The 135,371-nt window shown below is 43.9% G+C and overlaps 4 protein-coding genes across 8 annotated transcripts; 2 read left to right on the top strand and 2 right to left on the bottom strand.

The window, feature by feature from the left end:
- Positions 1-1,794: 1,794 nt before the first annotated feature.
- Positions 1,795-3,903, bottom strand: psmg4 (proteasome (prosome, macropain) assembly chaperone 4). Its single transcript, XM_038998779.1, has 3 exons — positions 3,613-3,903; positions 3,342-3,417; positions 1,795-1,986 (listed from the first exon to the last, which is right to left on the bottom strand). The coding sequence occupies exons 1-3, from the start codon at positions 3,859-3,861 to the stop codon at positions 1,865-1,867; spliced, it is 447 nt and encodes a 148-aa protein (XP_038854707.1). The 5' UTR covers positions 3,862-3,903; the 3' UTR covers positions 1,795-1,864.
- A 12,630-nt stretch (positions 3,904-16,533) lies between these two features.
- LOC120052106 (dual specificity protein phosphatase 22-B-like) lies at positions 16,534-28,019 on the top strand. Its single transcript, XM_038998956.1, has 7 exons — positions 16,534-16,554; positions 16,775-16,808; positions 21,811-21,893; positions 27,052-27,101; positions 27,281-27,355; positions 27,442-27,613; positions 27,867-28,019. Exons 1-7 carry the CDS (start codon positions 16,534-16,536, stop codon positions 28,017-28,019), a joined length of 588 nt encoding a protein of 195 aa, XP_038854884.1.
- Positions 28,020-32,449: 4,430 nt separating this feature from the next.
- Positions 32,450-37,914, top strand: irf4l (interferon regulatory factor 4 like). The gene is made up of 9 exons (XM_038998778.1): positions 32,450-32,485; positions 32,800-33,002; positions 33,885-34,071; positions 34,563-34,660; positions 34,984-35,128; positions 35,399-35,500; positions 35,675-36,055; positions 36,656-36,765; positions 37,034-37,914. Exons 2-9 carry the CDS (start codon positions 32,802-32,804, stop codon positions 37,214-37,216), a joined length of 1,407 nt encoding a protein of 468 aa, XP_038854706.1. The 5' UTR covers positions 32,450-32,485; positions 32,800-32,801; the 3' UTR covers positions 37,217-37,914.
- A 1,699-nt stretch (positions 37,915-39,613) lies between these two features.
- Positions 39,614-128,428, bottom strand: LOC120052634 (exocyst complex component 2-like). Of its 5 annotated transcripts, none has more exons than XM_038999668.1 (30): positions 128,382-128,428; positions 105,161-105,336; positions 98,819-98,995; positions 98,381-98,507; positions 91,275-91,388; positions 88,893-89,017; positions 79,378-79,458; positions 78,118-78,263; positions 77,368-77,449; positions 77,170-77,272; positions 75,417-75,535; positions 69,438-69,557; positions 69,079-69,203; positions 68,921-68,989; positions 68,589-68,746; positions 64,922-65,043; positions 64,249-64,310; positions 60,751-60,831; positions 60,119-60,172; positions 59,707-59,745; positions 59,542-59,583; positions 59,283-59,344; positions 59,130-59,196; positions 51,197-51,313; positions 50,542-50,683; positions 45,941-45,996; positions 45,244-45,366; positions 40,894-40,955; positions 40,452-40,511; positions 39,614-40,259 (listed from the first exon to the last, which is right to left on the bottom strand). In XM_038999668.1, the coding sequence occupies exons 2-30, from the start codon at positions 105,276-105,278 to the stop codon at positions 40,166-40,168; spliced, it is 2,847 nt and encodes a 948-aa protein (XP_038855596.1). In that variant the 5' UTR covers positions 105,279-105,336; positions 128,382-128,428; the 3' UTR covers positions 39,614-40,165. The 5 variants fall into 5 exon arrangements, with proteins under 5 accessions (XP_038855596.1, XP_038855594.1, XP_038855595.1 ...); XM_038999666.1 differs by having other exon boundaries at positions 128,349-128,425; XM_038999667.1 differs by lacking the exon at positions 128,382-128,428 and adding an exon at positions 121,309-121,376.
- Positions 128,429-135,371: the final 6,943 nt, after the last annotated feature.

Below are 135,371 nucleotides of genomic sequence, written 5' to 3'. Positions count from 1 at the left end.
ACAGGATATTCTTGAAACAAACGATGGAGTTATTCACACACCTGTGTACGTCTTTGCAATTAACAGAAACTCATTACAATGACTTACATGTATTAGTGCCCATAGGGTAGTTGTTGCCACGGGTTGGCAGTGTGTCTAATGGGTACCATGGTCCCAGCATGGTTCCATGCTGGGGATGTCATGGTGTCTGTTGTAAGTTATAAGCAGAGTGGTGTACTCTAAACACATAGAGAGACACTTATAGAGCAGCAGAGCAGACATGGTATTCAATATTTCATTTGAAATGTCTTTCAACAGTGATGTGTGCTCTATGCATTTCAAATTCTATTAGTGTAACTTTTTTTGCACTAAAATTCAAAGTTCAATCAAATGTAATCAAATTTTTGTCAGCCAGCTCGTTTGAGGCACAGGTTTTGGGTGAAACTGCTGCACTCTAAATGTAATAAAAGGAGAGGTCAGGCCTATATACTGAAGCCTACTTGATGGGTTCATTTCTGCCTCCCACCCCCCTGTCAAAAGTCAAACTTGGCACGTTATCCTTAGTAGTAGTATAATCAATGTAAATACATAAGAAAACTGAGTACTGCAGCCCCCATTAAATGTTGGTGAATGACAGCCGGAAACTTAAAGAAACTGTGATGGCTTTGGAAATGAGTTTGGACTTTGAATCTTTTTATTGTGTTTTTATTTCCATATTCTATGGAAAAATCAAAGGCACCGAGTGTTGAGTGGACAATACTAATGTCCAGTTAGTTACTAGTATGTATGCATCCCAAATAGCAGTCTATTCCTTACATAGGGAATAGAGTGCCTTTTGGGATGCAGACTGTCTACTACTACTACTATGAAACATCTCAGTTTCTGAATGGCTTTATCACAATGGTTGTTCAGTTTTAAAAATCCTCTGATTTCAACTGGACAGGTGACTGAAAATAAACTATCAGTAATTCAGTATTTATTTTTTGTCATGTTGCCAAGGGGATTCTTGTTGCTTGACATACCTCTAGTTTAGCTCATTTTCACCTGGTAAATAATGTTAGTTGTATATTGCTGTTTTTAGTACTTGTTTAAACCTCTCTCTAGCACAGTTAAATAATGTCTGGCCATGCCATGAATCACAATGTCTAGGGGCTTTGAAATGGTTAGTGTCTAGAATAGATGAAGTTATAATGCAATAGAGTGATCTAGTTAGAATAGCTGTGGCTGACAAGAGTGTTGGTATACAAACGTTATACTCTTACAAATGATTGAATACCAAATGTAAGGTGTGTATTAATGTGCCATCCATTGACAATGCATGGACTATCATACATTTTATGCACTATGCATATCAAATAGTTTTCATAGAACATTTTGTCACACGATACGTATAGATGACCTTAGAAAGGCCAAGTATACTCTATACATTTCTACCATGAACTATATTTGAAGCAAATGGCACATATTCTGACACCTTGTATTGTTTATTTATACATGTTTTCAGCAATGAAATGTTGTGGTAAAATAAATGAATTTCCATGAGTGATCGATTGTCAACCACTAATATTTTCTAAGTGTTTATTTTTTATATATGATGCATTTGCAATATTAAAGCCATAAATGTTGTTTTGATAATAAACGTGTTGATTATGTCAATAAATGAACTACTGAGGTGATACATGTCTGTAGGCTGAGTTTGTGGGCAGTGGGCACAGAAAATATAGTGTGTCTGCAGCCTCTACACAGAGACGTCTCTGGTTAGATCTCACTCATGAGTGCTAAAACAGCAATCGACAGAACATTCCAGACAGGTAATGTTGTTTTTCTTTCCATTGTTTTATTTTGGTACAAAACAATTAAACTAGTAAAAAAAAAGGGGAAAAGGTTAAAACTTGTCAGGGTGAACTTCCATCTCTTTCTTTATCCTGTTCTCTACCAGCAGAGACAGGTTGGAGTCAGTCATGGGCAGGGAGTAGCTCACATACACCTGTTTCTTAGTCCTTTTAGCTGAAACAAAGGAGACGGAGGACAGCTGGGTTAGTGATGTTTCAGATGGTGAAAACTGACACCAACAATAGAACATAATACTGGTTAGTAGATTAAGCATCTAGCTTCGGTTATTGTTCTGAATAACATATAGCTATCAACGGAATCACTATATAATTGATGGTTAGACAGATTTGACTGGAAAAACAACGTTGTGGCAGCCTAAAATTGCCATCAGATCATTTTGATATTAGTAGCCTCGTGTTGGGTAACAATAGAGGCATCAGGGATCAAATATCTAGCTTCCCATTCTTTACTTGGATGAGTTTGAACAAACTAACTCAGCAAATACCAAAATCTAGAAATTCATGACATACACAGACTGTGCTTGTGTGTATTTATGTGTGAGTGTATATGAATTGGTGGGTTGTTGTCCCCCACAATGAAATTGAGGGGAACTATCGATCTGTCTGTCTCCGTTCGTACATCCGTTAGTATGTACACGTTAGTACATATGTAAGTCACACACAATCTCAGACACCACTGGCCTGATACTGATAAAACGTGGGTGAATGATGCGTCTTGCCATAGAGATCCGGCATTTACAAAATGACACCGAAGGGGGGTTATAGTAATCAACTGAAAACTTTGAACAAGCATATCTTGTCGCGTTTGACCTACAGACATGAAATCTTGTACATACTGATGCAGCAAAATATATTGATAGCCTTGCATTTTTCTTTAAAAATTCCCTACTTCGAAAATAAATGTTTTCTCATTTTCAACATTGATAAACCAATTGGAATTTTGTAAATTTAAAGGGATACTTCGAGATTTGGAGTGGTTGATGTGGAGTGGTTGAAAAATGAGTTTTAATGACTCCAACCTAAGTGTATGTAAACCTCCGACCTCAACTGTACATACTTCAACTGTACATACATATATGTATGTACAGTTGAATATATATATATATAATATATACACACACATATATGTGTATATACATATATGTGTGTATATATACACACACACACACACGCATATATACACACACAAATCGGTATCTGTTTTTTTTGGTCCTCCACTAATCGGTATCTGCATTGAAAAATCATAATCTGTTGACCTCAAGTTAAATTGCCAAAATGCCACGTGCGTCCACTTAAATCAGTACATTCATATCAACCTAACCATTACGAACATTTTATTTGATAAAATAAGCCTCACCTAGCAAAGTAGCTATAAGATTTTTTGTTGACCAAATTCGACACACATTGACCTCCATACATAAATTCATGGCAGAGTAAAACCTCTTGCGCTCTGATACAGCCAATACTCACGAGAGAGATATGATATTGACAGGATGAAAGGGTGCTTACTCAATCTCTGCGCCAGTGAATTTGGAGTGGTGTCCGATGGGTCCCCCAGGATTAACGTAGAGAGCGGCATCGAATCCTGAATATATATATATAAATAAATAAACAGATACGTAGGTTAGCTAAATTACAAATAGGACATAGCACCATCAGCCGTTAGGATAACGTTATAGTAGCGTAGCTAGCTAACAACATTGCACGGTGAAGCTAGCTAACAATCCATCTCGGTTAGCTAGTCTGCTTTAAAACAATATATTTACAGTAGACTACTCACAAATTTACTTTCCATTGAAACAGCCAAATTGGACAAGACGGGGTTCGAGCCCACCCAAAGGAAAAATCCTCCATTGAGTTTTATGACGTGAAAGTGAACCGTTTGCTCCAGAATCTTCTCGGAGAAATCGTGGACTGTAATGGCATCGCCTACTGCTCCACTTTCTGCTATGTTCATATTGAATATATGTTTGTATGAAGACAAGTACAACGAAACCAGACCATTATTCAAACATTTCAACCAAATCATGTGCGTCCGTAAACAACAAGTCACTTCCTTGTTTTCTTCGTCGTTGGTATTATTCTTAGGTTGGGTTTATCGGTGGTTGGCATCCAAGGTTATGGAGCAATACCGCCACATACTGTCGTGGAGTGTGGGCCAGAGACAGGGAGAAACTAAATAACAATATATTTGAGACTATATCTAATGATGTTCTACTCAATATACTCTTTAAACTAATTTCCTGTATCCCCTTCTCCCTCATACTAGATCTCAGCCTATCTCTTTCCCTCTGATACTGCCCACACTGTAGCAATACATGCTCCACGGTCTGTTTCCTAGCAATAATCACATTTTCCTGTTGGAAGCTTTTCTATCACATTTAAGGACTTATTCAACAGGTTGTGTTCCACCCTTAATCTTGTAAAAATAGCTTCCTCTCTTCTGTCTCTTCCTGCCGTCCTCCCCTCCCCGACTTTCCTCTGTACTTGAAATAAATGCCTGCTCTTAGTATCTCTATTCCACTGCTCCTGCCATCTCTGCACCATCACTGTCCATATCAGGCTTTTTGCCCCTGCCTTGCTCATTAAAACTAAAACATTAACATCCACCCTTCTAAGTGCTTGTTTAGCCAGTACATCAACTGCCTCGTTCCCCTCCACCTCCACATGGGCTGGGACCCAAGTAAATCTTATCTGTATACCCATCTGTCTAATCCTGCCATAGGTTTGTAGCACCTCATAAAGCAGGTCTTGTTTGCTACGTAACCTAAAGGACCAGAGACTCATTAACACTGCGCATGAATCAGAGCAAATAACTACTGTGTCTGGCTTGACTTCCTCCACCCACTGCAAGGCCAACAGCAATCTGCAATGGCATATCCCCCATCTCCACCTGTGGTGCAGCCACTGGGGACGCCCGAAATGCCCCACTACATATTCTGAGTCCTTGCCCCTGTATGACATCTAGCCTTTCCAATGATGTCCGGGCTGCCGAACCATACGGTATACTGCCATAGTCTATTACAGATCGGATCAATGCAACGTACATGGTCCTCAATGAGGAACGGCCAGCCCCCCCACTCCTTCCCCGTCAGACAGTGCATCACATTTAGCACCTTACACTTTCCCACAACTCTCTCAATGTGTTCTGCCCAGGTCAGTCTAGTGTCAAAGTATACCCCAAGGAACCTGAAGGCCCCCACCCTCTCCAAGTTTCTCACATATAACCTCAAGCATACCTCATCATCCACCTTCCTCCAGGTAAAGAACACTGTCTGAGTTCTCTACAGAGAACCTGAATCCCCACATTAATGCCCACCGCTCTACCTCATCAATTGCTTCCTGTACCTTCCTGACTATGTATGGCACATTTCTTCCCCTCTTCCATAAGGCCCCATCATCTGCAAATAACAACCTCTCAATATCTGGCTGTACCTGAGAGTTAGCGTTCACACATTTTGTTTGTGCATGCCACAACCCTACTGCGCGTTAGTGTGTGATCGATCACATTACATTTGTGATACAAAAATAAAAAGGAAGAAAATAATATATCTAATAATTGCACCACCAACCAACCCTACACAGATATACCACTATTTCATAGACATCTGAAAACCATCTTCTGCAGTAAAATCTCATACACCCAAGTACTTCTCTGCAGCTGGCACCCACACTCATTAAAATCCCACTACCCCATTCCACTACTACTTTCACCCTATCTGCTCCTGCACCATACCAATGGCCTGCCTGGGACACTACCACTCAACACACCCTGTAACTTTAACTCAATTCTCGTATACCCAAATACGTCTCTGCAGCTGCCACCACAACATCTATTTAATGTGATTTACGATACATTTCTGCGGTACAGTTGTTAACCATTGCTATCAGTGGTGCCTGCTGAGGGGAGGATGGCTCATAATAATGTCTGGAATGGAGTAAAATGGATGGACCGGAGTGAATGGAATGGTATTAAACACATGAAAACCATTGTTATGAGCCGTTCTCCCCTCAGCAGCCTCCACTGATTGCTATGAACGCTAAGAAGCCAACCTTACTGAAGCATATGTAACAGGTAAGAAATAGGATTTTGTAGGGTTTTTCTCAGATCAGCCTTGGGAGGTTGAGCAACAAACAGAAACGTGTCTCTGTTGGCCAACACATTTAACCTCACCACAGTACTTAGTAGTAGTGGCACCTTTCCTAATAGTATATGGTGAAAAGTTACAAATAACTCACTATATGCAGCCCCTCACTATAGCTTGAATACAACCAATGAAACCATAGCAAAGAATGTAGCAGTCTTACAGCATTTATATCATCCCAAAAACAAACAAACAAATAAAAATAAAGAATGACACCCATTACTGTGTTCATCGAGTCTGTATGAGGGCTGGAAGGGACTAAAATAATAGAAGTAGTCTGCGGTAATATTATTGTCCTCTGAATGGCTAATTAGGCCTAAATGTTCATTATTAACAGCGTCTATTCTTATGTCAAACTTCCACGGGAATCTTTTATAACTAAATCACTTCAACTCACGGCTCTCTTCTGGTTTCGGTAACAATTCTTTGATGTCAAGTCGCTAGCGGACTAATACAATATGACACTGGTTACACAAGATGGAGATTTAAAGAGAGAGAGAAAGAGAAATAACACTTGGATACATTTGTAACTAAGCTTAGTTTATCCCTAATAACTTGACCTGAATTGCCGCTATTATGGGTAAGAAGTAATGCATGTATTTACGTGTTGAAGGCCTTCATCGGATATCTCTGTTGGGCCCTTCGTGGGCCGGGTTACGCTTGGTGATAAGGGTTCGACGGAGGCCTTGTTCTTTAGATGGCCCTCTCCTTCGTTCTCGGGTGTAAGTCTCTGATTATCCTCAAGATGTCACACTGTCCTTCTTAGTTGTCTGTTTACTTGCACTCGTTCTGGAAGAGTGGTCTCCTGAGGACGGCTAATCAGCCGTGTCGATGATCCCAGAGTGGTGATGAAAGTCGTGTAGACAAACGATGATTTGAAGAGAATAACCAGATGGCCCTGCTTAAATTCACCATCTTAGATACAGTACAGCTACTCAACCATAGCATTGATTGTTAAGAGGTTCCTTTGTCTTTGTCAACCTTGTGTTGCATTTCGGGGTCGTGACTAATCATATTCTAGTTAATGTGGTCTGTTGTATTTGTTATCCACTGACATCTTTACACATTAACCATCTATTGTAATACTTGCATAATTGCATGTGAAGATAATGATCCTGATAGGGTTTTTGTGTTTAGACAGTCGTTGCTTATTTATGGAGTTATGGTTGCTTAATGTAAAGGTGAAGAGTAAGTTTAGAAACATTATTTCACATTGAACAAAATGTATTTCTCATTGTGCAAGGAATGTACAATACCGATCAAAAGTTTTAGAACACTCACTCATTCAAGAGTTTTTCTTTATTTTTACTATTTTCTACATTGTAGAATAATAGTGAAGACATCAAAACTATGAAATAAGATATATGGAATCATGTAGTAACCAAAAAAGTGTTAAACAAATCTAAATATATTTTATATTTGCGATTCTTCAAATAGACACCCTTTGCCTTGATGACATCTTTGCATACTCTTGGCATTCTCTCAACCAGCTTCATGATGTAGTCACCTGGAATGCATTTCAATTAACAGGTGTGCCTTCTTAAAAGTTAATTTGTGGAATTTCTTTCCTTCTTAATGTGTTTGAGCCAATCAGTTGTGTTGTGACAAGGTAGGGGGGTATAGAGAAGATAGCCTTATTTGGTAAAAGATCAAGTCCATATTATGGCAAGAACAGCTCAAATAAGCAAAGAGAAACAACAGTCCATCATTACGCTAAGACATGAGGGTCAGTCAATACAGACATTTCAAAAACGTTGAATGTTTCTTTAAGTGCAGTCACAAAAACCATAGAGCGCTATGATGAAACTGTCTCTCATGAGGACCGCCATAGGAACGGAAGACCCAGAGTTACCTCTGCTGCAGATGATACGTTCATTAGAGTTACCAGCCTCAGAAATTGCAGCCCAAATAAATGCTTCACAGAGTTAAAGTAACAGACACATCTCAACGTCAACTGTTCAGAGGAGACTGTGTGAATTAGGCCTTCATGGTCGAATTGGTGCAAAGAATCCACTACTAAAGGACACCAATAATAAGAAGAGACTTTCTTGGGCCAAGAAACATGAGCAATGGTCATTAGACTGGTGGAAATCTGTCCTTTGGTCTGGAGTCCAAATTTGAGATTTTTGGTTCCAACCGCTGTGTCTTTGTGAGACACGGTGTGGGTGAACAGATGATCTCCACATGTGTATTTCCCACCATAAAGCATGGAGCAGGAGGTGTGATGGTGTGGGGGGGCTTTGCTAGTGACACTGTCTGTGATTTATTTAGAATTCAATGCACACTTAGTCAGCATGGCTACCACTGTCACGATCGTCGTAACTTTGAGGAAGAGTGGACCAAGGCGCAGCGTGAGAGAAATACATCTTCTTTAATGAAGACAAACAAACACTTACAAACGAACAAAAACAACACACTGACGATCGTGAAGCTATACAAACAAATAGTGCTGACACTAAACACTACACATAGACAATTACCCACAATAGCCTAATGCCTATGGCTGCCTTAAATATGGCTCCCAATCAGAGACAATGAATGACAGCTGTCTCTGATTGAGAACCATTCAGGCAACCATAGACATACCTAGACACCTACACTCAAACACAAACCCATATACTCTACCAAAACCCCCTATACCATACAACCACCCAAGACGAGACAAATACAGACAAACATCCCCCCTGTCACACCCTGACCTAACCAAAATATTACAGAAAACAAAGATAACTAAGGCCAGGGCGTGACAGTACCCCCCCCCCCCCCCAAAGGTGCGGACTCCGGCCGCAAAACCTGACACAGAAGGGGAGGGTCCGGGTGGGCCTTCCTACGGCGGCGGCTCGGGTGCGGGACGTGGCCCCCACTCCACCATAGTTAATACCCGCTTTGGTGGCTCTGGCAGATCCTGGCTGACTGGCGGCTCTGGCAGGTCATGGCTGGCTGGCGGCTCTGGCAGGTCATGGCTGGCTGGCGGCTCTGGCAGGTCATGGCTGACTGGCGGCTCTGGCAGGTCATGGCTGGCTGGCGGCTCTGGCTGGTCATGGCTGGCTGACGGCTCTGGCTGGTCATGGCTGGCTGACGGCTCTGGCTGGTCATGGCTGGCTGACGGCTCTGGCTGATCCTGTCTGGCGGACGGCTCTGGCTGCTCCTGTCTGGCGGACGGCTCTGGCTGCTCCTGTCTGGCGGACGGCTCTGGCTGCTCCTGTCTGGCGGACGGCTCTGGCTGCTCCTGTCTGGCGGACGGCTCTGGCTGCTCCTGACTGGCGGACGGCTCTAGCGGCTCGGGACAGACGGGCAGCTCTGACGGCTCGGGACAGACGGGCAGCTCTGACGGCTCGGGACAGACGGGCAGCTCTGACGGCTCGGGACAGACGGGCAGCTCTGACGGCTCGGGACAGACGGGCAGCTCTGACGGCTCTGGGCAGACGGATAGCGCAGGCGGCTCTGGACAGACGGGCAGTGCAGGCGGCACTGGGCAGACGGCAGACTCTGGCCGGCTGATGCGCACAGTAGGCCTGGTGCGTGGTACCGGAACTGGAGGTACCGGGCTAAGGACACGCACCTCAAGGCGAGTGCGTGGAGGAGGAACAGGGCTCTGGAGACACACTGGAAGCCTGGTGCATGGAGTTGGCACTGGTGGTACTGGGCTGAGGCGGGGAGGTGGCGCCGGATATACCGGACCATGCAGGCGTACTGGCTCCCTTGAGCACTGAGCCTGCCCAACCTTACCTGGTTGTATGCTCCCCGTAGCCCGACCAGTGCGGGGAGGTGGAATAACCCGCACTGGGCTGTGTAGGCGAACCGGGGACACCATGCGTAAGGCTGGTGCCATGTATGCCGGCCCGAGGAGACGCACTGGAGACCAGACGCGTTGAGCCGGCTTCATGGCACCTGGCTCAATACTCAATCTAGCCCTGCCAGTGCGGTACGTGTGCATAACCCGCACCGGGCTATGCACACGTACAGGAGACACCGTGCGCTCTACCGCATAACACGGTGTCTGCCCGTACTCTCGCTCTCCATGGTAAGATCGGGAAGTTGGCGCAGGTCTCCTACCTGACTTCGCCACACTACCCTTTAGCCCCCCCCCCCCCAATATTTTTTTGGGCTTGACTTACAGGCTTCCTACGGCGTCGTCGTGCTGCCTCCATTCGCCGGTATCCCTCCGCACATTGCTCCATCGAATCCCAGGCGGGCTCCGGCACTCTCCTTGGGTCGATCGCCCACCTGTCGATCTCCTCCCAGGTAGTATAGCCCAGATCCTTCTCCTGCTTCCGTGCTAGCTCCTCAAAACGCCGCCTCTCTGCTTTCGCTGCCTCCAGCTCAGCTTTGGGGCGGCGATATTCTCCTGGTTCTTCGCTGTCCAGAATTTCCTCCCAATTCCTGTAATCCTGCGTTTGCTGCTGCTGCCTTGAATCACGCTGCTTGGTCCTGTTCAGGTGGGTAATTCTGTCACGGTTGTTCTCCTCCTCGTCTGAGGAGGAGCAAGGATCGGACCAAAATGCAGCGGGTGATGAATACATGTTGATTTATTAAACAAGACGAACACGAAGCAAACTTGAATAACTACAAAACAACAAAACGACGTAGACAGACCTGAACATGAGAACTTACATAAAACGAAGAACGCACGAACAGGAACAGACTAGACAAAACGAAACAGTCCCGTGTGGTACATAAACTGACACGGAAGATAACCACCCACAAACAAACGGTGTGAACAGCCTACCTTAATATGGTTCTCAATCAGAGGAAACGTAAAACACCTGCCCCTGATTGAGAACCATATCAGGCTAATTACCAATGATCCTAAACATAGAAACACATAACATAGAATGCCCACCCAGCTCACGTCCTGACCACTTAAACACATACTAAACAAAGGAAATAAAGTCAGGAACGTGACAACCACATTCTGCAGCGATACGCCATCCCATCTGTTTTGGGCTTAGTGGGACTATCATTTGTTTTTCAACAAGACAATGACCCAACACACCTCCAGGCTGTGTAATGGCTATTTTACCAAGGAGGAGAGTGATGGAGTGCTGCATCAGATGACCTGGCCTCCACAATCTCCCGACCTCAACCAAATTGAGATGGTTTGGGATGAGTCTGACAGCAGAATGAAGGAAAAGCAATCAACAAGTGCTCAGCATATGTGGGAACTCCTTCAAGACTGTTGGAAAAGCATTCCAGGTGAAGCTGGTTGAGAGAATGCCAAGAGTGTGCAAAGCTGTCATCAAGGCAAAGGGTGGCTACTTTGAAGAATCTCAAATATAAAATATATTTAGATTTGTTTAACACTTTTTTAGTTACTGCATGATTCCAAATGTGTTATTTCATAGTGTTGATGTCTTCACTATTATTCTACAATGTAGAAAATTGTAAAAATAAAGAAAAACCCTTGAATGAGTGGGTGTTCTAAAACTTTCGACCGTCAGTGTTTATAATTGCTTCTTACTGAATTGAGGAAATTTAGATAGGTCATTCCATAGTAAAAAGTTAACTTAAAACAAGATTAGTTGTAATTAAATGAAAAAGGTGTTTGTATTTGTAATTCATTATATTTAACCAAAGAGGATAAGTAAGTTGAGTGTTGAAAGAAATAGGTTGCAAATTGAAATATAGGTTTCTAAATAATCAAATAACAGTTGGCATTGAATCATATATTGGTTTCAACAAATGTAGTTTTTGTTCAATTGAGAGAACCTAACTAATTTACTTGTAACCAGTTGAAGTTATTTTTTTTAGGTTGATTCGAACAGTTACCTCCATGACCTCATTATTGTGTCCAACCCCCTCTCCACCCCCCCTTACTTTCACCTCTGCACTGTGCATGAGTTATTCACCCCCAAGTACCATTGTACCATACACCCACACATCCGCCATATCTCTATGAATGTTTCTCTTCATGAAACTTCTCTTTTATTGTAAATGCCTCTCCTCTCAGCTGCGTGCCATCTCATGCTGTACACACAAACCACACACATGAACACACTAGACACAAAGCTCTGCTAAAAAGGCATCACAGAACAGTGGAGGTGAAACAATATTAACGTCAAAGGTTATTGTAATGAATAAAAGCATTTCATAGAATAACCTACCACAATGACAACAGCAGCAGAAGAATATAGAATAGAACAGAATATAATGAATTAAAACTTTATAGTCCATTTTTGTGAGAAACAGAATTGTGCCCAAACCATGGGGCCTACTGGACGTCCAAAAATGTTTTACTTTCTTTAATTTATAGACCTAGTGCGGTTGTACACCTACTGCAAATGCATGTATCTGCACAGCAAATTGGCCTGTGTTTGTGTCAGTGTTGATTCAGGATTTAAATTAACTATCTAACAGTGGAATTAACAATCAGTTGTGTAAAATAACCCCAGTGTTGATGTTAATAATCAGTGTTGAGTGTGAGGGTGTGATTGGGTCAGTTTTACTCTGTGGACCATGAAAACCACATTGTTTCACCATCATTATCATAATTCCCAGCATGCTCTACTGCAGCTAGATTTTTTTAGGATTGTTTTTAATATTTGTGTTTTTGCCTGTACATTGATTGATTGATTGATTAATCTTATGTTACACAAAGATAAATAACATACATTTTTCTAAACTAATTAAATCAGTTAGTTAGATTTATTGCACCTGTTACTGAAATGGGTGTTCTAGTTTAAATGGTTTAGGTAGTCTTCTTCATCACTGTTCCTAATGATAGACATTCAGAATGCAGGTTGTGGGTGTATAAAAATTAGAACTGTTGGATGTCCTAACTTTGGCTGGATTGCAATAGGAATTACACATCATGTTGTAAACCAGCATAATCAGACTTGCTGGCCTTATGTGGCACGTAACCCAGGAGGTTCCTAACACCACTGTGTTAGGGTAAATCTTGGCCATCAAAGTAAAGCCTCATGATATATGTAATGTATTGTCATAATCAGTTTACGTGTAATGATAACATTCAACAACAGTAAGAACTAATTTGGTGAAGTCCATAGGACAGAGAATTAACAAATTCAACAAAGTGCATAGTCATTTTACCCCTATCTATGTACACTGCTCAAAAAAATAAAGGGAACACTTAAACAACACAATGTAACTCCAAGTCAATCACACTTCTGTGAAATCAAACTGTCCACTTAGGAAGCAACACTGATTGACAATAAATTTCACATGCTGTTGTGCAAATGGAATAGACAACAGGTAGAAATTATAGGCAATTAGCAAGACACCCCCAGTAAAGGAGTGGTTCTGCAGGTGGTGACCACAGACCACTTCTCAGTTCCTATGCTTCCTGGCTGATGTTTTGGTCACTTTTGAATGCTGGCGGTGCATTCACTCTAGTGGTAGCATGAGACGGAGTCTACAACCCACACAAGTGGCTCAGGTAGTGCAGCTCATCCAGGATGGCACATCAATGCGAGCTGTGGCAAGAAGGTTTGCTGTGTCTGTCAGCGTAGTGTCCAGAGCATGGAGGCGCTACCAGGAGACAGGCCAGTACATCAGGAGACGTGGAGGAGGCCGTAGGAGGGCAACAACCCAGCAGCAGGACCGCTACCTCCGCCTTTGTGCAAGGGGGAGCAGGAGGAGCACTGCCAGAGCCCTGCAAAATGACCTCCAGCAGGCCACAAATGTGCATGTGTCTGCTCAAACGGTCAGAAACAGACTCCATGAGGGTGGTATGAGGGCCCGACGTCCACAGGTGGGGGTTGTGCTTACAGCCCAACACCGTGCAGGACGTTTGGCATTTGCCAGAGAACACCAAGATTGGCAAATTCGCCACTGGCGCCCTGTGCTCTTCACAGATGAAAGCAGGTTCACACTGAGCACATGTGACAGACGTGACAGTCTGGAGACGCCGTGGAGAACGTTCTGCTGCCTGCAACATCCTCCAGCATGACCGGTTTGGCGGTGGGTCAGTCATGGTGTGGGGTGGCATTTCTTTGGGGGGCCGCACAGCCCTCCATGTGCTCGCCAGAGGTAGCCTGACTGCCATTAGGTACCGAGATGAGATCCTCAGACCCCTTTTGAGACCATATGCTGGTGCGGTTGGCCCTGGGTTCCTCCTAATGCAAGACAATGCTAGACCTCATGTGGCTGGAGTGTGTCAGCAGTTCCTGCAAGAGGAAGGCATTGATGCTATGGACTGGCCCGCCCGTTCCCCAGACCTGAATCCAATTGAGCACATCTGGGACATCATGTCTCGCTCCATCCACCAACGCCACGTTGCACCACAGACTGTCCAGGAGTTGGTGGATGCTTTAGTCCATGTCTGGGAGGAGATCCCTCAGGAGACCATCCGCCACCTCATCACGAGCATGCCCAGGCGTTGTAGGGAGGTCATACAGGCACGTGGAGGCCACACACACTACTGAGCCTCATTTTGACTTGTTTTAAGGACATTACATCAAAGTTGGATCAGCCTGTAGTGTGGTTTTCCACTTTAATTTTGAGTGTGACTCCAAATCCAGACCTCCATGGGTTGATAAATTTGATTTCCATTGATAATTTTTGTGTGATTTTGTTGTCAGCACATTCAACTATGTAAAGAAAAAAGTATTTAATAAGAATATTTCATTCATTCAGGTCTAGGATGTGTTATTTTAGTGTTCCCTTTATTTTTTTGAGCAGTGTATTACCTCAATTACCTTGACTAACCTGTATCCCTGCACATTGACTCGGTACTGGTACCCCCTCTATATATCCTCATTATTGTTATTTTATTGTTACTCAATAATTGTTTTACTTTAGTTAATTTAGTAAATATTTTCTCAACTGTTATTTTTCTTTAAACTGCATTGTTGGTTAAGGGCTTATAAGTATGAATTTCAAATTAACGTCTACTACACCTGTTATATTCAGCGCATGTTACAAATAAAATTTGATTTGAATCGATTTGTATCGGTCACTAACAAATGCAGTCATGGGTGGTAACGTTACAAATTACTCAAAAAGGCAAGTCACACTGGGAAATGATATTGGAGGCATGGCTTAGTCGGGGCGTGGCTTTGAATTAGTTATTTTTGGCCACCTGTGAGTGAAAGTGTTGTACCAGTTTAATTGGTCTAGGTTTTTAATTGGTCTATCAATGTTTGAACATATTGGCTACCACTTCAGATGTCTTTGTAAATGTGACATAGAAGCATGTGTCAATAAAGAAAATACTATTATGTGAGGATGTTGAGCATGCAGATGAGCTTCTGTGAAACGGTTTCTGACAGTTTGTGCAGAAATTCTTTGGTTGTGCAAACCCACCGTTTCATTAGCTGTCCGGGTGGCTTATCTCAGACCATCTCACAGGTGAAGAAGCCGGATGTGGAGGTCCTGGGCTGACGTGGTTACACGTGGTCTTAAAATGACATTGGAGGTGGATTATGGTAGAGAAATTAACATTACATTCTCTGGCAACAGTTTTGGTGGACATTCTTGCAATCAGCATGCCAATTTCTTGCTCCCAGCATGCCAACTGCACATTTTAGAGTGGCCTTTTATTGTCCCCAGTACAAGATGCACCTGTGTAATGATCATGATGTTTAATCAGCTTCTTGACATGTCACACCTGTCAGATGGATGGATTATCTTGCCAAAGGAGAAATACTCACTGTAGTATCGGTGATCTACACTACATGGCCTCCCTTGAATGAGTAGGGGTTCTAAAACTTTTGACCGGTAGTGTATATCTGTTTATATTAGTTACTATGCTGTTACTAAGCGGTAATGTATTACGGCAGTGTTATGTTACGACACCTAATCGGTAATGCACTTGCGCACAATTGGGGTGGGCTGTAGAGCACGAGAGGTTTTCTCTAAACCAAACTGTACTCCTGTATCCAGCCTGGTAATTTTCTCCACAACACAAATATTAACACTCAAAAGTGTGGACCTGTATAGACACTGGCCAAGTGTCAAATTGAAAATTGTCAGTGTTGATTTAGCACTGGAGAATTTGCTTTGTGGTGAGTAGACGGTTAAAAGTTCAGAGCAACTGAGAGATGGATTATTGGGGCTCTGTTGGAGCTCTGTGGGTTATGTAGGCTATTGTAGGTATGGGCTATGGGCTTGCCTCCTCTGCCCCCTGGATCTCTCTGTCTATCTCAACTTCACTCCACTGAGACATATATTTAGCCCCAGAGAGCATTGGCCACGGGATGGCCACATACCAAAACAGTCACATAGCAGGGTTAAGGTCATATTGCGTCATTATTAATGACCAACAGTTAGATTAATGGACTGTCTGCAGCCATAACCACAACGGGCAAACCCGGTGCCACGCACACTCTATCAGAACTTCCAAGGTCTCATTAAATAGATAATGAGTTAGGAACAGGAGAAGATCGAATGACCTGAAAACTACACGAAAGGAAAGACTACTATCTGCCTGTTGAGAGGGCTTGTCACCAGCTACCTGCTTTTGGGAGATAAATTATCCCAGAAAATATTGGCTACATTTCAAACAGGCTGTTCAGACTACTATGCTATCTATTTTGAATAAGACATTTAAGCATTAGATTGAAGCGTCTGGCAGAGGGATATTTTCTTCCCAGGACATGGGGAATGGAATAAACAAGGTAGCGGTAATAATTATGTCAATTGGAGCACGTGTGTGTCCGAGGCTTTCTCGGAATGACATCATCTGCTTTTGATTGTGAGAAAGGTTAAGCTATCGAAATTCAGTTAAATACAATGGCTCAAAGATAGACTGCAGTAAATAGGCCACAATTAGCGGGCTCTTTATTATTATAAGCTATACAGAATAATTTGAGAATAAACATGTATTTCACCATGTAGGTGCTGCCTGATCTCTATCTGGGAAACTTCAAAGGTAAAGTAATTCCCTTACAGTGTGTGTGTGTGTGTGTGTGTGTGTGTGTGTGTGTGTGTGTGTGTGTGTGTGTGTGTGTGTGTGTGTGTGTGTGTGTGTGTGTGTGTGTGTAAGGCATGTGTGTAGCAGTGGGTGTCCCACACCTGCTGTTCAGTTCTCCAGATCTTTACACAGATCCACTAAAGCACAGTTATGAGGGTGTCTTTATTTAATAAGAGTGTGTGCTTGTGTAATAAGCATATACAGTGGGGTCCGGAATTGTTGATACCTTTGATAAAGATGAAAAAGGCATTTGCAGTTCATTTTGTTTGTGTTTTAGATTATTTTTAATAAATGGTAAATAAATGGTAAATCATGTATTGTGAAATGTTCAGTTGTCACGGTCGTCTTGAGGTGAATGAATGGACCAAGGCGCAGCGTGATATGAATACATCTTCTTTTATTTTACGACGAAGATGAACACGAAACGAAACACTTATACAAACTATACAAAACAACAAACAACCGTGAAGCTACAAACGAAAGTGCACACACAAGCTACTTACGTTCAACATAGACAATCTCCCACAATCACCTAAAGCCTATGGCTGCCTTAAATATGGCTCCCAATCAGAGACAATTAATGACATCTGTCTCTGATTGAGAACCAAACCAGGCAACCATAGACTTTCCTAGAACTCTCTCCTGAACACAACCCCATACACTATACAACACCCCCTAAACAATACACACACCCTAAACTAGACAAAACACACAAACTTCCCATGTCACACCCTGACCTAACTAAAATAATAAAGAAAACAAAGAATACTAAGGCCAGGGCGTGACATAACCCCCCCCTCAAGGTGCGAACTCCGGACGCACCAGCATAAAGTCTAGGGGAGGGTCTGGGTGGGCGTCTGTCCACGGTGGCGGCTCTGGCGCTGGTCGTGGTCCCCACCCCACCATAGTCACTACCCGCTTTCGTATCCTCCACCAAATGGCCACCCTCCAAATTAACCCCACTGGATTAAGGGGCAGCACCGGACTAAGTGGCAGCACCGGACTAAGGGGCAGCACCGGACTAAGGGGCAGCACCGGACTAAGGGGCAGCACCGGACTAAGGGGCAGCACCAGGATAAGGGGCAGCACCAGGATAAGGGGCAGCACCAGGATAAGGGGCAGCACCATAAGGGGCAGCACCAGGATAAGGGGCAGCACCAGGATAAGGGGCAGCACCAGGATAAGGGGCAGCTCCGGACTGAGGGACGGCAGCTCCGGACTGAGGGACAACACCGGACTGGCTGGCTGTCCCTGGCTGGCTGGCGGATCCTGGCTGGCTGGCTCTGGCGGATCCTGGCTGGCTGGCTCTGGCGGATCCTGGCTGGCTGGCTCTGGCGGATCCTGGCTGGCTGGCTCTGGCTGGTCATGGCTCGCTGACGGCTCTGGCTGGTCATGGCTCGCTGACGGCTCTGGCTGGTCATGGCTCGCTGACGGCTCTGGCTGATCCGGTCTGGCGGAAGGCTCTGGCTGATCCGGTCTGGCGGAAGGCTCTGGCTGATCCGGTCTGGCGGAAGGCTCTAGCGGCTCCTGTCTGGCGGAAGGCTCTAGCGGCTCCTGTCTGGCGGACGGCTCTGTAGGCTCATGGCAGACGGGCGGCTTTGCAGGCTCATGGCAGACGGGCGGCTCATGCGGCACTTGGCAGACGGACAGTTCAGACGGCGTAGGGCAGACGGGCAGTTCAGGCGCCATTGGGCAGACGTGCAGTTCAGGCGCCGTTGGGCAGACGGGCAGTTCAGGCGCCGCTGGGCAGACGGGCAGTTCAGGCGCCGCTGGGCAGACGGGCAGTTCAGGCGCCGCTGGGCAGACGGGCAGTTCAGGCGCCGCTGGGCAGACGGCAGACTCTAGCCGGCTGAGACGCACTGTAGGCCTGGTGCGTGGTGCCGGAACTGGAGGTACCGGGCTAAGGACACGCACCTTCAGGCTAGTGCGGGGAACAACAACAGGGCACACTGGACTCTCAAGGCGTACTATAGGCCTGGTGCGTGGTACCGGCACTGGTGGTACCGGGCTGAGGGCACGCACATCAGGGCGAGTACGGGGAGAAGGAACAGTGCGTACAGGGCTCTGGAGACGCACAGGAGGCTTAGTGCGTGGTGCCGGAAGTGGTGGTACCGGACTGGAGACACGCACCATAGGGAGAGTGCGTGGAGGAGGAACAGGGCTCTGGAGACGCACTGGAAGCCTGGTGCGTGGTGTAGGCACTGGTGGTACTGGCCTGGAGCGGGGAAGGTGGCGCCGGAAATACCGGACCGTGCAGGCGTACTGGCTCCCTTGAGCATTGAGCCTGCCCAACCTTACCTGGTTGAATGCTCCCCGTCGCCCGACCAGTGCGGGGAGGTGGAATAACCCGCACCGGGCTATGTAGGCGAACCGGGGACACCATGCGTAAGGCTGGTGCCATGTAAACCGGCCCGAGGAGACGCACTGGTGGCCAGATATGTAGGGCTGGCTTCATGACATCCGGCTCAATACTCAATCTAGCCCTGCCAGTGCGGGGAGGTGGAATAACCCGCACCGTGCTATGCACACGTACAGGAGACACCGTGCGCTCTACTGCGTAACACGGTGTCTGCCCGTACTCCCGCTCTCCACGGTTAGCCTGGGAAGTGGGCGCAGGTCTCCTACCTGCCCTCGGCCCACTACCTCTTAGCCCCCCCCCAAGAAATTTTTGGGGTTTACTCACAGGCTTCCTTGCTAGTCGCGTACCCTCATAACTTCGGTTCCTCTCTCCGGTTGCCTCTGCTCTCCTAATCGCCTCCAGCTGTTCCCATGGAAGGCGATCTCTTCCAGCTCGGATCTCCTCCCATGTGTAGCAACCCTTGCCGTCCAATACATCCTCCCATGTCCATGAGTCCTGGTTACTTTGCCGCTGTTGTTGGTTCCGCTCACGCTGCTTGATCCATGTGTGGTGGGAGATTCTGTCTGGTTGGCGGCTCTGGCAGATCCTGTCTGGTTGGCGGCTCTGATGGCTCGGGACAGACGGATGGCTCAGATGGCGCTGAGGAGACGGATGGCTGAGATGGCGCTGCGGAGACGGATGCATCTTCTTTTATTTTACGACGAAGATGAACACGAAACGAAACACTTATACAAACTATACAAAACAACAAACAACCGTGAAGCTACAAACGAAAGTGCACACACAAGCTACTTACGTTCAACATAGACAATCTCCCACAATCACCTAAAGCCTATGGCTGCCTTAAATATGGCTCCCAATCAGAGACAATTAATGACATCTGTCTCTGATTGAGAACCAAACCAGGCAACCATAGACTTTCCTAGAACTCTCTCCTGAACACAACCCCATACACTATACAACACCCCCTAAACAATACACACACCCTAAACTAGACAAAACACACAAACTTCCCATGTCACACCCTGACCTAACTAAAATAATAAAGAAAACAAAGAATACTAAGGCCAGGGCGTGACATCAGTCACCTTTATTGTAAATAAGAATAGAATAGGTTCCTAAACACTTCTACATTAATGTGGATGCTACCATGATTACAGGTAATCCTGAATGAATCGTTAATAATGTTAATAATGACATTAATGTGGATGTTACCACGGTTACGGATAATCCTCAATAAATCGTGAATAATACGGAGTGAGAAAGTTACAGAGGGTTAAGGATCATAGCCCCAAGACATGCTAACCTCCCCTGTTATTGGTAATGGTGAGAGGGAGAGGTCATAGCATGTCTTGGGGCTATGATCTTTAACCCTCTGTAACTTTCTCACTCCGTATTATTCACGATTCATTGAGGATTATCCGTAACCGTGGTAACATCCACATTAATGTAGACACAAATGATATTCTTATTTAGAATATAAGTGACTCCAAAATGACACAATACATTATTTACCATTAATTTCTATTGGGAACAAAATGATCTGAAACACAACCTAAATGAACCACAAATGCATCCAACAAGTTTGGAGATTCACAAGCTTGATGTAGTCATTGTGTGCAAGGAATATGGGACCAAATACTTAACTTCTGACTACTTACTTATAAGAATCTTTAGGGGTGTCAATACTTTTTACCCCTACCTTTTTGAAAAAAAGTATTACTTGTTAAACAAAATCTCTTTCTCTAAGCAATTAGTATTAGTATAAAATAACATAATTTCCCTTTTTTTTTAGGATACAGTACAGCTCAGTATTTGAATTATTTATTTTATAAATTCATTATTGCTCATTTTTATCAAGGGTGTCAATAATTTTGGACCCCACTGTATGTATGTGTGTGTATGTGTGTGTGTGTGTGTGTGTGTGTGTGTGTGTGTGTGTGTGTGCTTTTTTGCTCTAAATAATTGATTTGATGATTGTTATTATATAATAGATAACACCAGCCATCATCATTTTACTGACTCCTACACTGTGCACGGTTTGGGTTGGACGTCATTTCATAATCAGGCTTGGGCCTAATTTCCTCAGAGTCCTTTCTAGTCCATATGTATATCACCTCACCATTCAGTAAACCAACCCAGCGTGAGAAAAAATGCCCTTGGCACATCTGACCTAAGTAGAGAACCTTTAGCTTCCTTTTAAAGACAGAATTTGATTCGAAGATTTACTGTTTCTTGCTTTTGTGCTCTTTTAGAAACACTGGTTTTCCGGTTTTTCTTTCAGTTCAAATGAAGAACAAACCTGTTTGTGAGAGTTTATTTGCTTGGAGATCCTTGGGGAGTTGGTTGTTGTTGAGCAGAAAACTCTTTATTTAGGACAGGGGTGCCAAGGGTCTTTGTAATTTGAGGACAGGGCCTACGTGATTTTTATCAGCTGGTAAGTGTGTGGCGCTAGCAACTCCAGGGTCGTGGGTTCGATTCCTGCAGAGATCATGTACATTACAGTAAACTTAAAATGTTAGCACTCACTGTACTGTAAATCGGTTTGGATAAAAGCATATCCTAAATTACATATTATATTATTATGTTTTTTATTCTCAGATGCGCGGGACAAGGAGCTGTTGGCGAAGCACAATATCACCCACATCCTTTCCATCCATGACACCGCTGCCCCCATTCTAGAGGTGAGACTATGCCTTGCCCACCCCTGACACAGATTAAGCCTAGTCCTGGATTGGAGATGGAGATTCTCTATTGAAATTGTATATTAGTCCAGGACTATGCTTTATCTGTGTCCAGGCAACCAGCCCTTAGAGTTGCGACCTGTGTGATATTGGGCTCAGCAGTATAACCTGACCAATCAGTCTACTGCCTGCCTTGTTATATTAGTATGGAATGATATCTGGTTGCAGTAGTTGAATGGAACGATAAGTATAGATAATTTTTGATCCTACTCTACTTATATCATAACCTTGGGAGGCTATGCTTGATCTTGAATAACTAACACCCACTTAATCCCACTTGATCACAGTCATATCGCCAATAGCAATATAAGGGCTGAACTTGATATAATCCTTACATTGTGACAGTTGGAAAGTGTTCTGTTCTTTCTATATTAGGCTGTGTGTTTTGTAAACAGTGTTGTCTAGTCAAAGGTTCTACGCCTAAATGCCTGTATAATAATGGTTCTCAGATAGTTGTGGATGAAAAGAAAATACCCATAAGTAATTTTTGCTGTGTACTGAGTCAAATACTCATACGATGTTCATTATGTCACCAATTCACACTTCTCTGTTACGACTCCTGAAATAGAAAACTGAAGTTGTATTGAAAGTCAAACTTTCCTATCCCCATTTTCAATTGGTATATGGAAAGTATTAGACTTCTGGTATCACCCACAAGACAATGGGGTTCTTTGGCTGTCCCCATAGGAGAAGCCTTTTTTGTTCCAGGTAGAACCCTTTTGGGCTCCAGGTAGAACCCTTTTGGGTTCCATGTAGAACCCAATGAAAAGTGTTCTACCTGGAACCAAAAGGGGTTCTTCAAAGGGTTATCCTATGGGGACAGCCAAAGAACCCTTTTAGGTTCTAGATATATATTTTTTTTAAAGAATGTACCTCATGTTATGCAACTCAAGGTGGAGTTGCAGTAATGTTTATTTGATACTGGATGTTGGTGAGTTTAAATTATTCTACACTTTTTTATCAAAATGTAGGCATGCAGACATCATTTAGCAGCTGAATGTGTTAACTAGATTTCTGCCTTTTCTGATGACATTATTGAAACCTTATATTCCTACAAGCTTTAAAAGTCTCACGTCAGAATGAGACGTTCATCCTTGTTTCGGAAATGTCAGATTTCGAAGTTGTTCCAAATGTCAAATTTCGAAGTGTTTAAGGTTAAGTTTAGGCAGAAACTCATAATTCTTAAGGTTAGTCATTAACTCCGAATGGTTCGTGTAAGGGTTAAGGTTTGGGATAGGCTTAAAACAAAAATATCAAAACAACTTTCTCTCGCTGTACTTGAACATGCAACCTTGAAATCAGAGGAAGACGCTTACAGGTAGTGATGGGAAACCAAGGCTTTCTATAGGCTTCGGCGCTTTCACCAAATTCTGCCTAAAAACGGTAAATTATTCAAAGCTTCATTATCTGGTCGTAATGCACATTAGTGACATCTGCTGTTCAGCAATAAATAGTGTCATGTGATTATCAGATAGAGATATTTTTTCTCTGTTGTGGTCATTATAACACATTGGCGCAGCAGTAAATTGTTGGATTTAGTAGACTATAATCAGTTGGAATAGCAGGTTTGTATCTTACACCATGCTTCCTTTTTGTTATAGTGTGGACACTATATAAATAATTCCTACTGAATAGGTGGTGGACTTAACTGCAGTATAGTATTAGTACTATTCATGGGAGCATGGTTATTATGGACATTGGTGTTGGCGTGACCTTTCCCCTCCTGTGATGTCATCACCCAGAGTTGGCACAGTATTAACGGGACACTACCTCATGTTGAGTTGGGTGTATCGCTCTCCTGTTTTCAACCTTTGTTACATGGCTGTACCCCTCTATTTTGTCGTTTGCAAGTAAAGGCAATGAACATTGAAACGCATGTAGATAATCCTTGTAAAGTTACCACACTTTTTTTGCTTTCAAGTTCACTATTTTAAAAAACTGAACCTAAGGCATTATTTATGATGCTTAAGACAGAAGCTTATACTACACTAAATAAATTGGAACTACAGCAAATTCTGTGGGAGCTCGCATTTTGCAACACATGATTTGAAAAAGCACGTGATCAAACGAAGCTTCGGACGTCATCAATTGATGTCATCATTGATGACGTACTTCTGATAAAGTGATACACGCATTGGCACACTGCTAGCAATTTCGACGCATGCCTCAGAGCTCCGGTATCAAACGTAACATCACTACTTACGCCCATCCACAATGCCCTAGCAAAACCAAAACTTACTTGAAGGTGACAGTGCTCACTGTTGCCCCTAGTGGACAGTTTTCACATCATCTCCCGACATCCTCGAACATGGATGGACGTTGAATACTGACTTGTATCACGGGTGACCTGCCTGCAATTTCATAATTACATGAAAGTGCAACTCTATCAAATCAAAGCAAACTTTATTTGTCACGCTCGCCGAATACAACAGGTGTAGACCTTACAGTGAAATGCTTACTTACATTGATGCTGTTGACCCGGATCACTGGTTGCTGCGGAAAAGGAGGAGGTTGAAAGGGGGGTGAGTGTAACGGATGTGAAATGGCTAGCTAGTTAGCGGGTAAGCGCTAATAGCGTTTCAATCAGTTACGTCACTTGGTCTGAAACCTAGAAGTAGTGGTTCCCCTTGCTCTGCAAGAGCTGCGGCTTTTGTGGAGCGATGGGTAACGACGCTTCGTGGGTGACTGTTGTTGATGTGTGCAGAGGGTCCCTGGTTCGCGCCCGTGTCGGGGCGAGGGGACGGTTTAAAGTTATACTGTTACAATGCCTAACCAACAGTGCAATTTTTAAGTAAAAAAAAAGGTATTAGGTGAACAATAGGTAAGTAAAGAAATAAAAACAACAGTAATAAAGACAGTGAAAAATAACAGTAGGGAGGCTATATACAGGCACCGGTTAGTCGGGCTGATTGAGATAGTATGTACATGTAGGTATGGTTAAATGCAGATAGTCCGGGTAGCCAATGTGCGGGGGCACCGGTTAGTCGGTGAGTATATGATAAACAGAGAGTAGGAGCAGCGTAAAAGAGGGGTTTGGGGGGGGGGGGGGGGGGGGGCACACAATGCATATAGTGTAGCTGTTTGATTACCTGTTTAGGAGTGTTATGGCTTGGGGGTAAAAACTGTTGAGAAGCCTTTGGTCCTAGACTTGGCACTCCGGTATCGCTCGCCATGTGGTAGTAGAGAGAACAGTCGATGACTGGGTTGGCTGGGGTCTTTGACCATTTTTAGGGCCTTCCTCTGATTCCGCCTGGTGTAGAGGTCCTGGATGGCAGGCAGCTTAGCCCCAGTGATGTACTGGGCCGTACATACTACCCTCTGTAGTGCCTTGCGGTCAGAGGCCGAGCAGTTGCCGTACCAGGCAGTGATGCAACCAGTCAGGATGTTCACAACGTTGCAGCTCTTTTGAGGATCTGAGGACCCGTGACAAATCTTTTTAGTTTCCTGAGGGGAATAGGCTTTGTCGTGCCCTCTTCACGACTGTATTAAATGTTTATCTGAGTTTTCAGATAGGGCTTCATTCGGATGTTCAAATATGTTTCTATATGAGAGAGTGGGAAAGGTGTGTTTGTGTGAGATAAGTACAGATGGGGAGAGGACAAACCTCAAACTGAGAATGCTAAAATGAGCTGTGCGGTTATCAACTAGTTTTCCTTCAGTGCTGTTGACTGCAGCTGTTTCAGTTGCACTGAAAAGCAATAAAATACTAAATACACCATATTTGTGTACAAACACACACACACAAGTATTGTCTCTGAACTTTAATATTTTCTCATTTAAAGCCAGCCTGAAAACCATGTATCAATCTCTTTACACTTTATCAGTCTGTGACAGCATCTCAGTTAGTTGTTGTGTGTACAGTAGTGTGCTTTCACTATTATTATGCTGAAGAGAGAATGGCAACTTCTATCACAGTATTAAGATACACAATAGTAGATTTTGGTAGACAGAAGGTGCTCTTTGATAAAAGGGGTAAATTGGTTATCAAAAAGAAAAGACGACCAAGGCACTCTTCATATAATTAATTAAAATGCCTTTATTTGTATGGCATGTTCAATGGAAACAAAGTTTCAGGGAGGCCAGGGAGTACTCTCTGTCGAAGGCCATGCAGCTGAAACGCGTCGGCAAGTCGTCACACTACTAGAGAATGTGTTATCATTCTACCGGTAAATCAACTGATCAACTGTTTAGCAAGCCTCTATGACTCAGCTCTTTGCAGACTAATGGCAAGCCAGATGGAGGGTCAATTTGCATACCCAACAGTCAACTTGTATGGTTATACTGATTGATTTCTGCAAAGATGGCTCTGGTTTTGGAGAGGGAAGAGGTTAGTTAACAACCTGGTGAAGTTGACATGGGCAATTTTAGCAGAAATTGGTAATGCTTCTCAGGATTAATATTCTATGTATTAATTGCGCTGTATTTTTCTAAATCTAATTCGTTGCACACAGTTTTGGTTAGAGTTGTGTGGTAAATTGTGGTCATGACAAATTGCTATGATGACGATTGATCTTGACAGTGTTGTATTGTGGGTAGCTATGCTGATTGTGATGACTCATTATTTGGATGACCAGTTGAGATGAGTTTATTAGAACATTAGATTTCGGACTACTCCTACCCGTGTTCTACTGTCTATCGGGGGTGCGTGCGGCTGTCTGTCTGACCTGTCCAGTTGGAGGACTACCGTGGCTCTCTATATCGCAGAGTTTCTTTTTTGCGGAGGCGCAGTCATAACGGGACGGTTCGTTTCTGCCCGCTGAGGCCATGGTTCACCATCAGCTGTCAGGTGCACATCCACCACCACACACACACACACACGCATGCATGCACATAGAGAGAGTAAATCTGTATTGTCATGATGCGCTACTGCATGGGGTTTGTCCCTTGTTAGGACCTGAAAGAGGAAGAGAGCAGAAGACCCCCAACACCACAGAGTTCAAACTGAAGTGATAAAGAGCCTCATCACTAGATATAGTATGTTGGCATACTGCATTATGACACAATGTTTATGGACCCAAATGCATAATGTCAAATTGGGTATGTCAATGTTTTATATGTTGTTGACTTGTTGTTCAGCTCCAGTTGTCCTCTTCCACAGGAGATGAAATACCTCTGCATCCCTGCTGCTGATGCCTCCAAACAAAACCTGTAAGTGTCTGTGTTTGTGTGTACGCGCGAGGTGTGTGTACGCGCCAGGTGCGCTGGTGTGTGTGCACGTGTGCGTGGTTAATTAACAAACGATGAACGTTACGTGACTTTATATCCCATAAATGTTCGTTTATTAGCTCAAACTGCAGTCCTAGTCCAAGCTTTATATCTGTCTTCAGGACCCCGTTTTTTAAGGACAGCATCATTTTCATCCACGAGTCCAGACTCAAAGGGAAAGGCTGCCTGGTCCACTGGTGAGAATTTTTAAATGTATTGATATTTGATTGAATGTATTGATGACATTCTAATTGATGTAATTGATTGACTGATGTGTTCCCAGTGTGGCAGGTGTGTCTCGTAGTGTTACGTTGGTGGTGGTGTACATCATGACAGTTACTGGGCGGGGCTGGGTGGAGTCCTTAGCTGCGGTGAGGGTGGTACGGCCGTGTGCTGGACCTAACGTGGGGTTCTTAAGGCAGCTAGAGGACTTTGAGAATCTAGAGGTGGCACAGGTCAGTGACAGTCTTCTTTCTCTCTCTCTTTTCTTAACCCACTGAGTATTGCCTTTCTCTCTCTCCTCCTCCTCTTATCTATTTATCTTTCTCTCACAATCGCTATCACACAAGTTCTCTACTCTCTCCTGGGTCTTCTCTCTATCAATCTCTTTTTCTGCTCCCTCTCATCTTTCCCTCTCTTATGACTCTCTCCTCCTCTCAACTCTCCCACTCTTCTGACACTCTCTCCGGTCTCCTTCTCTGTCCTCAGTATAGGGAATGGTTTAAGGACAGGTATAAGGAGAACCATTTTAATGATGAAGAGGAGATCAGAGCCCTTCTGTGGCAGAAGTCTCAGGCCATCAGTGAGTCCATAGCAACGGCCACGGCAACGGCAGCTCAGCTAGCCACCAGCAACACATGACCCCATGTCTCCTGCCTGCTCAGCCCACGCCAGACAGCTGTCACTCACTCAATGGCCAGCCAATCACTGTTTCTGACTTCAATATATATTGGTGGGACTGAGTTTCTTATTCAGTTCAACCAACTGTAGGTTAGACCAACTGGAAAATGTTGATTACAAAAAATGTACAGGTTGTCATGAGGGGATTTCTCAGTGGTCCCTGTGTGCGACTGGGTTCTTGCTCTCCCCTAACAGTCACAGCAACATGCAAGAGCAGTCAATCTGAATGCCCAGGAAAGATACATTACAAGCCTACATTACACACACACAGAGAGAGAGAGAGTAAACCTCGAACTTCTATCATCTCCCCCACTCCTGTCCATACACACTCCCTCCCCCTCTGGGAGTGTGACGTGTGTGGGTTTGTGTGTGTGCTTTGTGTTTAGCCTAATACGAGGAATACATCTCTGTATATTCATAGGCTGTAACGGGCTTCCTCCTTCTCCTCATCCGAAGAGGAGTAGCAAGGATTAGACCAAAATGCAGCGTTGTGAATAGACATGATTTTTAATAAACAAAACAGAAAACACGACGAACACTTGAATAAATTACAAAACAACAAACGACGTAGACAGACCTGGACGACGAACTTACATGAAACACGAAGAACGCAAGAACAGGAAAACTGACTACATAAAACGAACGAACAAACAAAACCGAAACAGTCCCGCGTGGCGTAACATACACTGACACAGGAGACAACCACCCACAACAATCAATGTGAAAACACCTACCTTAATATGGCTCTCAATCAGAGGAAATGAAAACCACCTGCCTCTAATTGAGAGCCATATCAGGTCACCCTTTAACCAACATAGAAACACATAACATAGACTACCCACCCAAACTCACGCCCTGACCGTCAAACACATACAAAAACAACAGAAAACAGGTCAGGAACGTGACAGAACCCCCCCCTCAAGGTGCGAACTCCGGGCGCACCCCTAAAACTCAAGGGGAGGGTCTGGGTGGGCATCTGTCCGCGGTGGCGGCTCCGGCGGTGGACGAGGACACCACTCCACCACTGTCTTTGTCCCCCTCCTTAGCGTCCTTTGAGTGGCGACCCTCGCCCCCGACCATGGTCCAGGAACCTTCACTAAGGCCCCTCCTACATAGAGGAGACAACTCAGGAACGAGAGGTAGCTCAGGCCAGAGAGGTAGCTCAGGACAGAGAGGTAGCTAAGGACAGAGAGGTAGCTCAGGACAGAGAGGTAGCTCAGGACAGAGAGGTAGCTCCGGACAGAGGGACAACTCTGTACTAATGGCAGCTCCGGACTGGGTGGCAGCTCCGGACTGGGTGGCAGCTCCGGACTGGGTGGCAGCTCCGGACTGGGTGGCAGCTCCGGACTGGGTGGCAGCTCCGGACTGGAGGGCAGCTCCTGACTGGAGGGCAGCTCCTGACTGGAGGGCAGCTCATGACTGGAGGGCAGCTCATGACTGGAGGGCAGCTCATGACTGGAGGGCAGCTCATGACTGTAGGGCAGCTCATGACTGTAGGGCAGCTCATGACTGTAGGGCAGCTCTGGCAGCTCCTGACTGGCTGGCGGCTCTGGCAGCTCCTGACTGGCTGGCGGCTCTGGCAGCTCCTGACTGGCTGGCGGCTCTGGCAGCTCCTGACTGGCTGGCGGCTCTGGCAGCTCCTGACTGGCTGGCGGCTCTGGCAGCTCCTGACTGACGGACGGCTCTAGCGGCTCCTGACTGACGGACGGCTCTAATGGCTCGGGACAGACGGGCGGCTCTAATGGCTCGTGGCAGACGGATGGCTCAGAAGGCGCTGGGCAGACGGATGGCTCAGAAGGCGCTGGGCAGACGGATGGCTCAGAAGGCGCTGGGCAGACGGATGGCTCAGAAGGCGCTGGGCAGACGGATGGCTCAGAAGGCGCTGGGCAGACGGATGGCTCAGAAGGCGCTGGGCAGACGGATGGCTCAGAAGGCGCTGGGCAGACGGATGGCTCAGACGGCGTTGGGCAGACGGATGGCTCAGACGGCGCTGGACAGACGGATGGCTCAGACGGCGCTGGGCAGACAGATGGCTCAGACGGCGCTGGGCAGACAGATGGCTCAGACGGCGCTGGGCAGACAGATGGCTCAGACGGCGCTGGGCAGACAGATGGCTCAGACGGCGCTGGGGAGACGGATGGCTCAGATGGCACTGGGCAGACGGATGGTTCTGGCCGGATGAGGCGCACTGTAGGCCTGGTGCGTGGTGCCGGAACTGGAGGCACCGGACTGGAGACACGCACTTCAAGGCTAGTGCGGGGAGCAGGGACAGGGCACACTGACCTCTCGAAGCGCACTATAGGCCTGGTGCGTGGTACCGGAACTGGAGGTACCGGGCTGAGGGCACGCACCTCAGGGCGAGTGCGGGGAGAAGGAACAGTGCGTACAGGGCTCTGGAGACGCACAGGTGGCTTCGTGCGTGGTGCCAGAACTGGAGGCACTGGGCTGGAGACACGCACCATAGGGAGAGTGCGTGGAGGAGGAACAGGGCTCTGGAAACGCACTGGAAGCCTGGTGCGTGGTGTAGGCACTGGTAGTACTAGGCTGGGGCGGGAAGGTGGCGCCGGAAATACCGGACCGTGCAGGCGTACTGGCTCCCTTGAGCATTGAGCCTGCCCAACCTTACCTGGTTGAATACTCCCCGTCGCCCGACCAGTGCGGGGAGGTGGAATAACCCGCACCGGGCTATGTAGGCGAACCAGGGACAGCATGCGTAAGGCTGGTGCCATGTAAGCCGGCCCGAGGAGGCGTACTGGTGGCCAGATATGTAGGGCCGGCTTCATGACATCCGGCTCAACGCTCAATCTAGCCCTACCAGTGCGGGGAGGTGGAATAACCCGCACCGGGCTATGCACACGTACAGGAGACACCGTGCGCTCTACTGCGTAACACGGTGTCTGCCCGTACTCCCGCTCTCCACAGTTAGCCTGAGAAGTGGGCGCAGGTCTCCTACCTGCCCTTGGCCCACTACCTCTTAGCCCCCCCCCAAGAAATTTTTGGGGTTTCTTCTCGGGCTTCCTTGCTAGCCGCGTACCTTCATATCTGCGGTTTTGGGCTGTGGCTGCCTCCTTCTCCTCCTCAAAGCGGCGATTCACTCCCACCTTAGCCCAGGGTCCTTTTCCCTCTATGATTTCCTCCCAACTCCAGAAATCCTGCAATCCTTTTTTCGTGGACCACTGTTCGTGGTCCCGCTGCTTGATCCGGGTTTGGTGGGTGGTTCTGTAACGGGCTTCCTCCTTCTCCTCATCCGAAGAGGAGTAGCAAGGATTAGACCAAAATGCAGCGTTGTGAATAGACATGATTTTTAATAAACAAAACAGAAAACACGACGAACACTTGAATAAATTACAAAACAACAAACGACGTAGACAGACCTGGACGACGAACTTACATGAAACACGAAGAACGCAAGAACAGGAAAACTGACTACATAAAACGAACGAACAAACAAAACCGAAACAGTCCCGCGTGGCGTAACATACACTGACACAGGAGACAACCACCCACAACAATCAATGTGAAAACACCTACCTTAATATGGCTCTCAATCAGAGGAAATGAAAACCACCTGCCTCTAATTGAGAGCCATATCAGGTCACCCTTTAACCAACATAGAAACACATAACATAGACTACCCACCCAAACTCACGCCCTGACCGTCAAACACATACAAAAACAACAGAAAACAGGTCAGGAATGTGACATAGGCCTAAAAGTTATGTGAAACGCAGCACTGTATCTTTGTAGACCAACAGAGATTTTGATGGATTATTCTTGACCATGACTTATAAAAAAGTACTTAAAATGTGTCTACTGTTTCCATGCATACAGAGGTGGTTGAAGTTAGCCTATATCACCAAGCACAGCCACATTTTCATTTTATCCCCACTAGGCAATCTTCTTTATCACAATGATAATTAGCCTATGACTTTAGGAATTAGAATGATTACATAGGCTACTAATTAAAAAATTGGTCTCTGATTAAGTTTGTTGGGTCTTTATTTGAAAGTTGGATTTCGATTGATAGACTTCTATTCATTTATAACCTACATGTATAGCCTACTGGAGACAGATGTTATAATATAATATAGGCTTAGGCTTTCCGTGACAGGATGTAGAATTATCCTATATCATTGGTTTATGTAATTTCAAAGAATTGCTTTGCTCTCGACTGGTGAACAGATTGTCTCACTTTCCAGCGTTGCGGGTGTCTTTTTCTGCGACTGACGTTCGCGAGGGTTTCCCCTGCTGCTTACGGGAGTCATGCGCAGCATGAAGTTTCACAGACGCGAACAGCCCAGCATCCACGCTCGACTTCATTTCGCCCCGCCCCCATCTACAACTGATTTAAATTGAGTTGTCACGCTGCATTATGATCTTTCGAGACTGATTGATTTCAAAACTCAAAGGGGTTTCGAGTTTCAGCGGTAAGTCAAGGACATTTGCTCTGCTCCCGCTCAAATATATAGGCTACCTGCAGCAAAAAAACACGTTCACATGCAAGTAAGTGTTCAAAAGTGAATGTAGCCTATTCTTAAATTATTTGAATTCAATTTACATAATTGGTATGCAAGTTTAGTATACGAAAGCAATTTGACACAAACTCAAGCAATAACATTTTTGCAGATATTTTTAGGCAAATTAATGTGTTATGGATAATTTGTAGTCAAAATATCTTAGTACCTATAATATTTACCAATATAGCCTATACTGTCCTGACCATGTCCATGATCTTGGCTAGAGATGAACCCTGAGTCGGACTACGGGATGTCTACGGTGAGCTGTGGGAACGGAAAGCTCCGCTCGTGGCTAATCGAGCAGGTGGATACCGGGAAGTACCCGGGCCTGGTCTGGGAGAACGAAGACAAGAGCATCTTCAGGATACCATGGAAGCACGCGGGCAAGCAGGACTACAACCGGGACGAGGATGCCGCTCTCTTCAAGGTAGGCTACTGTATGGTACGGGGCCTCAAATGAATGTCTCCAACTTTCTGCATTTACGCACTGCATGTGCGAGAGATGTGTAGGCTATTACATTTTAATATTTTAGCAGACACTCTTCTTCAGAGCTACTTACAGTAGTGAGTGCATACATTTGAGCCACACAAGGAGCCACACACAGTACAATTAGACTAGTGATGAGTTAAGTAGGTGCCTTTTATTTATTTGAAATTGTGCAGGATAAAATAACTTGAATCAAATCAAATATTATTTGTAACATGCTTCGTAAACAACAGGTGTAGATTAACAGTGAAATGCTTACTTATGGGTCATTTCCCAACAACACAGAGTTAAAAATAAAGATATAACAAATAGAAATAGTGACACGAGGAATAAATGCACAATAACGAGTAAAAATAACATGCCTATATACAGGAAGTACCAGTACCGAGTCGATGTGCAGAGGTACGAGATAATTGAGGTAGCTATGTACATATAAGTAGGGGTAAAGTGACGAGGCAACAGGTTAGATAACAGACTTAGCTGTAGCGGTAGCATCTCGTTTTCAAGTGTCCAAATATAAATATATTTTAAAAATACTTAGTAACAAGAATAATATAGCAACTACTGTCTTGTAATAATAACAATGAAATAATAATAATAATACAACAAAAAAACTAACAGCATAATAAAGTTGTTTTACAACTACTAGGCCTACAACGAATAAAAGCTACTGCTACAACTACTAACTACAACTAAGCTTTGGGCAGGTTGAGGTGCCAAATCCATTACGCATAGGATTTAGGATGTACCAACTCATGCACAACTGCACCGGTGATTCGTTACCCGTGTCTGACGACTTCGTTTTCTGTGACTTTTCTGCAGGCTTGGGCGCTGTTTAAAGGCAAGTTTCGGGAGGGCATCGACAAACTGGACCCGCCAACGTGGAAGACGCGCCTGCGGTGCGCGCTCAACAAAAGTAACGACTTCGAGGAGCTCGTGCAGCGAAGTCAGCTGGACATCTCAGACCCTTACAAAGTCTACCGGATCATCCCGGAGTGCGCCAAGAAGCGTCAGTTTAATTTATTTTGCATTTACTTTAAATATAGTGGCCTAGGATTCATGCTGTAATTTTACGTTGCAGTTTATAATTAATTCAAATGATGAAATTTGTGGAAAAACCTATAGAGTTATTGAATCAGCTTTCATATATACATGTTTTTGTTATATGCACCACTATCAGAAGGAAACACAGATGGCACCCACACACTGAATGCCCCAGCAGGTTTTGATAGGGGCCAGTGACTTATGTGCAAATAATAGAAACAATAGAAACATTTCAGTATACTGGAAAATCAGGCTGCCAAACCACAAGACTGTAGTTTCATCCATCCATTTGCTCTCTCTGTCTACTTCATATTCGTTATGAACTTTTATGATAGTAGTTTAATTACACATGAATAATCAAGACTATCTACCCTCTCGTAATTTAAGAGTGCGTTGAAATGTCTGTGTGTGATTACTCATGTGGTGTGTGTTTAAATTATTACTCCTGTGTAACAGATTTCTTGCTATCAGGATCCAAACAGGAGGATGGTGGCAGCCCCCTGAGTCCTCTGAGTTACCCCATGCTACCCTCATACCCCGCCCTGCAGCCACAGGTAATTATGGTCATCTGTAAACTCTCACCTCTTAGCGGTTTTGTTTGTGGCGTGTGTGTCTGTATGTGTGTTAGTGAGTGAGAGAGTGAAGAGAACAGCTGCATGGACTGGCGAGTGTGTCATCAACATCACGAGGGACTCAGAACCCACCCTTTCAGGCATGAACGCACACAGACACACTAGTACGCACATTGAGTGATTAGCGCACAATATCACATGAGCCCAGTCTTAGTGATACTTCCTCTTCCATTCATATTATGAATCTTAGTTGGTCCCGTGTGTAGAGGTGATTGTTTGACTGACAGATATCTCTTTCTCTATAGATGTCTGGGTACATGCCCAGTACAGAGCGAGGCTGGATGAAGGACTATCTTCCAGAGCAGGCCTCTCTTCCTGAGCTGCCCTATGCCCAGTGCCCCTACCCCTCACGCAGCCTATCTTGGGCCCAGGGGCCCAGCATGGACAACGGTAGGCCTAATAACACAGCATATATCTTTTACTTGTGTGATAGAATCTAATGTAGGCTGTGCAGCTGTTATGTATCTGTAGTTATGCAGAGCTCTCATGAGCCTAAACCCTAACTTGACATCTGCTCAAATAACTCACTTTTTTTGCATAAGTCTTCCATTGACCTCAATGTGTGATCGTCGATTCAGGCTCATGATGTTTGCGTGTATGCTTTTCTGGTGTGTTGGAATTACGTGCCTTTATTGAGGTCCTGTCTCTCTGCGTTTGCAGGGTACCAGATCACAGGGTCCTTCTACACCTACAGCGCTACTGACGCCCAGCCCTCCCCCTTCACACTGGACACCAGCGTGAGATCAGCAGAGGCACTCTCAGGTACAGTATACACACGCTCATTTACTTCAAATTGGACTTACAAATAATATTTTGATTTTAGTCCACGTAATTGCGCTTTATATTTAAGGCAAATTGATACTGTATTTCAAGAGTTTGCTAAATACTCTGATTTTTATGCTGTTTCTCTTACCTGTGCTCCTCCCTCCACCCCAGATATGCGGTTACATGTGTCAGTGTTTTACCGGGACTCTCTGTGGAGGGAGGTGACCACCTCCAGTCCAGAGGGCTGTCGCATCGCTCCCTGTTCCCCAGACGAAAAGCTTTATTCCCCCACTGTGGGTCCAGACCTGGTACCCCTACCCCTGGACAGCCTCCCAGCCCTGGGGAGGGGGGAGGAGTGTCCTCCCAGCCCCCCTGGTTGTACCCTGGAGAGGGGCGTGCTACTGTGGATGGCCCCAGATGGCCTCTACGCCCGGCGGCTGTGCCAGGAGAGAGTGTTCTGGGAGGGAGGGTTATCATCCTACGTAGACAAACCCAACAAGCTGGAGAGAGAACACACCTGTAAACTACTGCACACACAGGACTACCTCACAGGTAAGTTAACGTAAACTGCAGGCAGGCAGGCAGGCGCACACGTGCACGCATCTCATTCACTGGCAAACTAAACCACACACTGTTGTCATGCTGTTTCCTGGTCGTGGCCAGGAAGCAGACACGTCCTCCTTTCCTGTAAATATTATGTTGAGATTGCCTCCATACTCCCCACCACACACTTTTAAGAATAGGACATTACACACAGTTATGTGACCTCATCCCCGCCCACCTTGCCCTACCACAGATGTGTTCAGTCTGATTGGTCTAATTTGCATATAGACACAGGACTTTCCACCCAGTCACATGACTTCTAAAGTCACCACACCAGTTCATAGGAATTCCCTTTGGCCAAAATTAAATTAACCCTTTATCGACCCAATGTCCCCTCCTTGCAAACTTCTCTACCCAACCCTATCCTCTAGATTTAATCCCTCTCTACTTCCGTCTCTCAGAGCTACAATCAATTTTCTCTACCACCCCTCTCTCTTCTGCTATCTCAGAGCTGCAGGGTTATTCCCTCCACAGTCGCCCCTCTCCATGCCGCTCCTCTGTACCTAACCCTCTAGACCCTATTAACCTCGATTTCTCTCTGTCTACCAGAGTTGCAGGGCTATGCCCTCCACTGTCGGCCACCTCCACGTCTCCAGGTGCTGCTGAGCTTCGGAGACGAGTGTCTGGATCCCCAGAGACAGAGGACCCTCACTGTACAGGTATATAACCATCCCCTAACATCAACATGACCTCTACCGGTCTACAATGCCCCTCTCTACTTTACTCACACCCCATCACCTAATCCTGGCCCTCTATATACCCCGTAACCTCCATCGATCTCTCACAAAATATCAGTTTGATTCCTTGTAACACCCACACTCATACATAGAAGGGGGACTGTACTATAAGTGCTATTTCACCCCCTTATCACCACCACCTCTCAGTGACACCAGTAGTAATCCCTGCTGTTCCCCTCCACTCCTGCAGGTGGAACCCATGTTTGCCAGGCAGCTCCTGTACTACACCCAGCACCAGCAGACCAGCGGACACTACTACCGCAGCTACGACCTCCCTCTCCCTGGAGTCACGGAACACAGCATGACCCCTTCCGTAACCGAGGACTACCAGAGGGTCATCACACATCACCATAGCAACACCCTGCAGGACTGACTAATCTGACCATCTCTGATCACAGTCAGACTGCGGTGCAGGACATGGGGAGAGGAGAAGAGAGGGAGAGAGGAAAGCCGAGGAGAGAGTCGTCACACTGTACTCTGGATCACACATTTCCATCAAAGCTGAAGCAGAACTATGTCAATCCAAGCCAAACTGAACTTAACCAGGCCATGGAGGAACATACACTGGGACCACTGAAGAGACTAACAGATAGTTGTATGCTGTATAGATGTGTGTTGTAAGGGAGTCAACACCCCAAATTCTTATGGATCAAACTGTATTTCAACTACTCTCAGGGAGCCATCCTTTGGCCTTAAAGACTCAAACTTGACCGCCGTTTTGCAAGGTCCACTTTGTGACAACAGAACTGACAGCTGTAGTGATTGTATCGACATGCTCTAGAGTCGTGTGTGTGTGTTTTTGTATCTGCATTTTATTGTATGAGCGTGTGTAGTATGGCCATACTGATGTTGACATGCTTTCTTCTGTAAATACATTTGACCTGTTACTTCTAGTGTATCACATCACATTTTCTCAATCACAAATACTGCAGTTCAGAGATGACCAAAGACTACCACTGAGATTCGACCACACTGAAACACGTACTAGCATGCCGAACCTTTGGATTGGCTCACTGTGTCATACATTGGGAATGTTTTGTAAAGGAATAATTAAAATGTTTCAAGCAAAAACGTTGCATGTTTTGAGACATACATCAAATGAATAGAAAGAGGGCTCATGTTAGATAAGGGATTTGTGAGAAGTGACATGCTTTGTGTGTGTGTGTGTACAGGAAGCCTGGTTCAGATGCAGGATGATGCTGGTTAATCAAACACACTCGCAGGAGAACGCGGTCATAAACAATGGGTGATGACATCACCAGGGGAGGAGGAAGAGGTCGGTCACTCTTTCCGTCCCAGAGAGGCATAGAACTGAAGAGGGTTTAGAACTGTTTCCTGGGGTGCCTTTGACATGCCAAACAACATTTTAACTTCCATGGAAGAATAGTGAAAACCCCAGAATGAGTGACACATCTGTGTGGTTACTTATCCACGGTCTGATAAGGTAAACAAGGCTGATGACGCCACTTGATACCACATTGTAATTCCTTATGGAGGAGAAATGGCTGCCAATGTAATCACACAGAAATATGTGCACACATGCAGCCAACTTAAATAAATGAGAAAACATACAATGGCAAATTAACAGATTTTTGATAACCAACACAGATAACCAACTGGTTTGCCTGACACTTTCCACTCCATCTACCTACAAAAATCCCGCTACCTACTGCCAGTGTCAATAACACCTATTTCAGAGAATGAGATCAATGTAAACATGTTTTGATTAATAGGCCTGGACCTGTGGCGTCCCGAATGGAACAGAAGTGCGGTGTAAAACTCCCCTCCTCACCTCTCTGTTGCTGTAAACAGTCTACCGGTGGAAGAAGGATGAGACCTGAGGGCTTTGAACCTACTGCTGTTGTGAATGAATCCGTGGGTGGACACTACAGAGACAGAGCTAAGTTTAGAACAGACAATCAAAACACCCCGTCTAAATGACTTTCCCCCTGCCTGGCCTTAGAAAAAATGGGCTGCTGCTGCTGATAATGTAGCCCACATTAAGACATTTGAGGTTTGACTTATCTGAAACAGTCGATAGTGGCAATAAGAACATTGGCACGTTTTTGGGTTTGTTTTGTCGATAAGAACATTTACTTATTCAAAATTTAGCAGGACGAAATCCCCTTTTCAAGTGTCCCCGACCACCCCCCCAAAAAACAATATTTAGTACCAAGAATAATATGGCAAATTATTGTCTAATAATAATAAAAAACTAAAACTTACATGTTGTTGTAAAACATTTCAATCTCATGATCTTTTATTAGCATTTTTGGTTGGAGCTAGTTGATTTCTGGTCCCCATCATGTTTTGTGTTGAGTTGTCTCGTAATGAGTGATGTTTTCATAATCAGTCATGAACGTGTGTAAAATGTTACAATATTTTGTGATAAAATCCCACAGTGCCGGTTCTAGGGACGCGCCCTGTGATAATCCCACCACTCAGCTCACGAGTCATGGGTGTGGCAGCCTTCGTCTACTACTACTACGTCTGACATACGACCACACACTTCAAAACCGCAACCATCCATCGCAGTTGAGTTATGGCTAACTCCTCACACCTACAACCGAATCTCTGTGCAACATTTTTATAGCCAGCAACTAAGGAGTTAACATAGACCACTCCCCACCCCACCCCGCCCTACCAATACCCTAACCGGCCCTACCCCAGACTCTAGTGTGCCAGACATGAGCTGTCAGTACAACAACCACCTGAGGTGACTGTTTTGGCTACTAACGTACTGTTGAACGGCTGAGGCCTTACCGTCTATGGGACAGAGATGACTATATGCTCTCTCTTTCACTGTCACAAATGTGGCTGTTACAAGAACAGAAATAATGTAAATGTGTCTTTATTTGGCAATTGAGACGGTAATAAGAGGACAGAGCATTATAATAGCCATGTGCAGTTTCTTTATGAACATACAGAAATCAGGGACCACATATGTTGACTCGTTTCTCAGTAGAAGAGAGACAATCGTGTCTCGAACACCAGGCTAGCATGACCTAGCTTGCCTACAAGGGACTGGATGCTGATTTCTAGATGAGTGGCCATCTAACAATAGCATAATTAGCATGATTCCACAGTAGAGGGGCTGCCCAGATTAACTGTGAGATTAACTCAGAAAATGAGTGTACATATCTAAGACTAAAAATGAGATTAGCGTGAAAAAGACTAGTGTGCACGTTTCCATTCTAGATCTTATAACAATTTAACAAAAAAAGGTACGAGAGTTTATCAGTGCAAGTAAATAGGCATTGCACATATTTGATAGAGATACTATAGTGCCATTATAGTAATGTCGAAGAGACGTTGTACAGACTCATCTCTTGACAGGCTGGACATTAGAGGGCTGGAAACAGGTGAGCTGGAGCTGCATACTGCTCTTAAACGTATTCAGCAGCTCCTCCAGTAACCTAGAGAGAGAGAGAGGGAGAGAGAAGACAACAAGAGACATAGACAGTGAAAATTAGAGGTAGAATCATCCCCCGCAGTACTGTGCAGATTAGAATTTTTCATCATGAATCTTGTTCTAGTGCCAGCTTGAACCTTGACGAATGACTTCCTTTTTTTGTCTGCTCCAAATATGACCTCGATGAATGACTTACTTTTTGTCTGCTCCGTTGTGTAGCTGGGGAAGGACCTCCAGAGCCTGCTTGAAGCTGGCGCTGAAACAAGATACACACAGTTAACACTACACCACACACACCAACAAATTATACTACACACACACACACACACAGAAGGAGAGAGAGACATACCATAACACAAAGACAGACTCATATTAAGTCACAGAACCTGATTAAACTAGTTGGATTGCCGGTAAAGTTCTGCTTTCGCTTCCTTTTCCATATACCACCAGGTGATGATGACTAGAAGATGAATGTGATTTACAGGAATGAAAGTGAGAGTAATGTATAATCGCTGTAATTCATGTACATTTGTATAGTATGCACAGTGTATGGAAGTGTAGTGTATGTGTACGTGTGGTAAACAGGTGTGTAGTGGTGTACTACAGTACAGTGTCAATGAGGGTTCTATGGGCCTTACTGGCTCTCAGATGACAGGTAGGAGGCTACAGCATCTCTCAGAGAATCTATCTCCAAACGGGCCTGCAGAGAAAGAAAGAGGGATGAAAGAGGATAAAGAGAAAGAAAGGAATGGATAAAAGCATATACGGATTTACTTAGGGTACTTAAATTATCAACATTTAAGGCTGTAGAGTGAGCAGTATATAGTAGTTTCACGAGTCAGGATATGACCCAGATGCAGACACAGGAGGCGAATAGTTCGATACTCAGAATATTTATTATACAAAAGGGCATGTCGAGGGCAGGCAGTGGTTCATAATTCAAGGCAGGGTCAAACAGGGACAGAATGGCAGCCAGGGTCAGGACAGGCAGAAAGGTCAGATCCGGGAAGACTAGAAAAACAAACTAGAGAGCAAGAGAAACGGGAACAGGAGACACAGGGCAGTGAGACAGAGGTTTAATCCTAGACACATGGAAAGTGGGATGTATACAGAGGGTGCGGGGCAACAGAAGACGAACAACAGTGGGGCTAAGGACTTTAGAGATGGGGAAAGGGCCGATAAAGCGGGAGAAAAGTTTACAGGACTCCACCCGGAGGGGCAGATCCCGAGTGTAGAGCCATACCCTCTGCCTGAGACGATAGCGGGTAGCCGGGGTCCGGTGCCAGCTATACCTCTTCCAGGTATGCCGACAGTGGCGGACAAACATCTGAGCCGAGGGTATGTTGACCTTCCTCTTGATCAGGGAAGAGCCGGGGCTGATAACCCACGGAGCACTCGGAGGGCAAGAGACCAGTGGCCGAGCAGGGAAGGGTGTTCTGGGCGTACTCCACCCACACAAGTTGTTGGCTCCAGGTGGGTGGGGTTGGCCGAGATGAGGCACCGAAGAGTCGTCTCCAGGTCCTGATGGGCACGCTTCGACAGGCCGCTAGATTGAGGATGAAACCAGGAGGACTGGCTGGCCGACGACCCAATGAGGGTGCAGAAAGCCTTCCAGAATCGTGACGAGAACTGAAGACCACGATCCGAGACTATGTCGACCGGAAGTCCATGGATTTGGAAGACGTGCTGTACCATGAGTTGGGCCGTCTCCTTGGCTGAGGGTAACTTGGGAAGGGGGATTAAATGGGTGGCTTTGGAAAACCGATCCAACACCAGTGGTGTTGCCATCAGACGGAGGGAGACCAGTGACAAAGTTCAGGGATATATGGGACCAGGGGCGATGAGGAACAGGGAGTGGTTGAAGGAGGCCGGCCGGAGCTTGCCGCGGAATCTTAATCTTGACCCTGGGGGATTAAGACGATGGTAAAGGAAAGCGCAGGGATGCAGCTTTTGGTCCTTGGAAGAACGCTGGGACAGGACGGCCCTCACTCCAACGTCCGAGGCGTCAACCTCCACTACGAACTGACGGGACGGGTCCGGATGGATTAAGATGGGGGCTGTTGTGAACCGATGTTTGAGATCCAAAAACGCCCAGTCAGCAGCTGGGGACCACGTGAATGGAACCTTGGGTGAGGTGAGTGCAGAGAGGTGGAAGCAAGGGTACTGTAGTCCCGGATGAAGTGGCAGTAGAAATGTGCAAATCCAAGGAAACGTTGAAGCTTCACTCTGGACGTGGGTTGGGGCCACTCCACCACCGCTCTCACCTTGTCCAGATCAATCTAAATGTTCCCGGCAGCGATGACGTATCCCAAAAAGGAGATGGTGGAGCGATGAAATTCACACTTCTTCGCCTTGACAAACAACTAGTTCTCCAGGAGGTGCTGGAGGACTTGTTGGACGTAGAGAACACACTCCTGAACCGAATGGGAATAGACAAGGATTTTGTCAAGGTAGACAAACACAAACCAGTTCAACATGTCACGGAGCACATCATTGACCAGAGCCTGGAACACTGCGGAAGCGTTGGTCAGTCCGAATGGCATAACCAGATACTCGTAGTGCCCACTAGCTGTGTTAAAGTCTGTCTTCCATTCGTCTCCTTCCCAAATCCGAACCAGATGGTAGGCGTTCCGAAGGTCCAACTTCGAGAATATGGTCTCCCCCTGGACAGGCTCAAAAGCTGAGGAGAGGAGTGGTAGCGGGTAACGGTTCTTTACCGAGACGTCATTAAGGCCCCGGTAGTCGATACACGGGCGCAGGGTTTTGTCCTTCTCCACAAAGAAGAACCCTGCGCTGCAGGGGAGGAAGAAAGATGAATGAACCCTGCTCCCAGAGAGTTCTCAATGTACCCTTCCATGGTCTTGGTCTACAGGCCAGACAGGGAATAAAGCCGCCCCAAGGCTGTGTAGTGCCAGAGAGGAGGTCAATGGCGCAGTCATAAGGTTGATGCGGTGGAAGAGATGTCGCACGTGCCTTGTTGAAAACCACCCAGAGGTCCTGATACTCCACGGGAACTGCGGAGAGATCCAAGGCTTTACCCATGCCGTAGGAGGACGTCCAGGGGCGAGGCAATGCACATGGCAGAACGGGCTCCAACCCAGGATAGAACCCGTAGCCCAGTCGATCAGGGGGTGTGCCTCTGGAGCCACGGCAATCCCAAAACCATGGCTGCATGAGGAGATTCAATGAGCAGGAATCTCATGGACTCAATGTGATTCCCTGACACTCGCAGGTTAATAGGAATAGTACCGTGGGTAACCATGCCAATAAAGCGTCCATCCAGTGCTCTGGCGTCCATGGGAATGGAGAGGAGTTGTGTGGAGATACCCAGCTCCGACACCAGGGTAGTGTCTATAAAGATCTCGTTGGCCCGAGTCCATGAGTACCTGGAGAGATTTAAACCGGTCACCCCACAACAGGATAGCACGGAGAGGAGTATGAGTAATGGGAGCTGGGAGACTCCCTGTATGGCCCACCAGCGTATTCGTACCTACTGATGAGCCGGGGCTTTTAACTGGACAGGTGGATATGTAATGTCCTGAAATTCCACAATACACACAGCTTTTAGAGCTCAGTCTGCGTAAACTTTCCTCAGGGGACAATCTAGCCCTGTCCAGTTGCATGGGCGCCGTAGGAGGCGAGTCAACAGTCCTCAATGATTTCTGAGGGAACTCGGGTGATATTGGATTCTCTTGGGAATGCAAGCGTCGAGGATTTCCGGGGTTCTTCGGAGGCGATGGGAATACCGTGGACGGGTGCCCGGGATCAGACCTTTCCCTACTGCGTCCCCGTAGTTGCCCATCGATCCTTATGGTAGTGGCTTGTTGCCTGGTAGATAATCTGCGGAATGGGCCTCCCGGGTGGCGCAGTGGTCTAGATAGCTGCGCCACCAGAGTCTCTGGGTTCGCGCCCAGGCTCTGTCGCAGCCGGCCGCGACCGGGAGGTCCGTGGGGCGACACACAATTGGCTTAGCGTCGTCCGGGTTAGGGAGGGTTTGGCCGGTAGGGATATCCTTGTCTCATCGCGCTCCAGCGACTCCTGTGGCGGGCCGGGCGCAGTGCGCGCTAACCGAGGGGTCGGGTGCACGGTGTTTCCTCCGACACATTGGTGCGGCTGGCTTCCGGGTTGGAGGCGCGCTGTGTTAAGAAGCAGTGCGGCTTGGTTGGGTTGTGCTTCGGAGGACGCATGGCTTTCGACCTTAGTCTCTCCCGAGCCCGTACGGGAGTTGTAGCGATGAGACAAGATAGTAATTACTAGCGATTGGATACCACGAAAATTGGGGAGAAAAGGGGATAAAAAATAATAATATTAATAATTATTTAAAAAAAAAAGATAATCTGCGGAATAGCTCCAGCATTGAAAGCATGGTCATTGTGTTCTGCAATGGTCTGGAGTCTTTCCATAAGCCTTTGAAGGAACTCCTCATGTCTTCCAATGGTAGCTCCTTGGGAGAAGACAGTGTTGCAGAGCTGGTCAGAGTCTGCTGGGTCAGTCATGGCCAGTTCGTACTACCACAACTCAGGATATGCCCCAGATGCAGACACAGGAGGCAGATTGTATAATAAATATTCTGCGTATCGTACTAAGAGGCAGGTAAAGGGCCGGTCGAGGGCAGGCAGTTCGTAATCTAAGGCAAGGTCAAACAGGTACAGAACGGCAGGCATGCTCAGGGTCAGGACAGGCAGAAAGGTCAGATCCGGGAAGAACACACACTGGTAAGACCTGACAAGACAAAACATACTGGCAACAGACAAACATAAAACGCAGGTATGAATACACAGGGGATAATGGGGATAATAGGAGACACCTGGTGGTGGGGGTGGAGACAAGCACAAGACATGTGAAACAGATCAGGGTGTGACAAGTAGGTAGTACAGCTGGTTTGGAAGAGGTAGTTGGGGGTTACTGTGGTCAGTAAAAGAGGGTAAATCCCGACACAATTGGCCCATTTGACTTAATCGAGAGACAAACTGAAAGTGTGTGTGTACCTGTATGGCTCCGTTCTTGCTGAAGGAGGAGACACACTGCATCAGGCGACTTATCTCTTCCGCCACACCCTCAATTATTCTAGTCAAAACCCTGGGAACTAGGTCCTTAGACACTGTAAAGACCTACAAGAGAGAGAAAGGGGTAGATTAAAGGTTTCCACTGATTCAATGAATTATGTAAGTCTACTGATGTAATGTAAGTAACGGTGAGAGGTTCTAGTCATTGTACAGAAAAGCAGTGGTCTAAGGCACTGCATCGTAGTGCTAGAGGCGTTACTACAGCCCCGAGTTCATTCTCGGGCTGTGCCACAACCAGCCGTGGCCGGGAGTCCCATAGGACAGCGCACAATTGGCCCAGTGTCGTCCGGCTTAGGGGAGGGTTTGGTTTTACTTGGCTCATCTCTCCCTAGTGACTCCTTGTGGCGGGCCGGGTCCCTGCAGGCTGACCCTGGTCGCCAGTTGAACTGTGTTTCCTCCGACACATTGGTGCGGCTGGCTTCCGGGTTAAGCTGGCGGGTGTTAAAGAGCGCGGTTAGGCGGGTCATGTTTCGGAGGACACATGACTCCACCTTCGCCTCTCCCGAGCCCGTTGGGGAGTTGCAGTGATGAGACAAGAACGAAATATGGGGAGAAAAAGTAAAATACCAAAAAAAAGATAGTCATTTTAGTTGTGCATGCCTTTGAGTTCAATAATTACCTCTGCATGGACAGTGATGATGTTCACCAAGGCTTCTTTCAGATAGTTCCTCACACCTGTAGGAGAGTAGTTTCACAATGACATCAAAACCCAGTCCAACACCCAAACCTGATCAAATGAAAATGATCCCAGACCAAACACTGACACGTTTTCTTTTACTATAAGACCTGACTAAAATGGAGTGGGTGTGGAACAATAGTTGTGTCAAGCTTGGAGTTTCTGTCTGCCGTTAAGGCGGCACTAGTGTCAAACACACATTCATTTGCAATTTCGGCCTATTAAAGCCAGCGTTCTGCTTCTTTCTGTTGAGCAAGGATTGGTCATTTACCGGTCTTATACCAGCGTTGTGACTTTTTATCCTGGCAATTTTATGATATCATTAAAATGTACATGTATTTATTGTTGTTGCTGTTTAAAACAAAACAGCTTGCTTTTTTTGTATTTTGTATTTTTTTACCAAACTTATTAGAATGATTCACTGTCCTGGCTTTATTGTGAGATCGTCCGTGGTGCGCATGCAATGTAACTTCTGGAGAAGTGTGATTGTAATCTGATCTGTTAGATGGTTATGATTATGTTCATAAAATTATATTTGGCAGCAGTCTCCTTTTTTCTTTATATTGGTTCTTTGTGCAGTTACTGTGAAAAGTTTGGATGTGTGTAACACCCTCCATAGTCTGCATTGTTTTCATATTATATGCACACAGTGAGAAATGATGGAATTGTGATAGTGAATTATAAGTGAAATAATCTGTCTGTAAACAATTGTTGGAAAAATGACTTGTGTCATGCACAAAGTAGATGTCCTAACCGACTTGCCAAAACTATAGTTTGTTAACAAGAAATTTGTGGAGTGGTTGAAAAACGAGTTTTAATGACTCCAACCTAAATGTATGTAAACTTCCTGACTTAAACTGTAGTTGATTTTATTAAAAACATAGGGTTTGTCTATATATGGAACAATACACATTTAAACATTTTTACCAATTGATTAGTCGAAATAACAGACGACTTTTGGCCGACCAAGATAATTTTTTTGTCGGGGACAGCCCTAAACAAGTGACATCATTAAGGGATCATAGCTTTCACCTGGATTCAACTGGTCAGTCATGGAAAGAGCATAATGTTTTGTACACTCAGTGTATATTTCCATATTGAAGCCATGCAATTACTTAGAACAATGTGGACTGCAAACAGGTTCAAGTTAACGTATTTAGCAAAGATGGGATAGGTCTAAATGTTGTTATGTTGTTTCTGTAAGCTATTTAACAAACTGTAACGGACTAACATTGGAATTGGAGTTGATGACAATGCAATACATAAAATGCACAACTTGAAGCAACCACGTATTTAGCTATGGAGCACATTCCCATTGGCCAGTGAAGGGCCAAGTCTCGACACACCCACAACTTGTTTATTCATCAAAACCCAGCCCTTTGGCGCCACAGCCAGCAACGGCGGCCATAATTCTGGATGTGAAAATAGCAAAAATAGTTCTGACATAGCCCTGAACCTATTGCGCTACCGTCAGCACTTAGATTGAACATTTTGTTAGATCTGTCCGAAAAATGACCCTGGTCTTTCGAATGAGAAAGTGGTTTATAGACCCATATTCACTCTGGGGAATGGTGGATGAATGTATAAATATAGTCACCACTAACAAGCCATGTTGAAAAGACAATAGAAGAGTTGTATGCTGGTGTCTGGTACTTTAGGTTAGGTTAATACTTCCAAGGGGCGCTGTGAGAGTAATACCACGAGAAAACACAAGACCAAAACCAGTGAAAGTTGTCTTGCTCTGTTTCCGCGGGTAATGGTTTGCAGCATGCCCACACTAATCACACACACATATAGACGCTAAGTCAGTGAAAGTATCATATCCTATTCCTTATAGTTGTGGTTATTAAGCCCAAATGTTCCTGTTTCACTATTAGCAGAACACACACACAGACACACACACACACACTTTCACTCCTTGGAGCATTTTGGAGGTGGGGGAGTGGGGTTATGTCAAACACACACACCGATTAACTTCCTGTTCCGTAAGGTACGTAAACCACCAAGTTTCACCTGGTCTCACTGCACATCCGTGTGCATGTGTGTTTGTGTGTGCATGGACTTTTGCACACACACCCAAAACCACAGACCATAATGATATATTGTTCATGTCACTACTTATATCAGATCAATTTAGATTGTGTGTGTATGGAACGAAGATTCACTGAGAATTCAATGTCTGACATTTCCTGCACTGTGCAGATGACACACACAAGGAGCTCCCCCACCCACAAAAACAAAACCCTTCTTAAGAGAGAATATAGAGAGAAAATGAGAGAGAGAGAGAGACAGGAAAAATATACAAAGGGTAGACATCAAGCCCATAGAGTAGACTCATATTTGAACCCCTGGCTAAGTGCATCCAAGCACTGTTTAAAGTAACACTTCAAACAGACACACAGAGACATTACAGTATATACTCCACATATGACATACATATAAACCACAAAACACACACAGGGCTGCTCAGACAGTCCCCTGAATTCCCCTGACAGTGGTCAGGTTTAGGATATCTGGAGGTAAGCCAAAAGACTACATACAGTGCCTTCGAAAAGTATTCATACCCCTTGATTAAATAATTTTTACCCCTCAATCTACACAGAATTCCCCATAATGACAAAGCAAAAACAGGTTTTTATAAATTTCTGCTAATTTATATTTAAAAATCCCCCAGAAATAACCCATTTACACAAGTATTCAGACCTTTTCCTTAGTACTTTGCTGAAGCACCTTTGGCAGCGATTACCACCGAGTCTTCTTGGGTATGACGGTACAAGCTTGGCACACCTGTATTTGGGGTGTTTCTCCCATTCTTCTCTGCAGATCCTCTCAAGCTCTGTCAGGTTGGATGGGGAGCGTTGCTGCACAGCCATTTTCAGGTCTCTCCAGAGATGTTCGATCGGGTTCAAGTCCGGGCTCTGGCTGGGCCATTCAAGGACATTGAGACTTGTTCCCGAAGCCACTCCTGCGTTGTCTTCGCTGTGTGCTTAGGGTCGTTGTCCTGTTGGAAGGTGAACCCTCGCCAAGTCTGAGGTCCTGAGCGCTCTGGAGCAGGTTTTCATCTAGGATCTCTATACTTTGCTCCGTTCATCTTTCCCTCAATCCTGACTAGTCTCCCAGTCACTACCTCTGAAAAATATCTCCACAGCATGATGCTGCCACCACCAGGCTTCACTGTAGGGATGGTGCCAGGTTGAATCCAGATGTGACGCTTGGCATTCAGGCCTAAGATTTCAATCTTGGTTTCATCAGACCATCAGACCAGAGAATCATGGTCTGAGAGTCTTTAGGTGCCTTTTGGCAAACTCCAAGCGGGCTGTCATGTGCCTTTTACTGAGGAGTGGCTTCCGTCTGGCCACTCTACCACAAAGGCCTGATTGGTGGAGTGCTGCAGAGATGGTTGTCCTTCTGGAAGGTTCTCCCATCTCCACTGAGGAACTCTAGAGCTCTGTCAGAGTGACCATCAGGTTCTTGGTCACCTCCCTGACCAAGGCCCTTCTCCCCTGATTGCTCAGTTTTGCCGGGCAGCCAGCTCTAGGAAGAGTCTTGGTGGTTCCAAACTTCTTCCATTTAAGAATGATGGAGGCCACTGTGTTTTTGGGGACCTTTAATGCTGCAGAAATGTTTTGGTGCCATTCTCCAGATCTGTCCCTCGACACAACCATGTCTCGGAGCTCTACAGACAATTCCTTCAACCTCATGGCTTGGTTTTTGCTCTGACATGCACTGTCAACTGTGGGACCTTATATAGACAGGTGTGTGCCTTTCCAAAACATGTCCAATAAATTGAATTTACCACAGGTAGATTCCAATCAAGATGTAGAAACATCTCAAGGATGATCAATGGAAACAGGATCCACCTGAACTCAATTTCGAGTCTCATAGCAACGGGTCTGAATACTTACGTAAATAAGGTATTTATGTTTCTGGATTTTTAATACATTTGCAAACATAAATACGTTTTCACTTTGTAATTATGGGGTATTTTGTGTAGATTGCTGAGGATTTTTAAAATGTATTTTATACATTTTAGAGCACAGGTGTCAAACTCATTCCACGGGGGGCCGAGTGTCTGCGGGTTTTCGCTCCTCCCTTGTACTTGATTGATGAATTAACATCACTAATTAGTTAGGAACTCCCCACACCTGGTTGTCTAGGGCTTTATTGAAAGGAAAAACCAAAAACCTGCAGACACTAGGCCCTCCGTGGAATGAGTTTGACACCCCTGTTTTAGAATAAGGCTGTAATGTAACAAAATGTGGAAAAAGTCAAGGGGTCTGAATATTTTCCGAAGGCACTGTAGGTCAGGGGTTATGGGTAAACCCCCTCTCTCTGTCACACCTGTGGCTTGGAACTCAGGAACTCAACATTGCGAAGGCAATCTCTGGAAACATTTGGGAAATTGCATTTTAAAAGTCTATCACAGTGCAGAGGTCGTTAATCTGTGTTTGTTTGAATCCTGGCCATAGTGCATAATGTCCTGCGATTAAGGTGTGCAGTCCCTCCAATTGAAGTAGACAGCATAGATCTGTGTGTGTGTATACCTGTGGGTGTACTGCAGTCCCTCCAGTCAAAGTGTCCAGCATAGATGCCTGGTTCCAGGGACCCTACGATGGGATCAGACTTCCTCTCGATGTAGGCATCAAACAAACTCTCATCCAGCTCCTTCACCGCATGTACAGTCACCTGGAAACAGAGGCAGAGACAAACCTAATTAACACAGCTACACAGACACGAACCTGGGAGCAGATTTCAAAACATGTTTTTAGAAATCAGCAGTTGTCACAAAGTGCTTTTACAGTAACATTATCGATAGTCTTATAGTTACAATATAGTTCCCAAGGCAAAAACAAGGGCTCAAAAACCCACTAAACTGCCCTGAGTGGCTTTGAACCAATTGCTACAGGCCTCTCAGCTGTCTTTACAGGAAGGTCCAACCAATATGTGAGAGAGAGAAAGAGACTGACTCAGAGATCTGACATTTAAGTGTTTAAAGAGAAAGTGAGAGTAATTGCTCTGCCCTGAAACATAAACTTCTTTCTCATCAAATCTTTGGCGACAAACATTCTTCTTCACAGAACAGCAAAAACCAAAACACCAAAATATCTAAGGGGCTAGTTAACTGTTTGTTGTTTCTGACACACAGAAGGCTAAAGTTGCAGCTTCCCAAGGTTGTGCGTGTGTGTCCTCTCTACTCACCCGTGTGATCTTCTCAGTCCCGGTGAATCCGTGTTTCTCAAAGTGTTCAGCCAGATTAAGGAAGGTGTGTTTCTCCAGGTACTGACAGTTACTGAGGATGATCAGCAGACGCTGCTCCTACACACATGCACGCGCAAGTACACACACAAACACACACCGAATTTTAAGGTCAGAACATTGGATTTGTCATATTGAGTGGTCTCTGAACATCTATCTGCCAGTAATCTCATCACTGACTCCAACCCTGTTTTACTGGAATTGACTGATATCATGGTTTACTGCATACTACACACTCCGGGTTTCCCTCTGATACAAGTTCAATGATAACAGCTACCTCACTGACATGATTAGTGTAACAGGTAGGGTTCACTCTTAACACAAGAACCGTCATAGGCCAACAGCCACAATTTTTTTATTGACAAAATCAATGTCCTGCTCCTTCCCTGACTTTTCCTAAATGTTTATATTTTACACTGCTCATTTGTCAGAATTTTGAAATCACAAACAGAAAAGTATTTAGAGCCTTTTAACCATTTGTTTCCACACCTATTCCCAACTTAACCCGCCAAGACAATGTGCTGTAGGACGTTGGTACCCAGTCAGGTGCTAAAGAGTCTCTCTCTCTCCTCACTGAATGACAAATGGGTGAATGGGCGATAATTGTGCACCTTACTTCACAATCAAATTTAAATTAGGCCTAACTGAATGATAAGGGGGGTGAAGCGGTTGATTTAACTTAGAAAGACAATAGTGTAATGATGAGTTTGTGTTATGCCTATTTAAATCAGCAGCCAATAATTGGACAATAACCTCAAGGAGTGGGGGTGAGGCCAAGAGTACTAATCTGGAGGAAGTGCTTGGAGTCAAAATAGGATATCGTCTGGTCCCAGGTGGAGTAAAATGAGTTGGTTGACCCTCGAATGGTATACTTCATTTTTTTCTAATTTTAGGAACAGCCTCAAATATTTGAGCCAAAGAGAAGCTAAAGGTGGATTTATAGATTTTACAGTCCAATAAACTCCTTCTGCGGGACAACAGAGAGGCAAAGGCATCTAGCTGTCTATTGGTCAGGGAAGGATTGTTGTTTGGTACTCCAAAAATAACAATTTCTGTACTAGGCTGCAACTCTATATCAAATGCTTCAGAAAGGGTTTTAAAATATAGTGGACCAATAGCCTACCAGATGGGGACAGGACCAGAACATGTGAGTCAAGTCCGCCAAGGAGCTTTTACACCGGTCACATGTACCTTCAACGTTTGGGTAGAATTTGGACAATCTGGCCTTACTGAAATGGATACAGTGAAGTACCTTAAACTGTATAAGGCTGATTAAGAGGAGCTTCCATTTACCCTAAGTAAGGCACTATTCCAGACTTTGTCAGAGATCTCTCCACCAAGTCCTTTACCCCACTCAGATCAGATTTTATTAAGTGACGGGTTATCAAGGGACATGAACGATTATCTAAAAAATATGGGAGATGAGTCCCTTTAGTTGAAAAGGTGTTTTCAAAAGGGCATCCAAACTCAATCCGGGTGATAGAATTGGAAAGGCGGGGCTTTGATTGCAAATAAACTGCCGGATTTGGAAACACCTAAATAAACTTGAATGGGGTAGATTCAATTTGATAGAAAGGTCATCGAAATTGGCAAAGGTGCCATTAATATAAAGGTAATTAAACTTAGTAAAGCCATTCCTCTGCCACAGCGTAAAAGCTGAATTTGCCTGGAAAGAAGAGTTGATTATTACATAAATGACCTTGAATAGAGAAATCACAGATATTAAAACGTTGACGGAATTGAGTAAAACATTGAGTATTGACAACAATTGGACTGGATGTGTAGCGCGAAGCTAAAAGAGGAAGATTGGAGGTAACTAAAGCTGACAGAGGAAGAGAAACAGTAGTTGGCTTCTGTTTGACACCAGTCAGTTTCTATGGTGCGAAGCCAGTAAACAATCTTTTGTATATTTCGCTGCCTAGTAATAATACATAAAGTTAGGAAGGGCTAGTCCTCCATGTGTAATATCTCTCTGGAGGAATGCTTTACGTATTCTTGGATTCCGACTGCCCCATTTTAAAAAAAATATTAAAGACTTGTGAAGAAAGCCAGGGAGACATTGGAACAAATACTGAAATTTGGGCAATACATTCCCTCTTAATACAATTCACTTAACCAGCTAAAGTAAAATGGAGAATACTCCATCTCTGAAAGCCCAGTTTAAGTGTGCTAATCAGGGGGATAAAGTTCTCATCATGGAGGAAAGACGAGGTACGGGTGATATTGATCCCTAAATATTTAAAGCCAGACTTGGACATACGAAATGGAATAGTGTCTCGTGGAATGTGTAAAGCTAATTCATTAATAGGAAAACATGCATTTATTTTATTTTTTAAATTCAATTTATAACCTGAAAACACACCAAACCCACACAGTAGGTCCACTATATCAGGGACACACTCTTCGGGGTCTGAGATATATAAAAGCAAGTAATCTGAATACAAGGAAACTTTGTGTTCTAGTCCCCATCTGTAGATACCATGTATTAAGGGTGTGTTCTTTAGCATAATAGAAAGGGGTTATATTTCCAGGGCAAGTAACAGAGGGGACAATGGATATCCTTGGCGTGTGGCCCTTGATAATGGGAAATACTGTTTACAAAGTTTGTTGGTAGGGTGATGAGTACAACAGTCGGACCCAGGAAATGAGGTTCGCACCAAAGCCAAATTTTCCCAGTAGAGAGAATAAATATTACCATTCTACCTTGTCAAATGCCTTCTCCGCATCTAAAGAGATAATTACTTCAGGAACATCCGAAGATGCAGGAAAGTGTATCACATTAAGCCAATGTTGAATGTTAGAAAAGGGATGGCAACTGTTAATAAACCCTGACTGATCCGTTGATATGTCGTCTGTCATAGTGGACTCTATTCGAGAGCAATTTCGGAAATATTTAAACATCTGCATTTAAAAGGGAGATTGGTCGGTATGAACCACACTTAGACGCACCTTTGTTGGGTTTTAACAAAAGTGTGATCGACGCCTATGTCATGGTTTGGGGTAAAACACCATGGTCCTGGGTGTTTTCGAACATTTCCAGCAGGAGAGGCGCCAGGTTGGCAGAAAACTTGTAGAATTCGATTGGGTAGCCATCTGGGCCAGGGGATTTCCCACTTTGCATTGCTGTAATTGAATTAAAAATCTCCTCTAACTGCAAAAGTTGATAAATTTCCTCTCTGTACTACTCTGGTAGGAGTTTCCAAATTGTCAAGAAAATCATTCATAATTGAATTGTCTTCAGTGATTCTGATGTTTAAAGGTCTGAATAAAATGTTTTGAAAGCATTATTGATTTCAGTGGGACTAACTGTTAAAACACCCGAGGAATTTGAAGGATCAGCTGTGAGGCAGATTTGAACTTGAGGTGATAAGCTAGAAGTCGACCAGCCCTTTCTCCATGCTCGTAAACAAAACCGCGTGTGTGAAGTAGCTGCTGCTCAGCCTTATCAGTGGATAGTAAATTGTACTGAGTTTGAAGACTCAGCCTTTCTTTATGACGTTCTGGTGATGGAAATGTGGAGTATTGTTGGTCTAACTTCAGAATGGCGTCGATCAGTTGCTGTTGTTGAATTATCCGTGGTTAATTGAGAAGAGAGGAATAGGACATTGTTGATCCTCTAAGAACAACAATAAATGTGTCCCAAAGTGTAGACAGAGATCGAATCTGTTTTTTTTGTCTCAATAAAGACATCAATTGCATTCGATAGAATGGTGCAGAATGAATTATTTGAAAGTAAAGATGAGATAAGTCTCCATGGGGGGGGGGTGATATGTATAGTTCAATGAGAATGAGAGGTCGAGTGACAGAGGAGCATGGTCACTAACAACAACGGCAGAGTACTCTACTTTCTTTACAGATGGGAGAAGGGCTTTATCTACGAAAAAGTAGTCTATTGTAGAATAGGAGTGGTGCAAATGTGAAATAAAGACAATTCCTTGTTATTGGAAAAAAGGAATCTCCATGGATCTACACATCCTGCCAGTCTCATAAATGTAGACAAAGCGCTGGACATTTCTGAAGGAGAAAATGCTCTAGGGTTTGAACGACTTGAATTGGATCACACAATTCAAGTCACCTCCAAAAATGAAATAGTGTTAGAGTTGAGATCGGGCAGCAAAGAAATAAGTTTGTTAAAAAAAAAATCCACATCATCCCAATTGGGAGCATAAACATTTACAAGCAAAACAAAAAGGTGTGAAAGAGAGAATTAGATACCATCACAAAACGCCCCTGTGGATCCGAGATTATGTCAGGAACGGTAAATTGTACAGTCTTTGAATAAGTATTGCTGTTCCCCTTGCCTTAGCATTGCATTTTGAATGCAAGTGTGTCAAAAATAAGGGTCTCTCCCTCATAAAAGACATGTTAAATCGAGGAGCTGAAACTTGACCCCTTCTTGTAGAGACAGGTTTTGATGTCCTTGAATTCAGCTTCACGAGGTTGGCACACAGGTCCAGGTAGAATCATATATCTTGGCCACGGAATTTTACTCCCTCGCCCAGTGCATTGCACGTTCCTAATCTTGGTAATGATGAAAGTGGGCTATGATTGCCCTAGGCCGCTCCCCTGAGCTGGGTTTGGGGGCGAGGGATCTGTGTGTTCGGTCGAGCTCCGGGGGCTTGTCAAAGACACCATTTCCCATCACTACTACCAGCATGTCGGAGACAAATTTCACAGGGTTGACTCTAGTCTCAACGATCCGGATATTTTCCCTTCTGGTATAATTCTCCAACGAATCTACCTAGGAAAGTAGAGCCGTGTTGGCTGTTTTCATATGCAAGACAGCTGCCTCTAGCTCGGCAATATGCTTGGTGTTGTCAGTGGAGAAACCTTCTAGTGTAGTGAGACGTTGCCCAAAAGTGTTGACTGTTTCTCAAAAGGCATCATCGGAAGTTTGGAGAGGTGCCAGCGAAGTGCTGATGACAGAAGCCATATCCTCTTTTAGGCTACTTATTTGTTCAGCTAGCTCAGCTACAAGCGTGGTCATAGACAAGGCCTCCGACTCTGCATCAGGGCTGGCCGTGGCAGCCATTTTCGGTGTTTGAGTAATTGGTACGGCCTTCGACGATGTGTTGGTTGTAGCAGTTCTCTTCGGGTTGGTCTTGCTCACGGTACCATAAAAAGTGATTAAAAGAATATAACCAACAGCGCCGTCTAAAAACGTAAAAATAAAAGATTAATTAGGGACCTCTCTCAAACACGTCTTCTTACATTGCCCGACCGAAAGTCTACCGACCGAAAGTCTACCGACCGAAAGTCTACCGCAAAACATTTCCTTGACTCTATCCAAGTTGATGAGCGGGAAACAAACAATGCCTGCACAGCCGGCCCATTGAAACTACACCTAAACTATACCAAAACTAATTTCACACATAATAAGAGTTAATAACATTTACAATAATCTGATGAGTGACAATATTAGGCCTATCAGTTGACAAATTGTACATGATGAGATGGGCGCATCTTGTAATTGACAGATAGAGGGAAAGGAGTATCACTTTGTCAGATCCTCCATCAGAGTCACATGCAGGTAAAACATTTTGATTTATATAGTATCATAAAGAGCATATTCTGCAGCTTCTATGACACGTACCATTGTCAAATAACTCTCAAATTCAAGAGGTGCAGCTCTATTTACAAATGTCACTTTTTCCAAGAATATCCATGCTGTCCATGCATTCAGCACACGACCACTCGCGTGGCAGCATTGCTGTGGCTACTAAGCAAATATTAGTAACATTTAAATATGCTATTCTGTCATCAATGGATGAATGGGCGATAGAAACCAAATAGAAACTGATAATGGTGCATGTGACTTCAATGAACTGAATGATGAGGAGGGTGATTCAACTAGATTTAGCTGAATAATGACGGTGAAGAGGATGATTGAATTTAGAACAATAGTGTAATGATGATGAATTGTGGGCTGTCTAATTATTGTATTATGAAAGGCTGGAAATTGTATATCATTTCCCATCGGAGAGTCAAATCAGACACTGAGTGTAACATAGAAGGTGTGTAGTTCAGAATGGCAAGCCGAACCAAACGAATGGACGCACTGACAGACTAGATGAGTTGGAGTCGGATAGAGGAACGGATATGGAGCTTGAAAATCGACGTTGCTGATGAAGAGTCTCCATCTGACTCTGATGTTGACTTCGAGCCTCCGTCTCCGATGCCTGAGCCTCGCCGCGGAAAACCCAGAACAGAGCCAACAGACTGTGATCCCAAATGCCACCATGAGACAGGAGTCTGGGAGGGATGGCACGGTTTGGGTAGAAAAGAGTGACGAGTTTATGTGGCATGCAGATGATGTAGCACATCAGAGATTGTACTGTTGCTCATGTGCACAGAAAAAGAAACAGTATGTGGGACATGTCTATGGATGAACTCAAAGCATTTATTGCACTCTGGTATGTCCGTGGGGCACACGGCGGTAAGAGCATGGATGTGGAGTTATTTTGGTCTGATAGGTATGGGGTGGACTTCTTCAGAGAGACCATGCCACGCAACCGCTTCAGAGAGATTATGTGACACCTGCGGCAGGTGCACACAGAACAAGGCCCATGAAAACTTTGTGCAGTGCAACCAATACTATTTCCGGGGCTTTGTGTGAGCAAAGCGTTGAGACTGGACACCAGACTCAACATCAACAGTGAAGAGGCGACTCCGGGATGCTAGCGTTCTAGGCAGAGATCCTGTCCAGTGTCTGTGGACAATAAAAGGCCACTCTAACATGTGCAGGTTTGTCACACAACACAATGCCACAGAGTGCATTTGGCATGCTGACTGTAGGAATGTCCATCAGAGTTGGTTAATTTCTCTATCATAAGCTGCCTCCAACATAATTTTAGAGAATTGGGCAGTACATCCAACCGGCCTCACAACCACAGACCACGTGTAACTACGGCTGGCTCAGGATGTCCACATCCGGTTTCTGAGGAGTATTTTGGACTGTAATAAAGCCCTTTTGAGGGGAAAAACCTATTCTGATTGGCTGGGCCTGGCTCCCCAGTGGGTGGGCCTATTCACTCCTAGGCACACCAATGGCTGCGCCCCTGCTCAGTCATGTGAAATCCATAGATTAGGGGCTAATAAATTAATTTCAAGTGACTGATTCGCTTGCATTTTGCGTTTATATTTTTGTTTTGTTTTGCTCGGCGCGGGAGGTAGCCTAGCGGTTAGAGCGTTGGGCCAGGAACTGAAAGGTTGCTGAATCGAATCCCCGAGCTGAACAAGGCAGTTAACCCACTGTTCCCCAGTGACCCGTCATTGTAAATAAGAATTTGTTCTTAACTGACTTGCCGAGTTAAATAATCAAATTTAAAAAAAAGTATATTACCATGAATATTTCTTCATGCAATTAATCCTTTACAATGGTTTATGTACTATTTATAAAGCGTTGGTGCTCATAAATAAACTCTGACAGCCTGGCTGTCAGACTCACCATCTCACCCCTGCTAGAGATTAGGGGAAACCCCGTCTGTCCCCTGCTCTATTTCCCTTTACCAGAAACACCCTACACACACACACACTCCTCTTTGTCATCACACCCCCTCCCCACATGACACCCATGCCATTCACTCTCATCTCAACATATAGTATTTACAGGAAATAAGGTTGTGCCTGCATCCTGTCCACAACCAGGAAACAGCATCATAACACAGAGTGGTTTTGTATGCCAGTGAAGGAGATACATATGCGTGTGTGTTTTGTTTGTTTGTGTGTGTGTGTGTGTGTGTGTAGTGGGGTGAGATTGTACGAGAGATAGAGAGCGAGAAATAACCCTCACTGAGAACGCTTACTGACATTGGTAATCCTGTAGAGTGAGATTGAGGCCTATAGTCTCAGAATGAGAAAAATAAGATTTTCGTACCAGTGTTGGACAGAAGTCCTCCTGAATGCCACTGAACAAGTTTGGAGAGGCCAGGTCCACGGACATACTGAGAACACACACGGAAGAGTTTTAATACACACTAATGCAGACACACAAAAGGACACTGGAAGTAAAGTCCCTGCCTGTACTCACTGTGAGGTGTCGATGTCTCTGTCTGTTTTAGTGCTCAGCTGCTCCAGGCAGTTGATGAACACCTGGAATAGGTGTTACAGGTCAGTCACATATACAGATCAGTTACTCAGACACACCTAGACAACAGTAACAGCGTACTATATTCTGAATGGGGTGAATGGATTGCACTGTAAACCTACAGTAAAACTACCTAAAATCTGTAGTGATTCCTTTGGTGTAATGAGTGTAATCCTAGTCTCTTATCTACTCTGTACCATACCTTATTGATGTCCTTCCAGAGCTTTTCCACTTGCTCTCGAACCTGCTCGGAAAGTAACATCTACATGTCTACTGAATGTTAACCGAATTTGTGCACTGAAGACCTACAGTAAACTACTAGTATGGTGAAATATGATGTACTCCTTGACTCTACTTTGTACCCTACCTTCATGATCCTCTCACAGAGCTTCCTGGCCCCTTCATCCTACAAAGGTAAAAAGTCTACAATAATCTAAGGGCCAGTTTCACAGACATAGATAGACTAATCTCAGTGGAAATTCTCCATTGAAAGTCCAGGACTAGTTTTAATCTGTATCCTGGAAACTGTCCCTAAATGCCTACCGGACTTCTGCATTGTAGCTTATAGACGACCTGTGACCTGTAGGAGTCCCTTCAGTGTAGACAGAGTGAAATATACAGTAAACTTATTCTCTAGTGACAGTCACACCGTACCTTCATGCTAAACTACCAGTAAATTGAAGGGATTCCTATGTTGAACGATGCTGAGATGAATCTCTACTCCGTATTATTGTGGTAAAATATACTGTAAAACCTAGTCTGTAGTGACTGTACAGTACCTTTATGATGTCCACACAGAGCTCTGAGGCCTGGTCCTGATCCAACTGGAGGATCTGAAGACAGGAGAGGAGAGCAAGGTGAGACAGGACACTCAACCGCATAAAACAACTATCACTCTGTAACGTGGTCCAATACAACAACATATCCAGGTAACTACCAAAATAAAGAAAACACTTGAGTAAATGAGGGATACAACGTATATTGAAAGCAGGTGCATCCACACAGGTGTGTGGATTAATTAAGCAATTAATATCCCATCACGCTTAGGGGTCATGTATACAAATGTCCAGTTGCCCATTATTTTGGCTACCATGGCTAGAAGAAATCTCAGTGACTCTGAAAGAGGGGTCTCAAAGGAGCATAGGGGGTTTAAAGGGTGTGTGTGTGTGTGTGTGTGTGTGTGTGTGTGTCTCATTCACAAAATCTCAACCGAATTGAACACTTAAAGGAGATTATGGAGCGAAGCCTGAGAATCTATGCCAAGGTGCAGTGAAGCTGATCTGGTGGCTCGTGTTGGACCAACACCCCGTTGAAACACTTTATGTTGGCATTTCCCTAATTTTGGCAGTTACCTGTAGTTCACATAGATGAATGAGATTCTGTGATAGTGTAATGTGTGTGGGTTCCTTACATTGACCTCCCCAGGTTTGGTCTCCATGGGTTCTTTGAGTGACTGCAGCATCTGCACCATGCACTGCTCAAACTGGGCCGGCTACTCACAACACACAGATCGAATACATACAGTGTATTCAGAAAGTATTCAGAACCCTTGACATTTTCCACATTTTGTTACGTTACAGCCTTATTCTAAAACTGATACAATTATATTTTTTTCACTACACACAATACCCCATAATGACAAAGCAAAACTGTTTTTTTAGAAATGTTTGCAAATGTATTAAAAATAAAACAATTAAAATACCTTATTTACATAAGTATTCAGACACTTTGCTATGAGACGCGAAATTGAGCTCAGGTGCATCCTGTTCCCATTGATCATCCTTGAGATGTTTCTACAACGTAATTGGAGTCTGTGGTAAATTCAATTGATTGGACATGATTTGGAAAGGCACACACCTGTCTATATAAGGTCCCACACTTGGAAGTGCATGTCAGTTAACCCACTGTTCCCCAGGCGCCAAAGACGTGGATGTCGATAAAGGCAGCCCCCCGCACCTCTCTGGTTCAGAGGGGTTGGGTTAAATGCGGAAGACACATTTCAGTTGAAGGCATTCAGTTGTACAACTGACTAGGTAACCCCCTTTCCCTTTCAGAGCAAAAAGCAAGCCATGAGGTCGAAGAAAGTCTGTAGAGCTCCAAGACAGGATTGAGTGGAGGCAAAGATCTGGGGAAGGGTACCAAAACATTTCCGCAGCATTGAAGGTCCCCAAGAACACAGTGGCCTCCATCATTCTTAAATGGAAGAAGTTTGGAACCACCAAGACTCTTCCTAGAGCAGCTCTTCCCGATGGTCACTCTTACAGAGCTCTAAAGTTCCTTTGTGGAGATGGGAGAACCTTTCAGGACAACCATCTCTGCAGCACTCTACCAATCAGGCCTTTATGGTAGAGTGGCCAGACGGAAACCACTCCTCAGTAAAAGACACAACAGTCTGCTTGGAGTTTGCCAAAAGGCACCTAAAGACTCTCAGACCATGAGAAACAAGATTCTGTGGTCTGATGAAACCAAGATTGAACTCTTTGGCCTGAATGCCAAGCGTCACGTCTGGTGGAAACCTGGCACCATTCCTACGGTGAAGCATGGTGGTGGCAGCATCACGCAGTGGGGATGTTTTCAGTCGCAAGGACTGGGAGACTAGTCAGGATCAAGGGAATGATGAACAGAACAAAGTACAGGTAGATCCTTGATGAAAACCTGCTCCAGAGCGCTGAGGACCTCAGACTGGGGCAAAGGTTCACCTTCCAACAGGACAACAACCCTAAGCACACAGCTAAGAAAACATAGAAGTGGCGTCGGGACTAGTCTATAAATGTCCATGAGAGGCCCAGCCTGAGACCGAACTTGAACTCGATCGAACATCTCTGGATAAAGCTGAAAATAGCTGTGCAGCGACGCTCCCCATCCAACCTGACAGAGCTTGAGAGGATCTGGTGAGAAGAATGGGAGAAACTCCCCAAATACAGGTGTGACAAGCTTGTAGCGTCATACCCAAGAAGAATCAAGGCTGTAATCGCTGCCAAAGGTGCTTCAACAACGTACTGAGTAAATGGTCTGAATACTTATGTTTTTTATCTATAAAACATTTGCAAAAATTTCCAAAAAAACGAAATGCTTTGTCAATATTGTGTGCAGATTGATGAGAAAAAAAAAAATATATACATACACACATACACTACCGTTCAAAAGTTTGGGTTCACTTAGAAATGTTTTTCATGAAAACATACATGAAATGAGTTGCAAAATGAATAAGAAATATAGTCAAGACGTTGACAAGGTTATAAATAATGATTTTTAATTGAAAGAATAATTATGTCCTTCAAACTCTGCTTTTGTCAAAGAATCCTCCATTTGCAGCAATTACAGCCTTGCAGTCCTTCAACATTTTAGTTGTCAATTTGTTGAGGTAATCTGAAGAGATTTCCCCCCAATCTTCCTGAAACACCTCCCACAAGTTGGATTGGCTTGATGGGCACTTCTTACGTGCCATACGGTCAAGCTGCTCCCACAACAGCTCAATAGGGTTGAGATCCGGTGACTGTGCTGGCCACTCCATTATAGACAGAATACCAGCTGACTGCTTCTTCCCTAAATAGTTCTTGCATAGTTTGGAGCTGTGCTTTGGGTCATTGTCCTGTTGTAGGAGGAAATTGGCTCCAATTAAGCACTGTCCACCGGGTATGGCAAGGCATTGCAAAATGGAGTGATAGCCTTCCTTCTTCAAGATCCCTTTTATCCTGTACAAATCTCCCACTTTACCACCACCAAAGCACCCCCAGACCATCACATTAACTCCACCATGCTTGACAGATGGCGTCAAGCACTCCTCCAGCATCTTTTCATTTTTTCAGCATCTCACGAATGTTCTTCTTTGTGATTTGAACACCTCAAACTTAGATTTGCCTGTCCATAACACTTTTTTCCAATCTTCCACTGTCCAGTGTCTATTCTTTTGCCCATCTTAATCTTTTCTTTTTATTGGCCAGTCTGAGATATGGCTTTTTCTTTGCAACTCTGCCTAGAAGGCCAGCATCCCAGAGTCGCCTCTTCACTGTTGACATTGAGACTGGTGTTTTGCGGGTACTATTTAATGAAGCTGCCAGTTGAGGACTTGTGAGGCGTCTGTTTCTCAAACTAGACACTCTACTGAACTTGTCCTCTAGTTCAGTTGTGCACCAGGGCCTCCCACTCCTCTTTCTATTCCGGCTAGAGCCAGTTTGCGCTGTTCTGTGAAGGTAGTAGTACACAGCGTCGCACGAGATCTTCAGTTTGTTGGAAATTTCTCACATGGAATAGCCTTCATTTCTCAGAACAAAAATAGACTGACGAGTTTCAGAAGAAAGTTATTTGTTTCTGGCCATTTTGAGCCTATAATCAAACCCACAAATGCTGATGCTCCAGATACTCAACTAGTCTAAAGGCGGCCAGTTTTATTGCTTCTTTAAATCAGAACAACATTTCTCAGCTGTGCTAACCTAATTGCAAAACATTTTTCTAATAATCAATTTGCCTTTTAAAATGATAATCTAGGATTAGCTAACACAACGTGCCATTGGAACACAGTGATGGTTGCTGATAATGGGCCTCTGTACGACTATGTAGATATTCCATTAAAAATCAGCCGTTTCGAGCTACAATAGTCATTTACAACATTGACAATGACTACACTGTATTTCTGATCAATTTGATGTTATGTTAATGGACAAAAAAAAGTGCCTTTCTTTCAAAAACAAGGACATTTCTAAGTGACCCCGAACTTTTGAACGGTAGTGTATATATTTTAGAAGAAGACTGCAATGTAACAAAATGTGGAAAAAGTCAAGGGGGACTGAATACTTTGCGAATGCACTGTAGATTACACCACGTCATATTTGATATCATACTGTATCTTACCATAATAAATCATGATTATCACTAAGTGGAGTGGATATTATAGTAACTATAGCTTTACCAGGCTGGTGATTCCTTCATTGTCTACGACCCAGTCCTCTTTCTCTGCAACCCTTTTGACATCTGACAAAGCACATACAAAAACATGAATGATTAGAGGCTACTCTTGACATTATTTTTGATCTACTAGGTAGTAGAGGGCTAACAACTGAATGGTCATGACCAGTTCACATTACATTTTAAATAGGACTGTGAGAGTTGTTTGGAGGAAGACTGCAGTAGAAAGTGAAATGACCCTCTAAACTAGTGTATAACTACCTTTCAAAACCACCTTTAGTTGTTACTATCAACCCAGATGTTCTATAGAACTAGGACCACTGTCAGAACAACCAAACTTGTTAACCACAAACCGCCTTTCACTGAACACAAACACTTTCTCTAACCTCACATAACTCACCCCTTCCATTTCTCCTCTCCCCTATCCCCCAACCTCGCTACATCTCTATCCTTCCTCCTCCCCCTCTCTCCAGGGTGCAGAGGGTAGGATGACCTGTAGAATTTGATGTCTCAGCTCCGACAGTAGATCCCCCTTCTCAGTCCCTCCCTCCCTCACTTCCACTCTGTGGTGTGGTGCAGGGTGACCAGTCAACAGTGGTGTCTCAGCTCCAACAGTAGATCCCCTCCTCATTCACTCTCTTCCCTCCCTCCCACATCTCCATCCTCCCTTTCCTCACCCTCTGCGGTGTGGTGCAGGGTGACCAGTAGACAGTGGTGTCTCAGCTCCAACAATAGATCCTGGATCACCTGCAGTAGATCATTGGGGATCTCGAGAGCTACCAGAGCCTCAAAAATTATTCTGAAGACGTGGGAGAAAAGAGGGGAGAGAGGAGGGTAAGAAATGAGGGAGAAATAGAAGGCAGGAAATAGAGAGAGAGAGTGAGAGGGGGAAAGTGGAGGAGGGATTGGGGGTCAGGAATATGGGGTATACCTTCATTGACACACACACACACACACACACACACACACACACACACATCAGGGATCATCAATTAGATTCAGCCGTGGGACGATTTTATCTTGAGTGGACGGTTGGGGGGGTGAAACATAATTACTAATCATTTGTAGACTGCAAACTGCAAATTGACCGCAAGAATGCAAAACAGATACAATATTTGACTAAAACATAATCAATTCAAACCTTGCTTACATTTGTATAAACAGTTGAAGTTGGAAGTTTACATACACTTAGGTTGGAGTCATTAAAACTCGTTTTTCAACCACTCCACAAATTTCTTGTTAACAAACTATAGTTTTGGCAAGTTGGTTAGGACATCTACTTCATGCATGACACAAGGAATTTTTCCAACAACTCTGCTTGACATCATGGGAAAATCAAAAGAAATCAGCCAAGACCTCAGAAAAAAAATTGTAGACCTCCACAAGTCTGGTTCATCCTTGGGAGCAATTTCCAAACATCTGAAGGTACCACGTTCATCTGTACAAACAATAGTATGCAAGTATAAACACCATGGGACCACGCAGCTGTCATACCGCTCTGGAAGGAGACACGTTCGGTCTCCTAGAGATGAACGTACTTTGGTGCGAAAAGTGCAAATCAATCCCAGAACAACAGCATAGGAGCTTGTGAAGATGCTGGAGGAAACAGGTACACAAGTATCTATATCCACAGTAAAACAAGTCCTATATCGTCATAACATGAAAGGCCGCTCAGCAAGGAAGAAGACACTGCGCCCCCAAACCGCCATAAAAAAGCCAGACTACGGTTTGCAACTGCACATGGGGACAAAGATCGTACTTTTTAGAGCAATGTCCTCTGGTCTGATGAAACAAAAATGTAACTGTTTGGCCATAATGACCATTGTTATGTTTGGAGGAAAAAGGGGGACGCTTGCAAGCCGAAGAACACCATCCCAACCGTGAAGCACAGGGGTGGCAGCATCATGTTGTGGGGGTACTTTGCTGCAGGAGTGACTGGTGCACTTCACAAAATAGATGGCATCATGAGGGAGGAAAATTATGTGGATATATTGAAGCAACATCTCAAGACATCAGTCAGGAAGATAAAGCTTGGTCGCAAATGGGTCTTCCAAATGGACAATGACCCCAAGCATACTTACAAAGTTGTGGCAAAATGACTTAAGAACAACAAAGTCAATGTATTGGAGTGGCCATCACAAAGCCCTGACCTCAATCCTATAGAAAATTTGTGGGCAGAACTGAAAAAGCGTGAGCGAGCAAGGAGGCCTACAAACCTGACTCAGTTACACCAGCTCTGTCAGGAGGAATGGGCCAAAATTCACCCAACAATGTGGGAAGCTTGTGGAAGGCTACCCAAAACATTTGACACAAGTTAAACAATTTAAAGGCAATGCTACCAAATACTAATTTAGTGTATATAAACTTCTGACCCACTGGGAATGTGATGAAAGAAATAAAAGCTGAAATAAATCATTCTCTCTGCTATTATTCTGACATTTCACATTCTTAAAATAAAGTGGTGATCCTAACTGGATTAAATGTCAGGAATTGTGAAGAACTGTTATATATATATATATACACTGCTCAAAAAAATAAAGGGAACACTTAAACAACACAATGTAACTCCAAGTCAATCACACTTCTGTGAAATCAAACTGTCCACTTAGGAAGCAACACTGATTGACAATACATTTCACATGCTGTTGTGCAAATGGAATAGACAACAGGTGGAAATTATAGGCAATTAGCAAGACACCCCCAATAAAGGAGTGGTTCTGCAGGTGGTGACCACAGACCACTTCTCAGTTCCTATGCTTCCTGGCTGATGTTTTCGTCACTTTTGAATGCTGGCGGTGCTTTCACTCTAGTGGTAGTATGAGACGGAGTCTACAACCCACACAAGTGGCTCAGGTAGTGCAGCTCATCCAGGATGGCACATCAATGCGAGCTGTGGCAAGAAGGTTTGCTGTGTCTGTCAGCGTAGTGTCCAGAGCATGGAGGCGCTACCAGGAGACAGGCCAGTACATCAGGAGACGTGGAGGAGGCCGTAGGAGGGCAACAACCCAGCAGCAGGACCGCTACCTCCGCCTTTGTGCAAGGAGGAGCACAGCCAGAGCCCTGCAAAATGACCTCCAGCAGGCCACAAATGTGCATGTGTCTGCTTAAACGGTCAGAAACAGACTCCATGAGGGTGGTATGAGGGCCCGACGTCCACAGGTGGGGGTTGTGCTTACAGCCCAACACCGCGCAGGACGTTTGGCATTTGCCAGAGAACACCAAGATTGGCAAATTCGCCACTGGCGCCCTGTGCTCTTCACAGATGAAAGCAGGTTCACACGCACATGTGACAGACGTGACAGAGTCTGGAGACGCCATGGAGAACGTTCTGCTGCCTGCAACATCCTCCAGCATGACCGGTTTGGCGGTGGGTCAGTCATGGTGTGGGGTGGCATTTCTTTGGGGGGCCGCACAGCCCTCCATGTGCTCACCAGAGGTAGCCTGACTGCTATTAGGTACCGAGATGAGATCCTCACACCCCTTGTGAGACCATATGCTGGTGCGGTTGGCCCTGGGTTCCTCCTAATGCAAGACAATGCTAGACCTCATGTGGCTGGAGTGTGTCAGCAGTTCCTGCAAGAGGAAGGCATTGATGCTGTGGACTGGCCCGTCCGTTCCCTAGACCTGAATCCAATTGAGCACATCTGGGACATCATGTCTCGCTCCATCCACCAACGCCACGTTGCACCACAGACTGTCCAGGAGTTGGCGGATGCTTTAGTCCAGGTCTGGGAGGAGATCCCTCAGGAGACCATCCGCCACCTCATCAGGAGCATGCACAGGCATTGTAGGGAGGTCATACAGGCACGTGGAGGCCACACACACTACTGAGCCTCATTTTGACTTGTTTTAAGGACATTACATCAAAGTTGGATCAGCCTGTAGTGTGGTTTTCCACTTTAATTTTGAGTGTGACTCCAAATCCAGACCTCCATGGGTTGATAAATTTGATTTCCATTGATAATTTGATTTTGTTGTCAGCACATTCAACTATGTAAAGAAAAAAGTATTTAATAAGAATATTTCATTCATTCAGATCTAGGATGTGTTATTTTAGTGTTCCCTTTATTTTTTTGAGCAGTATATATATATATATAGATAGGTGTATGTAAACTTCTGACTTCAACTGTGTTTCTCTAATATGCGTGGGAATACTTTGGAACAGATTTCCAAAATTAAAATCACTTGGAGCTCATTTCCTGCTGTTTTTAGAGTCTTATGTCCAACAATAAAAAATAATAATTCTCAAGAGAATTTGTGGGGCCAAATAAAACCACCCACGAGCCAAATTCAGTGCGCAGGCCGCCAGTTGGGGAACCCTGCACTACAGTGACATGTCCATACCTGACGGTGTGTATGACCTGAGTGAGCCAGGGTCCAGTGAGCTCAGTCTTATTCTCCCAGCCACCGTACAATCTCAGCTCCAGCTCTGTCAGGGTGGAGGGGAGCAGAGCACCTCTCACCAGCTTCACCAAGCGATGAGTCACCTCCTCTATCATTTTCTATACAGACACACAGAAACAGACTAGAGTCCAATAACAATACAACAGTACCACTTTGGACCCATTACAAGGCACTGCCCATTTTGCTTTAGCTCTGAAAACTGTAGACACTGATGAGAGGGCATTCTTATGGTTGTAAAAAGTGCATCTAAAAGTATATCCAACACAACTCACCTTAAAGTCGTTCTGTCTCTGCCTGGCATTCTTCTTTGACTTTTCAACCTGGCCAGATTTCTCTCCAGTCTGATAAAAGCACACGTTTGACAACAGTGAAAATATGCTGTGTTGGATCATTACATTCATGACACCCAATCACTATCTGTTTTATGTACCTCGCTGAAGAGGCTGCCGTTGACGTAGGAGATCCAGAGCTTCCAGAAGTTGGGCAGCTGGCCAATCACCACGTCCGAGAGCTTCTCCACAAACTGCACCTGCTGGGGTGTCTCATAATGCCAGGCTGCAACACACAGACAGGAGACAGACCGGTTATAGACAGACAAGCGAAAGTAGCTGAGTAATATAGTGTTGTACATAAAAATATAGAATAGTTCACAATTAAACTTTACAAATGTACACAGTGCTGATGTTTTTGGGGGAAACATGTCCACAACCCTTTCAAAACTCCCAGGTTGAAAATGTCTGGTAGAGTGTATATGGTTATACTGTACTGTAATATAGTAGGGTTACTCACTGTTGTGGCGAGGGGTATGCAAGATGCCCCCCTTATTCAGAGGAGCTGTGTCCCTGATCCTACTGAAAGCCGACGGGCGAGGGTCCCCCTCTAGATCCAGGGCTATGGCCCCCAAGCCCACTGAGATGGAAAGATAGAAGGAAAGGGGGAGAGAGAAAAGAGAAATAAACCCACAGGAACACATACTTGAGAGATTAAATAAACCTTTTTCATAATAACTCCCCATTCCTCAATAATCTCAGCAGGCTTTCACACCAAACAATCCCTCCCTTGCTCCTCTCCTCCGTTCTTTATTTGTCTTCTGATCCACCTCTCCCCTGGCCAGTAACAGACTGCCCCGTTGTTTCAGGGTGAAAGAGAAAAGTAAAGGGGGAGGATGAGGAGAGGACAAGCGAGCAAAGGGGAGCTGAAGAGAGGGCAGTGGGTTTGTACAGGGCAGAGGTGAACTGGGTTTAGCCGGGCCACACTGGGCACAGTGATGTCTGTTCGGATCTGGGTCAGATTACTCTGGCCTGATCAGGCCGCTCACTGCTCTCCACTAGATGGTGATAGAGAGCTACAGTGGTCCTGCAGCAAGGGGATGACTGGCTGACTGGCACTCTTATGCTGATGGCACGGTTATCTTGCACCCTTGCTTCCAGTGCACTTGGCTTATAGTGCACTCCTGTGGGGCACTGGGAGAGGTTTGGTAAAGAAAACCTGGACAGGGTGAAAGGTCAGCCCCGTGACCTTTGGTCTTTGACATGAAAATGAAACCTGCACTGATAAGACTATGATAGAAACTCAGGGTAAAGCACTAATACAACAACACCGCTAGAGCTTAAATAGCACGCCTACAGATCCTTATTGTAAACGCATTGAGAAGAATCCAGAACATATGACACACACACACTCACACACAGTGAGTCACAAACTCATTCTCTTGTGTATGTTGCGGTCTATGAGCTTTGGTGAAACCCCCAGACTGCTTGGGCAGCAGGCTTACTGTACAGGAGATCAAACCTTTCCATCTCCAAATGTGAGGAAAGTCTACAAGGTGAGTCAGACAGACCAGACACGGTTTTTCAAACACATGCATATATAGACGCACAGTAAGTAGAAACACATATGTTTGGAAGTACATATTTAGGCATACACACAACCGCACACACACACACAGAACACCATGGGAAAGGGTTCACCCGACACCTGGATCAACAGCAGCAGCTCTCATCCCTCTCTCTATAAAAAGAAAGATAGGAAAACATGGACAAGAATGAGAGAGAAAGCAGCTCCATATGTGCAGAGTGTGTGTCTGTGTGCCCATTGTGTGCGTGTGTGTGTGTGTGTGTGTGTGTTTATAGGGTATGGCCATACACAGAGTGTGTTACAAAGTATCTTGTGTGTTGTGTGTTTAATGTGTAAGATTAGAAAGTTAATTCCTTCTGTGAGTGTGTGTATGCATGTCTGTGTGTGTGTGTGTGTGTGTGTATGTTGAAGACCCTGTGTGTCTTCTGTCAGCGCGGTGCAGCTCACTTCCTTCTCTACCCTGCAGGTCGCACGACTTCCTGTTCCCCACTGGGTCGCAACCCCGACCACACACACACTGCTTTCTGTTTAAACACACACACAGAAGATACATATCCAGTGATCCTGTAAAGGACTAACACACTCTACATACACTATATTTACACAAAAGTATGTGTACCCCTTCAAATGAGTGGATTCGGCTATTTCAGCCCGTTGCTAACAGGTATATAAAATCGAGCACACAGCCATGCAATCCTCATAGTCAAACATTGGAAGTAGAACGGCCTTACTGAAAAGCTCATTGACTTTCAAAGTGGCACCGTCATAGGATGCCACTTTCCAACAAGTCAGTTTGTCAAATGTCAGCCCTGCTAGAGCTGTCCCGGTCAACTGTAAGTGCTGTTATTGTGAAGTGGAAAAGTCGAGGAGCAACAACGGCTCAGCTGCGAAGTGGTAGGCCACACAAGCTCACTGAACGGGACTGCCGTGTGCTGAAGCATGTAGCGCGTAAAAATAATCTGTCCTCGGTTGCCACTCACTACCGAGATCTAAACTCCTCTGGAAGCAACGTCAGCACAAGAACTGTTCGTCAGGAGCTTCATGAAATGGGTTTACATGGCCGGGCAGCAGCACACAAGCCTAAGACCACCATGCACAATGCCAAGTGACGTTGGAATGGTGTAACGCTCGCTGCCATTGGTCTCTGGAGCAGTGGAAATGCGTTCTCTGGAGTGATGAATCACGCTTCAGGTTGGTGTGGAAGAACTTGACTGGCCTGCACAGAGCCCTGACCTCAACCCCATCTAACACCTTTGGGATGAATTGGAACGACGACTGCGAGCCAGGCCTAATCGTCCAACATCAGTGCCCGACCTCACTAATGCGTGTGGCTAAATGGAAGCAAGTCCCAGCAGCAACGGTCCAACATCTAGTGGAAAGCCATCCCAGAAGAGGGGAGGCTGTTATAGCAGCAAAGGGGGACAAACTCCATATTAATGACCATGATTTTAGAATGAGATGTTCGACGAGCAGGTGTCCACATACTTTTAGTATATGGAGCTGCTTTCTCTCTCTCCTTCTTGTCCATGTTTCCTTATCTTTTATTTACATTGAGCTGTTCAAATGACAGAATTACCAGGCTGTTGATATGAATACAGAGATTCAGGCGAGTTTGAAATTGCCCCTTCATGTTTTTTCTTAATACCCTAACACTGCCTAATAAATACCCTAAGACTGCACAGTGAAGATCTGCACCAGTCAGTGTGTCCTGGCCTTCTAATCATTTAACCGATTGACAACGTTATTTTCCTACAAACACAATTGCTGCTAATTGTATTTCTCGTTGGCGGGGTGTTTATTGTTCAGGAACTAAAAGCAACAGTTTGTAATTGAATTGGGCAGAAATCGATTGAGATAACAGACAAATAAAATGGGAGCTTTTAGACATACAGAAGCAACTGACTGCTAGCGCTGCCCTGCTCGCTGCTACGCTACAAACCAACCAACCACACACAACAATGTGATTAATTGGGTTTCAAACAAAAGGAAAACACATTTTAGGGTATTTTCACAGGTAATTATTAGAGTCATAAAAACACACTAGAATGAGCTTCCGATCCTTCACGTTCTGGAACATTCCACTATACCAGACATGAGAGGAAAACTACAACAGTTACCAATAAATCGAAGAGCTATAGGCTTGCCCTGTCACGCGTGACTCTGACAATAGGTCTCAAGGTCCATTCTGCTAGCTACAACACTGGATAATAATTAGTGTGTGTGTGTGCGCGTTTGATGATTAAAAATGTTTTAAAATAAAAATATGTAACCTTTATTTAATGACGATGATTGATGTGAGGAGTGAGTGGGGCTGGTGGAGGAAAGGTTTGAGAGATACTGGCCTCAGGTGTAGCTAGGTGGATGTGGTCTTGGTGGGATTGGGGCAGTGGGTGCTGCTGTTGAGGGATGCTTTTGGTAAGCACTGGTTTTGGGTTTGGTGTGTGTGGGGGGGGGGGGGGGGGGCTGAGGGTAGCGGGGATGTGGTCTAGGAGTGTAAATGGCTGCCAGGTGCGTAGAGTGGCTGAGCTCATAAGACAGGGGACAGGAGACAGCTGCTGCTGCTGAGTGTGTGCATTTGATATTCAATGATTTCTTTAAATAATGCCATAAGTGCATCTGAGTGACTGGTGTCATCCATGTACTGAATTACAGACTCACTTTACATACAGTAGGCCTATGCACTCCGAGCCCTAACCAAATTCACAGACAGACACTTGACTTCCTGTCTCCGTATAGGCTAACAGCTGTCTGACAGCTGTGTCCAAGTGTCCATGTCTGTAGCGATGTGTAACTAACTCGATCCCAGAGATGAGTGATGCAGCTCTGTAGCTCAAGGTGAAGAGCATTACAGAGAGCACAATAACCCCCCATACTCACGGAGCCCCGGAAACCACTGTTACCCTTAGCATTAGCGCTGTTTATACTCTGACTCCACTACATACGACAGCCACCACCCACGCAGTGTTCTGTCTGCAAGCCTAAGATCACCATGAGCAATGTCAAGCATCGGCCGGAGTGGTGTAAAGCTCGCCGCCAATGGACTCTGGAGCAGTAGAAACGCATTCTCTGGAGTGATGATTCACGCTTCACCATCTGGCAGTCCGACTGACGAATCTGGGTTTGGCGGATGCCAGGAGAACGTTACCTGTCCCAATGCATAGTGCTAACTGTAAACATTTGGTGAAGGAGGAATAATGGTCTTGGGCTGTTTTGCATGGTTCGAGCTAGGCCCCTTAGTTCCAGTGAAGAGAAATCTTAATGCTACACCATACACAATGACATTCTAAACAATTCAGTGCTTCCAACTTTGTGGCAATCGTTTCAGGATGACAATGCCCCTGTGCACAAAGCGAGGTCCATACAGAAATGGTTTGTCGAGATCAGTGTGGAAGAACTTGACTGGCCTGCACAGAGCCCTGACCTCAACCCCACCAAACACCTTTGGATGAATTGGAACTGACTGCGAGCCAGGCCTAATCGCCCAACATCAGTGCCCGACCTCACTAATGCTCGTGGCTGAATGGAAGCAAGTCCCCGGAGAAATGGTCCACCAACATCTAGTGGAAAGCCTTCCAAGAAGATTGGAGGCTGTTATAGCAGCAAAGGGGGGACTAACTCCATGTGAATGGCCATGATTTTGTAATGAGATGTTTGACGAGCAGGTGTCCACATACTTTTATACACAAAATAGCATGTAATGTTAATATTCAGAAGTATTCAACTCCTTGAGACAATACATGTTAGAATCACCTGTGGCAGTGCAATGCAATAAAATGCAAATGAATTACTTAAAAATCATACAATGTGATTTTCTGGATTTTTGTTTTAGATTCCATCTCTCACAGTTGAAGTGTACCTATGATAAAAATTACAGACCTCTACATCCTTTGTAAGTAGGAAAACCTGCAAAATCGGCAGTGTATCAAATACTTGTTCTCCCCACTGTATATACTGTATTCTAGTCATGGCTCATCCTATATAACTAGAACAATAATGTCCATATTGTCTATGCACACCCTTATATAGACACCGAGTGTACAAAACATTAAGAACACCTTCCTAATATTGAGTTGCTGCCCCATGTTGACTCTAATGCTTCCCACAGTTGTGTCAAGTTGGCTGGATGTCCTTTGGGTGCTGGACCATTCTTGATACACAAAACTTTTGAGCGTGAAAAACCCAGCAGCATTGCAGTTCTTGACACAAACCGGTGCGTCTGGCACCTGCTACCATACCCCATTCAAAGGCACTTAAATATTGTGTCTTGCCCATTCACCCTTTGAATGACACACAAACACAATCATGTCTCAATTGTCTCAAGGCTTAAAAGTCCTTCTTTAACCTGTCTCCTCCCCTTCATCTACATTGGATTTGGAAGTGGATTTAACAAGTGACATCACTTAGGGATCATAGATTTCACCTGGATTCAACTGGTCAGTCTGCCATGGAAAGAGCAGGTGTTCTTAATAACAGGGGTCGCTAGCATTTTTTTTGGGGGGGGGGGGGTGATATGTACATTTGTGTGTGCGTGTCTGTGCATATGTGTGAGCATGGGTCTCTACTGCTCATCCTGAGCAGACAGTTTCGCATTCACATTATTCTTGGTACTGATTTAACAGAGAAACAGCATCATTGGGGTTAATTGTTCCAATCCATCTGTGCAGCCTAGTGTCTGTGTGTGCGTGTGTGTGTGTACTGTAACATGTCGGGCCCTGAAACCCAAGTCCAACACCAAGAGAGATGACAGGAGGGAGCGTGTTGACAAATGGCAACCTAACCAGTCTGACTGAAATTGCAAAACGGGGGGCTTTTCTTTCTATCTTCCGTGCGTGTGTGTGAATCTGTGTGTGTTTGTGTGTGTGTGTGCGTGCATGTATACATAGATATAACGTGTGTGTGTGTTTAACTCACCTCTCTGGCAATTGATAAACTCCTCCTTGCAGTTCTGCATGAGTCCGAGGATCCACTTGTGCTGGGCGGAGATACACTGCCAGGCAGGGTCCCCTGATGCATGCAGGTCAGACAGGTACCTGGAAGGAACACACACAGGCAAGGGTGAAAATGTGGGCACAGCACTTCACAGGTGATACTGACACACTCAGGTGAGAAATGGGTGTAAACAGCACTTCAATATGACACCCGTTAAAATCTAAACCCTGTGCCGTCGATCTCCCTCAGCCTAACTTCCTCCCCAAAATCATCATCCCATACCCACAGTCCTCTTCCCCAGTACATTCCCTGTACAGCTGCACTCGGTACTCTGTGGGATCATCACAAATGAGTCTGAGTCACTGACTGTGGCTCTGGGCTGGCTTCATCACATAGCAGGCAGACCAGACTAATTTGCTCCTCATTACAGGAGATCCCTCTGAACCCCTAGCCAGCCAGCATGCCCCCACAAGACCTGGGTTCAAGCAGTATTTCCAAATACTTTGGACATTTCATTGCCTAGAGTACCAGATGGGCGGGTTTTGGTATACACTTTGGGGAATATTCTATTGGTTAAATTTGACCAGGCAAGTTCAATCAAGCACAGTATTTAAAAGAACATACATGGAACCATTTTACTGTGATATGTGGTTAGTCTCTGTAGACATTGTACCAATGCGCCAGCTTAACACGTCTGTAGAAGTTCCCGTGTCAGTTGCGACAGAGAGGACGAGTCAGAAATTGGAAGCGCGTCACCAGTAACGCCACAGCTAAATTACTAAAATATAAATGTTATGTAAAAACCCAGGTCTGGTTTAGCCTACCCTCCATAGCCCCCCCAGCCAGCCAACCAGCAAGTTCACCCCCAACACAGCCTGCTAGTCCCCTTAAATGTGTGTAAGGTAAACTGGGGGTATGGTGGGCGTTTAAAGCTAGCTAGCTATAATGTAATGTAGGAGGATGAAAGATGGCTGCTGTGGTCTAGAGCTGCACTCTCTCGTTCTGACGAGTCAGTCTGAGCAATAATAAACCAGCCAAGACCACAACTATGCAGGATGTAGGGAAAGGGGGAGAAAGAGGGAGAGAATGAGAACAAGACCAAGGGGAAAAGAGGAACAAGGATAGAGAGAGACAGGGAAGTGAGCGAGAAAGAGAAAGTGAGAGAGAGGAGAAAGAACAAGACATTAAGAAAGATTTATTTTAAAAGTACATTTTCTGCCAAATGACCGCGGTCACTGTAGAGTTACGGGGGAAGACCGTCAGGAAAATAAAATAACCGTCATAACGTAAAAAAAACATAAATAAAATGAAGACTTGTTTGCTACAACCCCTTGCTGAAACAATAAGCAACCACGTTTCATCGCGCTGTAAAGAGTCCATGTTACCACGGAAATGGTAGCCATCTTCAGTCCGCTGTTTGCTCCACAACACAAAATTCAAAAAATGTCTAGAGAGGACGCAGTTTTAGGGTTTTGTGTTGTGGAACAAACAGCTCACTGAAGATGGCTGCAGCCGGCGTGCGGTTGAGTCCGTATCCATGGTAACACGGTCCGTTACACAATTATAAAATTAACGTGCCAGCCCTAAAGATGAGGCAAACAATGAGCCAGAGACAGAAAGTAAGAACAGAACGAATATGGGAAATGTAATACACTAAAACCATAAAGACATTACTAATTTTGCACTGCGTGACATCTAACCCTCTACAGTGCAGTATGTGTAAACATAGTGAGACCGTATGTATCTCTTCTGGTCATGCAGGGTTGAAGGTGTCTCCAGTAGCTTGTCCAGGAGCAGACTCCTCAGAGCCCCGATCCTCGTCTCCACCTCGGCATACACTACACACAGACAGGAGAGAACATTGTCATTACTCTTGTTGACAGCACAGTAAACTGGACATCACCCCTCTTCCAAGAAGCTCAGTTCACCCTACCTTTTTTAAAGACCGAGACCTCCGTGTTGCTGAACAGAGACTTGGCTTTCTCATAGTCATTGATCACCACGTCATAATCTCCCTGAAGGAGAACACATACAATTCTCAAGACAGCTCACAGACAACAATATCACAAATGGTTCATAATAAAAAAAAATGTTTATTGATATTTTATTTGACAGGGGTTTATTTCATACGTGGAGACACTTGTGTGTACAGTGCACTGGACATGAACACGACACTTTGGCATTCTAGCTTCTCTAGCACCACCTTCTGGATGCCGGGCTGGAGTTTGAGCAACAGGTTGAGGTGTGCATGTGTTCCATGACATAGACTGACCAGGTAAATCCAGGTGAAAGCCATGGTCCCTTATTAATGTCACTTGATAAATCCACTTCCATCAGTGTAGATGAAGGGGAGGAGACAAGGATTTTTATATGGTATGGTAGTAGGTGCCAGGCATACTGGTTTGAGTGTGTCAAGAACTGCAATGCTGCAGGGTTTTTCACACTCAACAGTTTCCCTTGTGTATCAAGAATGGTCCACCACCCAAAGGACATCCAGCCAACATGGCAAAACTGTGGGAAGCATTGGAGTCAACATGGGCCAGCATCCCTGTGGAACGCTTACGAAACCTTGTAGAGTCCATGCCCTGATGAATTGAGACTGTTCTGAGGGCAAAAGGGGGGGGGGGGGATGCAACTCAACATTAGGAAAGTGTTCTTAATGTTTTGCACAATCAGTGTATACCTTCTGTATGTTGCGTTCGATGTTGAGCGGTAGGTTGAAGAGGAACTTGAAGCGCTGCAGGACGTTGAGGGCGTTCCGCGTTGAGTCAGCTTTATCCTTCCGCCCCAACACCTCCTGGAACAGAGTGTCTGCTGTATCACTGGCTCCTGGGGTGGAGGGAGAAGGGGGAGGGGAATAAAAGGGAGAAAATAGAGAGAAGAGGGGAGAAGGGAGAGAGATGGAGAGAAAGAGCGAGCGTGAGAGAGAGGGTGAGTAATACAGACATCAAGAAAAAGTTAAGGATAAAAAAAAATATTTCACTATTAATACATATCTCTCTGACATAGAGAACCTGGTTTTCCTCTGTGGTGATGGCATGTGTGTGTTATATTATCTGAACTTAGAGGGGTGGAAAAAGAGTCAAGGAGTATGACAGCTATCTCTTACTCTAGTCCCTCTTTTTCTCTCTGGGCCATTAGTACTCTCCTGCTTCTTGGGTGGCCTCGGAAGTGGAGGCAAAAAAAGAAAAACAAGGACTCGCTAATTTAAATCAGAAAAAAAGCCTGCCAGGCGTCCGCCAACCCCACCAAATCTCAAAAGGAAAAACATTGAGATTTAAAACACTTTGCTCCCGACTCTATGCTCTGACTGACGAGATGTCATGTGTTTGATACTTCGAGGGGCTGTTTGTGATTAGCTGATGGGTTGAGGGTTTGACGGGCGGGTGGCGGGCGGGGTGGAGGTTAAGGGGGTGTATGGGAAGAAGACAGGGGTCTTGGGTCGAGGCGCTGTGGGGATGAAAGCAGCGTCCGGCTGAGAGGTTTATTAACCTTCAACCCGGAGGAAACCTTTCCGTTTATTCACCCTCCATGATAGGTAGGAGACGCATTATCATGTATGAGATGAGAGGGGCGGACAGAGGATCCGGCTGGAAGATCTACTCTCCAGACAGGGAAGAACGAACACACGCGGCGTGGTGTGTGTATGAGAGAGTGTGTGTGTGAGCTTGTAAAGAAACGTCCTAGTAATTGAACTTCCAATAAAGACAGAAGTGGAAAGAGGATATTAACCAATGGCACCTGGGATGATGTCTGCGCTCAGCTCACACTACATGATAATAGCAAGAAGTGGCAAGATAGAGAAATGCAGATGGATGGTGGATTGGTCGATGGATGGGTTGATAGATGATCATTCGTACATGGATAGAAGGATGGATAAATTAATGGATGGAAATTTGGATGAATGAACAGATAGCTGTATAGATGGATGAAAGATGCTTACTGTTGAGAACATTCTCCAGGCGTTGTGTCATGGAGCCCTCCACCCTCTCTGTCCCGTCTGACTCCAACCTCTGGTGTATAGCTGCAACAGAACAATACAGTTTTATTCAATTATGTGAAAGATTGTGATGATAACGGCTCAGTTCAATCAAAGTAGGCTGGCCCTCTTAGAAATCTCGTAAATCGATGCATTGCGCTCTCTTTTTTTATAAAGCCCTGCACGCATTAACTTCCATCGTACCTTACTTCATTGTTAACTTATAGACGTAGGAGATACCAGACCCGGTCTCAGGGATGGCTAACTCTGGAGATCTCAGAGTTAAGTAAGACGCAAAGAAATGAAAAGCAGATTTACCTGTGGAATAGGGGTGGCAGGTTAGCCTAGTGGTTAAGAGCGTTGGGCCAGACACACACACACACACACACACACACTTAAAGCTTTAGGCATTCTAACTAAGTGTTCTCCCAATTTCTAATTGGAGGGTTGACTACACAAAAAAAAGAACTGTCTCTATGGCTACAAAGAACAAACAGCTTTTAAATCTGTCCAACAAGGTCATGAATTCCACAGATTAGCCAAATCTGAGTTCATGTAAATATACAGCTATTAGATCGAGCCTAGGCTACTTATCCATGTTCTTCAACGTGCACTAGTCACAAACTGTTAATACTAGAATAGATACATACGGCAAGGCGTGGCTTAACGTGACCACACCCCCGAGTAGGGTACTCCCGTTACTCCCATGTAATTAGCCTAACTTTGGCGTCATCCTAAACAAACTACTGACACTTTTTTTGTAGTTTCAATAAACTTTTTCAGCAGCATCAAGTGTCGTTATTAAAATACTTGGCTGTCACAACAACAAATTACTTGTATGATACTTACTCTGCCACTAATTTATTACCCGATCTGCTAACACTTATACTTACGTCACGGTTTGTTTCCCCATAGCTTTTTCGCCGGTTAGCTGATGTTAGCGAGAGAAATTAATCTCAATCTAATTCGCTTGTCTGAGATATGTCGCGTAACTACTTCCAGTCTTTGCCTACTCTTGAACGGTCTAGAGTTGTTTGGCCTATATGTCCTTTCAACTTTCCGGAGACTAACTGGGGACACAACCCTACCAAATGGATCAAAACAAAGTAGCCTATGGTGATATCTACACCTAGTTGGTGGAATCTCCAAGTTTGCATAAATATCCAAATGCAGAAGAATATTATAGCTGTTATTTGGACAGATACAGCTCACTAGTCATTACTACAAGCGAACTAGCAAGCTTTATACAAAGCAATTTACCGCGGATTAAGTGTTTGAACACACATACATGTATAGAGTAACCGGAGCCCACAACTTCACATCATCATCAAGCATGAAACAATGATGTCCGCCTAACCTTGTACTTGGGCAGTTCATGAAACTGAATTTGGTGGTCTTTTCACATACCATTGTTGAAACAAAACAGTATGCAACAGCTTTTCGGCCTCTTAAAAGCAGGGTTAGTTAGCTAATTGAATAAAGTCCGTTGGAATCGGGTTTTTGGCTGATAATCGTGATTTACATTCCATGCGAGTCATGCTAACATTTTTACGTATAGAATAAAGTGTTTTTAGGTATGATGTAGTTTGTTGATTAAGTTAGTTGAATGAAGACGAATTCAGCCATGGCATTGTAAATATTATTTTTGTTAGCTAGCTAGCTAACATTAGCATAACTAACTAGCTAATGCTGTGCCAATTCCGTTTTTTTCTGTTATCTATAGAAACGCCTAGGAATGTGTTTATGGTTGAACTTTCTGTAAGTTTTCCTTCAAAATTGTTGGTCAAAGCTGAGTGCATAGTGGATGTTTATTAAGCACCACAATAGAGACAGACAGCGCTACCAAGACGAGTGCACACTGCAAAGAGCGTGTTGTTTGTTACGCTTCAAATGGTCTGTGTGGTGACGAAACAGGGGTGCGAATAACGGCTTAAAAATGTTTTACGCATAAAATAATGTCACGCATTGACGCGTTATTAACACGTTAACTTTGACAGGCCTGGTACTGATGTGTATGCAGGGCTCATCTGAGAAAGAGACCTTGGTATCAGCATGACTCCTACTCGAAACAAAGGTTAAATAAAAAAAAAAAAAAAAAAAAATATACACAGTGAAAAATAGCTGAATTAAAGAGGCACATAATCAGGGATAGAGAAATACTCAACAAGACAGAAATACAGAGAGAGTTATTTTAAGATCTCTGTGTGTTCTATAATAACAAATCAGACAGAGTGCCTCTGCTGCTCAATCTAACATGCTTAATTCTGAGATTCTGGAACATTTTCAATTTAAGGAACCAAAGGTAAAACAATAAACAGCCTCTCTGCCCCATTGGTAGATGAGAGGTAACCTGCGTGACCCTCCATCTACAGACACTATTGTCAGACTCTGACCACACCTCCCTCTCAAGCTTTCCCACGCCAACCACTGACCTGACCCGGTCACCACAATAACTGTACTGCATCAATACACCTGACCTGGCTTGACCGAATCAGCAGTACCACCCAAAATCCACTCCAAATGAGTATTTTCCCTACTATCAAAGTTGTTTTGGAGACCCCAACTGGAAACTAATCTATTCTAGGAGAAAGACGGTTCCAAATGGAGCATAGACAGTACACACTCTGCACCCAAAGACAGAGTCTGGAGGAAATTTGCAAATTCTAATGTTTTATCATTTGGAGGAATAATACTTGGGTGAGGATAGCTGAAAGACTGGAGAGCACTATTTCTACTGCTGAGAGGGATGCTGCTAGTGTCAGCTTGACTATACAAGGCTAATGAAGAAAGAAAGATCTGCAGGGTGCACATTCCAATATCAACACTGAGTAGGACATAATGCTGGTGAGGTAAGGCAAGGAGAAGTAGATGAAAGGCAGAGGATGTAAAAGGTGAGAGGACGAGAGGAAATGGAGATGGAGGTCAGAATAGATCTGAACATGTGGACCAGAAAGATATTCATTTCAGAGAGGGAGAGAGTAGGGTAGGCAGAGAGAGAAGAGAGAGCGCGCGTCAGGGCTGCTCACATGAACAAATAAATTGTGGCTGTAGTTAGGCAGCTGGGTGCTGAGAGGGGCAGTGTGGGTTTATTGATAGAACAGGGATAGAGGACGGAAGAGGGGGAGAGAGGGTCGAAAGGGGGAGGGTGAGCGGACGAGATGAGAGAAATTGACAAGGGAAAGAGGAGGGGGGGGAAGGAAAGAGGGAAGGAAAAAGAGGAGGAGAGACAGTTCTGTAAATAAATGTGGGTATGTTCCTTCTGACAGACGGGAGGCTGGAGGCAGAGAGAGGCTGAGGTATTCCTGAACCTCACTTATAGTGCCTTTGGAAAGTATTCAGACCCCTTGACCTTTTCCACATTTTGTAACATTACAGCCTTATTCTAAAATGTATTAAATACATTTTTGCCCCTCATCAATCTACATACAATACCCCATAATGACAAAGCAAAAACAGGTTTTTAAAATGTATTACAAATAAAAAACAGAAATACATGATTTACATAAGTATTCAGACCCTTTGCTATTTATTTTTTATTTCACCTTTATTTAACCAGGTAAGCTAGTTGAGAACAAGTTCTCATTTACAACTGCGACCTGGCCAAGATAAAGCATAGCAGTGTGAACAGACAACAACACAGAGTTACACATGGAGTAAACAATAAACAAGTCAATAACATAGTAGGGGGAAAAAAGAGAATCTATATACAATGTGTGCAAAAGGCATGAGGAGGTAGGCAATAAATAGGCCATAGGAGCGAATAATTACAATTTAGCAGATTAACACTGGGGTGATAAATCATCAGATGATCATGTGCAAGTAGAGATACTGGTGTGCAAAAGAGCAGAAAAGTAAATAAATAAAAACAGTATGGGGATTAGGTAGGTAAATTGGGTGGGCTATATACCGATGGACTATGTACAGCTGCAGCGATCGGTTAGCTGCTCAGATAACAGATGTTTAAAGTTGTTGAGGGAGATAAAAGTCTCCAACTTCAGAGATTTTTGCAATTCGTTCCAGTCGCAGGCAGCAGAGAACTGGAAGGAAAGGCGGCCAAATGAGGTTTTGGCTTTAGGGATGATCAGTGAGATACACCTGCTGGAGCGCGTGCTACTGGTGGGTGTAGCCATCGTGACCAGTGAACTGAGATAAGGCGGCGCTTTACTATGAGACTCAAAATTGAGCTCAGGTGCATCCTGTTTTTATTGATCATCCTTGAGATGTTTCTACAATTTGATTGGAGTCCACCTCTGGTAATGATTTGGAAAGGCACACACACCTGTCTATATAAGGTCCCACAGTTGACAGTGCATGTCAGAGCAAAAACCAAGCCATGATGCCGAAAGAATTGTCTGTAGAGCTCTGAGACAGGATTGTGTTGAGGCTCAGATCTGGGGAATGGTACCAAAAAATGTCTGCAGCATCGAAGGTCCCCAAGAACATAGTGGGCTACATCATTCTTAAATTGAAGAAGTTTGGAACCACCAAGACTGTGAGGACAGACGCTAGGAGACGAGAAGCAAGTACAGGGAGTGAATATGTAATAAATAATGGACATGAAACAAAACAAGGACAGCGTCTGGACAAGGAACAAAACGACATTAATGTAGACATGGAGAAGAAACTGAGGAAGTGACAGATATAGGGGAGGCAATCAATAAAGTAATAGAGTCCAGGTGAGTCCAATGAAGCGCTGATGCGTGTAACGATGGTGACAGGTGTGCGTAATGATGGGCCCCTCGAGCGCCAGAGAGGGGGAGCGGGAGCAGGCATGACAAATACTCTTCCTAGAGCTAGCCTCCCGGCCAAACTGAGCAATGAGGGGGAGGAGGGCATTGGTCAGGGAGTTGACCAAGAACCCGATGTTCACTCTGACAGAGCTCTATAGTTCCTCTGAGGAGATGGGAGAACCTTCCAGAAAAACAACCATCTCTGCAGCACTCCACCAATCAGGCCTTTATGGTAGAGTGGCCAGACGGAAGCCACTCCTCAGTAAATGGCAAATGACAGCCCACCTGGAGTTTGCCAAAAGGCACTTAAAGGACTCTGACCATGAGAAACAAGAGATTCTCTGGTTTGATGAAATCAAGATTGAACTCTTTGGTCTGAATGCCAAACGTCATGTCTGGAGGAAACCTGGCACAATCCCTACCGTGAAGTGTGGTGGTGGCAGAATCATGCTGTGGGGATGTTTTTCAGCGGCCGTACAGAGATTCCTTCACCTTCCAACAGGACGACGACTCTAAGCACACAGCCAAGACAAAACAGTAGTGGCTTCGGGACAAGTCTCTGAATATGCATGAGTGGCCCAGCCAGAGCCCGGACTTGAAACCAATCGAACATCTCTGGAGAGACCTAAAAATAGCTGTGCAGCAACGCTCCCCATCCAACCTGACAGAGCTTGAGAGGATCTGCAGAGAAGAATGGGAGAAACTCCTCAAATACAGGTGTGCCAAGCATGTAGCGTCATACCCAAGAAGACTCAAGGCTGTAATCGCTCCCAAAGGTGATTCAACAAAGTACTGAGTAAAGGGTCTGAATATATATAAAATATATATAAAATAAAATAATATATTTGCACAAATTTTGAAAAAACTGTTTCTGCTTTGTCATTATGGGGTATTGTGTGTAGATTGATGAGGGAAAAAAATACAATTTCATACATTTTAGAATAAGGCTGTAACAAACAATGTCAAGGGGTCTGAATACTTTCCGAATGCACTATATCAAACATGCCATCATATCATGGCTGCCTAATTGGCACAAGCATCACTGGACCACCACAGCAAGAATAATGGCTAGAACACCAGTCCCATGGTCTGGTAGAGGACATTCAGAGAACCAGGGCAGGAACCATAGACTTAGCCTATAAGCAGAAACAGGGAGACCAGAGGTTTTATGGAAGAAGAATGCCATCTGCCTCTGCTCTGAAAAGGATAGAGTAGAGAAGAGAGAAGTCTACAATAAGTCTTTGTACGGTCTAAACAACACAGTTATAAAGGATTGGCCTGATTCTGTAGACATATCTATAGGGGGACAGGACTGATGAGTACGCACATGCATTGCACACACACAGCCTGAGGGTTCTGGTTCTCGTCTCCGCAGAGAACCCTGTGCCCCCTTGCCAGCTGTGAGTCCTCTCCGTCTGTCACGCACTCTCGCTGCCGTGGCTATGACGTCACGGCTAACCTAAACACCCCGTCAGGCGCCGGATAAAACAAACACACACACACAGAGCAGCGGAGGAAGAGACGCAGGCAGCCCCACTCAGCTTCCTGGAACCCACTGATTCTAAAGCTGGAGATGTTTTGACTCCCGACTGCTGTAGACGAGTCGGAGGTTCGGAGCGTTGGGAATACGGCCCTGGGAAATCTTGGATTTTGGAACACGGTAGCGGTAGTCTGTTTCCTGTATTGCAGGGCCACTTCCTTTTCACACAACAATAAAAAACTTAAAATGTGTACATTTTTCAGAGCCCCCCACCCCAAAAAACCCCCTGCCTCTCTATCAGTCTGTTAGCCAGGTAGTCAGTCAGCCAGGTCTCAGAAGACCCCTGTGGAACATGGTTCAATTTGTCAGGGGATCAGCCTAACCAAACAGCCCCCTAGCATGACTATGAACCCCTATGCCTTTCACCAAGCTGTCTGGGTCACAACAATTTAAGAGAACTGTTCCTTCACTTTCTTTTTTACCCAGCTCCTGGCCCACTGGATGGGTGACCCCAGACTTCAAGGTAATTTGACCTCTGCGACCTCATGTAACCCCTCAATGCAGACACGTACCCTGCAGGTACAAGCGTCAGTCAAACAGTGAAGGGGAACAGTGTAATAAGGGTGTTATGAGGTTGTAATATAAATGTGCTTTGGGATGAGGGTGAGGTTAGCCATTTAGCGGCTGGTGCTAAACTGTGTTGAAGCCCAGCAGGGAAACACAAAGGCCATTATTACTGAGAGACATCCGTGGTCATACACGTCTCGGTTTCTGTTGGAGGAGACGAATGAGGTGAGATTGAGGATCGGAGAGGGCGGGACAAGAGAGAGAAAGCCAAGAAAGAGAACAGGAGAAAGAGAAGAAACCCATGGATTCTCAAAACACACCACTTGTTTGAACCATTTTGTTGTTGAACAGAACTCATTTAAATTTTCCAGATTTGGCCCACGCAGAGACATTCCTTCCTCATTTCCACACTGCGATCCCCAGTCCCCTACTCGCTCTTATCAATAAAACATCAGGCTTTTACGATAGCCATAAATAAAATTCTCACATGCAGGCAGAAGAGAAAATAAACTGAGGAGACAAAAAGTAAAGGCATTAAAACGGTGATTGAGTGAGCTGGAAGCACCACAGGCTAAACAGCAATTAGTACCGTGCCACTTTTAATGCAATACATTCTGACCACAGAGCACACACACACACGTGCACACACTCGCACGCATGCAAACACACACGCGTCATTTTTTTTCCCCTTTCAATTTGTACAGCAACACCTAAGGAGTAGCTAATTTGGAATGACTACAACTGAGACGACCTGCCAAACAGAGACAGAGAGAGAGAGAGAGAGAGAGAGACAAAGAAAGGATTCACAGTTACACAGACAGCTGTGCTAACTGGGCCTGGCAATGAGCGACTGCTGGAGCCGCCTAGAGCCGTCTGGCTCTGGCACATTACTAAAGCTTACCCTTACCATATGCTGGGCTAGCACTCAGATATTCTTTATAACCAAGCAAAACAGGGCCTCTGAGAAGCATCCTTCTAAAAACAGCCATAATCAGAGGACTAAATACTGTAATGAGTCAGAATATACTCTCAAACCTGTACAGTGAAGTACATCCTAATATCAAAGGTCAATTGACTTTCATCTTATGGTCCATTGCTTCCTGACTCACAGGTCATTGGAGTCCATCAACGAGCACTACTTCCTGGGTCACTGAGGACTTGTGCTTCCCATTGGGTTCATATTGGGCATGATTAGTATAGTGAACGTGAGAAAGGGTCTGTATTGTTCCCCTCGGTCACGTTAGGACCGTTATCATCCCGATTACTCTTGCCTGCATTGTGTGGCCCTGCTCCATTTATTTAGATTCAGTTGCCAACAATGAAAACATTGCCTCGGACCCCCCCGCGCTCCTACCGGGGCACAAACATTACATTAGGAAAGCAATAATAATAATGACAGAGGCATATAAATAGTAAGGGGAAGTAACTGAGTGGTTATGAGGGGAAATAAGAGTAAACAGACAAAAATATGAATGATACAGTTGAACAATTGATTTCACTGAACTAACTGGCAGAGCGACAGCAGTCACAATGTTACCTCAGAGGTTTCACAGAGTGGATCATAAAGGCTATGTGTGTGTGGGGTGGGGGTCAGTATACGTGTGCATTAGTAAACGTGTCTGTCCAGTATGTGCATGTTCCGTACGTGTGTTTGTGTGTATAGTGAGAGGCAAATGTAAGTGTGTACAATTACAATTATAATTTGTGTAATGCAAATCAGCACACTCCACTCTAAGGTTCTTTTTTCACATGTATTATTTTAACATTTACTTAACCAGGCAAGTCAGTTAAGAGCAAATTCTTATTTACAATGACGGCCTATGAACAGTGAGTTAACTGCCTTGTTCAGGGGCAGAAGGACAGATTTTTACCTTGTCAGCTCGGGAAATTGATCTAGCAACCTTACGGTTCACTGGCCCAACGCTCTAACCACTAGGCTACCTGCTGTCTATAAGGACGCAGCAGCGCAGCAGTACAGATTGCCTCATGGCCCTGCCTGTGCCTGCTACCGTGCAAGTAGTGTGATTGACAGTTGAGAGCTGACGTGGTTTTAATGAAAGTGAATTAGGCGTGATGTGGTTGGCTAGCCGTACTGCAGTACACTGAAGCACAGAGCACCACTCCACTGTAATCAACCACTGCTAGACCCACCGCACGGCCGTGTGATGATACACACGCTCACACACACACACGCTCACACCAGAGTTCTGAGAAATGGTTGGGTGTTAACTCAGTCATTAGATTACATGCCCACTGCAAAAGACTACTAACCGTATCCCGAACCATACCTGGCTTAGTCTTACACGCACCGCAATACACCACGAGCCTGACAAACTCTTACCTGCATCATGAGAGCCAAGTTCCGTCAACCCTGTAACAATTTTACATTCAATATCTTAACAGTGTTAACATCTCTCTCGGTGTAATAACACACGTACGATGTGTACCACACACTCTCTGTGTAGTATTGGCGTACTGTGTACCACACACTCTCTGTGTAGTAGTGGCGTACTGTGTACCACACACTCTCTGTGTAGTAGTGGCGTACTGTGTACCACACACTCTCTGTGTAGTAGTGGCGTACTGTGTACCACACACTCTCTGTGTAGTAGTGGCGTACTGTGTACCACACACTCTCTGTGCAGTAGTGGCGTACGGTGTACCACACACTCTCTGTGTAGTATTGGTGTACTGTATCTTACCTGCGAGAGCATCCTGAGCCTCGAAGAAGGTGCTGAGGCCTCCCTTCACATAGGCCAGACTGCCCTCATTCTTCTTAGTGGCCTGCTTCTTCAGGTTACTGGCTGCCATACGCAACTGGTCGAAACTGAGAGGGGGGAGAGAGAAAGAGGGGGGGGGGGGGGTACCATCAGTCAGAGGAGTTGTGTGTGCGTATTCTTTTGTGTGTGGAACAGAGTGCATGTGCGCCGTGCCTGAGTGAGTGTGAGCTTGCGTGTCCGCAGGAGGGTGTGTGTGTGTGTCTCCTGGGAGTGAATGGAGGTTTCCTCTGGAGGAAGAAACACATGCCCTGTCAACCAAAAACAACCCAACGGACCCTGAAGTTCTGCAGTAGCTAGTCAGGACTCGGCAGGATCCAACCGTTAGACTGGGGTTAGTTGGAGGGGAACCATGACGGAAAGGAAACCAGGATAGACTAATAATAACCTGACAGACAGGCTGACAAACACTGTCCTAATATGACAAAGACCAGGGGTTAGAGTTCAACAAGAGAAAGGACACTTCCTTCACATGTCCAACGTTTTCTTGTTGGGTCAAAGATCAAGAAGGAATGGAGGTAGATTGTATTTGTTTACAGACTAAATCTGTCTCTGGGTTAGGGGATAGATTGGAAGGGCTGAGAACCATGTAAAAGACAACATTAAAAAGGTTCTCTTGTCTCAAGTCACAGCAATAGTTTCAAAAGTTGAACTATGCTGCTGACAAAGAAAACATCTAGGATTCATGTGTATGTTTGTGACTAGTAGTTGTTTGGGCTGACGTTCATAAAGAAGTTACAGTGCCTTCAGAAAGGATTCACACCCCTGGACTTTTTGAAACATTGTGTTGTGTTACAGGCTGAATTTAAAATGTACATTTTGTGTCCCTGGTGTACATAGAATACCCCACAATGTCAAAGTGGAATTTTGATTTTAGAAATGTTTACAAATAATAAAACATTTAAAGCTGAAATGTCTTGAGTCAATAAGTATTCAACTCTTTTGTTATGGGCAAGCCCAAATATATTCAGGAGTAAAGATTTGCTTAACAAGTCACATAATAAGTTGCATGGACCTAATGTGCAATATTAGTGGTTAATAAAATTTTTGAATGATTACACCATCGCTGTACCCCACACATACAATTATCTGTAAGGACCCTCAGTCGAGTAGTGAATTTCAAGCACAAATTCAACCACAAAGATAAGGGAGGTTTTCCAATGCCTCGGAAAGAAGGGCACCTATTGGTTGATGGGTACAATTTTTAAAAAGGCAGACACTGAATATCCCTTTGAGCATGGTGAAGTTATTAATTACGCTTTGGTTGGTGTATCAATACACCCAGTCGTCCTTCCTAACTCAGTTGCCAGAGAGGAATAAAACCCGAGCAATGGTGATTTTAAAACCGTTACAGAGTGTAATGGCTGGGATAGGAGAACACTGAGGTTGAATCAAAAACATTGTAGCTACTCTACAATACTAACCTAAATGACAGAGTCCAAATATGGAAGTCTGTACAGAACAAATATTCCAAAACATGCAATAACTTTGCAATTAGGCACTAAAGTAATACTGCAAAAAATGTGGCAAAGAAATGAACTTCCTGTCCTGAATACAAAGCATTATGTTTGGGGCAAATCCAACACAACACTTCACTGACTCCCACACTTCATGTTATGGATATGCTCGTCATCGGCAAAGGATTAGAGAGGTTTTTTTTAGGACAAAAAGAAACAGAACAGAATTAAGCACAGGCAAAATCCTAGAACCTGGACTTGGTTCAGTCTGCTTCCCGTCAGACACTGGGAGACAAATTCACCTTTCAGCAGGACAATAACCTAAAACTCAAAGCCAAATCTTTCACTGGAGTTGCTAACCAAGACAACAACGTGTTCTAGTTGCAGTTTTGACTTAAATCAGCTTGGAAATCTATGGCAAGACTTAAAAATGGCTTTCTAGCAATGATCAACAACCAACTTGACAGAGCTCGAAAAGTAAAAAAAAATAATAATGGGCAAATATATTACAATCCAGGTGTGCAAAGCTCTTAGAGACTTACCCAAAGGTGATTATTGATTCAGGGTGTTGAAAACTTACTGTATCTAATCCAGATAGTGTTTTGTCATTAATCTTATAATTAAAAATATATATATTCTTGCACTTTGACATTTGAGTATTTAGTGTAGATCGGAGAAAAAGAGAAAAAAAAGACAATTCAATCCACTTTTAACACAACAAAAATGTGGAAAAAGTCAAGAGGTGTGAATACTTTCTGAAGGCGCTGTAGTTGGGAAGGAGTGCTGTCTGATTGGCTGTGTCTCTTAGACCCAGAGGCCGTAAAAAAAAATATTGGTTGGTCCGACCTACCTGGTGACCGAGTGGTTCTCGATAAGGTACCAAGTAGCTGAGAAGTTCTCGCTGGTGAACTCTCCACTCACACCTGGAAACAATGCCTCCAGATCTTTCAGAGGGACCTTACCCCTGGGGGAGAAAACACACACATACAAGAGATTACTAAGGAAACCCTATTCAAATGTATGTTTTATGTCTCCTATGTAAGATCATGCAGTGGTCCCTGTATGGATCAGTTGGTAGAGCATGGTGCTTGCAATGCCAGGATTGTGGAGTTTGAATCTCGGGGCCACCAATATGTAAAATAGATGTATGCATGCATGCATGACTAAGTCACTTTCAGTTAAGTGTGTGCTAAAAGGCATGTATTATTATGCTGCAAAACCCATTTCCCTCTTTGACAATAAAGTTGGAGCTTGAACAATCTACATCAACACTGAATTAGAGGGAACGCTTACAACTGTACATAGTTACTCAAATAAGAAAGAACATTCACCAGTTACATTATACAAAACAACAAGAACTTCATTCTATAATGTAATAAGGTGAAAGGTAACTTGACGTGTTGGTATAAAGTCCTCCAGCGGGGTCAGCGTGAGGCCAGGCCGTGCCCAAAGAGGAAGGCCTGGGCATGGGAAGAGCAGTGTGTGACGCCTGGGCGCCCCTGGAGGTCCCAGAAGTTGTTAGGAAGGTTTGATCTGTGGTAATGACCCGTGGGCTACACAAACTAAACTCTAAAATGAAACCCACCGCCCACCCAGCCTCTACTGTACTGGAACACACTGAGCCCCGAGGGGATAAATACACACACATGCACAACACAAGCACACACACACACACACGCCACAGAGCAGAACTATCTCAGTGCCGATCGGTAAAGATGGGTTGTCATGGGAAAGAAGTGGGAGAAAGAGAGGGAGGGTGAAACTGCAAGTTTGATCACCATGAAAGGTTAACGTCAATTAACCTCTCGAAACCCTTCCGTTTCAAAGTGCTCGTGCTGCTTCTGGTAACGGTGTGGCTCAGTAACGGAGTAACGGAGTGTTTCGCTAGCAATGCACAGGTTGTGGACTGACTTCCTAGACCATGTACACACTTAATAAAAATGTACTCACCGCACTGTTTGGCGCTTTACAAAGCGTCTGCTATGTGGCATATTACATTTATACAGTTGAAGTCGGAAGTTTACACACACTTAGGTTGGAGTCATTAAAACTCGTTTTTCAACCACTCCACAATTTTCTTGTTGACAAACCATAGTTTTGGCAAGTCGATTAGGACATCTACTTTATGCATGACACAAGCAATTTTTCCAACAATTGTTTACAAACAGATTATTTCACTTATAATTCACTGTATCACAATTCTAGTGGGTCGGAAGTTTACATACTCTAAATTGACTGTGCTTTTAAACAGCTTGCAAAATTACAGGAAATTATGTCATGGCTTTAGAAGCTTCTGATAGGCTAATTGACATCATTTGAGTCAATTGGAGGTGTACCTGTGGATGTATTTCAAGGCCCACCTTCAAACTCAGTGCCTCTGCTTGACATCATGGGAAAATCAAAAGAAATCATCCAAGACCTCAGAAAAAAAAATTGTAGACCTCCACAAGTCTGGTTCATCCTTGGGAGCAATTTCCAAACGCCTGAAGGTACCACGTTCATCTGTACAAACAATAGTATGCAAGTATAAACACCATGAGACCACGCAGCCATCATACCGCTCAGGAAGGAGGCGCGTTCTGTCTCCTAGAGATGAACGTACTGTGGTGTGAAAAGAGCAAATCAATCCCAGAACAACAGCAAAGGACCCTGTGAAGATGCTGGAGGAAACAGGTACAAAAGTATCTATATCCACAGTAAAATGAGTCCTATATTGACGTAACCTGAAAGGCCGCACAGCAAGGAAGAAGCTACTGATCCAAAACCGCCATAAAAAAGCCAGACTACGGTTTGCAAGTGCACATGAGGACAAAGATCATACTTTTCGGAGAAGTGTCCTCTGGTCTGATGAAACAAAAATAGAACTGTTTGGCCATAATGACCATCGTTATGTTTGGAGGAAAAAGGGTGAGGCTTGCAAGCCGAAGAACACCATCCCAACCGTGAAGCACAGGGGTGGCAGCATCATGTTGTGGTGGTGCTTCGCTGCAGGAGGGACTGGTGCACTTCACAAAATAGATGACATCATGAGGGTGGAAAATTGTGTGGATATATTGAAGCAACATCTCAAGACATCAGTCAGGAAGTTAAAGCTTAGTTGCAAATGGGTCTTCCAAATGGACAATGACCCCAAGCATTCTTCCAAAGTTGTGGCAAAATGGCTTAAGGACAACAAAGTCAAGGTATTGGAGTGGCCATCACAAAGCCCTGACCTCAAGCCTATAGAAAATTTGTGGGCAGAACTGAAAAAGCGTGTGCGAGCAAGGAGGCCTACAAACCTGACTCAGTTACACCAGATCTGGCAGGAGGAATTGGCCAAATTTCACCCAACTTATTGTGGGAAGCTTGTGGAAGGCTACCCAAAACGTTTGACCCAAGTTAAACAATTTAAAGGCAATGCTACCAAATACTAATTCAGTGTATGTAAACTTCTGACCCACTGGGAATGTGATGAAAGAAATAAAAGCAGAAATAAATAATTCTCTACTATTATTCTGACATTTCACATTATTAAAATAAAGTGGTGATCCTAACTGACCTAAGACAGGGAATTTTTACTAGGATTAAATGTCAGGAATTGTGAAGAACTGAGTTTAAATGTATTTGGCTAAGGTGTATGTAAACTTCCGACTTCAACTGTACATATGTATCTCGAAAGAGAGTGAGAGAGAAACAGAGAGAGAGATTGAGAGAGAGTAAAAGAGAACTTTCTCAGTCTCTTCAGTTATTCCCTGACCTCCAAAGCTGGCAAAGTATCAAAGCCTGCTTTAACATGTATCGGCTCTGCTGCTCTGCTCTACACAGACGGACAGGAAGCACATACGTATACGCTGAGAGAAACTCTGCTCAAGTTCAGTAGGCTAACTCAAAATAAGCAGTTACAGTCCTGACTCCGGAAATGATCACTCGAGCATCGCGGCTTGGACGGTGCTAGGACGGCGTTTGTTACTCTGTAGCATGCGGACCAAAATAAAAAGGAACACGTTGATGACATCACCAGGAAGTGTTTCGCAGACCAACAAGAGGACTTCCTTTAAAAAAAAATACTTTTTCAAACAATATAATCATATAGACAAAAGAAAAACAGACAGACCCAAACATCAACGATACCAAAGCTGCCCAAACCCACATGTTCCTACTGCATCTATCTCCAGTGATTGTAAGACTATGCCATATGGCCTCAAATTGAGCTATTCTGCTTTTCCTCTGTCACCCACACCTTTTCAATATTGAAATAATAATGCATTTGATTCTTCCACGTTCTTAACAATGGAGGATAATTTGATTTCCAGTTAAGTAGACATTTTTCAAAATGATTGACAAGAAAAGTATGGTCCAACCCATTTGGTATCTCAACGCACCCTCATATGCCATGTCTTGAAGTATGCAGATAGACAGGCTAAAAGTTCATTTACATTGTAAAACTTCTGACAGCCAACTTTCTAAGTCCACCCATTACTTTTTGAATTTATAGCACTCCCAGAAGGCATGAATTATTGAATCACACTTAATACGACTCCGCAGTTGTACTGTAAAATTTGTGAATTTTGTCTCTTGTATAATAAATATACATTTGTTTATACTGGATTAAACGTACATTTTAGTTAACTGTAATTTCCTTAGTTATGTTCCAGCACACCCTCCATCATGTGCCAATATCAGTTATTTTTAAGTCTTGGTTCCAATAGTTTATATATTTTTTCTAATAGATTGTCAGTTGGATAGGCTCTCTCTGCAAGGTTTTGTATATCTTACTTATCATAGTTATACCCTTTTCTGACTCAAATAGGATTCCCTCAACATTGCTCTGATGTCTTAGACTTAAAATCAACATTTTGTGATATAAAAACTTTTAATTTGCATGTATTTGAAAATGTCTACATTAGTCAGTCCAAAATGGCTTTTTTATTTTGTAATGGAAATAATGGCATTTCCTATTACCAAGCCATTTACAGTTTCTATGCCTTTAGTTTTACATGTGGGCTAATATATCGGTGAATTCTGAAAAGCTTTCCAAGGATTGTTCCATAGGGGAATATAGGGGAATATGGTGAATTATTGGTACTTGTAGAATGCGTTTAATTGTCTTCCATATTGTTATAGTGTTCTTAACTATGAAGTTGTTAATGTTCTTAGCTTAATGCTTTGAAAATAGACACATTAAAAGATTCTGGGGAAGTACATGCGCATCTTCAATATGCACCCATTTTTCCACTTTAGTGCATTAAACAATATTTAAAAAAATTATTTAACCTTTATTTAACTCAGTTAAGAACAAATTCTTATTTACAATGACGGCCTAGGAACAGTGGGTTAACTGCCTTGTTCAGGGGCAGAACGACAGATTTTTACCTTGTCAGCTCGGGGATTCGATCTAGCAACCTTTCGGTTACTGGCCAACACTCTAACCACTAGGCTACCTGCTGTCCCAAATATGTCGCAAGTAAAAGTCTTTGGTGGCGAGTTGATACAATTCCAGGTCTGGAAGTTTTAAACCACCCTCAGACTTAGGGAGATTAACACTTTTATTTGCATATACACCACCGTTCAAAAGTTTGGGGTCACTTAAAAAATGTCCTTGTTTTTTAAAGAAAAGCTATTTTTTTGTCCATTAAAATAACATAAAATTGATCAGAAATAAAGTGTAGACATTGCTAATGTTGTAAATGACTATTGTAGCTGGAAACGGCTGAATCTTTATGGAATATCTACATAGGCGTACAGAGGCTCATTATCAGCAACCATCACTCCTGTGTCCCAATGGCACGTTGTGTTAGCTAATCCAAGTTTATCATTTTAAAAGGCTAATTGATCATTAGAAAACCATTTAGCAAAAACTGTTGTTCTGATTAAAGAAGCAATAAAACTGGTTGAGTATCTGGAGCATCAGCATGTGGGTTCGATCACAGGCTCAAAATGGCCAGAAACAAAGACCTTTCTTCTGAAACTCGTCAGTCTATTCTTGTTCTGAGAAATGAAGGCCATTCCATGCAAGAAATTGTCAAGAAACTGAAGATCTCATACAACGCTGTGTCCTACTCCCTTCACAGAACAGCGCAAACTGGCTCTAACCAGAATAGAAAGAGGAGTGGGAGGCCCTGGTGCACAACTGAGCAAGAGGACAAGTACATTAGAGTGTCTAGTTTGAGAAACAGACATCTCTCACAAGTCCTCAACTGGCAGCTTCATTAAATAGTACCCGCAAAATACCAGTTTCAAAGTCAGCAGTGAAGAGGCGACTCCGGGATGCTGGCCTTCTAGGCAGAGTTCCTCTGTCCAGTATCTGTGTTCTTTTGCCCATCTTAATATTTTATTTTTATTGGCCAGTCTGAGATATGGCTTTTTCTTTGCAACTCTGCATAGAAGGCAAGCATTCCCGGAGTCGCCTCTTCATCAAAAATGTGAGATTTTTGGTTTCAACCGCCGTGTCTTTGTGAGACGCAAAGTAGGTGAACGGATGATCTCCGCATGTGTGGTTCCCACTGTGAAGCATGGAGGTGGTGGTGTGAGGGTGTGGGGGTGCTTCGCTGGGGACACTGTCAGTGATTTATTTAGAATTCAAGGCACTCTTAACCAGCATGGCTACCACAGCATTTTGCAGCGATACGCCATCCCATCTGGTCTGTGCTTAGTGAGACTATCATTTGTTTTTCAAAAGGACAATGACCCAACACACCTCCAGGCTGTGTAAGGGCTATTTGACCAATAAGGAGAGTGATGGAGTGCTGCATCAGATCACCTGGCCTCCACAATCACCCAACCTCAAACCAATTGAGATGGTTTGGGATGAGTTGGACAGCAGATTGAAGGAAAAGCAGCCAACAAGTGCTCAGCATATGTGGGAACTCCTTCAAGACTGTTGAAAAACCATTCCAGGTGAAGCTGGTTGAGAGAATGCCAAGAGTGTGCAAAGCTGTCATCAAGGCAAAGGGTGGCTTCTTTGAAGAATCTCAAATATATGTTGATTTGTTTAACACTTTTTTGGTTACTACATGATTCAATATGTGTTATTTCATAGTTTTGAATGTATTCACTATTATTCTACAATGTAGAAAATAGTAAAAAAAAAATAAAGAAAAACCCTTGAATGAGTAGGTGTGTCCAACATTTTTACTGGTACTGTACCTGACTAAGATTGAAAAGTCAATGCACCCTTGTTAAAAATATTTTCAGAACACTCTAAAATCTCAAGATATAAAAATAAAGTGGAAAAAAACTAAATTGGCTACATTCATTAATGTGATGTGTTTGTGTATTGTGCACTGTGTATGTTTGCGTGTGGCCATTTTCGAGAGTGTTTACTGTACTATGCGGTTATAACATGAAGAGAAGACCGTACGGTTTCTTAGTTAGAGCTAACTGACTGTGATGTAAGGGTTGTAGTAGCCTACCAGCAGGCCCAGGAAAGTGACCCTGGACATGGAGGGTTTGCAGCCCAGTCAGGGGCTCTCCTCCCTGTCCACGAGCGATCACTTGCCACCTGGATCCCCTGGCCCCTCTAAACCAAACAAACATCAGAGGGCCTAGAGCACAGATATACCAGAACTAAACTATACAAACTAAACATTACATTACAGACTGTGCATTCCCTGCCAGTCGCGTGGGAGGCAGAAGCCACACCATACGACCTGCCTGCTATGGCCATGTGTGGTGGCTTGCAATCTTTCTACTCCAATTTTTCCTCTCTTCTTTCTCCTTCCTTTCAGGCCATGTGTAGTGGCTTGCAATCTTTCTTTTCAACTCTTTCGTTTCAACTCATTCCTCTCTTCTTTCTTTCCCTCTCCTTTAAACACAATTATGGTGTTTCCAGTGCCTTTGTGCAGCGGTTAAAGCCAGTTGTAGCCATTGCTGTGTTGGCATAACATTTCAAACATCTCCACATGGGGATTGTTTGTTTGTTAGACTCAATGACTTAAGCATGTGTGTGTATGTATGTATGTGTGTGTGTGTCCCTACTTGTCAAAGTCGATGCCTAGTGGATTGCTGGGTCGTAGGGAGAGGGGGGAGATGCCTTTGTAGCGGTCGGTTCTCATGTCGTAATAGTTCATCTCATCCACCCACACAGCAGACTGGTCCAGGATACCTACAGCACAGACACACAGGAAACACATCATCGCTGAGAGGACAGCCCAGATCACACACACTCAATTATAGTACCTGACAGAGCTACTATACAGTTTGTAAAGCAACACAGGACAATAGAGTATGGGTTTGTGGTGTGTTTCCATACTCTATTTCCTAGAAGCCTGAGCTTGGAAAAACTGAGGCAGATTGTCTGTTCTTGTGCAACGGAGTAGTCGTTCTAGAGTTCCTCTGATGATTGACAAAGAGAGTTGTGTTTGTAGACTTAAATTAGAACCGCCGTGGTCGCCGAGGGCAGAAGGAGTATCTTACCGATCTTCTCAGCCTTGAGCAGTTTGAAGGAGACGGTGGAGGTGCCGTGGCCTCCTGACTTGGTGGTGACGATGATCTCTCCCTTATCGTCTTTGGCTGGGCCCACACGACACACTATCTTACTGGCCGACATCCACTCAGCCGTCAGCAAGCAGTTGTGACCACATATGGACAGACCTGAGAGAGAGAGAGAGAGAGAGAAGCAGAAAGAGAGAGAAGTGAGGCTAATCAAATATATAGGCGAGCTAACAGCAACAGGACAAACAACCAAGTAATAACATAAGAGACACACTGAGAGAAAAGGCATGACACATTGACACAAACAGCAGTTTAATAAACCTGTCATTTGGGGTCAAAGTTCAGGCCAGGTCCAGTCAGTCCTGTGGGTGGCCCTGACATGAGTCTCTCACAGCTTCATCATTCTGTCCACACAGAGTGCTGTCACTTCAATGCTAAGTGGCTCAATAAATATCTATTTACTGTACTTTTACACTCTCTATCTGACCCTTCTCCTTGTCAGTGTGAACACTGGAATAAAGAGAGAGCGAGAGACAGCGAGAAAGAGCAAAACCACTTCCTCTGATTTATCTGACTAGATGGAACTCGACAGTGTCGGACATGTGTAGTCAAACATCATAAAAGCCTGTGAGAGATGATACAAAAATAACCTTTGAAACAAACTGAATAATAATAATAATAATAATAATATGGCCATTAAATTAAAGCACATTTCCTGCCTCTGTACTGTACTGGTCATATGCACAAAACACTTTCTTTTTTTTTGCCATCTAACATATACATTAAAAGGCTAATTCTAGGCTATGGGGACATTAGTGGTCAGAAATAGATCCAAATGATTGGCCAGGACTCCGCCTGCCAAGTCCACAGCAGTATGTGTGAGGCCATGTCTTTCATTTGCGGGCGTCTTGATTTTAATTCTTGAAAATAACACACTGAAATTCTAGGCCTATTCTAATTGGTGACATTTTGACAATATAAAAAAGTTGGACATTTCTATTAAAATACATTATGTCCATAAAATGCAGCAACAAGACATGGGATAGTGGAGTTTATTTTTGTTTCACTAGCGTTACTCTTTTGCAAAGTAAAAATTGTGGCCACAGATGTTTAGTTTTTTAAAAAAGGTGTTGTGTTTTTATTCTACACATTTTACCATAGAGCTGAGACAACATTTTGCTGTTTTAAGGCAAATTTTATGCAATTCTATGCATTTTGCCATGGCTAAATATGTGTTCATACGCACAAACATAACAAAATCAATACTGCTAAATTCATTGCTTTTGGAATTTCCAATACTCCCTAGCTTTCATTTTGGTGATTTTTAGTTCTCAAAGACTATAAAGAAATATATAGGTCTATTATCTTTCATACATAGTTTATATCTGGTTTTAGTTTAAGTTTTTCCATGCCGAAAATGTATTTAAAACAATATTATTCTATTTTTACATGCTTAGGTGGCCTGCCCAAGGATTACAATGGCAGAAAAATCTCTGCCAAAGGCATCCAATTCAATATGATTCAGATATCTAATAATTTGATTTAGCATATAAAATCACATTTTAATGTACACATTTAGTTAAATGATGTTCTAAAATGTTATAGTATTTCATTTTTCACTTAACGAGTTTTAATCAACATTGGTTATCTTGGGTGTTTTAAATTCATTTGGTTAAACGAAACAAAAAGTAATTTCATCTAGATTCATAAAAATGTGTTTTCCACTTCATAAAGTCATGAACACCATTACATTTGATACACATCAACAAACAGTCCGTGTAATGTAAGCAGAGCCTGACCATCGCTGACTGGTCCAGTGAGTTCTGTGGTAGACTGTAGGCTAGTAAGGCTCTAGCCAGGCTCTGGGTAAATGAGTTACTGAGTCCAACCGCGGACAGGTCATAACGTCATGAACTCTACTGCACACAGACTTACTTACACATTCTCTATCATACACTCTGTCTAACACACACACACACACACATATCATCAAATACCAGTGAGAACATTCACATAAACAAACAGAATAATTGTATGCATCAAAAACAACCGCACCAATTAATTCACACACTGGCTAATCTTCGAGGAAGTGATTTGACTGTTGGAAGTCACATCTAAATAACAGTGTTAGTGCTGTGATGGTCATGGAATTTCAGGTGTCTTGGTTGGCGTGTCATATGTGCACAGTTATCAGCACAACATTAGCGGATATGGGCCTAACTGTCTTGCTCTTGAATAATTCATTAATTGTCAGACACACAGACACCCAACCTTCTTTTTTAAGAGACATTTATTTAACATAAATCAATAAAAACCTGCATTGTATTATAGAAAGTCTACACAAACTTTTTTTGTCTACTAAAGTGCCATAGGCTAGCGCTTCTACCATAAATTACCACTAACAGCAGCAACATAAATAGGTAAGAGCAAATATTAACAGTATATCTATAGGGACATAATAAAACAAAAATAAATAAATAAATATAGAATAAAATGTTTTGCTATTTTATAGCAAACGGCGACAGCTTGTAAAATGCAAACTATGCATATTGACTTTGTCCGGCTTGAGGCACAAGCGGACAGGGTTAACAATGTATCCCCACAGTGCTGAATATTCGCTCTGATGCGGTGCTCCTGGCGCAAATACACATGCATCTGCGCGCTAGCTTCGACATCAATGGATAGCGAGTCTGGTTGTCTCACCACCAGGTCAGGGGATTATCTGTTGGGTCACGCTGTTCCTGCAGGTAGTTAGTAGGTTCGGTGTCTGCACGGACTCTGAGGGGTACAGGGGCAGTGTTTTGGACCCTTCGCTTCTGGAGGAGATCCCCTAAATTCCTTTTCTTGGCAGACGGTGGCGCACTCGCACCATCATTCGAGTCATCATCTCCCTCAGTTGCAATAGCAGCAGTAGCACCACCACCCCCGGCTCCGTCGCCCCCTGCTTCCACAATCTCTTTGAAGAGTGCATCTCTCATCTCGTTCAAATCATCCCCTTTGTATCTTGGGTCGAGGAGGGAAGACAAGGATAAAAGCCATTTTATTTCCGGTAGGCGGTATTTGTCCTCGAGAACATCTTCTGGACATCTTCCTTTTGAGGCTTTGTGTTAGGTCGTTGGAGAGGCCGGCATGAGCAGATCTCCCCTCAGTAACTGGAACACAGGCTCCACTGACGAGACGGGACGTAACTCTCAACCGAGAGAACATCAGTGAAGTCAGCCACAGGTTTCAGTGCTGCTTGAACAGATGGCAAGATGTCTTTATCCTGCCTTTTAGGATGAGGTGATTATGTTTACGATGCGAGACCAGGACTCGATCAATGGCTGGTGCTTGCTCCAAAACCCGCTCTACCATTTTTGGTTTGGTTCCCCACCTAGTTAAACAATGCCTTGGAAGAAAACATTTGATTGGAAGAATAAAACAAACAGGCTAATTTTCGTTATTAAAAAACAATGGGCCTACGGTATCATTCAATGTTGCATTACTATAAGCCAATTGTATTTTCACAATGAAAATAGCTTATGTTTGGAGAAAAAATAATTATTCAGTGCATCTGAATAACATAATTCTACGTGAACAATAATTTAACATAGCATAGCTCAGGGATGGGCAACTTTGCTGGGGTGGGGGACACAAAATCTGAACTCATCATGAGGGGCCACAGATGCTCGTGCGTCTGCGTACTCACATGGCAACCCCCCCATCACATTGCGAATAAAACATTTTAGCAGCCCCCTTCTTAACAGCGCAGATTTTTTTTTAAATGTAGCAGTTTTAAAGCAAGTTTGCTGCAATTCTACACGTGGCAGAGAGAAGATTTTGCAATTTTATAACTAATTTCATGCAATTCTACTCATTTTGCCATTGGACGGAGAGGAAAATTTGCTGGTTGCAGATTTTAATATAATATATGAGTGAGACTGACTAAAAATATCAACGGAGGCACCAGGGCAGTAATTCAACCATTATTACTTAAATTAGATAGCTGGCTGCTCGACTAACTTACAAATCCCCCCCAAAAATGCTGACATGGACTAATTGAGTGGCTATAAGTGGCTCCAGAGTGGCGTAGCGGTCTAAGGCACTGCATCTCAGCGCTTGAGGCATCACTAGACACCCTGTTTCGAATCCAGGCTGTATCACAACCGACCGTGATTGGGAGTCCCATAGGGCGGCGCACAATTGGCCCAGGTCGTCCGGGTTTGGCCGGTGTAGGCCGTCATTGTAAATAAAAATGTGTTCTTAACTGACTTGCCTAGTTAAATAAAGGTTAAAATAAATAAAAATAAAAAAATATATATATAGGTCATTTTGCAGGGCTCTGGCAGTGCTCCTCCTTGCACAAAGGCGGAGGTAGCGGTCCTGCTGCTGGGTTGTTGCCCTCCTACGGCCTCCTCCACGTCTCCTGATGTACTGGCCTGTCTCCTGGTAGCACCTCCATGCTCTGGACACTACGCTGACAGACACAGCAAACCTTCTTGCCACAGCTCACATTGATGTGCCATCCTGGATGAGCTGCACTACCTGAGCCACTTGTGTGGGTTGTAGACTCCGTCTCATGCTACCACTAGAGTGAAAGCACCGCCAGCATTCAAAAGTGACCAAAACATCAGCCAGGAAGCATAGGAACTGAGAAGTGGTCTGTGGTCACCACCTGCAGAACCACTCCTTTATTGGGGGTGTCTTGCTAATTGCCTATAATTTCCACCTTTTGTCTATTCCATTTGCACAACAGCATGTGAAATTTATTGTCAATCAGTGTTGCTTCCTAAGTGGACAGTTTGATTTCACAGAAGTGTGATTGACTTGGAGTTACATTGTGTTGTTTAAGTGTTCCCTTTATTTTTTTGAGCAGTGTATATATATATTTTTTGTGTGTTCCTAGGGCCTTCAAAATTGTGACCCGCCAGTTGCCCATCCCTGGCATAGCTTATTCTTTAAACATCGAATAGGCTCATTTCTCACCAGAATGAGGCTGTGATTTGGGAGGTTCAGCTCCATCTCAGCCTTCAGTAGGGCCCTCTTTTTTTCCCAGATCTGCAAAAAGTGCCCACCAGGGTTCTACATAGGCCTAGAGCCCGGCCTGTGCGTGCGCTTTTGCTGTTCACGCCGTTGGTGACGATGAGATGGAGATTGTGGCCAAAGCAATTTAGCCAGGGCCAGTTTAGTTGCCTCACTGCAGCCACAATGTTGTCCCCGTTGTCTGTGGTGATACAAGACAGTTTATTTTCATCAAGGGCCCAGTCTAGCCATCCCGATCGCAGGCTTTCGCCAGGTTGTCGGCTGTGTGGGATTCCGGCATGTAGGTTGTTACTTATCAGCGGGATTTCAGTGTCCAGTTTCACTGTCAGGCACATGTAAAGACTCATATTTAAATTTGACCAATGTTCCCTCTAAGCTGCGCGCAGTAGCTCGAGCGTACCTGTTAGTTAACACTATCAATGTTACCCTTTACTGTGGCAATTGTGATTGAATCAACACAATATTAGCCACTTTCAATGCAACATACAGAAACAAAACAAACTATGCAAGAGATTTTGTTGTAGGCAGAACGCATCGGAGTAGGATTCTATTGCACAAGACTCAACACAGACCGGTGTGGCATAACCAATCAGAGCTGCAGTAGGCTTATATTCAAATAGATCATTGCCATATATGGATCTGTGCCATTTACTTTGAACTGGACTGTGTTTACAGCTGCGGTCGTGAGTAGATGAGCTTGTTTTGAGATCAAAGCAAGAGCTGCATGTAGCCACGTGTGCACATTTTGTTCATGTTCTTTGCTATTTAATGAGTTATTAGCCCAGTTATAGATCATTTGTAGTCAGCAATAGGGGACTGATTGCTTCCTACAAGAGCACAAAACATGTACATTTCCTTGAAATTGCTTTGAAAAGCGAGTCAGGTAAAGAGCTTTTTTTTTGTCTTAAAGGGGCAGTGTTGTATTTTGAGACATTTATTGGTGTCTGCAAACAGGTTAGTCCAAGTCATCTGGTTCTCCATGGTCGTTAAGTTTGAAACCAAAATGTACCCAAATATGGGATGTTACTTTTTGTTTTTGCTACGAGAGCCAAAACATTTTCACCTCACTCCTCCGATCTACTATAGCAATATTAAGGCCAGAGGTGAAGTGCAGTGGACACACCCACCCTATAGACCTTCAAAGATTTTCTCCTATCCGCACCCAGCCCCTGCGCATATAGCGGATTTGCTGATTGTGGCGCATCAAAAGATAGTTAGAAAGAGGAGGAAACATATACAGCTTGATAGACACACTAAGTGTCTGTGCAAGTTTGTGCTTTCATGTATACGTGTGTGTCGTACCAACGAGGTCAGCGGGACCCGTGCCCAGGTTCTCTCCTCGGATGGTGACCTTGGTCCATGAGGTGCCCTCATTGGGCGAGATGCCCGTGACCAGGGGGGGCTGGCGAACACGAGACATGGTAGGTCACGCTGATCGTCACACGTGTGGAGGAACACAGGAAGAATCAGTCAGCAACCTGTGAACATGCCAAGGGGCAGCGGAAGGAGAGGACACACAATAATGGTTATTAACACGGAGACGAGGAGAGAGAGACAGTTGTAATGTACAGTTACAATGCATTATTACTTTTTATAAACATACATGTCTTTATAAATGTATTATTACAAGACATTTAATACATCTAAAAAAGGTTTCTAAGAGTTTAAGTAGGAAGGCTACAACTTCTACACACACAGGAGGACATGAAGGTGCAGGTAGGAGCTCCGAGTCTGAGACCAGACAAGAGAGAGAAAAGGGGGGAGGGTAGGAGCTCCGAGTCCGAGACCAGACAGAGAGAGAAAAAGGGGGAGGAAAGGAAGAATGTAAACCTCGGAGAGAAGGATAAATAAACGTGCGCTCTCTCATCGATTCCACATAACCTACTCAATGTGTGTATGAGACTGTATAGCTAGGCCTAGCCTAACACCTAGAGGAGGTACGTGTAATGTGTATGTAATGAGGGAGAACATAGACAGTAAAACGCCAATCACCTGTGTAGATGATATGCCAATGTGGAAGAGAAATTACACAGGCCAGATACAATTCTGAAAGAAATGTGCAACTATTAGCCTAAGCCTATCAAAAGGAGGAAAGCGGGAGGGAGGAAGGATAGAGGAAAACGGGATAGAAAACGGGATAGATGTGTTATGAATGGATGTGAGAATATCTAAAAAGCCAGTATGAGGGTGTTTTACATTTTTCGCTAACACATGTGGCAATAAATTGCTGCCAGGTCCGGTTGAAAAACCTAACTGCTTTGCAAACACTATATCCAAAACACGTTCCCCACAAACAAGGCAGGAATTCACATGGAACAGAGCAGACAAGCAACCAGGGAACCATGGGTGACGCAGCACCATGGGTGACGCAGCAGATTTGTGGCAACATCATCTCAGAGCATACGTGTAGGCTTGTTGAACAAATCTTTCTATACACTTTATACAAGTTTAGTGAAGAGCTTGTTGCGTAAAGAGATGGGGGTCTGTAAACTCAAATAAAGAATAGGAATATTTGTCACATGCTTCGTAAAAAACAGGTGTAGACAAATATTGAAATGCTTACGTGTCCTTTTCCAACAATGCAGAGTTGAAGATGAAAAGAAAAAGACGGATTTTTTTATAGTGACACAAGGAATAAATACACAGTGAATACGAATAACAATAATGAGCAAGAATAACATGGCTGTATACAGGAAGTACCAGTACCAAGTCGATGTGCAGGGGTACGAGGTAATTGAAGTGCCTTCAGAAAGTTAAAGTAGTGGATCACACATCTGTGTCCCCATGTTAAAGCTTTTTGGGTACAAAAACAATAGCATAAATCTAAGTAGCCAATCCTTCTGAGCATTTAATTGATTATTGACCAACGAGGTTGAGGTTAGGGAGTGAACTAAGACAGAGCAATACTCTGAAAAGCAGTGTCCTTCCGAGATGGACTTATACAGTGCCTTCAGAAAGTACTCATACCCCTTGACTTATTCCACATGTTGCTGTTTTAAAGCCCGATTTTTTTTTCTCACCCTTCTACACACGTTACCCCATAATGCATTGTTTCCCAAACTCGGTCCTCGGGGCCCCAAGGGGTGCACATTTAAGTTTTTGCCCTAACACTACACAGCTGATTCAAATGATCAAACCCGGATGATTAGTTGATTAGTTGAATCATCTGTGTAGTGATAGGGCAAAACAAAAAAACGTGCACCCCATGTGGTCCAGAGGACCGAGTTTGGGAAACCCTGCCATAACGACTAAGTGAAAACACGTTTTTAGAAATTGTAGCAAATTTATTGAAAATTAAATACAGAAATATCTCATTTATTGTACAGTACATAAGTACTCACACCCCTGAGTCAATACACGATAGAATCACCTTTGGCAGCTGCGAGTCTTTCTGGTTAAGTCTCGAAGAGCTTTGCACACCTGGATTGTAAAAAATTCTTCAAACTTCAAAATTCTGTCAACCCACTCAACTACGGCCCCCGTCGATGTAGTCCACAATCATCTCCTTGGTCTTGCTGACATTGAAGGAGATGCTGTTGCCCTGGTCCACACTGCCAGGTCTCTGACCTTGCTTTAGGCTGCCTCATCGTAGTCCGTGATCAGTCCTACCACTGTCATGTCGTCAGCAAACTTGATGATGGTGTTGGAGTCATGCGCGGCCACACAGTCATGGGTGAACACGGAGTCCAGGAGGGGACTAAGCACACACCCTTGACTCAAAGGGGATGTAACTCATGTAGCATAACCCCCGCTGTCTTGTGCTTGTCAGAGGAAATCTAGGGGCAGGGGCATCTGACATGGAGAAAATAAGAGGTTAACAGGCCTTAAACAAGCCCCTCATCTGTCATTCATCTAGCCCATATGTTTAGGGTGGGAGTTGGAGTGGAGGGGGAATATAAGGGTGAGTGTGTCTTCTTCTGCATAAAATGTCTACGACTGTTGTGTTACCTCAACAGGAGTGTTTATATCCCTGTCTTGGGAATACATGTGAAGAGACACACACACACAGAGGCTGGACAGAACGACAGCTCTGCTCGGTTGCGTGCGAGGGGCCGAGCTGGCGCTGTGTGGTCTGTGTGTATGTGAGAGAGCATGTGGAGGGATCTGTGCTGCGGAGCAGTCTGGGTAGTGTGTGTGTGTGTGTGTGTGTGTGTGTGTGTATATATATATATATATATGTGTGGTCTGGGTGTGTGGTCTCTGGCTCGGGCCTGGGGAGAGCCTGTTGACGGCTGGGATGAGAAAAGAGCTGCTGTGTTTACTTTACTCTGGGGGCCATGCATGGACATGGGAACACAGCCCAAACCCCTCCGTTCTGTAACACACACACCCTTCACTGGAAGTAAGGGGTCTAGTCCGAACCATGAAAAACGTCCCCAGACCATTATTCCTCCTCCACCAAATGTTATATATGGCACTTTGTATTGTGGCAGGAAGTGTTCTCCTGGCATCTGCCAAATCCAGATTTGTCCGTCGGACTGCCAGATGGTGAAGCGCGATTCATCACTCCAGAGTAGAGGTCGATTGATCACGATTTTTCAACGCCGATGCCGATTAAATCGGACGATTTTTTAAATTTATTTGTAATAATGACAATTACAACAATACTGAATGAACACTTATTTTAACTTAATATAATACAAAAATAAAATCAATTTAGCCTCAAATAAATAATGAAACATTTACAATTTGGTTTAAATAATGCAAAAACAAAGTGTTGGAGAAGAAAGTAAAAGTGCAATATGTGCCATGTAAGAAAACTAACGTTTAAGTTCCTTGCTCAGAACATGAGAACATATGAAAGCTGGTGGTTCCTTTTAACATGAGTCTTCAATATTCCCAGGTAAGAAGTTTTAGGTTGTAGTTATTATAGGACTATTTCTCTCTATACCATTTGTATTTTTTTTTTATATCTTTGACTATTGGATGTTCTTATAGGCACTTTAGTATTGCCAGTGTAACAGTATAGCTTCCGTCCCTCTCCTCGCTCCTACCTGGGCTCGAACGAGGAACACATCGACAACAGCCACCCTCGAAGCAGCGTTACCCATGCAGAGCAAGGGGAACAACTACTCCAAGTCTCAGAGCAAGTGATGTTTGAAACGCTATTAGCGCGCACCCCGCTAACTAGCTAGCCATTTCACATCGGTTACACCAGCCTAATCTCGGGAGTTGATAGGCTTGAAGTCATAAACAGCAGAGCTGCTGGCAAAACGCACGAAAGTGCTGTTTGAATGAATGCATGCTTACGAGCCTGCTGGTGCCTACCATCGCTCAGTCAGACTGCTCTATCAAATCATAGACTTAATTATAACATAATAACACACAGAAATACGAGCCGTAGGTCATTAATATGGTCGAATCCGGAAACTATCATCTCGAAAACAAAACATTTATTCTTTCAGTGAAATACGGAACCGTTTCGTATTTTATCTAACGGGTGGCATCCATAAGTCTAAATATTACTGTTACATTGCACAACCTTCAATGTTATGTCATAATTACGTAAAATTCTGGCAAATTCGTTCGCAACGAGCCAGGCGGCCCAAACTGTTGCATATACCCTGACTCTGCGTGCAATGAACGCAAGAGAAATGACACAATTTCACCTGGTTAATATTGCCTGCTAACCTGGATTTCTTTTAGCTAAATATGCAGGTTGAAAAATATATACTTCTGTGTATTGATTTTAAGAAAGGCATTGATGTTTATGGTTAGGTACAGTCGTGCAACGATTGTGCTTTTTTCGCAAATGCGCTTTTGTTAAATCATCCCCCGTTTGGTGAAGTTGGCTGTCGTTGTTAGGAAGAAATAGTCTTCACACAGTTCGCAACGAGCCAGGTGGCCCAAACTGCTGAATATACCCTGACTCTGTTGCAAGAGAAGTGACAAAGAAATTCATGTTAGCAGGCAATATTAACTAAATATGCAGGTTTAAAAATATATACTTGTGTATTGATTTTAAGAAAGACATTGTGGAAATCTGCGGAAGTCCAAATTTGAGATTTTTGGTTCCAACCGCCGAGTCTTTGTGAGACGCAGAGTAGGTGAACGGATGATCTCCGCATGTGTGGTTCCCAACGTGAAGCATGGTGGGTGTTGTGATGGTGTGGGGGTGCTTTGCTGGTGACACAGTCTGTGATTTATTTAGAATTCAAGGCACACATAACCAGCATGGCTACCACAGCGTTCTGCAGTGATACGCCATCCCATCTGGTCTGTGCTCAGTGGGACTATCAATTGTTTTTCCAACAGGACAATGACCCCACACACCACCAGGCTGTGTAAGGGCTATTTGAGTGCTGCATTAGATCACCTGGCCTCCACAATCACCCGACCTCAACCCAATTGAGTTGGTTTGGGATGAGTTGGACCGCAGAGTGAAGGAAAAGCAGCCAACAAGTGCTCAGCATATGTGGGAACTCCTTCAAGACTGTTGGAAAAGCATTCCAGGTGACGCTGGTTGAGAGAATGCTAAGAGTGTGCAAAGCTGTCATCAAGGCAAAGGGTGGTTACTTTGAAGAATATAAAATATATTTTGATTTGTTTAACACTTTTTTGGTTACTACATGATTCTATATGTGTTATTTCAAAGTGTTGATGTCTTCACTATTATTCTACAATGTAGACAATGGTAAAAATAAAGAAAAACCCTTGAATGAGTAGGTGTATCTAAACGTTTGACTGGTACTGTAAATGGCACTCTATCGTTCTCTCTGTCAGTTTCTTCTGATCATTCTTGTTGTTAAATCCTGTGTTGTTTATCAAACATCTGCCTACTCATTGGCCACATGACTAGTGCTTAAGCATTCTCTCCCTCCCTTTCTCCCTCGCTTCCTCCCTTCCTGCTTATGTTCTAATTGGGCTAAAATGGCAGGTTTATTTTACTTGGAGAGGGACTTATAAACAAAGTGACTGCCCCTCCTCTATTTGGTAACTCTGTCACCTCAGAGCCTAGGACTGAGCAATAGGACCAGAGCTGACAGGCTCAGGGAGAAAGGAGCTCTCTGGCTAGGCAAAACTGTAGCCTTGCGTTCCAAATGGCACCCTATTCCTAATATATTTTAACCAGAGCCCTATAGTTGTGCACTAGCCTATAGGAAGTTGGGTGCCATTTTAAACACAGCTGTAGAATGGGCTGAATATGAGGAATAGCTTGCTTCATAGGAAGTATACTGTATATTTATACTATAACAGATGAAAATCAAATAAGCCTAGGCCCTAGGACATTTACTACAGCACACTTTAAACAATATATACCCCACACTCACGATGCCAGGACACTGTTCTGTTTCAGAAAGAGGCATATGGAAGCTACCCAGATAGCACATAATGTTCTGAGAACCATATGTTTCTTTATTGGAATTTCAGCATAACATTTCCTACAGGTTTCCTCAAGGTTCTATTTAAAGTAATGTTCTCAAATTGTTCTGAGAACGTTAAGAAACAACATTCTTCTGTGGGAATTTCTATTTAAAGTCATGTTTTAGAACATTAAGAAAACTTTCCATAAAAACCACAAGAAACATTTTTTGTAACGTTCGAAGAATGTTATTTAAAAACATACATTCCATTCTCAGCGTCAACAAAACTCTATCTTCCTAAGTGTGTTCAGGTGTGTTGGCCGCACCCACTAATTTGCCATACTTGATCTTAATGATTGCTTGATTCCGTTCTCAAAATGTTAATAACGCCTCCCTGGAAAACTTTCAGGAAATCCCAGTAAAACGCTCAGAACCTCCCTGCAACCCCCCAAAAAAATGTAGGCTCCCAGAACAGGCAAATTTTCATTTCCGTTGTCATAACGTTTAAAGAACATTCAGTTTTACCGTTCAGGAAACGTATGGCTTCATTCCCAGAACCAAAGGGAAACCAAAAACTTATGTTCCCACAACTTCCAAGGCAGTGTGACTGATAATCAGTCTGTCATATTAGCCCCCCTCAGAGCCTGTAGGGTGCAGTGTGGGTTTTATGGGTTTGGCTGATTTTCCCCTGCTGTTTAGGCTAATGCACTGGATAGAGAGGGGGGGGGGGGGGGGGGGGGGGTGGTATTCACACAAAAAGGGGGTGACTGTACTTACTGCTCCCAAATGTAGCCCTAAAGTTGTTTATTTAGGTCATCTATTCCTAAACTTTCAGACTTACAACTTCCAGCATGAGTCCCCCCTCCTGCTACAGAAGGAATGAGTCACTGTGAGAAGGACCTGTGGCGTAGAGGGGGGTTTGAGAGGGTGGAGGAGGGTCAGAGAGGCATCCCCTTGGCTCTCAGGGGGATATCCCTGCTGGAGACAGTACTGGGCTGTTTACAAACAAATCCCCAAAATAAATCCTGATAGTCGCTCACGTTACACACATAACTGTCCTGCTCATTCTGAGCCAGATACTGGGTAGTGTAGAGGTCGCCTTTGCTCTGGTCTGAGCTCTATGCTTGTTCTCTTCTTCTCAGCTCCCCATGTGGGAGTGATTGACAGGTGAGAGGGGGTTAGGTTGAGTGTGTGTGTGTGTGTTATGTGTTATGGTCTGGGCTAGGGGCACAAAGGGACCCTTTCAGACATATCCGTCTGCCCCCCACACTGCCACCCCATCAGTGCTGCTACCACTAAGCCTCTCCCAGTACCCCACACTAACACTCCAGTCAGCCCCCAACATTAAACAAACACCAGATTCCATCAAAGAGCACCCTCAGTCTGAATACACAGAGCTGGCCAAACATCACGGCCCTGGTATGACTGGCCCTGATCTCTGATCTGACAGACCAGCGATTTTAAGAAACCATTCCTCACTCCAAACTCCCACCAGAACTCATACAGACTGCTTTGAACTGACTCTCAGTTGCAGACTGGCAGGGGACAGAGAGAATGCTGCCAATAGTTTAACAGAGAGCATCAGTTAGGCTACACTCTGTCGGATTTGTGCATTAAAGGAAAAGTAAATGTGATCAATTAAAGTTCAGAAGACTGAACTAGGCTAATACATTGGAACATTTGTTACTCGTTTCAGGAAACTAGGCGTATGTCGCACGTCACTACTTCACAGGAGAGGCATTTGAATGTTTTTTTTTTGGCAGAAATGCCATCTGGAACATGTGAACTTTCAGGTGCCTTAATAACAAACTTGTATGCCATCTGTAAATACAAGCTTTAAATGACGAGCCTAGTTAGTTTAGCCACGGAAAAAGCAAGCAACCTTCCCGCTATCCATGATTGGCTGAGATAATGGATGGGCTGGACATGCCGAGAGATGAGTTCGGATTGGTCTGCCATGTAGCACACGTCTGTCTACAACATAAGCGGTTCAGTATCTGTAGGCAATCATTTCTAACGCGTTTTTTTTGAAAGACGCTCTCCACTTTCTGGAGTTTTGAAATCAGTGGAATGTCCGGTGGAAGCAGAGTATGACAGCTAAGGAGAAAATGCTGGTGTTTGATTGCAAATATGCGGAGGGAGTCGAAAAGAGACCACACAAAAGACTGTTGCCTAAAACAGCTGTATCTGGGTTACATCTTCAAACTAAGGTCAACCATGGCATCCATGACAGAGAGGAAGAAGTGTTCATCTATGTATTCGGGTAAGAGATTCTAGCTAGCTACATTTTCAGAAACTATACATTTCTAATTTTGTCAGAAAGTTGTTTTTATTGCAAGTTAAAGCGTGCTGTTAGCTAACTAGCTAAAGTTACGTGTATGATCTGTGTAGGAATATTATTCGTATCTCAGAGCTATTTGCATGGCTAGTTATAGCCTAATGCTTGCTAGCTAGCTGGCTAGTTAGCTAACATTGAACCTAGTTGGTTAGTTTTAGCTACCAGCAGATTCATATATGGTAGTAACATCATGAGTTGGGATTATGGTTCATTGTTTAGCTAGCTAGCTACATGTCTAAACAAAAGACTCCACTATGCAAGTAACCATTTCACTGTACCATTTACACCATCTGTATCCTGTGCATGTGACAAATAAACTTTGATTTTAATATAGTGTGTATTTACCAGAGAAGGGAATGTGAAGAACATGACCTGCACCAAAGTCATATTAGGATATAACCTAAGGCCTACGAGACAATATCCAAGTTCTAAAATTCTGCGGTAGAGTGCCCTGCTTTCATCACATACAACCATAAGCTATTTTCTGTAATTAGCTCACCATTAACTTGTAAATAATAATATTGTGAGTTTATTTTTCTGTAATAATGAATACAAATTAGTTCAAGTTAAGACAGTGTCAGCTTATGACATGGTCATTATTTGAACTGGCTAGTCAGCTAGCTATCTAACAAGCTAGAAACAAACCAAAACATTATTTAGAAAGTAACTTTTAGTTGCCTGGTTTGCTGGATTGACATATACTAAATTCATTTTTAAACGGATGGGTGTTTTGGTGTTAAAATACACCCGTTATGCTATTCTGGGGCACAAGGCTGCTGATGTCATGTAGCCTGTCGTTTTTGTGTTTATACTTTTTCATAACGACAAGTTTGATGTCGGATGACAATAGAATGTACATGATGTCACAGCGATAACTGTCTACAGACATGTCGATAGACGTAGTATAAATCAGGCTTTAGGTCTTGAAATCTTCGGTTGTTAAGTACAATACCGTACTCACTTTGTTAAACACCTGGCCTCACATGTGAATCCTTAAAGAGATGGGTGGGGCTAAGGCTTAAGAGGTGGTGAAGGATGCTGAATGGGTGTAGACAAAGAAGAGCTCTCCAGTAGGTGTACCAAAACATTCAAGGGCCATTTTTCAAAAGAGCGGTTACAAGTTAATCAACTTTCAATACCGAATTACTTTACCATTGTTCCTCAACTGTAGTGTATGATATACCATTTTCTAGCTCGGAGTCTCTACTTTTATCCAATGTAAAAAACACCATTTCAAATGTTGCTAATAAGACCAAATCGAGCCAGTCGGTCACATTTTATTTACACTGAACAAAAATATAAAGTCAACATGTAAAGTGTTGATTTAACCTTCATTTAACTAAGCCAGACATGCTTTATCTACTCATTTGCTGGATGCAGGGTTCAACAGAGTTCAAGTGAAGGTCAAGCAAATCATAGAGAAAGCAGACTGTATTGCAATCATCTCTGATGGGTGGTCGAATGTTCGTGGGCAAGGAATAATTAACTACATCATCTCCAACCCCCATCAGTATTCTACAAGAGCACAGACATAAGGGACAACAGACACACCAGTCTCTACATTGCAGATGAGCTGAAGGCAGTCAATGACCTTGGACCATAGAAGGTATTTGCATTGGGGACAGACAATGCTGCGAACATGAAGGCTGCTTGGTCTAAAGTGGAGGAGTCCTACCCTCATATCACACCCATTGGCTGTGCTGCTTATGCATTGAATCTGCTCCTCAAGGACATCATGGCACTGAAAACAATGGAAACACTCTACAAGAGAGCCAAGGAAATTGTTAGATATGTGAAGGGTCATCAAGTTATAGCAGCAATCTACCTCACCAAGCAAAGTGAGAAGAATAAGAGCACCACATTGAAGCTGCCCAGCAGCACCCGTTGGGGTGGTGTTGTCATCATGTTTGACAGTCTCCTGGAGGGGAAGGAGTCTCTCCAATAAATGTCCATATCACAGTCTGCCAATATGTACAGCACCATCAAGAGGATCCTCCTGGATGATGTATTTTGGGAGAGAGTGGTAAGCAGCCTGAAACTCCTGAAACCTATAGCAGTAACCATTGCACGGACTGAGGGAGACAATGCCATCCTGTCTGATGTTCAGACTCTGCTTGCAGATGTAAGAATAAATCTGTACTGCCCTTCCCACTTCACTGTTGCTCCAAGCAGAGGAAACTGCAGATCTGAAATACATCAAAAAGCGTGAAGACTTCTGCCTGAAGCCTATACACGCCGCAGCGTACATGTTGGACCCCAAGTATGCTGGCAAGAGCATCCTGTCTGGTGCAGAGATCAACAAAACCTATGGTGTCATCACCACCGTGTCTCGCCACTTTGGCCTGGATGAGGGCAAGGTTCTTGGCTGTCTGGCGAAGTACACTTCCAAGCAAGGCCTTTGGGACGGAGATCTAAAGTCGTACCAATACATCTCATCAGCCACCTGGTGGAAGGGACTTTGTGGATCTGAGGCTCTTTCCCCTGTTGCCTCCATCATCCTCCAAATCCCACCAACATCAGCCGTCTCAGGGCGCAACTGGTCCTTGTTTGGGAACACACACACCAAAGCGCGCAACAGGCTGACCAATACCAAAATTGGTGGCCATCCAGGCAAATTTTAGGCTTTTTGAGCCGTACAACAAGCCATCCTCAACAAGGTTGGAAAGTGACAGTGAAGATGAGGCCTCAGTCTGATGTTCAAGAGGTGGACATTGAGGAGGTCCAGGGAGAAGACATGGAAGCCTGAGAGGAAGACAACCAAAGCTTTAGTTTCTAGACTATCATTTTACAGATGTATGTTGAAAAAACGTTTTTGGGAGATGCGATGGATCATTGGGGATCATTTAATATTCCCTTTATTTTGTTGTTCAGTGAAATCATCCCATGTGAAGAGTCAAATCATTTAATTAAAGTTCAATTCGAAGGTTTTAATTAAAGTCCTATTGGAAGGTTTTAATCATTTGCAATTATGTCTGCTTATGATAAGGTAAAATGTTTATGTTTCAGGCTCCATATGATATGGTAGATATATATCCAATGCAAAAAAAATCTACATTTAAAATGGTATTAATATTAATTTGCATATATTCCCGTTAATTCCCATATATTCCCATGGAAATGTTCCACCTCTGAATATTCCCCAAAATGTGCAACCCTAAAAAGGCAGGCATAAGCTACAGATAATGAACACAATTGCATTTTATGGATGGCATTTGAATGCACAGATATATCATGAAGAGATCCTGAAGCCCATTGTCATGCCATCACTTCATGTTTCAGCATGATATTGCATGGCCCCATGTCACAAGGATCTGTACACAATTCCTGGAAGCTGAAAATGTCCCAGTTCTTCCATGGCCTGCATACTCATTAGATACAGTATGTCACCCATTGAACATGTTTGGGATGCTCTGGATCGACGTGTATGACAGCGTGTTCCAGTTCCCGCCAATATCCAGTACCGCCGCACAGCCATTGACGAGTAGTGGGACAACATTGCATAGCACACAAACAACAGCCTGATCAACTGTATGCGAAGGAGAAGTGTCCCGCTACATGAGTCAAATGGTGGTCACACCAGATACTGACTGGTCTTCTGATCCACACCCCCACCTATTTTTAAAGTATCGGTGACCAACATGTAAACAGAAGCAGATTGGTTGTCAAGCTGAGAGGTTGTGATGGTCAGAGAAGACTGGGTGGAAAGGGAGAGCTTTTAGTTTTGTATGTATTCCCAGATCGAATCCCTGAGCTGACAAGGTAAAAAAAAAAAATAAGTTCTGGCCCTGAACAAGGCAGTTAACCCACTGTTCCTAGGCCATCATTGTAAATAAGAATTTGATCTTAACTGACTTGCCTAGTTAAATAAAGATCAAATTAAAAAATTGCAGTGGTATTCATGTTTTTGGCAGACAGACATTCGTTGTCAAATCCGTTGGCCAGTCAGCACTTCTCAGCCAACTCCAATACAGGACAGTAAGAGAGTAACCAATCCCAACACAGTACAGTGAAAAGGTCCAGAATGGAGCAATAAGGGGTCCGACATCCGGGTTTAGTTCTCTCTATCCCCTCTGTCTCACTCTCTTCTCCCGTTTGTTGTCCTTTGGCCGGTTCTCTGTTTGTTGGTCTCAAATTGGACTTTTAAGATCTAACTTCTCCTCTCAGAATCCTGGCTAAATAAACCGAATTTGAAATGTGGGCGGATGAATGCAGGCTGATGTTTATAGAGAGCTTAGGATGTGGAGCCATAGAATGAGATTCCACGGGGAGTCAGGGTTTAAACCTTGGTAATGTCGTGTCACAAGTACAGTAACTAATATTTACATACAAAAACATGGCTCATGATGAGCGTGAGAACTGGGAACAAGGACTAGGGACCGATTACCAGGACGAGTAATCAGAGCATGTGTGGACCAACTGGCAAGTGTCTTCAATTACATTTTCAACCTCTCCCAGACCGAGTCTGTAAAACCTACATGTTTCAATCAGACCACCATAGTCCCTGTGCACAAGAAAGCGAAGGTAACCTGCCTAAATTACTACCGTCGGTAGCCACCATGAAATGCTTTGAAAAGCTGGTCATGGCTCACATAAACACCATCATCCCGGAAACCCTAGACCCACTCCAATTCATGGGTCCTCAGATCCTCAAAAAATATACAGCTGCACCAGAGAGCATCCTGACTGGTTGCATCACTGCCTGGTATGGCAACTGCTCGGCCTCCGACCGCAAGGCACTAGAGGGTAGTGCGTACGGCCCAGTACATCACATGGGCCAAGCTTCCTGCCATCCAGGACCTCTATACCAGGCAGTGTCAGAGGAAGGCCCAAACAATTGTCAAAGACTCCAGTCACCCAAGTCATAGACTGTTCTCTCTGCTAGCGCAAGCGGTACCATAGTGGCAAGCGGTACCAGAGCACCAAGTCTAGGTCCAAAAGGCTCCTTAACAGCTTCTACCACCAAGCCTGTTGAACAACTGATCAAATGTCCACCCGGACTATTTACATTGACAACCCCCACCCCTTTGTTTTTACACTGCTGCTACTCGCTGTTTATTATCTATGCATAGTCACTTTACCCTTACCTACATGTAAAATTACCTTGACTAACCTGTACCCCCGCACATTGACTCAGTACCGGTATCCTCTGTATATAGCCTCATTGTGTTATTATTTTTTACTTGAGTTTATTTAGTAAACATTTTCTTAACTCTATTTCTTGAACTGCATTGTTTAAGGGCTTGTAAGTAAGCATTTCACGGGTAAGGTCTACTACACCTGTTGTATTTGGCGCATGTGACAAATAACATTTGATTTGAGCCGAGCAGCGCTTTTAAATAGATAGTCATTGTCTGAATGACTAGAAGTCTATGGGAACAGCTACTGCAGCATGTCATTGCTCTAACACTAGACGCTGTAGTAAAAATACTGTACTAAAATAAAAGTTTGGTACATACTATAGTAATTAATGTTGAATGTTCTCGCGGATTGTAGTGTACTGTAATATTTACTCTAGTATATTTACTGTAGTCTTTTTCAGACATTACTGTAGTATTTACCATAGTGTTTCTGTTTTATTATATTTGACAGAGAATTGGAGGCTTTTTCCTTCGGGAAACCTACTGGAGAAATACCAAAATAACAAATTTTCCATAACCTGTAGGTAGGACTGGGGTCTCATCTATAACCTGTAGGGAGCACAATACATGGGCTATACTTGGCATGTAAGGTTTCTCACTTATGGGTGGCAGAAATTGCGATATGGGGGAGGAACATGGGCAGGGTATATGCACATGTTTAATTTAACCTTTATTTAACTAGGCAAGTCAGTTAAGAACAAATTCTTATTTACAATGACTGCCTACCCCGGCCAAACCCGAACGTTGCGGGGCCAATTATGCGCCGCCCTATGGGACTCCCAATCACAGCCGGGTGTGACACAGCTGGATTCGAACCAGGGACTGTAGTGACAGTGCCTTAGACCACTGCGCCCCTCGGGCAGTTTGTAGTATAGTATTCTACAGTATCCTACAGTTTACTAAAGGATTCTTTAGTAAGTACTCACTGTGGGAAAGGCGGGACGACAGGGGTGAGAGAGAAGTGCCACTCCAAAAACATTGCCAGCATCAACCTTTCACCCCCGCTGTGGCCATTCTGGTTCAATCCAGCCTAGCCTAACCCTATAGCAGGGTTTCCCAATGTTGGCCCTGGGGCCCCCCCTGGGTGCACGTTTCGTTTTTTGCCCTAGCACTACACAGCTGATTCAAATAATCCAAGTTTGATGATGAGTTGGTTATTTTAATCAGCTGTGTAGTGATAGTACAAAAAACAAAATGTGCACCTGGGGGGGGGAGTACCGAGTTTGGGAAACCCTTCCTTAAAACAGAAACCACTGATGAGAAAGTGCCACAAAAATATAACCCGCCACTGCATTCCACCAAAACAAACAAGCAGGGGCCGGCCGGGCCACCCAACATTTTCAATTAGAGCCAGAGAGAGGGCAGGAAACAGCCCTGTGTCCCCCGCAGGGAGATCGGTGGAAGTCAGGGGTGAGACAAGGGGTCTTCAAGGCTCCAACCAGAGAGAGGCTCAGCGATAGCTTAGCACTAATTTCCTGTGATATGCTGTGTGTCAATCACAAAGAATCCCTCAAAATATTACAGTAGGCCTTATTGATATAGGCTTGCACACCCACACTAAAATATTTCCTGTAAAATGTACAGCAGTTTACTGGCAGCAATTGGCCAGCAAGTTACTGAAATGTATTTCACGGTACAGCTACTGTAATCCATTTTAGGATAATACATTTTACAGTACCACAAATGTTACTGTAATCTAATTTATAGTACATTACTGGAATTACCCATGCTGCGGCATATTACCCAGTGTTCTTTGCAAGTTTTCATTTTTCACATTTACATAGAAATGTTGGTAATTTAGTAGGCGCTCTTGTCCTTAGCAACTTACAGTCAGTGCAATCAACCAAGGTTGATAAAAAATTTTTTTTAAAACATTAGTCATAGCCAGTGTTTTCCAATAAAGCCGGCTGTCGGCTAATCAGGAGGTTCCTGACTCATTTTAAGTCAGCTACATTTTCTACTTCACTACTTTTCCTTTAAAAAGTTTCAAATTGCTAGTCCGTCAAGCATTCTCCTGCTAGAATGAATAATATGCATCTTCTAGTGATCTATTGATGGAATAGGCGCCTGTCAGTCAAAGTGAGTGATGACAGTGAGCGAATTACAGCAAAAATCCAAAATAAGCCCAATGCGTTTCTATGAGCTTATTTTGGATTTAAACCTGTCAACTGCCTTCCCGCCTTTGGGACAACGACTCCCATCGTTAGGACAGAGACATTAGCATTTTGTCATTATATACAGATCCCTCGTCGCTGTCAATTTTTTATTTTATTTTTTACACAGAGGGAGAGAGCATGATGCTTGTGAATTTGCACATCCCATTAAATGTAGGCCTAAGTGGTAACGATGAGTCGAAATCCACAACCTAGCCTAATTATTGTTTTCTGACACAGTAAGTTATTTCCTTTTGCGTGTTTCACATAGCCAGCCACGCAGAGTCGTGTCGCATAGTAGGCTATTTACTCTGCGTTGGTTGACAATCATGTGATTATTCCATAAGGGCATACACAAAATGCAAGAATAACAGATCCTTTAATAAAGCACAGAGAGGGGAAACACTGAGAAGTACCTATATTACTGTTAGTCTTCATTTTCCAGTTGTTGTTTAACATACTGTATTCCTAGGTGTGATAACAGCACAGGGCTTAAGTTTCATTAAGTGTGTGATACCTTAAGCTGTAGAGAAGAAAGGTTCAAAGCTGCCTGTTCAGTCTCTCTCTCCTTGCCCACTGCTCCATCTGAAACAGCACACCAGTGTGCAGTATGAGGACACACACACATCAACAACGTCTATGCTCTGACCTTTCACCTCTGAGGGTAACACAGTAGGGGTAATGTTCCTCTACCAATAACATGACCCCCTCAACACTGACCTGACAAAACATTATAAATTAAGACAGTGCTTGCCTATCTGCAACACTTAGGCCTACATCAGTTTGATGATATCAAAGATTTAAAAAATCATACAAGAAGCTTACACAAAATGTAGGCTATTGCAAAGTCTCATTTAGATATTTTTTAAAATGTATCCAAGGAGACTGAAGCACTAGGGTAACAAAGATCTGCATAGTTTCAAGACACTGACCTATCAGCAATATGCTGCTGTAGTGCAATTCCATGGTAACAACATTATGCTTAGACTCAGTTCACTTTAAAATGTAAGCCAAACAAAAACCATTGATTTAAAAGTTTAACAAACCATAAAACTGTATGAACAAGGACAAATTTGAACAATTTCCACAGAAAATGTTACAAAAACAAATTTAGTGGAAGAACTGTACAGATGCAAACAGTCCGGGTGGCCATTTGAGTAATTGTTCAGCAGTCTTATGGCTTGGGGGTAAGAAGCTGTTAAGGAGCCTTTTGGACCTAGACTTTGCACTCCAGTACTGCTTGCCGTGCGCTAGCAGAGAGAACAGTCTAAGACTTGGGTGACTGGAGTTTGACAACTTCCTCTGACATTGCCTAGTATATAGGTCCTGGATGGTAGGAAGCTTGGCCCTAGTGATGTACTGGGCCGTACGCACTACCCTCTGTAGCGTCTTAGGTCGGATAACGAGCAGTTGCCATTGCAGGCGCTGATGAAACCGGTCAGGATGCTCTCGATGGTGCAGCTGTAGAACTTTTTGAGGATCTGGGGACCAATGCCAAACCATTTCAGTCTCCTTAGGGGGAAAAGGCGTACAGGAAGGGACTAAGCACGAACCTGAGGGGCCCGCATGTTGAGGATCAGCGTGGCAGACGTGTTGTTGCCTACCCTTACCACCTGGGGCGGCCCGCAAGGAAGTCCAGGATCCAGTTGCAGAGGGAGGCGTTTAGTCCCAGGGTCCTTAGCTTAGTGATGAGCTTCGTGGGCACTATGGTATTGAACGCTAAGCTGTAGTCAATGAACAGCATTCTCACATAGGTGTTCCTTTTGTCCAGGTGGGAAAGGGCAGTGTGGAGTGCGATTGTGATTGCGTCATCTGTGCATCTGTTGGGGCGGTATGCGAAGTGGAGTGGGTCTAGGGTTTCCGGGATGATGGTGTTGATGTGAGCCATGACCAGCCTTTCAAAGCACTTCATGGCTACCAACGTGAGTGCTACAGTGCGGTAGTCATTTAGGCAGGTTACCTTCACTTTCTTGGGCACAGAGACTATGGTGGTCTGCTTGAAACGTAGGTATTAGAGACTGAAAATGTCAGTGAAGACACTTGCATTTAGCCCATCTGGTAGGCTTGCGTCACTGGACAGCTCACGACTGGGTTTCCCTTTGTAGTCCGTAATAGTTTGCAAGCCCTGCCACATCCGACGAGCATCAGAGCCTGTGTAGTAGGATTCAATCTTAGTCCTGTATTGGCGCTTTGCCTGTTTGATGGTTCGCCTGAGGGCATAGCGGGATTTCTTATCAGCATCCGGATTAGTTTCCTGCTCCTTGAAAGTAGCAGCTCTAGGCTTTAGCCTGGTGCGGATGTTGCCTTTTAATACATGGCTATTGATTGGGATATGTACGGTCACTGTGGGGATGACGTCGTCGATGCACTTATTGATGAAGCACCTCAATGACATTGGATGAATGACAGAACATATTCCAGTCTGTGCAAGCAAAATAGTCCGGAGGCATAGCATCTGTGTCATCTGATCACTAGTTTTCGCTTGTCAGCAGGAATCAGGAAGATAGAATTATGGTCAGATTTGCCAAATGGAGGTTGAGGGAGAGCTTTGTATGCATCTCTGTGTGTGGAGTAAAGGTGGTCTAGAGTTTTTTTCCCCTCTGGTTGCACATGTGAAATGCTGGTAGAATTTAGGTCAAACGGATTTAAGTTTGCTTGCAGTAAGGTTCTCGGCCACTAGGAGAGACGCTTCTGGATGAGCATTTTCTTGTTCGCTTATGGCCTTATACAGCTCGTTGAGTGCAGTCTTAGTGACAGAATCGGTTTGTGGTGGTAAATAGACGGCTATGAAAAATATAACTGAAAACTCTCTTGGTAGATAGTGTGGTCTACAACTTATCTTGAGGTACTCTACCTCAGGCGAGCAATACCTCGAGACTACCTTAATATTAGACATTGCACACCAGCTATTGACAAATACACACACCCCCACCCTCATCTTACCGGACGTAGCTGTTCTGTCCTGCCAATGCACGGAAAACCCAGCCAACTGTATATTATCCGTGTCGTTGTTCAGCCACAACTCGGTGAAACATAAGATATTACAGTTTTTTATGTCCCATTGGTAGGATAGTCTCGACCGGAGGTCATCCAGTTTATTCTCCAGCAATTGCACGTTGGCCAATAGAACAGATGGTAGAGGTGGGTTACCCACTCGCCGACAAATTCTCACAAGGCACACTGATCTGCGCCCCCTGTATCTCCTTCTTTTCTTCATGCGAATGGCGGGGATTTGGGCCTTGTCCGGGAGCAACATTATATTCTTCAGGTCAAGGCTCATTAATGAAGAAAATCTGTCCAGTTCGAGGTGAGTAATCACTGTTCTGCCATCCAGAATCTCTTTTCGGTCATAAGAGACGGTAACGTCAACATTATGTACAAAATAAGTTACAAACAATGAGAAAAAACACACAAAATGGCACAATTGGTTAGGAACCCGTAAAACGGCAGTCATCCCCTCCGGCGCCATTCTCTCTTTGATGGGGCGTAATCCTGCAGTAACTGTCCATAATAAAAGACCAATGGCCTTGTGCATTGTGGGCTCAGGAGCCTATCTATGTTCTGATACAGGCAAACATTTTCATAATGATAATTTCACATTCTTCTGTAGGTGTCATACAGGTAGGAGTGGAGGCTTGGGGAACAGACAGAAACACACACACAGTTGGACTGAGAAATGGAGCATTAGCAGTTTACTAAGGATACAGCAGTGATTGAGACCAGCACCCATTGTCAGAAGTGTTGTGCAGCCAGAGCGCGGAGGAGCAGCGCTCCCTCACTTTTTCCAATTTGAGAATACTATTTCTGGAAAATGTATTCTGATAAATTCTAAATAAATTCTATTTTATTACCACAAAAATTACATGAAATTACAACAGAACGACAAACCAAATAAATATGTATAGATGCCGAGAGGTAGGTAAATTGTGGTTTCTTCCGCCTTCCCTCTGCCGGTAGCGAGAATGATGAAGAACTATAGGCTACATCTGTGCACTGCGTAGTGGAATCCAGAACCCATGTGTGACCACTTGGGTGTCACAGCGATAACGTTCTGCCGAGGACACCCAAACCAGAGTGGCCACCGCAAAGCCCAAGGAGCCTAACCCTGTCTGGAAGTGGCTGTAGCCTTGCTTGGGATATTTAGCCTACATTGGCTATTGGTTGAGACCAGTGGTGAACCGTGACTATTGGAGCTAGGCCCTCAGTTGCGGAGAAAGATCTGACCTCATACATATAGAACTCGGAGGCCTGTGTATACAGAGCATGACTTGAGACCTTTCTTTTGCAGACCTATGTAGGAGGAGCAATTCTTTGACGACAGAGTCAAACGGTCCTTAGCCACGCCTCAGCTGAGACTCACAGAAGCAGCACACGTACACAACGGTTGCAAATATCAATAGCAGGAACCACTTTAGAAGACAATACGGTTTCGTCGTTTCAAAGAAATATTTGCCAAAACAGTCACTCAAATAGTGGCGGAATAAATTCAACCACACAACTAGTCACATTGTTTCAAGACTACGGACAGTATATGCTGTCAGAGAGAAGAAGTTGTGCTGTTATTGGATGTTCCATCTCCAGCATGCAACAATAAAAAAATGCACCACAACACAAAATGGCATGTACCCAGTACATCCAATTGCAACGTTATTACCTTTGTTTTTAACCACACAACCAGTGATCTAAAGTTTAAACAGGCAAAATCTTTGAAAACAGTTGTCCAGGTTGAGCTATTATTGGTGCTGAAGAGTAGGCAATTCCAACAGTAAAGCTTTTTTGTCAGCTCACAGCCAGTTATCCACGGACAACGTTCATAATTATTAACTTCAAAATGCCTTTCAAAAATCTTTCCTCGTTGCACCAAATCAGGCAGTGCAGGAGTTGGTCTCCCAGCCTGTAGAAGATTTAACTTTTCATTAAAAGTTAGTCTTGAAAAGGGCAATGCCAACAATTTAGCCACCACATCATCCTCGATTACTCTCTCTCTGCAGTTGCCATCGCCATCGTTACATACACTCATTGCTAGGCTCAAGCGTGAGAAAACAAGATAAGGCTCGCCTTTGGCTCTGAATTAGTGACGTATACTTAGGCCCACTAGAGGGCCTTTAGGCATCATACATTTATCCCACCTATTAGAAGACAATTTGTGATTGGTTGATTCTACTGTCATTCCAAAATGCTGCTCTAATTGAAGTCAATGTCGTTGGCTGGTGCCTTCTATTCAAAGTCGGAGGCCCTAACCAATGAGCATTGAGCCCAGCTAGATTATTTCTACCAAGAGACTACCAAAGAAAAATTCTGATTGGATATTTTTCTCTTGGATATTAATTAAGATTAAAAATAATTAAGACTAAAAATATTAAATCAATGAAAACAAAATTACAATATCTAAAAACATATATAGATTTGCATCTACCCTTAGGCCCTCTGAGGGCGTAGAGCGCCCTGACGGTTCCCCACTGGTTGAGACGCAGGGCCCATTCTAGCTTGGCGTGTCAGGGTGGGCAATTGTAAGAATTCTTTGTGCCAAGTTGGGGGTATTAATGCATTTAGGTTATAGTGTATTGAGATGCATGAATACACCACAACAAAAGCTTGATTTTATGTATGTTTTAAAACTAATTTCCTGCTATTCTACATAGTAATGATTTATGTTCAATACTTGGTAAATTGATTTAATAGCATGTTTAATCTATGCAAATAGATTATATGAATTAATAGTTCACCACTCTGTTTTCTTTTAATATGTAATAGGGTATATTGTAACCATGTGTTCAAGCTAATCAAATCAACGTTTATGATACTACTACGTAAGCTACACAATACAATGCCTACTCTAAATAAAAATGATACTAAGCTACTGTATATGTATTTACATTAGGCTATAACCTACAAATAGCTAGACCATGTAGTCGTAGGCCTATTAGACGTACTGGATATTATTGTTTGGGTTCCTGAACTGGCCAAATGGCAGAACTATCCTTCAGCACCACAAGTTAGTTCAACTTCTTTAACATCATTGCGCGATCCTGCCACTGTCCTTTCCGCACCATGAAGGGCACGCCAATAGCTTAAAATGACATCTCATCCAGATCCGTTGCCTACGCCTAATAGTCATACTCATCACTTATTATTACAAACAGATTATCACTTCTCACAATGGTGATGTTTAGTAAAGTTATATCAAAGCTGAATCAATGTCTCACAAGAACACATCATTCATTTGCATTCCTCAAAACATAATCGAATATTAGCATAATAGGCCTTTAAGTTTTCTGTTACACCAAAAACACCTCATTTCTAATGAGATTTTAGGATGGCTAGCTTAAGCTGAATATTCCCCAAAAAATTATCATGCGCCAAAACTCAGAGCGCACAACTAGGCAGGATTTATGCTTTAAAACAATATACAATTAAGGCTAATCGTTTGTTAACAGCATCTGCGCTTATTCAAGAAAATCTAAATGCATATTACCATGAAACTGATTGAGATCAATCAAGTGATTGGCATGGAGATGCAGTTTGGACGTTTCACCGGTAAAACGTGAAGAATTATCATTCACAACTGACAGTGATGATGGCCTATTTTGAAATAAGGTAACCGATGCCTAACTTGGTGTTTGAGGGTATTAGAAATATAACATTTTCTTTAGACAACATGGCATAGGCAGACATCGCAATTGGTGGATGCATTTTATGCATATTCTATAATGATAGGCTGGCTATTCAATTGGCTAAATATGTTGGTACAAACTTTGATTACCTTTTTAAAAAAGTATTATTACGATCCCTCACCGACAAAAATAGCACTACACCACTGCCCATTGTGGAGTTGAGTTTAGTCGGCTACCATCAATCAAAAAAAAAAAAGAGGCAAAGGCTATTAGTTTGACAGGCCATGGTTTCCATTATATCCTACAGAACTCCTATACATCTGCGTAGTCAAATTTACACATATAAACACCGTATATATTTCATGAGACTGGCCTTACACAGGCCTAGCCCTGCGCTACAGTACAGTAGTATCCAATAAACCAAGGGAAGCAGTAAGCAAGACCACATCGTTTTTAAATTTGTAATTCTCTTTGGCAAGACCGTCCCAGGTAGGCACGTAAATTCTGTGTGGTCAATGACCCCTTGATGCGATACCTGTGCGCATGTCAAGAAAGGTGAGCACGCGAGGTTGTTTTGGGGGGACATGTCAGTTGACACAGACAGCGCTAGCAGTAGTTAGCTAGCGCAACTAATAATAAAAAAGTCTCAAGTGCGTTCGCTGCCAGACCAATATAATTACTTATACACATACTTAGACCACCAGACAAACATACATAGTAACGATATGAACAGTAAATTGGAAGTTGGAAACTGTGTTAGTTGACTAACGTTAGTAGTATGCAAGCCAGCGGGCTAGCTTTGATAACGGAAATGTAAACAATCATCGGAGATCTCTGCAAAGTGAGACGAACTAAGACCGTGACTCCAATCCAATGGTAAAATAAAGCTTTCATATGAGTCACAATATTTTGTCAAATAAATAGATAACATAGGGTAACTTACAATGCAGCTGTTGAATGAAAAATTCCAGCTAACCTTTTCAGAAATCAACTTTGTTTGCCACTTCCTGCAACGCCCAGTCGGTGATGATGTCATCACGCACTCTATTTTGCATCCCCCTCGGAGCATCAGAGCCATCAGCTCAGGAGCTGGGTTGAGTGAGTACAATTTGGTATGGTGTGGATGGTTACTCAAAACACTGTAGCTAAAATGCATTGTACTGCTGAGCGTACAAAACATTAGAAACACCTGCTCTATCCATGATGTAGACTGACCAGGTGAATGCTATGATCCCTAATTGATGTTACCTGTTAAATCAACTTCAATCAGAGAAGATGAAAGGGAGAAGATAGGTTAAAGAGGATTTTTAAGCCTTGAGACATGGATTGTGTATGTGTGCCGTTCAGAGGGAGAATGGGCAAGACAAAATATTTGTGTCTTTGAGCAGGGGATGGTAGTAGGTGCCAGGCGCACCGGTTTGAGTGTGTCAAGATCCGCAACGCTGCTGGGTTTTTCACGCTCAACAGTTTCCCATGTGTATCAAGAACTTAACACAACTGTGGGAAGCATTGGAGTCAACTTAGTCCAGCATCCCTATGGAAAGCTTTTGACAGCTTGTACAACCATGCCCTGACGAATTGAGGATGTTCTGAGGGCAAAAGGGGGTGCAAATCAATATTAGTAAGGTGTTCCTAATATTTTGTACACTCGTGTGTGTGTGTGTGTACTGAACAAAAATATAAACGCAACCATTTCAAATATTTTACAGAGTTACAGTTCCTATAAGGGAATCAGTCCAATATCAATAAATTCATTAGGCACTATTCGATGGATGTCACATGACTGGGCATGGGCACAGACATGGGTGAGCCTGGAAGGGTAAAGGCCACGGTCCACTTGGGAGCCAGGCCCACCCACTGGGGAGCCAGACCCAGCCAATCAGAATGTGTTTTTTCCCCACAAAAGGGCTTTATTACAGACAGAAATACGTCTCAGCACCCCCTCAGACGGTCCCACAGGTGAAGAAGCCGGATGTGGAGTTCCTGGGCTGTAGTAGTTATACATGGTCTGCGGTTGTGAGGCCGGTTGGAGGTACTGCCAAATTCTCTAAAATGACATTGTGGTATCTTATGGTAGAGAAACAAACATAAAATGTTCTGGCAACAGCTCTGGTGGACATTCCTGCAGTCAGCAGGCAATTGTACGCTCCCTCAAAACTTGAAACATCTGTGGGATTGTGTTGTGTGACAAAACTGCACATTTTAGAGTGGCCTTTTATTGTCCCCAGCACAAGGTGTACCTGTGTAATGATCATGCTGTCGAATCAGCTCCTTGATATGCCACACGTGTCAGGTGTATGGTTTATCTTGGAAAATGATAAATTCTTACTAACAGGGATGTAACAAATTTGTGCTCCACATTTTAGAGGAATAAGCTTTTGTACGTATGGACATTTTCTGGGATATTTTATTTCAGCTCATGAAACAATGGGACCAGCACTTTACATGTTGCATTTATATTTGTGTTCAGTATATACAGTACCAGTCAAAGTTTGCACACACCTACTGATTCAAGGGTTCTACATTGTAGAATAATAGTGAAGACATAAACTATGAAATAACACATATGGAATCATGTAGTAATCAAAAAAGTGTTAAACAAATGAAAATATATTTTATATTTGAGATTCTTCAAAGTAGCCACCATTTGCCTTGATGACAGCTTTGCACATGCTTGGCATTCTCTCAACCAGCTTCACCTGGAATGTTTTCCCAACAGTCTTGAAGGAGTTCCCACATATGCTGAGCACTTGTTGGCTGCTTTTCCTTCACTCTGCGGTCCAACTCATCCCAAACCAACTCAATTGGGTTGAGGTCGGGTGATTGTGGAGGCTAGATCATCTGATGCAGCACTCCATCACTCTCCTTCTTGGTCAAATAGCCCTTACACAGCCTGGAGGTGTGTTGGGTCATTGTCCTGTTGAAAAACAAATGATAGTCCCATTAAGCGCAACCTAGATGGGATGGCGTATCGCTGCAGAATGCTTTGGTAGCCATGCTGGTTAAGTGTGCCTTGAATTCTAAATAAATAACTGACAGTGTCACCAGCAAAGCACCCTCACACCATAACACCTCCTCCTCCATGCTTCACAGTGGGAACCAAACATGCGGAGATCATCCGTTCACCTACTCTGCTTCTCAGAATGACACAGAGGTTGGAACCAAAAATCTCACATTTGGATTCCAGACCAAAGGACAGATTTCCACCGGTCTAATGTCCATTGCTCGTGTTTCTCGGCCCAAGCAAGTCTCTTATTATTATTGGTGTCCTTTAGTAGTGGTTTCTTTGCAGCAATTCGACCTTGAAGGCCTGATTCACGCAGTTGATGTTGATGTGTCTGTTACTTGAACTCTGTGAAGCATTTATTTAGGCTGCAATTTCTGAGGCTGGTAACTCTAATGAACTTAGCCTCTGCAGCAGAGGTAACTCTGGGTCTTCCTTTCCTGTGGCGGTCCTCATGAGAGCCAGTTTCATCATAGTGCTTGATGGTTATTGCGACTGCACTTGAAGAAACGTTCAAAGTTCTTGAAATGTTCCATATTGGCTGACCTTCATGTCTTAAAGTAATGATGGACTGTCGTTTCTTTTTGCTTATTTGAGCTGTTCTTGCCATAATATGGACTTGCATTCCAGGTGACTACCTCATGAAGCTGGTTGAGAGAATGCCAAGTGTGTGCAAAGCTGTCATCAAGGCAAATGGTGCCTACTTTGAAGATTTTTTAACACTTTTTTTGTTTTCTAAATGATTCCATATGTGTTATTTCATAGTTGTAATGTCTTCACTATTATTCTACAATGTATAAAATAGTAAAAATGAAGAAAAACACTTGAATGAGAAGGTGTGTCCAAACTTTTGACTGGTACTAATATATAGTGCATTTGAAAAGTGTTCAGACCCCTTGACTGTTTCCATATTTTGTTATGTTACAGCCTTATTCTAAATTGGATTAAATCTATCTACACACAATACACCCCATTCGAAATTGAGCTCAGGTGCATCCTGTTTCCATTGATCATCCTTCAGATGTTGAGTCCACCTGTGGTAAATTCAATTGATTGGATATGATTTGGAAAGGCATACACCTGTCTACATAAGGTCCCACAGTTGACAGTGCACGTCAGAGCAAAAACCAAGCCATAAGGTCGAAGGAATTCTCCATATAGCTCTGAGACAGGATTGTGTCGAGGCACAGATCTGGGGAAGGGTGCTCAGAAATGTCTGCAGCATTGAAGGTCCCCAAAAACACAGTGGCCTTCATCATTCTTAAATGAAAGAAGTTTGAAACCACCGAACTGAGCAATCCGTGGAGAAGGGCACTTGGTCAGGGAGGTGACCAAGAACCCGATGGTAACTCTGACAGAGCTCTAGAGTTCCTCTGTGGAGATGGGAGAAACTTCCAGAAGGACAACCATCTCTGCAACACTCCAGCAATCAGGCCTTTATGGTAGAATAGCCAGACAGATGCCACTCCTCAGTAAAAGGTTCATGACAGCCTGCTTGGAGTTTGCCAAAAGGCACCTAAAGACTCTCAGACATGAGAAACGAGATTCTCTGGTCAGATGAAACCAAGATTGAACTCTTTGGCCTGAATGCCAAGCGTCACGTCTGGCAGAAACCGGACACCATCCCTACGGTGAATCATGGTGGTGGCAGGATCATGCTGTGGGGATGTTGGTCAGCGGCAGAGACTGGGAGACTGGTCAGGATCGAGGCAAAGATGAACGGAGCAAAGTAGAGAGAGATCCTTGATGAAAACATTCTCCAGAGCGCTTGGGACCTCAGAATGGGGGCGAAGGTTCACCTTCCAACAGGACAATGACCCTAAGTACACAGCCAAGACAACGCAGGAGTGGCTTCAGGAAAAGTGTCTGAATGTCCTTGAGCGGCCCAGCCAGAGCCCGGACTTGAACCCGATCGAACATCTCTGGAGAGACCTGAAATTATCTGTGCAGCGACGCTCCCCATCCAACCTGTCAGAGCTTGGAAGGATCTGCAGAGAAGAATGGGAGAAACTCCCCAAATACAGGTGTGCCGCGCTTGTAGCGTCATACCCAAGAAGACTTGAGTCTGTAATCGCTGCCAAAGGTCCTTCAACAATGTACTGAGTAAAGGGTCTGAATACTTTTGTAAATGTGATATTTCTATTTTTTATAATTTTTTATTAGGATAAACGTCTAAACTGTTTTAGCTTTGTCATTATGGGGTATTGTGTGTAGATTGATGAGGGGTAAAACAACTTTTAATACATTTCAAAATAAATAATATATATATAGTGCTTTCGGAAAAGTATTCAGGCCCCTTGACAATTTCCATATTTTATTACGTTACAGCCTTATTCTAAAATTGATTAAATAAAACATTTTCCTCAGCAATCTACACACAATACCCCAGAATGACAAAGCCAAAACAATTTTTTTAAATTTATTTCAAATGTATTAAAATAACAAATACCTTATTTACATAAGTATTCAGACCCTTTGCTATGAGACTCAAAATTGAGCTCAGGTGCATCCTGTTTCCATTGATCATCATTGAGATGTTTCTGCAATTTTATCGGAATCCAACTGTGGTAAATTCAATTGATTGGACATGATTTGGAAAGGCAGACGCCTGTCTACATTGCCCTCCGCTAATATTGGCACCCTTGGTAAATATGAGCAAAACAGGTTGTGAAAAAAAATTATTTGCTGTTTATCCTCTTCATCTTTCATTCAAAATATTTACAAAAATCTGACCTTTTAATTGAAGCAAAATTATTGAAAGAAATACATTTTAAATAAATATTTTTCGCCGAAACATGTGTGCCATAATTATTGGCACCCCAAAAAATTCTTATGAGTAAAATCTAACTGAAGTATATTCCCATTCATATTTTACATCTTTAAGTTCACCTGAGTGATTAGGAACACTTAAGTGTTAAGCCATGACTTCCTGTTTCACTGGGGTATAAATATGAGGTGACACACAGGCCAAGTTCCCATAGTCATCCATCACTATGGGAAAGACCTGAGACTACAGTAAGGATGTGTGAGAAAAGGTTGTTGAGCTGTACAAATCAGGAAATGGCTATAAGGAAATAGCTCAACGGTTGAAAATGCAAATTGTCCACTGAGGGCAATAATTAAGAAGTTTAAAGCATCTGGAGATGTTAACAATCAGCCTGCAAGAGGACGTGTGTCTATATTGACCCCACACACAGTGAGGGAGGATGGTTAGAGTGGGCGAAAAGGATCACAGCTGGAGAATTGCAGACGATAGTTGGGTCTTGGGGTCAGAAAGTCTCCAAAACTACAATCAGACGCCACCTACATAACCACAAGTTGTTTGGCAGGGTTGCCATAAAAAAAGTTTTTGTTGTCATCAACAACAAACTGAAGCACCCACCAGAGGTGGGTTTGGCGTAGACAGAAAGATAGCCATGCAGAAAAGTAGCTCATCCCCACGGTGAAGTATGGCGGTGGATCTTTGATGTTGTGGGGCTGTTTTTCTTCCAAAGGCCCGGGACAACTTGTTAGGATATATGGTATCATGGACTCCATCAGCAGATATTAAATCAAAACCTGACTGCCTCTGCTACGAAGCTTAAGCTGGGCCGTGTTTGGATCTTCCAGCAGGACAAAAATCCAAAGCACACCTCAAAATCAACACAAAAATAGTTCACTGACCACAGAATCAAGGTTTTGCCATGGCCATCCCAGTCCCCTGACCAACCCCATAGAAAACGTGGGATGAGCCGAGCTCAGTATCTGAAGGATCTGGAGAGATTTTGTATGGAGGAATGGTCTCAGATCCCTTGCCATGTGTTCTCCAACCTCATTACGGTTAGATTTAATCACCTCCTTCAAGACTGTTTGAAAAGCATTCCTCATGAAGCTTGAGAGAATGCCAAGAGTGTCATCAAGGCAAATGGTGGCTACTTTGAAGAATCTCAAATATAAAATATATTTTGATTTGTTAAACACTTTTTTGGTTACTACATGATTCCATTTGTATTATTTCATATTTTTGATGTCTTCACTATTATTCTACAATGTAGAAAATAGTTTAAAAAAAGAAAAGCACTGGAATGAGTAGGTGTGTCCAAATGTTTGACTGGTACTGTGTGTGTGTGTATGTGTGTGTATATATAAACTCAGCAAAAAAAGAAACGTCCTCTCACTGTCAACTGCATTTATTTTCAGCAAACTTAACATGTGTAAATATTTGTATGAACATAAGATTCAACAACTGGGACATAAACTAAACAAGTTCCACAGACATGTGACCAACATAAATGGAATAATGTGTCCCTGAACAAAGGTGGGGTCAAAATCAAAAGTAACAGTCAGTATCTGGTGTGGCCACCAGCTGCATTAAGTACTGCAGTGCATCTCCTCCTCATGGACTGCACCAGATTTGCCAGTTCTTGCTGTGAGATGCTACCCCACTCTTCCACCAAGGCACCAGCAAGTGCCCGGACATTTCTCGGGGGAATGGCCTTAGCCCTCACCCTCCGATCCAACAGGTCCCAGACGTGCTCAATGGGATTGAGATCGGGCTCTTCGCTGGCCATGGCAGAACACTGACATTCCTTTCTTGCAGGAAATCATGCACTGAACAAGCAGTATGGCAGGTGGCATTGTCATGCTGAAAGGTCATGTCAGGATGAGCCTGCAGGAAGGGTACCACATGAGGTACGAGGATGTCTTCCCTGTAACGCACAGCGTTGAGATTGCCTGCAATGACAACAAGCTCAGTCCGATGATGCTGTGACACACCGCCCCAGACCATGACGCACCCTCCACCTCCAAATCGATCCCGCTCCAGAGTACAGGCCTTCGACGATAAATGCGAATCCGACCATCACCCCTGGTGAGACAAAACCACGACTCGTCAGTGAAGAGCACTTTTTGCCAGTCCTGTCTGGTCCAGCGACGGTGGGTTTGTGCCCATAGGCAACGTAGTTGCCGGTGATGTCTGGTGAG

This window comes from Salvelinus namaycush, chromosome 8, assembly GCF_016432855.1.
Source record: "Salvelinus namaycush isolate Seneca chromosome 8, SaNama_1.0, whole genome shotgun sequence".
Classification (NCBI taxonomy): domain Eukaryota; kingdom Metazoa; phylum Chordata; class Actinopteri; order Salmoniformes; family Salmonidae; genus Salvelinus; species Salvelinus namaycush.
This window is presented reverse-complemented; position numbering and strand designations above follow the sequence as displayed.

What these genes read in the sequence shown, in the direction of transcription:
- LOC120052106 (XM_038998956.1), top strand. Translation starts at nt 16,534, where the DNA reads ATGGGGAATGGAATAAACAAG. An exon ending in TGGGGAATGGAATAAACAAG is followed by an intron (nt 16,555 to 16,774) that starts GTAGCGGTAATA and finishes TTCACCATGTAG; the next exon opens with GTGCTGCCTGATCTCTATCT. An exon ending in GATGCCTCCAAACAAAACCT is followed by an intron (nt 27,102 to 27,280) that starts GTAAGTGTCTGT and finishes ATCTGTCTTCAG; the next exon opens with GACCCCGTTTTTTAAGGACA.
- psmg4 (XM_038998779.1), bottom strand. Translation starts at nt 3,861, where the DNA reads ATGATTTGGTTGAAATGTTTGAATAATGGTCTGGTTTCGTTGTACTTG. An exon ending in TTTCAATGGAAAGTAAATTT is followed by an intron (nt 3,418 to 3,612) that starts GTGAGTAGTCTA and finishes ATATATATTCAG; the next exon opens with GATTCGATGCCGCTCTCTAC. An exon ending in TTCACTGGCGCAGAGATTGA is followed by an intron (nt 1,987 to 3,341) that starts GTAAGCACCCTT and finishes CCTTTGTTTCAG; the next exon opens with CTAAAAGGACTAAGAAACAG.
- irf4l (XM_038998778.1), top strand. Translation starts at nt 32,802, where the DNA reads ATGAACCCTGAGTCGGACTACGGGATGTCTACGGTGAGCTGTGGGAAC. An exon ending in CCCGGAGTGCGCCAAGAAGC is followed by an intron (nt 34,072 to 34,562) that starts GTCAGTTTAATT and finishes CCTGTGTAACAG; the next exon opens with ATTTCTTGCTATCAGGATCC. An exon ending in GGGGCCCAGCATGGACAACG is followed by an intron (nt 35,129 to 35,398) that starts GTAGGCCTAATA and finishes CTGCGTTTGCAG; the next exon opens with GGTACCAGATCACAGGGTCC.
- LOC120052634 (XM_038999668.1), bottom strand. Translation starts at nt 105,278, where the DNA reads ATGTCTCGTGTTCGCCAGCCCCCCCTGGTCACGGGCATCTCGCCCAAT. An exon ending in GAGAACCACTCGGTCACCAG is followed by an intron (nt 89,018 to 91,274) that starts GTAGGTCGGACC and finishes CCCCCCTCTCAG; the next exon opens with TTTCGACCAGTTGCGTATGG. An exon ending in TCTGGAAGGACATCAATAAG is followed by an intron (nt 59,345 to 59,541) that starts GTATGGTACAGA and finishes CACCTATTCCAG; the next exon opens with GTGTTCATCAACTGCCTGGA.